This window comes from Zootoca vivipara, chromosome 3, assembly GCF_965207765.1.
Source record: "Zootoca vivipara chromosome 3, rZooViv2.hap1.1, whole genome shotgun sequence".
Taxonomy (NCBI): Eukaryota; Metazoa; Chordata; class Lepidosauria; order Squamata; family Lacertidae; genus Zootoca; species Zootoca vivipara.
The window spans coordinates 79,947,522-80,063,980 of record NC_142586.1 but is presented as its reverse complement, the minus strand read 5'-3'; the positions used below and the strand labels follow the sequence as shown (position 1 = coordinate 80,063,980).

The 116,459-nt window shown below is 43.3% G+C and overlaps 3 protein-coding genes and 3 long non-coding RNA genes across 8 annotated transcripts; 2 read left to right on the top strand and 4 right to left on the bottom strand.

Annotated features, from left to right (window-relative positions):
- Positions 1-5,112: 5,112 nt before the first annotated feature.
- LOC148686319 (uncharacterized) lies at positions 5,113-9,999 on the bottom strand. Its single transcript, XM_088666542.1, has 2 exons — positions 7,963-9,999; positions 5,113-7,061 (listed from the first exon to the last, which is right to left on the bottom strand). The coding sequence occupies exons 1-2, from the start codon at positions 8,824-8,826 to the stop codon at positions 7,023-7,025; spliced, it is 903 nt and encodes a 300-aa protein (XP_088522668.1). The 5' UTR covers positions 8,827-9,999; the 3' UTR covers positions 5,113-7,022.
- Positions 10,000-17,827: 7,828 nt separating this feature from the next.
- LOC148686318 (uncharacterized) lies at positions 17,828-33,510 on the bottom strand. The gene is made up of 3 exons (XR_015949094.1): positions 33,337-33,510; positions 19,536-19,574; positions 17,828-17,962 (listed from the first exon to the last, which is right to left on the bottom strand). It is a non-coding gene; the product is annotated as an uncharacterized LOC148686318 (long non-coding RNA).
- An 18,333-nt stretch (positions 33,511-51,843) lies between these two features.
- Positions 51,844-54,601, top strand: LOC148686317 (uncharacterized). The gene is made up of 2 exons (XR_015949093.1): positions 51,844-51,940; positions 54,305-54,601. It is a non-coding gene; the product is annotated as an uncharacterized LOC148686317 (long non-coding RNA).
- Positions 54,602-55,379: 778 nt separating this feature from the next.
- Positions 55,380-62,776, bottom strand: LOC148686316 (uncharacterized). 2 transcript variants are annotated; one of them, XR_015949092.1, is made up of 3 exons: positions 62,641-62,776; positions 61,269-61,351; positions 55,380-55,491 (listed from the first exon to the last, which is right to left on the bottom strand). It is a non-coding gene; the product is annotated as an uncharacterized LOC148686316 (long non-coding RNA). The 2 variants fall into 2 exon arrangements; XR_015949091.1 differs by having other exon boundaries at positions 55,380-55,486.
- Positions 62,777-63,085: 309 nt separating this feature from the next.
- On the top strand, positions 63,086-92,143 carry RMDN2 (regulator of microtubule dynamics 2). Its single transcript, XM_035108273.3, has 11 exons — positions 63,086-63,235; positions 64,962-65,428; positions 71,363-71,558; positions 73,149-73,251; positions 73,911-73,971; positions 79,921-79,996; positions 80,671-80,748; positions 85,374-85,472; positions 86,338-86,391; positions 86,491-86,571; positions 90,107-92,143. The coding sequence occupies exons 2-11, from the start codon at positions 64,974-64,976 to the stop codon at positions 90,158-90,160; spliced, it is 1,257 nt and encodes a 418-aa protein (XP_034964164.3). The 5' UTR covers positions 63,086-63,235; positions 64,962-64,973; the 3' UTR covers positions 90,161-92,143.
- Positions 92,144-103,486: 11,343 nt separating this feature from the next.
- CYP1B1 (cytochrome P450 family 1 subfamily B member 1) lies at positions 103,487-112,006 on the bottom strand. 2 transcript variants are annotated; one of them, XM_088666535.1, is made up of 3 exons: positions 111,832-112,006; positions 108,618-109,613; positions 103,487-105,179 (listed from the first exon to the last, which is right to left on the bottom strand). In XM_088666535.1, exons 1-3 carry the CDS (start codon positions 111,867-111,869, stop codon positions 104,573-104,575), a joined length of 1,641 nt encoding a protein of 546 aa, XP_088522661.1. In that variant the 5' UTR covers positions 111,870-112,006; the 3' UTR covers positions 103,487-104,572. The 2 variants fall into 2 exon arrangements, with proteins under 2 accessions (XP_088522661.1, XP_034966411.3); XM_035110520.3 differs by lacking the exon at positions 111,832-112,006 and having other exon boundaries at positions 108,618-110,619.
- Between the last annotated feature and the right edge of the window lie 4,453 nt (positions 112,007-116,459).

Below are 116,459 nucleotides of genomic sequence, written 5' to 3'. Positions count from 1 at the left end.
CCAAAAAGGAATAAATAAATAATGGCATGACCCCAGCCATCATTATTTATTTATCGACTTTGCTTTTACTGGGTGCTATTACCAGATGTTGCCAAAAAAGAAAGGAAAAGGCTACTTCATGAATTACCATTTCCACCCACACAATCTCCAATATAAGGGGGCGGTGAGAAATGCTTATACACTGTGATATTTTAAGTGCAAATGAGGTTTTGTTTTTTGTCTCTTTGCTGCCTCTATATACAGATCAAGCACTTGAGAAAGCTCTGGCTGTCCACTCAGTGAACTCATGACAAATCCTCAAAAAGACTTGTGCTGCCCTTGAGTATTATTTGCTCACACAATAGTAACAACTTTTTCCTTCCTTCCTTCCTTCCTTCCTTCCTTCCTTCCTTCCTTCCTTCCTTCCTTCCCTCCTTCTTTAGGTTTCAAACCCAGAGCCAGTGGCGTAGCATGGGCAGGGCCACGGGGCGGTTGCCCTGGGCGCAAAATTCTTAGGGGAACATATTTTCAAAGAAAGAAAGAAGCAATAATAAATAAAAATAGTGTTCCCTCCTCCCCGCAGGACTGAGGAGCGGATTTGATGGCCAGTTGCTAGGACGCCCTCTGTAGGGCTTTAGAAAGATACCCGTTCCTGACCAATTCTTTGTCCTGCTCTCTGCCGTGCTCTCCACTTACGGGGCACCATGGCTGGCAGTTGAGTAGGTCGCCAAGCTGTTGCCCCTTCATTCCAACTATTGGTGGGCAGTGCCAAGGATACTTTCCTTGTCTCAGGCGCTGGCTACCCACGCAATGCCACTGCCCAGAGCCAAGGTCAGCATCCAGCCTTCTTGGGCAGCTGGCAGGGCCTATTATTGTCCTGAGTCGTCTTAAAAATGTTTTCTGTGCCTGGAACTCTCAGTGGAGCTGGACAGCTGAGTCAAACCACCATTTTAATTTCCCACAGTACCCCAGAAGGACACTACTGGGGTGTGTGTGGACATTATAGGAAATCAAAATAGTGTTTAGACCCAGGAACTTGGTATTGTTTTGCAGTGCTGCCCACCTGCTGTCACCAGGTAAGGTTTTCAGGGCCCACCAAGAACTTTCTCAAACCTGCAGCTGGGCCTGATTGTGCCCTTACACAATTTTCATGCAATGGGCTCAGGAATCTTGCTCAGGAACAGCAGTTTAGAAATGACAATGGTTCTCTCAAGTAGGTCTCTTTAACAAAGGTCTAACTGCTGCTTTCTAATGTGTTTTTGGCTTGTACTATGGGCAAACGTAGCTCAACAAAAGATATGGCAGGGGAACAGTACTGATGGGGAATTTTAAAACACCTTCTCTGTGTTTATTGGAGGCACGCTTTATGAAAAGGCATTCGCAAGAGTAATGTAGTTAATGCTGAATCAAGGCTTTGACACATGCGATTCTATAAACATTCTTGTCTCTATGGATATATTTCAGATTTTTTCCAAGTCCCCCCCCCCGCCGCCCCCTTCAAATGACAAACAAAGGAAATGGCCTGTCAATTTAAGAGGAGTAACAATGGTTTTAACTGAATGTTAAAGAACAACGAGAACAGTTGTTGGCAATCTAGCTAGTCAGTGGATAGGAAATCCATAAATAATGTTAGAAACTTTTACAAGTACCATGAATACTTCTAAACCCAGCATTGTTTCTTTCCTTCCAATGACATCCTTTCAGAAGTTTCTGTTGGCAGTCACTTGGACTTAACACTACACTTTTGACAGTTTTATTAAAGGCTCGTTTTTCAAAATATGTTACATTTGGCACTGATGATAGCCTAGTATCAAATGTAAATGGATTGCAAATATGAAATATGTTACAGACCTTACTTAGACCAAGGCATTTTTGATGAATATTTTCACATAATGTATGTATGCCAAGTGCAAACCTTAAGCACAAGCACACATGCACAAATACACCTTACAGACATAAAAACAGATTTCAAATAGGAAGCTGCCTTATTCCAAATTGGTTGATATAGCTTAGCATTGTCTACACCGACTGGCAGTGGCTCTTCAGGGTTTCCGGGGAAATAGGATAGCCATCTCCAAATATCTCAAGGGCTGTCGCATTGAAGATGGAGCAAGTTGTTTTCTCTTGCCCTGGAAGGTAGGCTCGAACCAATGGCTTCAAGTTACAATAAAGGAGATTCCAACTAAACATATGGAAAAACTTTCTTACAGTAAGACCTGTTTGTCAGTGGAATGGTCTCCCTTGGGAAGTTGTGGACTCCCCTTCCTTGGAGGTTTTTAAGCAGAGGTTGGATGGCCATCTGTCATGGATGCTTTAGCTGAGATTCCTGCATTGCAGGGGGTTGGACTAGATGACCCTTGGGGCCTCTTCCAACTCTACAATTCTATGAAAGACTCTTTCCCAACACTACTTGGAGATGTTGGGTATTGAACCTGGGGCCTTATGCATTCAAAGCAGATGTTATATCACAGGTGTTATATCACCTTCCCTAAACATACACATGTACATAAAACTTTACTTCCCCTTAATTTTTATTTATATATATGTATCGATAGTTCAATCCAACCCAGAAACACAGATTATAAAAAAACAACAATATAACATGTCCCGTTAATATAAAATACACTGCAAAATAAATTATGGTCTTCTAAATTCAGTTCAAACATGTAATACATATTAGGTGCCAAAACACCCAGCCATCTAACGGCTTAACCACAGCCTGTAAAAATCTTTCCTTCCAAAAAGGAAAGATTAACAATGCCCCCAAAAGACATATTGGGCTTTGATCTTCCTGGAGCAGCCACCAAGAATTCCTCTCTACATGATCTACCCGTAGTTGTTTTCAGCTGCTGCACAGCTTATAAAACCTTAAGAAAATAGGTTCCTGAATTCATACTGATATGGTGTAAGTTAGTGAATGTTGAGTTTCAGTCAGTAATGATGTTATAGGTTAAAGGAGAAGAACCTTAAATTGTGCCCGGAGGGTAAAAGTACGGTATTGCAGATAAAGAGGCATGAATGTAATCTTTTTTCCAGGTACTTTCCCTTGTCTAAAGACGGTATTCTGTACTTGGTGTCACCTTGAGCTTGCAAATAATCAAAGAACAATTCATCTCTATAATACAAATTCCTTCGTTTCCAGCTAGGGAAATCAGAGAACTTAAGTTGTATGACGGGTTCTCTTGCAAATAATTTTATTGACACACTTTGCTTTACTAGAAATACCGAAAGGTGCAAATATTTAAATGTATAAACAACCTTCGCATATACAAGGAGATTCAAAAATGTGTGCAAAGTCTCATATTCGAAGTCTTAAAAGTCCAGTATAAAGTGCAATAAAGTCCGACAATAAAGTGCTATGATGTATCATGCATTCTTATCTCTTCCCATACGTTCTTATCTCATCCGACGGGTGGCCAGCTTCTTTGAGAATTGTGAGCTTCGTTAGTCTTGTTAAGCCTTCACACATGAACCTTTGAGTCCGCACCCTGAGGAAACCATTCCTGTGAAACGGGCAAGAAGCTGGCCACCCTTCGGATGAGATAAGAACGTATGTTAAGGTTGTTTATACATTTAAATATTTGCACCTCACGGTGGTTTACCTTTTCATTGTTTCGCCAACATCACCGTGGTTGTCTCTTTGTTGCTGTTACTAGAAATATCAGCAAGCAGATGCATGAGTGCCTCACACTTCCAGTTTATGTACTTTAACAGGGGAAATATGCAAGCTTCAGAGCATATGCTTGCCAACTTTGCTGTGCGACTTCCAGAGCAGACATTACTATGGAGATATAATACATGGAAACTTGAGACACCCACTTTGAAATGTTTGTGGTTCCAATAAAACCTACTACCTTTTTTTAAAAAAAAGCAATTTCTGTATATTATAGTACTTGAAAAATGCTCCTCATTCCATTAAGAATAATGATGGCCTTCTGCTCATCAGTGCTTCTAATTACCACTTTTGCAGCACCGTAAGAGAATTGGCATTCTTAAAGTTCTGTGAAAATTAAATAGGTTTTGTAGCCAGTTTAAATTTGCATTGTAGAAGGCATGCCCTGTAAAGCGTATTGCAGTTGCCCAGCCTTATAAGGTAACAAAGCAATGATTACTGGGGCCACATCTGATAAAAGGGGTTGTAGGCATGATTCTCTTAAGATGGAGTTGATTGTTTGGTCTTGGCAGATCCTCAAAAGCTCTCTGCTCTAAATTTCTGCCAAAAGGTTGGGTGATCTAGACAGATCCCACAAAAAAGAGAGATGAATCTGAAAACAAGCTGTGAAACAGCCCATGCAGGAAATAGGAAATGACTACTGCTTCTAATAAAGTTACACATTGTGTTCATAATTTGTCATCAGGCCTAGCAAAGTTCTTCTCTAGTAAAAGGTTTCATAGCACATTTGAGGCTCACATGTCTTTTGGTATCTGGTTCTGCCTTCTTTGGGTCATCTGCCCATCATTCAGTCTACTCTACACAGCCCATAATCAAGGACAAAAGTGGTAAGGACCTAACAGAAGCAGAAGACATCAAGAAGAGGTGGCAAGAATACACAGAGGAATTATACCAGAAAGATATGGAGGTCTCGTACACCCCAGGTAGAGTGGTTGCTGACCTTGAGCCAGACATCTTGGAGAGTGAAGTCAAATGGGCCTTAGAAAGCACTGCTAATAACAAGGCCAGTGGAAGTGATGATATTCCAGCTGAACTATTTAAAATTTTAAAAGATGATGCTGTTAAGGTGCTACACCCAATATGCCAGCAAGTTTGGAAAACTCAGCAATGGCCAGAGGATTGGAGAAGATCAGTCTACATCCCAATTCCAAAGAAGGGCAGTGCCAAAGAATGCTCCAACTACCGCACAATTGCACTCATTTCACACGCTAGCAAGGTTATGCTTAAAATTCTACAAGGCAGGCTTAGGCAGTATGTGGACCGAGAACTCCCAGAAGTGCAAGCTGGATTTCGAAAGGGCAGAGGAACCAGAGACCAAATAGCAAACATGCGCTGGATTATGGAGAAAGCTAGAGAGTTCCAGAAAAACGTCTACTTCTGCTTCATTGACTATGCAAAAGCCTTTGACTGTGTCGACCACAGGTTCCTCCTGGGAATCGTCGCCGTATCTGGTCGCAGTGGCGGCGCCAACATTGCCCCCCTTCCGTTAGTACCTCGTACGACACGGGACCGGTCACCTTGGTGACTGTGGCGGGTACCCATGCTGGGCCTGCCCCAAAATTCTTTGCATACACTGGGTCCTGGGCCACAAATGTCCGGGGGTTCCTGCCTTTCCCCACCACTACCTCATCCTGAGCTCTGTCGGGGTGAAGTCGGTCCAGTCTAGTTGCAAGGCGCCGGCCCATTAGTAATTCAGCTGGGCTCCGGCCCGTCGTTGTGCTTGGGGTGCTGTGCTGTGCTAGAAGAAATGCGGCAAGGCGGTATTCCCAGTCCCCTTGTGTCATGCGGCGGAGGCTGTCCTTGGTGGTCCGCACCATGCGCTCCGCTTGGCCATTGGTGGCAGGGTGGAATGGTGCTGAGCGGATGTGGCGGATGGCGTTCTGCGCTGTGAAGGTCTGGAACTCCTCTGACGTGAATGCGGTTCCATTGTCCGAGACGAGGGTGTCAGGGAGCCCGTGGGTCGCAAACAGCTTACGTAGTACCCGGATGGCTGCCGCCGTAGAAGTGGACGGTACCAGTGCGACCTCCAGCCATTTGGTGTAGGAATCCACCACTATGAAGAATGTTTTTCCCTGGAAGGGGCCAGCGAAGTCCACGTGCAAGCGTGACCATGGATGTCGGGCGGACTCCCAGGGCTGGACTGGGGCCCTTGGGGGATCCGGGCGGGATTCTTGGCAGGTCTGGCAGTGTTGGACCCAGGCCTCTATCTCTCTGTCAATCCCCGGCCACCACACATAACTCCTGGCAAGGGCCTTCATCCTCACTACCCCTGGGTGTGTCTCGTGTAGGGCTGTGAGGACCCTTTTGCGGAGGGGCTGGGGAACAACAACCCTGCTTCCCCATAACAGGCACCCCTTGTGGGCCGACAGTTCATGTTTGCGGTTTGTGTAGCCAGCGAATTCTGGCCCGGGGCTGCTGCTGGGCCATCCTCGCCACACCCAGTCCAGGACCCGGGAGATGACCCTATCTTTTGTGGAATGGTGCGCAACTTCTTGTGCCTGAATGGGTCGGTCGGGAAGCAGCTCCAGGGTCATAACCTCTTGCGCAGGCGCTGGGTCGGGGCCTGTTTCTGGTAGTGGTAGCCTGCTGAGGGCGTCTGCGTGGCCCATCGCCTTCCCAGGGCGGTGGATTAGTGCATACTGGTAGCCGGCAAGGAAAATTGACCACCTGAGGACACGTGGAGACAACACTTGGGGGGTCTGCTTCTCAGGGGCAAACAGGCCAAGCAACGGCTTGTGGTCAGTCACTATGGTAAAGGGCCGCCCGTACAAGAAATCATGGAATTTTTTTACGCCCTTCACGATTGCCAGACCCTCCTTGTCAATCTGTGAGTAGTTTCGTTCGGCTGCAGCAAGCGTCTGGGAGAAGTATGCCACCGGCACCTCTCTTCCATCCGGGAGTTGGTGTCCCAGGACAGCGCCGATGCCATAGGGAGAGGCGTCGCATGCCAGCACCACTGGCAACCTCTCGTCGAAGTGTGCCAAGACCGAGTTCGAGACGAGCAAGTCCTTGACTGCCTGGAATGCGGCCCTTTGTCGCTGGCCCCACACCCAAGGGGCCCTTTTATCTAGGAGTCTGTGTAGGGGCTCCGCTACCGCTGCCTTATGGGGAAGGAAGGCATGGTAAAAGTTCAATAGTCCCAAGAATGACTGAAGTTCGGGCTTGCTCTTGGGCGCTGGGGCCTCACAAATGGCCCGTACCTTGTCACCGGTTGGATGGACCCCTTCTGCGTCCACCTTAAATCCCAGAAAGTCCACCTGCGGCACTCCCAGTAAACACTTTTCCCGCTTCACCTTGAGGCCCGCCGTCTGGAAACGGTGCAGGACGGAGCGGAGGCGGTCCTCAAATTCCTCTGGTGTGGGCCCGGCGATCAGTACATCATCGAAGAAGGGGGTGACACCAGGAATCCCTTTAAGGAGAGAGTCCATTAGATTCTGGAATATGCCTGGTGCCACGCTAACGCCAAATTGCAGCCGCTTTACTCTGAATGCCCCTCTGTGCGTCACAATCGTCTGAGCCTCTGCTGTGGCTTCGTCCACAGGCAACTGTTGATACGCTTGGGCCAAGTCCAGTTTGCCAAAGATTTTTGACCCAGCCCGGGTGGCGAGGACATGGCTGACCACTGGCACTGGGTATGCATGGGCCGTGAGAGCCTTGTTTATGGTGCATTTGTAGTCTGCACAGATGCGGACCGAACCGTTAGGCTTGACGGGTGTGACAATTGGAGTTTCCCAGGGGGCGTTGGGCACCGGCTCCAGCACTCCTTGCTCCACGAGCCGGTCCAATTCCTCGTCTATGCGGGGTTTCAGGGCAAACGGGACCCGGCGGGCCTTGTGCCTGATGGGTCGTACAGCGGGGTCTAGCTGTAGGGCAATGGGGGGTCCTGTATATCGTCCCAATGCCCCATCGAAAACCCCTGGAAACTCTTTGCATATGGCGTCCACGTCCACTTGTAAGCTAGTGCGGTTCACCCCGGTAACGGCTAGCCCCAGAGGTCCAAACCATGCCAGTCCCAGTAAGCTAACGTAGGGGCCCTTAACTACCAGCAAGTCCAATTGTTGCTTTCGCCCTCGATATTGCACCCTGAAGGTCCCCACCCCCATAGTAGGGACCTTACGTTTCTGGAAGTCCCGGAGGGTGAATGGGGCCGGCCTTAGTTTGGGACCCCCATTAGGGCACAATTCCCTTAATGTTCGGGCCGAGATTATGGATAGAGTTGAACCCGTGTCCAGCTCCATGCGGCATGGGGCTCCCTCTATCTGTACCTCTATATAAATTTTCTCTGTGCTGGGATGGGGCAACTGGAATACCTGGTAGTCCGTGATCTCCGTCGAGTTGCCTTGGTGCATGGTGCCGTGTGACCTGGGGCTCCTGGGTTGGTCATCTGATGCTTGTCGACGGGTGAGTCGAGCCCGACACACCCGGGCGATGTGTCCCAATTTTCTGCACTGCCTGCACTCTGCGTTGCGGAAACGACAGGTCCTCCTCTCGTGGTTCTCCCCGCAGCTTGCACAGTTCCCTCCTTCTCGTCGAGGCTGCTGTGGTGTGTATGCTGCTTGAGTGCGCCGCTGTACTCGGTGTACTTCCTCCCTGTCAGATTCGGATTCGTCGGTGAGGTCTTCGTGGTAGACCCTCGGTTGGGATGGCGGAGCCGGTCGTGCCTCTTGCGTTGACCTCTCGGCGGCTTCGGTTGCCAGGGCTTCCTCCAGAGCAATCTGGAACGTGAGGTCTTTTTTGGCGTAGAGGCGTCGTTGCAACATCTCGTCCCTCAGGCCACCGACGAGGCGGTCACGAAGCATGTTCTCCAATTCTGAGAAGTTGCATAACCGGGCGGCTTGGCGGAGGGAGGTCACAAACCCAGTTATGGTTTCCCCCGGGGCTTGCCGTTTTGCGTAGAAGGCATTTCGGCAAGCTACCACCGAGGGCTGTGGTGAGAAGTGCTCCTTCAGCCGTTCCATTATTGTTTTGTAAGAGACGGTAGCGACATCTCTAGGTGCAAGGAGAGCCCGGGCGATTTCAAACGTCTCCTCTCCACAGACGCTGAAGAATGTCGCCCTCTTCATGGCATCGTTGGTGACTTCTTTCGCTTGCAGGAGGAAGTTGAAACGGGCGGCGTACCCTTCCCAGTCTCCTGATGCTGGTTTGAATGGCGAGAAGCTGCTGTCGGTTGCCATTCTGGGTTCCTTGGGTCCTGGAGCTGAAGCCTGGATGCACGGTGCGATGCAGCGGTGCAGCAGGTGGCGGTGCTGCGGTGCAGTGCGTGGTGGCGGTCAGCTCAGCAGGATCCCACCTTCGTCGCCAGTGAAATATACTCGGAGTCAAGAGTGAATTTCATGCTCTTTATTCAGCTCATAGTCATCAAGGAGGAGAAGAGAAGACGAATGGCTCTTTTCCCAAAACCATCTGCTTATATACATTATTTACACAATGGGCCTTGCGTGATTGGCTACTTCAGGGCTACACCTGTGGGCCAATTATATTGTGGATTGACTTTTGCCTGCAGCCTGATTGGCTGCTCCTACAGGCCAATCAGGTAGCAGATTCACTTCTGCCAGCCGCCTGATTGGCTGCTCCAGCAGGCCAATCAGGTTGCGGATTCACTTCCACCTGGAGTTGGATTGGGTAGCTCCCGCTGATTCTGAATCCTATTGTTCTAGGATTCAGCTCAGTACATAACATATGGCAAGTTCATAAAGAAATGGGAGTGCCTGATCACCTCATCTGTCTCCTGAGAAATCTCTATGTGGGACAAGAAGCTACAGTTAGAACTGGATATGGAACAACTGATTGGTTCAAAATTGGGAAAGGAGTACGACAAGGTTGTATATTGTCTCCCTGCTTATTTAACTTATATGCAGAATTCATCATGCGAAAGGCTGGACTAGATGAATCCCAAGCCGGAATTAAGATTGCCGGAAGAAATATCAACAACCAGATCAAACAAGTGATAGAGTTGAAAAAGATTGGAGGAAATTTAAGATATATTTAGGGAATTATTTCTGAAATTAGAAAGTTTGAATATCTAGAGAAATACAGAAGTTAAGGCAATAGGGAGAAAAGAGGAATTTAAAATGTGGAAAAATTGGTATATAGTAGAAAGATGAGTATAAGAAGAATTAAAGGGAGTATATGATGAAAGTAAAAAAGATGAAACAGAAACTGCTACAGATGTGTTTAAAAAGAAAATCAGTTAGTGGGGAATTGGGGAAGCCAAAAAGACAATGATTTTAAAAAATGGATTGAAGATGATATGTTTTTGTTTTGTTTTGTCTGTATTGATGTATTTTTGTATTTTTTGTGTTTTTGATATTTTGTGTTCTTTATGTTATAAAACAATTAATAAAAATATTCTTAAAAGAAAGAAAAAAAGAAATATCAACAACCTCAGATATGCAGATGACACAACCTTGATGGCAGAAAGCGAGGAGGAATTAAAGAACCTTTTAATGAGGGTGAAAGAGGAGAGTGCAAAATATGGTCTGAAGCTCAACATCAAAAAAACCAAGATCATGGCCACTGGCCCCATCACCTCCTGGCAAATAGAAGGGGAAGAAATGGAGGCAGTGAGAGATTTTACTTTCTTGGGCTCCTTGATCACTGCAGATGGTGACAGCAGTCACGAAATTAAAAGACGCCTGCTTCTTGGGAGAAAAGCAATGGCAAACCTAGACAGCATCTTAAAAAGCAGAGACATCACCTTGCCGACAAAGGTCCGTATAGTTAAAGCTATGGTTTTCCCAGTAGTGATGTATGGAAGTGAGAGCTGGACCATAAAGAAAGCTGATCGCCGAAGAATTGATGCTTTTGAATTATGGTGCTGGAGGAGACTCTTGAGAGTCCCATGGACTGCAAGAAGATCAAACCTATCCATTCTTAAGGAAATCAGCCCTGAGTGCTCCCTGGAAGGACAGATCGTGAAGCTGAGGCTCCAATACTTTGGCCACCTCATGAGAAGAGAAGAATCCTTGGAAAAGACCCTGATGTTCGGAAAGATTGAGGGCACTAGGAGAAGGGGACGACAGAGGACAAGATGGTTGGACAGTGTTCTCGAAGCTACGAACATGAGTTTGACCAAACTGCGGGAGGCAGTGCAAGACAGGAGTGCCTGGCGTGCTATGGTCCATGGGGTCATGAAGAGTCGGACACGACTAAACGACTAAACAACAACAACAACAACAACACACAGCCCAGACCAAGCAAGCAAAGAGGAAGAGGAAAGCAGTTTAGTGATCAGACCAAGAGTGATGTTGACTCATAAAAATGTTATCTGGCACCTGGAAATCTAAGCTGTGCTTGTGAAACAAGTCAAACTGGGCACTGTGGGGGGAAGACAAAAATTCACCAGGGTTCCATCCAGATTTGATCTGGTGAAAAATTCTTTATCATCCTCAGTTATAACAAACCCTGAGCATGAGAACACCTGAGTCTCCTAAAGGAAATTGCATTGGGATATGGCTTAGAAGGTAACGGGGGCGGGGTGTGTGTGTGTGTGTTACTAATTGTTGACCAAGCAGTGTTGGACGACTGGCTTAAAGTACAGAGATTGTACGTAAAAGTTGTTATTGTTTATCTGAGTGGGAAGTATGTTCCACTGCTTTTCAAAATGAGAAAATTCTAATCTGGATTTCATCTACATTCTTTTAATTTTTGAAATTATTAAATGTGAGTCCAAATAAATGTGGTTAGTTCTGATTATGGGGGTGGGGAACTCTCACAGAGGGATATTAAACTGAATACCTAGAGCACAGCTTGAAAATTTTCTTGGCAGACTATAAACCCAGTTTTAGAATCTCATTATATTGCCATTGATCTCCTGAGACTTTGGTTTTCAGTGATATTATCTTCCTTTTTGTTTCCACAGAGATGGAAGGAGGAGGAAATTTGTAGCTTGCCCAAAAGGAAACTTGGTTTTTCTTTTCACATTCAGAGTGAACTTAAATGAAAAATACGTTACTGTACAAACATCCTGGCACATTAAATTCTTGGACTTTACCCAGGTGCAGTGTTATTGCCCCTTTGCAAATAATAGTGCAAGTTGACATGCTGCTTCCTGAACAGCTTTCCATTGCAGGGCAAATAGGTGCGAGATGGTTTGGAGGAGTAGCTTCAAGTAAATGTTGTTCAAAGTAAATGGTTCTGTTGCAGAAGTGATCCTTGGCTATATACGTGCAGTTCCCTTCTGGAATGCAATCATGATTTCCAGAGAATGTGAATGCCCTAAGAATCAACTGCATTCAGAGACCTAGGCTGTTCCTCCTCCTGTTTTTACAATCACTCTGCTTCCAGAATCTCTTGTATGCATAACAACTACCAAACTACAAATTGTTTTGGTCCAAAACAAGGAATTAATTTGCAGTGACATTTATCACTAAGCAATTCCAGCTCAAGATTTTATTTTATTTTCCCTGCTTGGAGACTATCTCCATGAAAGAAAGAAAAATGTGTACACTGTCTTCCTGTGAAAGCGGCGGTCAGTTGTGTTTTCCTGCAAATACATATACTGGGGAAGCCATAGCACATTGGGCTGTTTATGGGAGCTCATCCACACTTACCATTGCTCTGCATTTCTAGGCACAGGTCTGGGCTTTGCAGGCCATTTCCAACAGCTTTTGTCTTTGGCCTGGCATTTTCCTGGTGAAAACCCACTCTCTGCTGTTGAATCAGAATAATTGGCAATCCATGGAAAACCTGAATTGCCATTTGCTTTGATTCAGCAGTAGAGAGTGGATTTTCCTGGGGAAAGCGATGGGACCAAAAAAAAAAAGCACTTGGACACCGACTGAGAAAGTGTGGACCTGTGCCTAGAAAATGTGGGGCAAAAGTGTGGGATGAGCCCTAGGATGTGGGTCAAACCCAAATACATAGCTGCCAAGTTTTCTCTTTTCTCGCAAGGAAGCCTATTCAGCATAAGGGAATTTCCCTTAAAAAAAGGGATAACTTGGCAGCTATGCCCAAATAGTAGTTTTCTTGGGAAATTGAATAGATTTGTTTTAATTTTACATGCAGATCCAATTACCATATTTGGAATTGGGAATACTGTTTTGCCAGGGTAGATTGGGTGGTCCTCATTTTAGGGTGTGGGTTACCACTGCTTTCTCCTTAACTAATGGTATCTGCATGTGTATTTGCTACATTTTTGTCCTAGAGGCACCTTTAACATCTTGCTTCCTGCACTCATGGCACAGTGTAGATTCTGAATGGTGTGGATTAATCAGCAGTGTTATGGAGTAGATAGTCTCTCGTTACCCTTCTTGCCAGCAGTATTAAGAACATACCGGTAAGAAGAGCCTGCTAGATCCAGTCCATGACCCATCTAGTCCAGCATCATGGTCTCATAGTAGCCAGCCAGATGCCTGTGGGAAGCCTGCAAGCAGGACCCAAGCACATGAGCACTCCCCATTCCTGCAGTTTCTAGCAACTGGTATTCAGACGTATACTGCCTCCAACCAGGGAGACAGAGCATAGCCATCTGGCTAGTAGCCACTGGTAGACCTATCCTCCATGAATTTGTCTAATCTTTTAAAGTCAACCAAGTTAGTGGCTATTACTGTCTCCTGGGAGAGCAAGCTCCATTGTTTAACTATGCACTGTATCTGATTATAATTCAATGGAGCCATGGTGTGCTTTACCTATCATGCTACATTCCCAGCTCGATTCTGCCTAAAACTAGCATTCCAAGTTGATACTCACTTCCACAAAAATGACTGGCCACATAAGTCATAAGACTAGGGCTAGATTAACCGTTAAGCAAAACAAGCACGTGCTTCGGGCATCAAGGGAAGGGGGGCACCGCAGAAACTACAGAAGGTTAGTTTTGAGGATCTGATCAAGTACTTTGCAATTAGAAAAAGTAGGAGGAAATGTTTCAGATATTAATATAGTGGAAGTATGCAAAAACAAATAGCATTTTCCATTTTACTGTGCCTAGGTTTCATTTCATTTCAAAAAAATAGAATTTTATTAATGTTTTATTAATAATGTTAATGTTTTATTAGTGTTTAAATTTTGAATTAGATATGATATATGGGGTAACAAAATCTTTTAAGTGCTTAGGGCCTCTTAAGTCTTAATCCAGCCTGCATAAGATGTACTATTTTTGTACGTCTTCAAGGAATGTTTGACGCAAGGTTGTTGATTCCTTCCCCAACTCTGCATAAGGGAACAGATCCTTTTACTGAGACGCAAGCTAGGATTAGGAACGCCATTACAAGCCCCTCTTATATTGGATGGCTCACAGGAGAAATTTACAAACAGTAAACAGACCTTTGGTTAAGTTTTAAAAGCACAATGCACTCATCTTTAATATGCTGGGGCCCCAGTTCTACAAGGTGTTGAGAGGAACTTTCAGTATCAACTGATTTCATGGGTAAATTGAAAGCACTCGGTATCTGGAATGAATAATGGGGCTCTTTGCTGTCTTTAATTTGGAATAAAAATATTCTTGGGGTTTAGCCCACAATTATTTATATTAGCTCATTTTTGCTTTCATTGTAAAAAATGTAAGAGGGAGCCATTCATGACTTCCAACTCTCTTAATACAGCAGGCAATTCCAGATCTTCATTGCCTGAGTCGGTGAACTTTTTTAAGAGCTTCCCAAATTCTTGCGGCATCACAGCGAAGGGTGGTTTTAAAAACTATTATTGTTATTATTATTATCATCATCATCCTGCTTGTCAGACATCACAGAGCAAACATGGATTTGCACAGCCCAGAGAAGATGACATAGCTGCTTTATTGGTTCGCTTCTCTCCCATTGTTCTCCGTTGAAGCCAGCAGAGCAGCTTCTGCCCTACATTCCTGGGAAGTGAATAATATCAACGGAGATTATCATTACCCTCTAGTACCACATCTATTACTAACAGGCCATTATAAAGATTGAGTATAACCTAATTAGGAAATGCTGTAGTCAGCTGGGTGTGGATGTGGGCCGGTGAAGAATCGTTTTACATGTGCTTTGTTTGTTATATATATGGGTGTTCACAGAGGATACAGGAAAGGTACCTAATGCGGTTCTCAGTGCTGAGCTCAGATTTCACAATCAGGTCTCACATTCCTCATATGAGCGGAGGCTGAGCCAAGGCCAGGGCTGAAGTTTCTGCTGTCTGAAGCCTGACGCTGTAAACGCTGCACAAACACAGAGCCTGTGTGAACCAAATTTGGCTATCTGCTTATTTATTTTAAATTAAGGCATATTAATGGGTAGATTCCAAAGTTTACTGTATGAAGCAGGAGGTACCCTCCATAGGGACACGACCTCCATCATCTACAATTCCATCTGGACTGTCTCAGGGAATCTAGGCGAGAGCAAATGTTTGTTATCCTTACAGAAGGTGAAAAGTTGTCAATTTTCCCACCATTTCTGCTAGGAGGTGAGGACCGTGATTGGTTGCCTAACACTATGATAGCCAGTACCAATCATATTCTGATGAAATTAATAAGAACATGAAACTTACCTCATACTCAAGGGATGACTGAGAGATGGCCTTGAAAGATGCTTGAATTTCCCTAGCTTGTTGGTACCCATCGTGAACCATCAACCATGGCTGCCTTCACACCACTGCAAGTTTCTCATACAAATTGCTGCCTAAGTCCAACTGGCAAATCATTTCATGGCCTTCATAACCATGTAACCACAGCATAAATAGACTTTATAAAATAACTGAATAATCCCCAATGGAAGGTGGAAGCCCCTATGGATGGGCCTTAAGTGCTGGAACTTTGTCGGTGGTATTTATTCATTTAATTTACATATTAAATTTCTATACCACCCTTAATTCAAAGATCACAGGGGCAGTTAACAGCATAAAAATGTAGTAGCACCCTGTTGCCTGAGGATCAAGGACGAACTACACATTACATGCAAATCAATGCAACAAAGCCCCAACAGGTGTTTTTGTGTCTTTCTTTGAGTGGAGGAATGGCATTGGTGCATATCCCGAAAGTGTCCTGGAAAAACCAGGACATCCTTTTTTTTTCCCTGCAAGAGCATGGCAGCCATTTGGGATGCTGTGATTTTACGCTGAGATCTTGCCTTGAAGAAAGCACTTTTTGGAGAGCGATGAACTCATGCAGCACCCGAAAACACACATTTTGGGATGCTGCGAGAGCACAGCCGTGAAAAAAGCTCATACAGTGGTACCTCGGTTTGCATGCGTCTTGGTATGCATACATTTTGGATAACAAACACGTCAAACCCAGAGGTGTGTGTCCCAGTTTGCAACTTTTTTTTTTATTACAACCCATTTTTTTGGATTACGATTTTTTTTTTGGAGGCCCCATTGGCGAAAGTGTGCCTTGGGTTACAACCTATTTTGGTTTACAAATGGACCTCCAGAACGGATTATGGCTGTAAAGCAAGGTACCACTGTATTTAGGGCTAGATCACATCTAGATCAAGGGAAGTAATAGTACCACTGTATTCTGCTCTGGTCAGACCTCACCTGGAGTACTGTGTCCAGTTCTGGGCACCACAGTTCAAGAAGGATACTGATAAGCTGGAACGTGTCCAGAAGAGGGCAACCAAAATGGTCAAAGGCCTGGAAACGATGCCTTATGAGGAACGGCTTAGGGAGCTGGGTATGTTTAGCCTGGAGAAGAGAAGGTTAAGGGGTGATATGATAACCATGTTCAAATATATAAAAGGATGTCATATAGAGGAGGGAGAAAGGTTGTTTTCTGCTGCTCCAGAGAAGCGGACACGGAGCAATGGATTCAAACTACAAGAAAGAAGATTCCACCTAAACATTAGGAAGAACTTCCTGACAGTAAGAGCTGTTCGGCAGTGGAATTTGCTGCCAAGGAGTGTGGTGGAGTCTCCTTCTTTGGAGGTCTTTAAGCAGAGGCTTGACAGCCATCTGTCAGGAATGCTTTGATGGTGTTTCCTGCTTGGCAGGGGGTTGGACTGGATGGCCCTTGTGGTCTCTTCCAACTCTATGATTCTATGATTCTATCTCTAGCTGGTCACATGATTTACGCAGGAACATGGACAGGAAGACACACATCCCAATTTTGGGACTCAACATGTTGGAGGGCATGTTGGTGCCCCACTGGCTGATTTTCCATCCAAATTTGTCCTCAGTTTCTCCCCCTGCATCACCTTGACTGGATTAAATCTGTGAATGTACCCTTATAAATAAATATCTGGAGACCTATGGAGAAGAAAGCAGCTTGGAGGCAACTGGAAACAGGAAAATAACTCATGAAGGAGATTAAGCTTCCTTGCTGCTCCCTCAGTTTTTCAGCCTGCAAATACTCCTTTATATCAAGCCCAGGGATACGTTTTGGAGGCCTTGGTAAAGCAGTCCACTGGAACTGTGGGTGCACTCTACTGGCAGGCAGCCCAGCAGGGGCACTGAATGGAGCTCGGGGTCTACATTTTACCTCAATTTTTTACCTTATCAGGATCTGCCTCACAGCCCAAATTTGATGGGTGGGTGGGGCTGCCCAGTGGTCAGTCACCTGACATTACAAATGATATCAGGTGCTTTAAGTTCTGCAAACCCTTTTGCAGTGAAGGGGGAGGGGCAGAAAACGCAGTGAACTTTTTAACCAGTTGGCTGCTACTGTAAAAGGCCAATTCAGAATGCAAGAAAATACCAGGATATCTGCAAATCTAGATGCTACCATGGCTAGTTAAAAAGTTGGCAGCTCTGTTCTTTTCCTCATCACACATGTCTTTTTGCTTGCACATCTCTGTTACCCCCCCCCCCAACTTTGTCTTTGTTATCTTTGCCTAGGATGCAGTGCTCTGATTTCTGACAGACCACAGTGTCACAAACCATGACATATGGCACAATAAAGGTATTGGTGCTTTGTTTAAGAGACTGGGCTGGCAGGAAGCCTCCAGGTGACTTGGAAGGTGATTTGCAAATTAGAAGGGTGTGCCATTTACAGAAAGGTGTGTGTATGTTTATTTATAGAGGAGGCTCCTGCCAAACTAGGTAGTACTGCATGTGGCAGAGACACTGAGCAAAGAGCACAAATCATCTGAACCTTTTCAGTTCTGATCGTGTATGCTCTGATTATTGACGGCCTTCATCTGGAAAGTCAGCCTAAAACAGATGTGCCTGTCTGTAGTCAGCAAACCCTCCTTGTCTATCACTCCCCAGTGCTCAGCCCCATATAGGTTCGCCAATACGGTATATCAACACAGCAAACCACACTTTGATCACTGTGTGGAAAACTCCCTGTCCAGGTGTTTGATGGATGGAGCGCAAGCAGGTCATTTCAGTCACTTTGTATCGCCAACAACAAATCTGGTTCTGGAGAGGCAGCTCCAAAGCTCAGCTGAACTTGATTAGTTTTGTGTGCTATTAAAAAACAAACAAACCTCAGCATGGATATTTTTGAAACAACACACACTGCAGTTCCCAGTCAGAGAGTTCCGTATTCCATAGCCATATGGTGGATGGGGAGACATCGTTTGTGAGTTCATACAGGCACTGTCCAGTTGGTACCCTAACATGCACACTCAGTTTCTGAGTATGTCTAGATGGGTGTTCTGGTGGGATCAGTGTTGCTCATGCATGTAAGTTTTTTGCACCATCTGCATGACGTTGTCAGCATGAAAATGCCAGCCGGCATTATTTCCCTGATTTAATCCTGCTTTACCCTTTCCAGTGAAAATCCCACAAGAAACCTGTTGCCAATGACCCATTTAACAATATCTCAGTTACCCATTTGCACATTTTTGTTTGTTTGTTTGTTATATTTAAATTTGTATACCACCCTTCATCCATATATCTCAGGGCAGTTCACAACATAAAAATACAATATAAAATACACAAATTAAATCCCCACATCTATCTGTCTGTCTTGGTTCCTGTGGCATCAACTGGGACAGAGGAGGGGGGATAGTAGGGTTTGTCAGAGGAGGAAGAAGAGGAGAAGGCAGAGGTTGGAAGCAGGAAAGTTCGAGTGGTGACTTGGGAGAGGGTTCCACCTCACTGTTGCTGGGCAGCACAGAAGAGGGAGGAGGAGCCACCTGAGTCAGTCTCTACTCAAACCTCTGAGAGCAAAGTTTCCATGGTAGCCAGGGAGGAAGCTGGTTAGCTGGCAAGGCCAGCCAAATTAGAGACAGAAGGAGAGGCCGAGGGTTGGACTCAGGTCCTCTTGCCAAGGAGGTGCCACTGCCTGCACCAATGCAGACAGAATCAGCCATGCATATTCCCATAGTACACACTTGGGAGCACAGTGTACTCAGTGGGGATAAGAACCATGCAGATGAATGGCCCCACCCTGTTCTTTAAAGGTGGAGTGAGAGAGGTGTGTCAGGTGCTGGGACAACATCTCAGCTACTTCTTAGGCAGGTCTGTCATAGATTAATCCTGTACTCTGAGGTAATGCTGAGACTGTGTGCTGATTTCTTGAATAAGACTTTCATGTTTCCTCAAAAATTTTTTAAAAAATCCTTCCAGTAGCACCTTAGAGACCAACTAAGTTTGTCACTGTTATGAGCTTTCTTATCTGAAGAAGTGTGCATGCACACGAAAGCTCATACCAATGACAAACTTAGTTGGTCTCTAAGGTGCTACTGGAAGGTTTTTTTTTTATTTTGTTTGGACTACGGCAGACCAACACGGCTCCCTACCTGTAACTAGGTTTCCTCAAGCAGAGTGTCTGAGTACTGTGTCCAAGAGTTGACATGGACACACACACACACACACTCTTTCTCTGTCTATCCTAAAGCAGAACCCCAGGTGCAGACGCACTGACAGCCTAAATAGTGATGCCAGGTTAAGAAAAGCTCTTTACCAATGTTAAAACTAGAGGCTCAAAACGAACCCTTCTAAACACCAAATCCAGTTCTGGCTTTGAAGAACGCTGTGCATGTGACCACAGTGCTCCTGGGAGAGAGAAAAAATTATTTTAGAAAATGCCTACCTTGCATTTTGATTCTCAAAAAAGCTCCCAAGGTGGCGTCTAAAACACAAACACACAATAAAAACAATGAGATAAAAACTGGAATAATTAAATAATTAAAACAGCAGATAGAATGAGGCACAAGGCTGGGTCAGTTTAAAGATACTTTGTTAAAACAAGAGATTAAAACATATTAAAGGTGCAGCAGATTTCTTTTTTTTAAGCCTTTGCAACCCTCCTAAGAACATCAGAAAAGTCTGCTGCATCAGGCTCAACATGCCTGCTGTCCAGCAGTCTCTTCTCACTGTGGCCAAACAGATGCCTGTGGAAAACCTGCAAGTGGAACCTGAGCACAACAGTGCTCTCCCCAGCTGTGATTCCCAACAACTGGCGTCAAACTCAAGAGGGAGGGGGGGGCAACCAAATATCTTTCAGGAGGAAGTTCCGCAATCTGTTGCATTATCAAGAAGGTTCTCTTTGGTGTCCTCACCAAATGCACCTTCAAAGATGGAGCCACAGGTGTTGAATTAAATGCACCGTTGGGTTCCTGTGGGAGTAGGGGGCCCTTCAGATAACCTGGTCTCAAGCCATTTAGGGGTTTAGCAGTAATAGCCAGCAGCACTTGGGATTTTGCCCTTAAATGAATCAGAAGCCAATACAAACGAAGTCGGTGTGGTATGTTCTGGGAAGCAAACACTAAAAGCCATTCTGGATGCTGCATTTGGACCAGATGCAATATGAAGATAAAAAATATGGATTTATTTTACTGGCCCGTTTAAAAGATTGTTAAGGTAGGATGTGAAACATTTTCAATACTCAACAGTACTATACTAATGCTCAGTATCATTATGTCTTAATCCCATGCAATAAATGAGTAGTGTCTGTGCATTTATTGTACTCTAAGCTGATTGCCTGGAAAGGGTTTTCCTCTTGTGTTCTTAAGAAGCTTATCTCCGCTGTAACCATCTGATGTCTCTAAAAGGCCAACCCTTACCTGGAAGTAACTCATACTGAATTCAATTGGACTTGCTCCTCAGTAAGTATGCAGAGGGTTGTTTGCAGCCTAGACTGCCTATCTTTGCTGATGCCCATCTTAGTGGTATGGTAGGGCAGGAATACATATTTTAGCAGGAAGCGCGTGAGTGAAAGGGATTTGCACTAATCCTCAAGTATTAGTCATGCCTCTATATGATATAATATGCATTGCTTAATTGACCACAAAACATCTCGTTTGGGGCCTGGAACTGTTAATGCCAGGCATTCCCTTAAATGTGGTTTGCTGTTAAGCTATTAACAGTGACGTCTCTGAAGCAAAATAGCCCAGACGAGAGAAAGAGAATGTTAACCAAAGCTGTTTGTTTAGACTCAGCAATGCTGAGCATCTTGAGTTCTGAAGTTCTTGAAAATGTTGTTTGCTGTAACTGCATCAGGATAAATGTAACAGCCAAGGATTATTGGTGAGTTCAATGGAACTCTTGAGTTTATGATGTCCCTGGAATGTTTCAGGATTTGTGTTTCTTTTAAATATATGTGGGTACAATGAGCCTTACTCAATTGTTTTTCCAGACTACATGTGATGCACCTTATGTCTGTACAAAAGTGATGGACAGCTGCCGAATATGCATGACCTCAAATACCACTTGGGTCTGGTCCCATGTTTCCCACCCTATTTCAGCCTTCTCCAACCTGGTGCTATCCATATATTTTGAAATACAACTCCCATCAGCCCCAGTCAGCATGTGCTGCTCAGGCCTGGTGGGAGTTGTAGTCCAAAACACCTAGAGAGCACCAGGCTGGTGAAGGATGCCCTGTTTGCACTTCATATAGAGCAATCCTATGCATGTTTAGGAAGTGAGTCCTACTGAGCTCACTGGGACTAGCTCCAAGATAAAAGTGTGCATAGTAACCCTAGTCCCATTTCAATGACAGATTCCTGGCTTATGACAGATTCCTGGCTTCCTCAGCCACCACATCCCTGCCATTTATAATGGAAGTGAAAAATATTTTTCTTTCTTGGGTAAAATCTGTTTGCTTAGGTGCAGAAATACTTGAAGACTGACTCACTTCCATCTTGTTGCAGTCGGTATGTTAATCTGCTGGACCTGACATTCTAATACTTAATTCTAAGACAGGCAACCTTAAGGATTCAAGAAAGCTTTGCTTCTCTATATAAAAAGTGGGCTGGCTGCATTCTGAAGTGCTGAGACTATCACACCCAGTACAGCTGTCTGTTCCTTTCTGTAATCTTCATTCATTATTTCCCTGCCCCAGTCCATTTGATGTTCAGCGGCACTTAGTGCCATTACTCTTTGTTCATTTTTTTTTGTTAATGCCTCTTCTTTTTGGCATCAGTGATTCTACCCAAACTTCTTACCATTGTATTATGTCAATGAAGTACTTCTTTGTGATCTTGTCTAGACTGGGTAAACAAATCTGCTTGGGTTCACATAATATCTCATGTCCAATGACAGCATCCTAATTTTTGTGTTGTTTTGTGAGTCTGGTGGCTAATTAGATTGCATTTAGTTTATTTAATTTAATCCACCTGTTCTTGCATCAGCTTTTTAAAAAGATGAACCCTTCAGAGTAGTTATACACATTATAATATCTATATGATAATGGCTATTTCTTTATAATGTGAATGTGTGAAAGTTCTTGCATCAAGCGCTATGTGATAATTGGCTTTCATCACCTACAAACTGCTAATCTGCTGAGTGGAGCTGGTAAAATTCCCTCCTCCATCCATGTTGAGTCCTAGTGATGGATGCTAGTGCTCTCTGGCTATGTTCATGCATCTAAGATAAGACACAACTAAACAATCCACAAGCAAATGTACAAAGCATGATAGGTACTCATCACAACCAAATTATACGGCTTTCTGCATATGATGAATCTCATCTGTTGAAAGAGTTCAGTGATGGTGATAATAAATGCAAGCAGAATTCAAATGTCCAAAGTTCTTTATATGCATTTGCCTTGGTAATTCTTACAACATCCTCATAAGGGAAGCCAGGTAAGACTCTGGCCTGAAAGTAAAGATGAACAAAACAGTGACAGGATAGGAGACGGCCTGGTAACCCCATGCATGCCACCTTAAGTTTGACTGAAGGAACATGAGATGCAAATGTAATAAATAAACAAACACAATAATAACTGATTGCCAGACTGCGGGTCTGGCAGGAGTGGAGGCAGTAATATATTCATTTATTTAAGGAATTTTTATCCTAGGTGAAAAGGCTTTCAGGGTGATTTACATAAGCTCAATAAAAATAAGACAGTCCCTGCTTTCAGCTGGGTGGAATGGCTGTTGGTGACAGCAGTGGAAGGGAGAATCCTACTGGATTTGCCTAAAGCCACCTAACAAGTTCATGGCTAAGAGGATCTCACTGTGTACACACTTAGCCATGATCCCACACTTCCTCTCACTTATTAAAAGTGGTTGCTAAGAATATTTAATCCAATAATCCTAAACCGGAATTAAACAAAACAAAACTACTTTGGGTTGTTGGAATATTTAAACTGTGTCTCCACCTATGCTCAACCTGTATATCAGTAAATACTTGCAGATATTACAAAACACCTATTAGCCTCCTGTCACCCGAGGAAAGCACTGCACCCTTGTAACCTTGCACTATTCCAAGAGAAGTACTCACTGCTCGCAGAGCACAACAATATTGTTATATGCCACCCACCTTTGAGCGATGTGAGATTCTAGGCGTTCCAAGTGCTTACTGAGGGTTCGGGTTTCCTTCAAAAATTGGGCACAGCAGAAACTGTGGTGTCTTTATGATATATGGTTTTATTTACACATATATACACAACCTGCACCTAGATGGAGGAACTGCAGAGCCATCACATCCTATGATGTCTGGCTTCCCCCTTAAGGACAACATTGGACTCAAAAGACCCTGTGTGCCTCTTTGTTCCAGCCTGTCATCCCCAGCTCTCATGGAGTTCTGCCTCTCCTCCTTCTTGCTGCTAACCAATTCCAAGGACTTTCTTCCTGCCTATGGCGCTCAGAGTTGGAATCCTAATCTTAGCCTTTGTCTCTGCCCACTAGCACCCAGCAAAGGAGGAGTTCCACTCCACTCCCCTTTGCCTGGCAGTCTTGCCCTCTGATGGCTTCCTTGGTGGGCCATAAAGTGTAAGTGGGTTCCCACGAGGCAAGACACAGTGATAACAGCAAAAACCTTTATTGAACTACTTAGCTGGGAAAAAGAGGCAAAGCAACTGCTTATATACATTTCTGAAAGCCCGGGCCACTCCCACTCCCAACGTGATTGGCTGTCTAAACTTCCAAACTGCGAATCATGACTCAGAGTTCAAGGGCCAATGGCAGAGACCCAAATCCGGAATTGTTCTGTGATTGGACAACATGTATCAAATCAGAACACAGGAGCTCAGAATCCTTAGTCCAGACTCAAGCTCAGGCAAACACAGGCCACTGAATACATAACAGGCCAGCCATTTGATCCCCATATGGGACAGCTGCATATTTCTGCATTGCAGGGGATTGGACCAGAAGATCCTCAGGGTCCCTTCCAACTCTACAATTCTATTATTCTAATGGCCCATCCAGCTAGCTCTGCCAAGCTGGCTTAGCTTGTTAGCATAATTAAATCCAGAGAGTTTCTGTGCTTGGCAATGTTTAATCGAACCTATATTAATTCTAACTTTTACTAAATACAGGAATTATGGGGAGGATCTGGCGCTCAGAAATTTAGGGAAACGTGCCCCCCCAAACCCATAACAATATTGTGCCATGACACTGCAAGACAACAAAAAAGACTTTTCAGAAACTAGCCTCTACATGTTTAGTGACTGCACAGAAGGGGAGTATGTCCATTGGCCCCACACCTTCCCCAAACATGCTGATGCCCACTGGCTCTGTTTCCCTTGGCCTTCAGCAAGGAAGAAGGATTCAATATGTTTAGGATCCCCTTCAAACCTTCACTTGATGTGCAGAAGTCAGGTAGGACAGAGCCACTTGATTTCCCCTCTGCACCTTCACCAAACTCAGCTGAATACTTGAAGGGTAATTTCTCACAGGAGCACGTGCATGAGGGAGGGGGGTGGTGAAATAAAGAATTCATTATTGTCCCTAAAAACAGAAAATAGTCCTCCCTGAACTCAATTTGGGGTACCTGTGACCTATAGTTTCATATTCCTTTATGACTTATACTGGCGAGGGAATTAAAAATGAGTCAAGAAATGTATCATATTCCATGAGAAGGTCCAGTAAACAGTGATTCATGGCATCCAGTAATATATCTACGTTGGTCAGGAATATTCACTTTACGTGAATTTGGATTGCTGAGCTGTAAAATACCACCAAATACATGGTTAAAGAAGTACTTTCCGCTATCCCCTGATACTGGGATTCTGGTTTTTTTTTAACATTTTTTTTTCTTATCTAGCACCTCTTGTACCTTTTATTTCAGAAAGCATTGGAACTTTTATTCCTCTCTGTGCACAATCTAAAGAGCGATGTGAAGGTTAGATAAGTTTCATGATTACAAGTCACATAGTCATTCACATTGTCTTATCTATTAAATTTGCAATTACACTTGTCTGAGCTACTGTATTAGGAACATGTGTTGCTATTGGTCATAATGGTTGCATGTTAACATTGCCAAAGGAACATTCCAGAAATGTGGTGTGTGTTCATAAAAGGGTCACAAAGCAGAGGTGTTCTGGAATCTAGGACATCCATGATTTATTTATTCATTTCATTTGTATCTGTGTCTCCATGAGAGAATGGAAAGTGGCCTACATAAGGTTCCCACATGGCCTCTGTTCAAACACTAACCAGATATAGCAAGGTTGCTAAATCCTGTGCCTTCAGGCCATTCTCTGGAACCATTGTGCTTTGCAGCGCTACCTTTCTGTTGTTGAATTGTTTTGGATAATACACTTGCAATTCCATTTGCAGAGACATACTTGTAGGAATGGCAACAGAATGCATCCTTTTAGCTTCAAATTGACTGGGTTCATCAAATCGTAGAGCTGAAAGAGATCTTGGAGGTCAATGTGGGACAATGGTTGTCCCAATTCTTTTTAAATATCTCCAGCAAAGCAGGGCCTAACACTTCCTGAAGCAGCTCGCTCTACCACTGAACAACTCATGCCATTAGGAAGTTTCTCCTAATGTTTAGCCAAAGTATGCTTCCCTGCAACATTCACTCATAAGGTTTTTGTGCAAGTTCTACTCAAAGTAGGCTCTAAATTAGTTATGTCCATTATTTTCAGTGGGTCTACTTTGAGTATGACTAACAGTGGATATAGCCTATTAGTTTTAGTTCTGTCCTCTGAAGGAACAGAGAACAAGTCTGCTCCATCTTCTGTGTGACAGCCATTTAGATATTTCACGCCAACTATCGTGTCTCTGCTTAATCTCCCTAGGCTAAACATATCTTTCAACCACTCTTCATACGATTTGGTTTCCATGCCCTTCACCATCCTGGTTACCGTCCTCTGGACATTCTCCAGCTTGCCAATGTCCTCCTTAAAATGCAGCACCTACCGGTAGTACTGGACACATTGCTCCAAATGCAGCCTGACCAGCTCAGAATACAGTGGAACTATGACTTCTTGTGATCTGGACACTACGCTTTTGTTGATGCAGCCTAAGGCCACAGTCATACCATACATTTAAAGTTGGAAATAGGTCCTGTGCACAGACAAGCGCTATTCAAGTGCTTTGCTTTGAGTGCAAACTTTGCACACTGAATTGTCTACTGAGAATCCCTACATGTCTAGTTTTTTTGTGGGGGGTTGTGTGTTCTCAGTTGTATTTTCTGTTTATAAAGGACACCAGTCTGCTGTGTGGCCTCTAGCTATAGTAAAATGAGCATGTGTACTCTTGAACACATTTAGACTTCCCTGCAACTGTGGATAGGATGGTGGGCAAGTTGTCTTTCAGGGAAACTTCTCCACCATTGTTGATTAGCTTCTGAGGAATGCCAAGGTAGACCTTTCTGCATCTCCCCAGTCTGGTTTCTCCTTCTCAATCAGACTGGGGCTCCTTTATCTGTTGCCACCAACAGTTATGATTTAACTTTTCTTTGATGTTCCATAATGGCTAGTAAATTACTGAGTCAGCTTCTAAAAGTGCATTGCTTGGCCTTTTTATTTTTATATCTGTTACACTGTTGCAAGAGGCTGTATTTTTCCCCAGAGTGTGTGGAAGTAGAATTTACCTGTAGCACTTATGTTGACCAAAGCCATTTTACCTTAAGTACAATGTTTTTATATCCGGGAGAGCAAAACTCATGAGAGGAACAGGAAATTCCATGAGTTCCATGTGATGGAGTTTCCAATAAATTTTGCTGACAGGTTCGTGCTCCAGACTCCAGTAGAACAGACAATCTGAAATGCCTTATGATGCTATTTTCAGTGCCAGGAGGAGGAAAGACACATACACAATAGTAGGGCTTTAGCTTCCTACATTGTATTACCTGGGCAGGTTATGTGTAACATGAACAATGCAGTAGTTTAAAATGGCACATGCTTACTACCAGGTCACCAAGAGATCATAATTTCAAGGTAGCATGTTTGAGAGCTCATTCCATGGTTATCTACCAATAGCTTTTCAGAGTCCTAAAAGTTCTCTTGCATTGTACATGTATGTCATGTGTGTCATCATATTCATTTTTATTGTAGTCACTGAAACATAGGGCTGTTTTTCCCACCCCATCATATAAATTATAAAATTATTTTATAACTGTTTAAAAATATCATTTTATTTGGACACTATGCACCTTGCTTCTCTAACAGTTAAGAGCCCCAGTGTGTGTGTGTGTGTGTGTGTATTTAAGACAACATATTTTTCCCCAGCAGTTATCCCTTAGATATGATATTGGGAAGACCATAAAGCTGTTTATTATTCATTCTAGTAAATGTCATGATTCAGTCAACCTTTGAGAAGCAGCTATAATTCGGAAAATACCATTAATAGGCTTCTCTTGCAACTGCTTCAGCCAATCTTAGGAACATTGGAAGTTTCCTCAGACCATTGGTCCATCTCTCCAGCATCACCTACTGGACAGCAGCTCCAAACTGAAGACATACCCAGCCCTACCTAGAGATGAGGAAATTAAACCTGGGATTTTCTGCATGCAAAGCAGATGCTCTACCACTGAGCTATGACCCTTCACCAATAGCCCTTCCTCATCTATTACCAGCTACCAATGTTGGTTCAAGTCTGGTGTCTACATAGTACAAAGGGAGAAGGAACTCCCATTGTTCCACAGGAGCATAACAGCTGTGCTTTAACATCCCCTTATTCTCAATGCTGGAGGCACTAAATGGGCATAAACCCGACATTAATTTTCAGATGAATACTGAAAGAAACACAGATTTCATACTGTGTTTTTAACTCATAATAATGACTCCATAATGATCAGCATTGCTGTATAGTGAGTGGTTAGCAGCTGGAGGCCCGTGGGCAAAATGCAGTCCCCACCCTTTGTTGCCAACCAAAAGATAAAAAAATGGGTGGAGAGGTGAACATTGGAGTGCTAGAACTTGGCAGGAGGATATTTGGGAGAAAGGGAGTTGAAGATCTAGCCTGCCACTATCCCGGCCAAAGTGGCCTTCCAGCAAAAGCAGCTGCTGACCAGGGAATGAAATGGACAAAAATAGTCTATTCATACATTTGTCTTCTTCTAATGAGGTCTTAGAAGAGTTTTTTTTTGTTTCGCAGCAGTAACCACGTGACCCCAGATTATGTAAACTTGGAAAGACATGGATGTTTTCATTAATAAGGGAGAAAATCAGAGGTAGAATTGATGATTCATTGCTAATGTGTTGATTCAGCTGCTCTCAGAGGACTGGAATTGCTTACTGGGATTTCATGTTCAGTTTCGAGCTATGCAGTTCTCAGCCTTGATGTGCTAGATTAACACTGGGGTTTGAAACATTTGAAGAATTCTTATTAAACTCATAATGACTTCTCTCTGCAGCAACAGCTCTTCAGCCAAGTCCAGGCTGTGCCACAGTTTGCCAATAAAAGGGGAAGGGAGGAACCCTGAGATTATGGTTTCTAGAGTGTATTCATCTTTCATCTTTTCCTTCTTCATTTTCCCTCCACTCCATCTGAATAGGCCACAGTAATTCCAAGCTACCATTGGTGTTTCACTCTTACTCAGGGCCTATGCATCCCGTTTGCCACTTGAGGCAAAACGCACCCTCCTGCTTCCTAACCCCATGGCTTATTCAGTGAGACATTTCCAGTTTGGGTCTGCCCTTGCCCTGGGCTGCTAGGCAAAACTGCTTCCTCCTTGGGTAGATCTTGAACCCTTCTCCCAGGAGGGCTGTGTGTGCTTTGTGCTGGTCTCCTGCTCAGGGAGCTCTGCAGGTGTGGCATTGTATGAGCTCTCTTCTCCTCTTTGTGCCTTGAGCTCTGAAAAAGTGCTTGAAAAGCTAGGAATTCTAACACCTACCTATAAGGCATATGTAAGGACTAGCCATAGCAGGGTCATTGCTGGTTGTGCTACTGGGACTGACGGAGCCGGGTGGCATTTCTGCATGTGTTGTGTCTGTGGTAATGTAGGGATATGTGCTGGGTGTGTATGTCCCTGTCATTGGCTCCCTCCATGTGTGAAGTATGTGTCCCTGCTGGGTGGGAACTGGCAGTTTCCAGGGCATGGTTGACCCTAGATATTTTGCTGCATGAGGCAAAGGACAACATGGTACCAACCCCCTTTTTAGATACAGAAGTCAACTGGTCTGGTATCTTCCACCACCCGAGGGCAGTCAGTTAGGTGATGCAGTAGCTGTAGCACACACAGCTCTGTCCAGCCATACATGGAAACAGCCAGGAGAACTCAGAAGGAGCAGATGGTTAGGCTGCCATCACTGTCCTCTCACCACTTCATCACTTGCCACCTGAGGCAGCCCCCTACCAAATGGTAGGGCTGGCCCTCTTTTCAGTTTGCTGGGTCATCCCCCCCCCCAGTTGTGTATTTTTCTCCTTCCCTCCTGGGCTGAGTAAGCATCAGATATGGAAGCTGTTTTGCCAGTCGGTGTAGCAGTGGCATATTACTGATCCCAACATAGTATGAATATCAGATTGCTGTCCCCATGTAGAAGTGGGAGGTAGCTCTCTCTGTCCAACTTTTATAACCAGACGTGTGCTTTTCTCATAGCTCAAGATGTCTGTCTGGTATTCAGTGCTCTTTAATTAAAAACAAAAAACCAACCCCAAAAAACCCCAAACTCTTGAAGGAATGAAACAGGCTGCTTCCAAGCTTATCATATTTTACATAATTTATTCTGCTCTGGTTTTTAAAGAATGTGGAACTTTTTGCCATGGGGGAGTAGAATGAGGCACTTGAAGAAGGAGGGAGGTATGGGCAGAGGACTGCAGACAAATTGGTAGCAGCATTAAGCAAGGGGCATCAGTCCCCAAGCAGTCTTTCCTGACATTTCTGGTAGTAAATTGAACTGGTTGCCACTCTTATATCCAGTGCTAGGTATAGAGGGATCCCAACCATTGGGCCAGATGTGAAAGCGACACTACTCTGCATCCCAAGAAAATCATGTTTGAGTTCTACACTTAAAACCAGAACTTCAGACTGTGTGTGACTCTATTCTTTTCTCATGGGGACAGGGAATTTGCTTTTCCTTTAAAACAAACAAAAAACTCAATTCAGGTAGACTTCTAAATTCTGTACTAGCATTCATCCTCATCCAGAATATGAAAGGAAGAATATATCCTACAGTATGCAAGTGCCGGTAAGTTCAAAGCTGACTGTGTCAGTGACATGGCCATGGAGCACTGTGTGCACACATATGGGTTCTGGGTATATGAATTCTTCACTTTCTTCAGAAGGGTGGTCTGTGTATGGGAGCCTGAAGGGAACAGGAACTAACTATTCAAAGGGCAAATACATCAGTAACACTGTGACCACACCAAACAGGAAGCAATTAGAGGTAAAATGGCAAGGACACAAGTTCTATTTAAAGTTAGAGAGGGCTTTGTGGACTGCATAACCATTATAACGCGTAAACATTGTAAAAATAATCTCGGCCATGGGGTTGAACATTGTTGGATAACAGAACACTATATTAACTGCTGTGTTGATTCTGCTTCCAGTTAAGTCCGGAAAAGCAATGTTTCAGCAGTGTCGAAGATTCTAAATATGGAAGCATCCTAGCAGAAGTTTTTAATAGCTATGAACTAAAATATGAACAGCTTAGTCATACAATGATTACGGATGAAGTGCTATAGCAGCCATAGCTATAAACACTCTGGTGTTTATAGGGCAAATGGTACTCTCAGTGCCTTGGTTCTCTTTCTGTTAGAGAGAATATTAATAAGCTGCTTTAAAGGATTGTTTAACCAGGCTCGACCCTACTTAGCTTCAGCAGGCAGTGGCTACCTAAGCCATTACACTATCCACCTGCTGGTACTTTAAAGGATTGTTATGAAGATGCATTAGAGATACTGTAAACAATCTATTAAGGGCTAGATCAATTATAATAACAAGCAATGCCTACATTGTAACAAAACTTTTTAAAGGTTGGAAGCAAATAGTGCAATCTGCAGGCATTAACAGATTCCAACGCCTGGACATTACTTAAGAGAATGTAATTCTGCAGTTCCTGCGTAGGCATGGAATGTGCAGCATGGTGGCGTTCTTTATGATCACTCAGTACCCTTCAAACTGCTGTTTCCAAGAGCAAATTCAGTGTGGAATAAGTAGAGCCTAGTCTGCTATCGGAGACCTCACATTTCAGACATTTTTTGGGGTCTGATGGTGAACTGGGAATGGAAACATGAAGTAAATAAATATCTGCACAATCCGTTCTAATCAGAGATCAGAAAAGCAGGAAGATTTTTTCAGCCTCTGAAAAATCTGTTTCACCAACCACTGAAATGAACGGAGATAGTCATATAATCCTACAGACTTCAAAAGCCTTGGAACAAGGGTTTACTGACTCCATCTTCTCACCCACAAGTTCTCAGACCTCTTTCCATGATGAAAATGTAGATTACAGTATAATGAAAGACTAGAAACCAAGAAATAATATCTAACCCCATATCCAATAACAAGAGGATGCTAGCATGCAGAGTACAGATTTCTGCTTTTGTCCCTAACCCTAACCCTTAGCAGGCAAGACAGAATTCACACACAAGTACATTCAAAACATGTGACGCATCTTTGCCTCTTTCCTCTGTCAGCTTCCTGATTCTCTCTCTCCCCCCACCCCCGGCATTACATGTGCTCCATAGTCTCCCAGATTAAGATAACACAGAAAATATAAGGTGCTCATTTACCTCAAAAATGGCATCTTAATGTGTGACAAGGCACAATACTACTGAAATTAAGCACCTCTCATCCCACTGATTTCCTTGAAAGCAACATGCAACACCAGTGTATGAATGTTTACTCTGAAATTAGTCACATTAAATTCATCAGAACTTGCTCCTAAGTAAGTGTGCATAGGATTATACTGTAGCTTTAATCACATGGTTAAATATACAATTGAAACCAATGAACAGAACTGTTTTCTACCCTTGGCATCAATAGAACTTAAGTAAGTCAATGGACTATGTTCTAACAAATTTGTCATGGCTTGGGCTTTTGTAGGCACCAGTACAATTCATCAGACTGAACTGTTCTACAATTATTTACCTTGGGCATAGACATACCCTGTGAGTATGCCGTTCTGGGCTGCTATCTTATTTAGACTGAGCAGGGAGCATGCTCCTTTTGTGTATTTTGTACTGTTCCAACCACATTGTCTAGGAAAAAACAAATTTCAGTCTAGTCTTGGCCTTCTTGGTAATGCCATCCCTTAATGAGTTCAGAGGATCTACAACCTACCAGACTGTTTTCATGGCAATGGTACCTGGTTGTAGAATAGCTTTCTCCCTCTTGGCCAATGCTAAATATCTTTTGGCATGAGCTGATGACCTATTCGGCCAGGCATTTAAAGTGGGCTCAGAATTCATAAATAAGTCTTTTACACCATAATCCAATCGGTAGGTCTCAGAGTTATAGTAAAGAGCGCGTGCGCGCGCGCGCACACACACACACACACACACACACACAGCAGTAGATCCTACAGAACTGAAGTTGGCCCTGTTCTAAAAGGTAAGATTCTGAGTTGTTCAGGACTGAATTAATAATAAACACTATAGGCAAAGGAGGCAGGGTTAGTATTCTTGGTGTTATGCCATGCATTTTGTGCTTTTATACTGTACACCACCCTGTGATCTTTGAATGAAGAGTGGTGTATAAATTTAATAAACAAGCAAACAATTGGAGGCTGTAGGGCTACATTGATCCCCCTGAAGTGTGTCAGCTGGTCCCCCAGTTGATAAACCAGAGACAAGAAACTCTAGTGGGAATGGCAGCCCACTTTGGGAGATGGCAGACCACCTGCTATCCCTTCTTCAAAAGTCTACAGCTATATGAGCAAGAAAAGATGCACTGTAAAAGTGGCAGCAAGTCACATGCCAGGGCAACGTAAGGAAGGGAGATAAACAACATAGGATTGTATCCAATGTTAGTCTAACTCAAAGAAGACCCACTGAAATTAACGGCCATGACTAAATTAGGCCCATAATTACAATGGTTTTAATCCGAGTAAAATGCAGTAGGACTCAACCCACATCTGTTTGTCAACACAGGACCTAAAATCTCTACATATCTGTTGTATAAAGGAGACTACCATTATTATTCAAATAAGTTACTGCACAGCTTGGTTTAAAACACTGTAATTCATGGGTGTCACCCTAGACAGAGGGCCCCTGTAATTCTTTATGGCTATAATAAAAGTAAGCAATTGATAATGAGTTATGAAGACTTACCCCTGGCATCATTTTTCATATTGACTGGAGCGGAGCAGGATGAGGGTACATCTGATGATGAAGGGTATTCCAGTCCACTTAGGCCACAATAATAAATGTGTGAGTCTTTACAGTGTCTCAGGCTTCTCTGTCACTCACGCTGCTGCAGATTAACACAGCTACCTCTCTTGAAGTTGCCATCTGCAATACAGGGATAAGAATCCTGACCTACCTTACAAAGTTGTGATAAGAATGTATACAAAACACTTAGAACATTCCAAAGTGTTGTATAAATGCTAAATAGGAGTATTATTATTATTATTATTATTATTATTATTATTATTATTATTATTATTATTATTCTCCAAGTGTTGTACCAAAGCCAATGGATAAAGTGAGGGCCAGTTCATTCAAGCCCAGCCACTTATTTTGGGGACTATTGCTGTTTTCACACTGGAATCTGGTTTTCGAGTGGTAAACCAGTTTTCTGACTAAGCCGCTATGGGCTCACTCTGGTGTTCCATTCAAGATTCACTCAGATGGTGGAGGCTGGTGCCCATTCAGACTGGTAGAACAAAAGGCAGGAAGGTCAAACAGTAGGTGGAGACAGAGCAAATGAAAAATGGGAGCCAACTAATTCTGACTTTGTCCACTTCTTTCTCCCTGCTGAGTTCTACAAAGGCAACACTGAGACTAAAAGAGGAGGAAGCTGACCGCTAGTTCCATGCCCTGGACTGGTTGTAAGTAAGGAGGCAGGCAGGTGGGGGCTGGCTGAGGGCAGATTGAGCTTGGTAGGGAAGTGCCCCACTTGTGCTAATGGATGAGACTTCGTTCACAAGAAACAAACCTGACACAGGTTGCACCGTGGTTCACTGGGCCTGCATAACTTGCAGCATATGTGCTCCATGAGCATTGGGACTGATGCCAACATCAGCTTGGATAGAAAATTTTAATATAAATTAAGCAGCAAAAGCACCACCATCTTTACTTCTCTTTGATTTTTTTAAAGACAATGACTCGAATACCAAATCGCTTTAATAACTGCTCTTTCCCCTCACAAATATTATTTGTTAAATTTATATCCCAATATCCCACCCTACCTCCCAAAGGAGCCCAATACTAACATCAGCTTATTTTATTGCAAGGATCTTAATTTGTTTCCGTGTACATTATGACATGCACATTTTACAAACATAGAAGGTTTAAAGTCTTCCCCTCCTGAATGAAATACAGTGGTTGGCATTTCCATTTGAAAACCCAGTAAATGTTTCCAGATTGCATTCCAGCTTGTCTGGTAAAGTTTGCCAGACTGAATATAGTGTATCTTTGTGTGGTGTTAATGTGTTGAGCTTCTGGATTAGAAAAATGCATTCTGACAAATGAGTGCTTTTAGCAGAATGTTTGTGCTATGAAATGGACAAGAGACAAAACAAATCTAGAATTGGTTTTCGCAATCTGATTATTGCTAAGATTATTTCTGTTCTGACTGATGAAGAATTCTGTGTAACTCACAAACCTGCACACAGGGTTTGTGCCATCAACCTCGCTTACTCAATATTTATGAAGAGAAAGATGAAACTGCTGTATACTGAGTCGCATAATAATAATAATAATAATAATAATAATAATAATAAATATTCAGGGCTTTTTTCAGAATTCACTGGAACTCAGTTCTGGCACCTCTCAGGTGGGTACCATTGCCATTATTCTGACACCTCCTTTCCTAGAAAAATAGCACTGTTGTTACTGTTGTTGCTGTTGTTGATTTATACCCCACCTTTTCCCTGATACAAGGCAGTTTACAGACAAAAACAAGACCCACTAAAAAAAATAAATCATTAAAATACACTTAAACATTGATGCAATTAAAACTATTTGCATACATAAAATCTATTTTTAAAATACTAATAATTACATCAAAAACAGCATGGTACGAGCCCTTCAATTAAAAGCAGTCAATTCCCAAGTCTGTCAGAACAAGAAAGTCTTCATCGGCTGGTGGAAGGACAGCAAGGGGGGAGCCAGTCTAGCTTCTCTTGAGAGGGAGTGTCAAAGTCTGGGAGCAGCCCGAGAAGGCCCTCTCCCGCGTCCAAACCAAGCATGCCTGTGAAAGTGGAGGGGCTGAGAGAGGGGCCTCCTCTGAAGATCTCAAAACCCAGGCAGGTTCGTTTGAGAGAATATGGTCCTTCAGATAGCATGGACCTAAGCCATGTTGGGCTTTATAGATGATATCCAGCACTTTGAATTGTAGCCAGAAACAGATCAGTAGGCAGTATGCTCCCTATAACCAGCTCTGGTCAACAATCTGTCTGCAACTCTTTGAACCAGTTAAAGTTTCTGAGCACTTTTCAATGGCAGCCCCCACAAACAGGATGTTACTAGGGCATGTGTCGCAGTGGTCAAATCAGACATCTCAAGCAACAAGTGCAGCTGGTGCACCAGCTTTTTTCAAACAATTTTAAATTGGTTTTTTAAACAAATACAAATGCAATAACCATTAAATACTTATCCAGCAGTACAGCTAATGTTTGTTTTATCTGTTGTCTCTAGACATACACTTACACTTGTGGTCACTGCAGAGATCTGAGCATCCATGTCCAGGGCTGAGCTTAGGACTGTGAACCTGTGTCTTTAGGGGAAGAGTTACACAGTGGCGTGCAGCCAGTGGACTAGGGAAGCTAGGCTAGTCCCCTAAATGTTCCCCTGGCACCTGTTTCCCAAAGCCTGGGAATCTTTGCTTGGCTTAGGGAGGGAAGCATGATGATCCGTTGGGTCCAAGAGTCCTTCCACCTCCTTCCAAAAGCATGCTCAGCTTGGGGAAAGAGCCAGGAGGACTCCAGGATTCTGCCAAAAGCCTGGTGTCTCCTTCCCAAAGCTCTTGAAGTTTCTGTCTGGCTTAGAGAGGGAGACACAATGCTCACACTCGTGGTATTAGCCCCCCACCAATTGCCCTCACAAGCTGATGCCTCTGGCCGTAACTGTTCCCCTACGAAAAATTTCACCACCCACCACTGGAATTATACCACCCACCACAGGCTGAATCCCTGTTCCCTGTTCTGCCTTCTAACTGACCAAGAACACCTGTCTTGTCAAAACACTGGTCCATGTTGCGAAGGATTGTTGCCTCTGACAGGCAGTAGTTGTCAGGAGGTCAGGAGGATGGGGTGGAACTGGAAATAGTTTGCTCTGCCTGCCATCGGCTATGTTTGCATGTACTGTTGGCTCTTAACAGTCCGAGTGGGCACCAGTCACTAGCTGACTGATCACAGAGTAGGGAACTCTTTTTACTACATTTGGAGCTGAAACTTATTTGTCAATGGATACCATGCTTTTTTGTCTTGCATGTGGAGAGCTGTTTGTAGATATTTCGCTACCTGTATCTCTTTAAGAGCAATCTTTCAGTGTCAGGAGAGACCAAAAGTATAAACTTCAACAACTTTTTTTTTTGCTTGCTTTTGACTTTTCTCACATGAGGGAAACAGCTGTCAAAGGCTAGGAATGGCCTGAGATTGACTGTAGGCATTACTTTCTTCTCTTCCTTGAGGCAGCTCCTATTTCATATTTTATTAGATGAAATTCTCCTGTGTATCAAATAATGATCTAGACCCATAGGAAGTAGGAAATGCCACAATAGACGTTTTATAGGTAAGAACAATAAAGTGGAAGGAGGCCAGGAACAATAAATTCTCTTTTTTTTCTCCCACACTCAAGTTAACAGTGACACTCACCACCACACACTGCTACTGTACAACCTCCTTTCTTTTCAAGTTATGCAGAACTTGACAAAGAATGCATGGTGTATATATCAACTACTATATGTTTTGGTGAATTCCCGCCTCCATCCACTGAGGGCCTTCTGGCAGTTCCCTCACTGTGAGATGTGAAGCTACAGGGAACCAGGCAGAGGGCCTTCTCGGTAGTGGCGCCCGCCCTGTGGAACGCCCTCCCATCAGATGTCAAAGAGATAAACAACTACCTGAAGACGCCTGAAGGCAGCCCTGTTCAGGGAAGTGTTTAATGTTTTATCACATTTTTTATTGTTAACATTCTGTTGGGAGCCTCCCAGAGTGGCTGGAGAAACCCAGCCAGATGGGCGGGATGTAAATAAATAAACAAACAAGTAATCCATGCAAAAAATGAGAAGAAAAGGTACAATTAAAAGTCCTGGATATAATAGTGTAAAGAAAGCATCAGGAAAGTAGATTCCACAAAAGATGAAAGGGCAATATGTTCAACCTGTAAACAAATCTGTGTATCTTGAATTCCACAGCAAACCCTCTAAAACAACCTTTGAACTGAGGGAGATAAGTGCTAAACTATCTTCTAAGAGGAGGCAGTTAAAAAGGAAAAAGCCAAACATTATCATTGAGCATACATTGCCAAAATATAAAACTGAGTTTGTTTAGACTGTTGAGTTTGATTTAGTTTCAGCTCTTTGGATCGTCTCTAAATCTATATTTGGATTATCAGCCTTTTCACTCTGTGGTGGGTAGAGGCCTGCAGATGTTGAAGAAACAATTTCAAAAATGAGTTTTTCTCTGAAGCAAGCCTTTGACTGACTAATGGCAGTCAATTACACTATTTGATTACCAGTTGAGGGGACAAATCCTGCCACATTAAAACCCTGAGAGATCTGAACTCTCTTCAACAAATATGTTTGCTTCCAGATTTAGACTTCAATGGGAATGTTTGAACCGGACTGGTTTTTACACTTAAAATGCTGTTCTGTTCCTGCTGAGGAAATACTTTCCCATTTTACCACAAACCATCACATGTTCAGGAAACAATTGATACTTGAAACTGTATTGCACAGAATTAAGTTCTTTTCCTACCTGGCTACAGGTAAAACAAAAAAGCAAACTTGGACAAAACACCTGATCCTAAGAATTTTTACACAAAAGTAGATTCCCCGGAGGGAAAGAGTCGAGAGAAAACTGGCCCGTGTACAATGTGAACATTGGAGCCAAGAAATTTATCCAGTGTCAGCAAGCCTCTACTCCCTTGTAAATAATCTTTATAAAAACAAGAACAGTTCCCAAATAATCTTTCCATCTGAATGTATTTTATTTATAAAAAAGATGAATTTAAAGAATTTGTGTTACCAGTTGCATGCTCTGGTAGACAAGGGGAGGGGGAGCACAGCATATGGCCACCATGTTGGACTCAACATTTCTGGCACTTTATCTTCAGGGCAGTGTTTTCTTACCTACCCACACAGGGCGGAACAGCCTTTGAATGGGTCTACTGTGTTGGCTTTCTCCTCTGCCAGTATCTTCCCTATTTCTCCTTTGCTGATTTAAAGGGCTGGAAATCAAGAGATCTGGTGTGTATTCTTCATAACAGGCAATGGTCCTTTTTATCACCTGAGGGCCATATAAAAACTCAGCCGTGTTTCCAGCGCTTTCCGTGTCATGCTGAGCCTCACACTGGAGCACAAGAAAGAGACAGTCGGCATCTGGTTACAAAACTCACAGCCACCACTGAGAAATGCAGGCTGTGTTTTAGTCTTTAGTGGCCTGTGCTCCCTTGGCACAAGCAGATGAGTCTATGTTTAGGGGCTTTCATTTAGGTACTACTCAAAAGAAACGTCGGTTTAGAGGTTTGGCTCAGCTTGTGTCCATATCTAAAATCTTATCCACTCAACTCCCCCCACCCCCTCCACAAACCTCTCTCTGAAATGCAGCTGTCTAACCAGCTGCTCCCAGTCCCCTTGCCTAGCTTATATTTGTCCTATTCCCCCCTCAATGCAACCTTTTCATCATGTGCGAGCGATGTTTGTCAGCAGGGAGGGGGCCCAGTTGTACTACGTACTTGTATACAAATGTCCTCAGGGTTTCCCCAGACGAACAATCCATGTGCACCCCCACCCCACCCCCCGCAACTGCATTTCATTTGTGGTGCAATACTCCTCCATTTCCTCATTAATGCATTACTGAAGTAGGTCAGGCGTGCAGAACTGGTAAGCTACCAACCCAAATGCAACCTGCCAATTGTGGATGGTGCTCCTGACCCACTAGCATCTCAGCAAACCTCTTCTTTTCTGAGAAAAAACAGAAGCATCAAGCACTTTGCAGGCTACAATTCATTGCTTGGTGAATATTAAGTCATGCAGGCCTGTTTCATGGCTGTGTCCTGTAGTACACACAGCCATGGGGAGAATCTGAGGTAGAAGCTGAAGCAGCTGCCTCAGAGTTGCCATTCTCGGAGAAAGGAAACCCGTGGCCCTCCAGATGTTGTTGAACATCTTCCATCAGACCCAGCCAGATGTAGTAAGAAGAACGTAAGAAGTGCCCAGATAGATTTACTATTGATTTAAGGTGTTTATATAGCATTTAATCATTAGGATTTCTAAGTGATGTGCATAAAAATACAGTGGTACCTTTGGTTAAGAACTTAATTTGTTCCGAAGATCCGTTCTTAACCTGAAACTGTTCTTAACCTGAAGCACCACTTTAGCTAATGGGGCCTCTGGCTGCCGCCGCGCCGCCGAAGCACAATTTCTGTTCTCATCCTGAAGCAAAGTTCTTAACCTGAGGTACTATTTCTGGGTTAGCGGAGTTTGTAACCTGAAGCGTTTGTAACCCGAGGTACCACTGTAAACCACACCAAGGATTAAACAGTAAAAACTCACCATTAAACCAAACACTACCTTAAAATACCTGATGGAATAATAAAGTCTTTGTCGTGCACCTGATGTTCAGCAAGAAGGGTGCCTGTCTAATCTCAGTCATGAGGGAGTTCTACAGCTTTGGACCCAGTCTATGAAATGCCTTTAGGTAAGGGCTGCTGTCTGACACCACTATCCCCTCCCAGCAGAAGAAATTAAACTTAATCCTACATTCATCATTGAAAAGGGCTCCAGTCAACGAGACTACATCAGGTTCAAAAGGGCCATATGAATCACTCTGCCTTCAGGAGGCAACTTGCTCTTTTTACTATTAAGGAATGTTCCAAAATATCCTTATCTCATCCTGCCTATAACCCTGTGATGTCAGCCAGGCTACGCAAGCAACTGTGGTTTGCATAAGCAGAGATTTCCATCTGGTTTCCAAACCTAACTCTAGAGACTGCATGACGTTGGCCAAGGAAAAGCATCAAGCTGAGTTGTAATGTTCCCCACCACCACCACTCTGGGTGAATTAACCAGGAATGAATCACTTTCCATTTTTGTTTCTATAATAATTAATGTAGATTATAGCAACCACTCCAAGTTTTAAGATCACTTTCAAGACATTGTTTTTAAAATGCATGTTCAAGGAGGCAATTGAATATAAAAGCATGTGTGCACAGGTTTTGCTTATATCTCCTCACTATTTATTTTTTAACAAATATCTTGTCAGTGAGAACAGGATTTTTTAAAAACTCAGAGAGTATTCTCAAAAGGACTTATCACAGATTAGTTAGTCTTTAACATGCTTTACTGCCATCTGTTCCCACAAAGTGTGCCAAAAGAGTTCCTCTCCTCACCTCTTAGAACAGGCATCCCCAAATTGTGGCCCTCCAGATGTTTTGGCCTACAACTCCCATGATCCCTAGCTAACAGGACCAGTGGTCGGGGAAGATGGGAGTTGTAGTCCAAAACATCTGGAGGGCCAAAGTTTGGGGATGCCTGTCTTAGAAAGTGTGCTTAAAGCAAGGCGTGAGCTTTCTAAGCCATGTACTTTTTCTCACAAAGAGATAAAAAGTCAGAATTTTGAGGCATGCTGTACTGTATATTAAATACTATGTATTTTGTAGTATCTGAATAGGGGTGTTTCCAGTTGTGGGTGTATGGATTAGGAAAAAAATTGGAGGCTGTTTTTTTCCTGACTTTGAAAATACAAAGGGATGGTGACTCACTGCTACCGGTAGTTACTGAGATGAGGTATGTGAACCTCTGAAGATTTTAGAGCAGGGGTAGCCAACTTAGTGCCCTCCAGATATTTTGGACTTGAACTCCCATAATGCCTGACCATTGGCCATGCTCGCTGGGGCTGATGGGAGTTGGAGTCCCCTGTTCTAAAGCCCAGCTGGGGAACCTGTGGGCTTCCAGATGTTGATGGACTCTGCCAGCCTGCCCAATGGTCAATACCTATGATGTAGCAACATCCAGAGGGTCACAGGTTTCCCACTGCTGCTCTAAAGCCTCATATACATTCTAAGAGCTGCTTTTAATTAATCTAAAAGAAAGCTACAGAATCCAACCTATCACAGAGGTCAGGGGAACTCATGCCTGATATGTTTCAGAAGTATGACAAAAGTTTCTTGCTGCTTTGCTTTAAAAGATTCAAAAGGAATTCATCCAATACTCAAGCAGTCTTCTTCAATTGCATGGGTTACACATGCTGCTCAGAGAGGTCATTATTTTTTTGCCAGCACCACACATGCATGCATGCAGCAGAAAGGAGTAGCCAAACCATTTTTCTTGGCACATGTTGTTGGCCACATGGATATTTTCCAAACTTTATTAATACAAGTAAGATGTTTTCCTAAAATAAATTTGTAAAGAAAACAATGAATGCAGCCAGAAGAAAAATGCAAAGCCTGAAGCTTGCACACACACCACCAGATTGTGATGAAGAGGTATAGGACCACTTAACTAAATAATAAGTGTCTGCATTAGCACAATGAGTTCCTTGGAAGAAAGATGGGATATAAATGCAATCAAAAATAAATCACACGTGAGATGAAAGCTCTGTACATTCCATCATTTTCCCACTCCTATAATAAACAAGCCATTCATGCCTGCCATCAAAATACATCTGCTTTCAAGAAATAAAATTCGTGCCGCTTTCAAAATGCGACATTGATTCCCAAAACATGCAACAATAATGAGTTCACTCAACAACTTCCCATTAAGGAAGACACACGTAAAATCAAAGATTGCATGAATCAACGATCACAGCTCTCTGACTTAGGAGAGAAAAGAGACAATCTTGAAAGGTGCTTCAGAAAACGGGAATGGAAGAGTAAGTTTAAATAAAGTACAAGGTTGGGCAGACCCACAAGAAATGTTTAACATTCCAGACTCTCCACAAAGGGCAGGTCAAGGAAAAGGGAATGAGTGGTTAGGATAGAGCGCATGCCACAGATATTTTATAAGTGCTGTTGAGCACAAACCATCTGATCACACTGTAAACAGCCACAAGAAATAGAAGGAGATTGGTTTAGAATGTGGTGAACACTTTGGGTAAGTGCATATTGGCAAGACTGGATCAAACAATGGAAGGCAAGGAAGTTGAAATAACAGATGTTTGTTGAATACACAGTCTCAGATAGCAGGGAAAGCTGTGTGTGTCCTCCTGGTCTCCAGATGTTTCAAAAATGACTAGCTTTCATTCCAGGTGAAATTAAGTCAAAACAAGAAACATGGGTTTGTCATCATGTGCTGTTGTATGCATAGATTCTGAAATTAATTGTTTTTAAAAACTGAATAAAACAGCAATATATTATGTACACGATTTATTATGGATTACATTTTGCTTAGTAACCAACCCAGCTAAAGCTGGACACCCTGAATGTACAGGTGGTGCCTCACTTCAAATCAAGTTCTCCCAAAATTTCATGGGAGCCAAATGCTCACAGGCTAGGAAGAATTCACCATTCAAGACTGGTCTGCACTCTTGCCAAGTTTCATAGCTCTATCACCATCACACATACTGTATATAATAGCCAATTTCTAGGTTCTGTCTCTTTGTCACATGCTGGCATGACAGGAGGATTGTGTGGTGCTCACCTACAAATCTAAAGTCACAACAAGCCAATAGCTGTGCTGATATATACATATACAAATGCACATGCATTTAAAGAGAGAGCAATAGAGGTAACCGCTCTCAAAGAGTGATAAATCATTAATACATGTTAGGACATTAGACAGGAAAAAGCAAATTACCAGGAATGACAGCTGGTTACAGATGAGGCTCCTTTGATCTTTGCAGAAATGGTTATTAACTCACAGGGTCAGCTGCCAGACATCTTTTGGCGACTGTGCCCACTCAGCCACCCACATAATAAATGGCCATTAAGCCACTTTGCTTACTAACCCTATTGGAAGAAACGTTCAAAAGAAATTTAAGTTCAAAGCAGCCTTCTGTTCCATTGAAGTCACTGACAAGCTTCTTCAAGTTAATGGAGGCAGAAATGCTGGTTTTGAACCAGTTCAACACGCCTCACTTCTGTCCACACTGCAGAACAAAGTGATCTGTCAAATGTCTTGGAAAGCATCTTTATCCCAACTGCGTTGCTTACACCAACACAATGGTTATTGCAGGCTGGCAAACAAAAACGGAAGGAAAGGTTTGAGCCCAACACTGCTATAAAGGTAAAGGGACCCCTAACCATTAGGTCCAGCCGTGGAGGACTCTGGGGTTGCGGCGCTCATCTCGCTTTACTGGCCGAGGGCATACAGCTTCCGGGTCATGTGGCCAGCATGACTAAGCCGCTTCTGGCGAAACCAGAGCAGCACAAGGAAACGCCGTTTACCTTCCCACTGGTATCTATTTATCTACTTGCACTTTGACATGCTTTCGAACTGCTAGGTTGGCAGGAGCTGGGACTGAGCAACAGGAGCTCACCCCGTCGTGGGGATTGGAACTGCTGACCTTCCAATCGGCAAGCCCTAGGCTCAGTGGTTTAACTCACAGTGCCACCCGCGTCCCATCAGCGCTGCTATGTCCAATAGCAAAATCAATGCAAAGTAAATATGAAAATGTAAAATTCACTTTCCCTCAGCTGGAAAAAACCACACTACTGTCAAAGGAACTATAAGAGAAGGGGTTCCCAAATTCTGGTCCATGGGTCGATTCATTCAGGTGGTCCATAGTGTGTCTGTAAAAATACAACTGAAAATCATGCATCATCTATCACAGCACATTACAATTGCTACAACAGGCAAAAGAATTACGGTATTAAGTTGTCCATCATGCCCCTCAGCAATTTTGAAGTGGTCTGGCAGGGGAGCATTGGAAACCACTACTATACAGCAGAGTTTCAGTAAAAAATTAAGGATGAGGATTTTTTTTATTAGATTTATATCACAGCTTTCCTCCAGGGGGCTCAAGGTGGCATGCATCATTCCCTTTCTCTCCATTTTATCTTCACAACCACCCTGTGAGGTAGGCTAAGCTAAGAGACAGTGATCAACTCAAGCTGAGCCCTAGTCTTCCAGGCCCTGTTCCAGCCCTCTAACCACCACATCACACTGGTTTCTGGTTTAACAACTCTCTGTACCCTTGGAAAACCATTTATGCAACAAGAATACAGTGTTCCTTCTAAGCTTAGTGATGCAGTGTAAGGACTCATCTACACTTTGCTTGCCCCACCACTTACCACCAGGAAAACCTGCCTTGTTACTGCTGAATCAGAGCAAACGTCAAACGTGGCTTTCTCCAGATTGACATTTGCTCAGATTTAGCACTAAAAAGCGAGTTATCCGGGGGAAAGTTGCAAGGCAAAACCGTTTGGACCCATGCCTCAGACCCGTGCTTTCTAGGCATGGGGCAAGCAGAAGTACGGACGAGCCCCATGACTAAACCCTTCTTGAACCAGAAGCTTCCCAACTAATGGGAAATTTATAAACGTAAGAACCACCAAGTAAATTATATTACTGCAGATGTCATTCGTGGAATTAAGAAGACAGGTATCTGCATGATCACGGCATCCACTATTGCTTGATAAGTGGTTTCTTGAACCCCAACCTTTCTCTGCATCTATTTCAAGCAGGCATCAAAAAGAGTACAGCGAAGGTGCCTGTCTGGTGCCACCAAAGTGTAGGTGCTGCCACACTAAGAGGTCAATTTCCATAATTGTGTAGAGCGAGTATTATGTGGTACCAGTAACAGTGTCAGTTCCACAGCATCAGCCTATAGTTTCAGAGTGCTCAGACATGAAGTTCATGTGACCCTGGACCAGTTGCTATCTCTAAGACTTACCTACCTCACCTGGTTGTTGTGTGGATAAAATACATGGGATGAGAACTACATATGCTGCTTTGAGCTCCTTAGAGTTTATTTGTACATCGCTCTTTCACATATTTATAAATGTAATAAATAAGTGAAATAAATGCTGCTGCTACTTGGCAAGGGACGAGAGCATTAGGCAGCAGGTGGCAATGCTAGCAGTTCATTGAACCCATGAACTCCTAAACCCAAAATATACCTCTAATCCAAACCTGAACACTTTGACCTCTTCAGTTTGGATAGGTTGTGGCTTCAAAATTCTAGAGTAGAATCATATTTGCAGTCATTTGGGTGTAACAGCTAAGGCCATGCATGCCTAACCCTACACAGTCATAATTTGATGGTAAAGGTTCTTTTGTAGCCGAACAGTCATGAATTTCAATTATACACACACCTGTTAAATTGCTATATACAATCTGATCCAAAAAAAGCTAGGCTGAAACTCTGTACTGTATTCCGAATGGGATATTTAAGCAATCTGGGCAAACAATGTTGCTTACTTTAACATCGACACTTTCCAAAACTTTATCCGGCAATGGAACAGCCAGCTTCTCCTACCTACAGAAATATTTATGGCAGAGAATATATGAGAGGAAGGAAGCAGAATTGCAGAAGGCATAGCCCAATACCATGCAACTCTTCTTAGAAGTCAGTCATGCAGATATTTAGTGGCGCTCACTCCCAAGTATTTGAACATATACAAAAGGCTTGCTTTTTTTATTATTATTCAAAATAAGTGTTTGCAGTTGGTCATAAAATGGCTGTCTCGCTATTGTGATAAGGATCAAGACAGTGTGTACAGTATCTGGAAAAATATATATTTAAAAACCACAGACCTCTGCAGCCTACAATTATTTTGCAGTCTCTATGAAGAATTAGGTTACTCGTTATCTCCATTTTCAAGTCCTGGTCTGCCATTGTCAAATAACTTGCTAGTGATGAAACCGTTTACAGAAAATAGACTGATAAATATTCTGTCCTTCTGAAAAGGGTGATGGTTTTAGCAAGACGTCAGTCCTCCAAGTCACAGAAGATTCCATCTTCGGTGAGAATGATTTTTTTAAAAAGCACTGCTTTATATCTTGATCCAGTAAGATAAGCAAACATGCATCTAGTCTGTTCAATAGGTGAATAATCCTATAATTTAGCTGGGGTGACTCATTGGTTTCAAGATGGGTAACAACTGGGACCTTAAGGCAATGTCTCTTCAACGGAACATGCTTTCAAATGAAGCCTGGTATATGTTCCATTCCTTAGCCTGCCATCTCTCTCTTTCTTACTCCCACCCACTCACATTCCTTCTACATGTCACTCTGTACTTCTTATTTTTGAACTCTCACAAAGAGTAGGCAAAAATCAATCTAAGACATAGAGCTGTCATTCAGTATTTGCAATAGCAGTTCTACATTGTTGTTAGACGATGGTGTTGCTGGAACTCTGGCAGTATAAAAACATTTGAGACTGAGTACATGTCTATACCACAGGTATTTAAATGGGTTTAACGAATGTTCCCTCTCCCCAAGAAATTGTCATTTTATGAGGGTCTCAAGGGAATCCTTGACATCCTAATCAGATTACAGTTCCCAGAATTCCTTGGGTTAGCCACAATATGGCTGTCCCTTCCCATGATAGGCCCTTGTCTCATGCCTACTGCAAAGCTGATCTGAAGATGGAAGACCATCTAGAACTGTGTGCTAAGCAGGGCAGACAGCTCAAGCTGCATTTGGAAGTGGAAATCACAGACAACCGCCTTGTGAAAGTATAAGACACTTCTGCTTGAGCTACAGTCTCTCTGCATCCAAACCAGCTTGTTTGTGCGACATACTTTACAATCCTCTTGCATCATCATTCCAACACCTTAATGATCCTTTCCATTTTAAAGATGTTTAGATTAAGTCTGAGGAATAAAAGGGCTTCCTAGAGCCAAAGGAGAGCCTTGATGGATCAGACTGAAGGCCCATGTAGTCCAGCATCCTGTTCTCACAGTGACCAACCAGCTGCTTATGGGAGGCTCGCAAGCAGGACCTAAGTGAAACAGCGCACTCCCCACTTGTGGTGCCCAGCATAATGCCTCCAACAATGGAGGCAGAACATAGCTATCATGGCTAGTGACCACTGATAGTCTTATCTTATATGACTGCACTAGCTGGCCCTGCCACGAGTTGCTGTGGGTCATCCATGTGATTCCCCTACCCTGTGTCGATCCATGACGTATCCCTCCCCCTCCTCCCCCTACCCCCCAGCTTATCCCTGTGACTGGTCCCACCGTATCCTGACCTATATCGTCCCCTCCTTCCCCCAACCTCCACCCAGGTGAGTCAGCCTAGTCAGTAAAGGCTTCGGCCTAGTATGTAAATGGGAGCTGAGGTGCTGTTGAGAGGAAAGGTTTTATAGGTGCAGTACCAGTGTAGCCGCCGCTAGAGGGTGCTGGTTTGCAACCTGGTTCTTTTCCCAGCATGCATTTCATCTGAGTGGTGTGTTTTGAAACACAGGGTTTTGGGTTTTTTACCTGGCACAGGTGTGGCATCTGTCTTTTAAAATGGTACAGGGTCACTCTCATATTCTCATGCAGTATTGTGTCAAAATTTGAACGCAATCGGTCAAGCAGTTTTGGTGAAACATGGATACTAACGGACATGGCCAGTTTACATATATATATATATATATATATATATATATATATATATATATTCTGATCTCTTGCTTCTTAGAAATTTAAGATTTTAATTCAACGCCCAGCATGGTGTCTGCCAATGGTAACATATCTATGATGTGCACATCTGTATGTGCTTCTGTTGTCTTTTCAGTGCATCTGAGGCAGAAACGGCTAAAGGACGTCTCTCATGATCAACTTGCTATAGTGAGAGAACCAAGCCTTCTGTCAACATCCATTTGACAGAGTTCTAGTTTTAGTTGGCAGCATATGATGGTCATTCTGTGGCTAGGCTATACCACTTCTGACTACAATGGAGGTTTACACCTCACACCCCAATACCCCAATTAATATTTCACTTAATAGAAAATTGGCATGACAGGGGAAAGGCCAGGCTAGAATAATTCTTCCCAACATCTACCTTTCTCTGTGAAGGGATTTATTATTATTTTTCAGAAGAGCATTCCATCATTTGAACTGCAACTGCAGTATGATGTGGTAGAGTCCCAACATAGGCTTATCACTTCATTTGCTGCTTGCAAGAACTAAATTAAAAGTGGAGTAAGACTACAATCGTACAGTCAGGGGCCATGTCTGCCTAGATCAGAACCCATTCCAAGGTTGAAAGATAAACCTAAATCAGATAAAATTCACATTGGGCAAAAAGCCAGGACACCACACCAGGCCTCAATGGATTATGCCAAAGGCAGACAAATTAAGTGCATGTACCAGAAAAAAAATGGAACAGATAAGACCAGGGGTGCTGAAGATTAGACTAGAAACAGGAAGACAAATATTCCAGTGTCTTGGGCAGCTAGCCAATAGTCCTGCTGGTTGTTTGGACATATTAAGCATACATAGTGCCAAGCCTTACCTGCTGGCCAAAGAAAAGAAAGGCATGCACTGGACAGTGTGATAGCCATATTGCTGTGCTGCATCTTTAGAGTTAAAAGCAAATAGAGGCTTTAAGCCATTTTCACTAGCGACACTTAAACCAGGGGGGTGGGGGGTGGGTTTTGTGTATGCACGTCTGCTGTCCATAACTCAAATGTAAAAACTACATTGCCTGAAATATATATTTTAAAAATGTGTCGTTCTGATTTCTGTCTTGCACTAAGGACATCACAGGCAAATGCATTTCAGGTTCAAAACAGCCTCCGTAGCATTGTTTGTGAAAAGACCCACAAACAGGACACATGCAGCTGTTTGAGTATAGACAGTGAGAGACCCAATTGCTTTATTTTTAATTAAAATTAATGGGGAGGAGGAAAGGGAAACGTCACAACAGAAGTCAAAACAATAGCAAAGCAACACCAGAAAGCTACTTAACAAGCTGAGTGGGAGAAGATAAACCTTTCACATGAACCAATAGCTAGCCAGGGTGGGCAGGTTCACCCTAGAACCTGGGTAGAGTCTTCACTGGCTAGAGACATAATCAAATCTGTTGCTCACCATGAAGGGCAGCTGTGAGTTCCTTATTCTAGGTGTGGTTTTTGATGGTGACATGAAAGTCTGAAACTAGTGACCCAATTTGCATCTTTTTAATTATTAGACTAAGACCAATTGGGTTCCTCAATGACAACAAATTGCACAGAAACACGAGCATACATGTTGTCATATATAAAATGGACAGCTTGAAATACAACCCCCCCAAAAAATGTCATCATGTGAGCAAGACTCTTCTACATCTACCATAAAACTCACCCTACAAAAGTCTCATTGCAACTTCTTGCTACTTCAGCTGCTACTTGCCACTTCAGCTAGTAGAGGGATGAGACAACTACAGCCCTCCAGATGTTGAACTACAGCTGTGATCATCCCTATGCATTGGCTATGCAGGTGGCTGGGAATTGTGGTTCAACATCATCTGGAGGGCCACCGGTACCCCATTCCTTATCTAGCACCATAATTATCAAGAATATTACAAGCAGAATTCAGAAACAAATCCTCAAGGACATTTCATGGCATCCTTTGTTTCATGATGTCTAAACAGGGAATAATTACACACTTTCAAATTGAACAAACAAACAAACACAAAAACTCAGGGTAGTTCGGGTTATTTTTCTTCTTCTCTGTAGAATTCTAAGTATCACTATATATCCACATACGAAATCTGTGATGAAGTGTGGCTTCTTGGGTTTTGATATGTGTGCACACTGAACATTTACAAGCACCACCCAGAACTATTTTAGTTTCTGAAAAGCTAACCCTGTGATTATCTACTGCCTGTGCAAGTCATAACAGCAGGGCAAACTCAACACATGTGCAAATAAAGGGATGCAATAACGAAACTACTCTCTCTCTCTTTCTACCCTTGACAGGTTTATCAATTGTTTGGAAAGTCAGCAAATTAAGTTCCAGTGCAAAAAAACATATGAAAAAATGAAGCCCAGCAAACATACAAAAAGAAACAAAAACATTTTAAACTAAAGCTGATTGATTTACTATTCCACTCATCATTCTCATACAATGAGATCATGTTTAAATGGTGACAAACTCTTCGTGTTTAGAGCATGTTCTTCAAGCTTGCTTAGCAGCAACTGGGAATAAGAAACCTGGGGCTCTCCAGATGTTGCTGAAGTCCAGTTCCCATCAGCCCCAGGCAGTGTAGCCAGTGGCCAGGGATGATGCTTGTGAATTTTTCTGGGTTTTATTGTCTTATCTTTTTGTAAACCGCTTTGAGACTTTTTTTTTTTTACAATTATGCGGGGTGTATATCTTATGAAATAAACAATGAAAATAATAAAACTGCACCAGTTACCAATTTGCTACTGAGCCAAATTTAAGATTCTTTTCTAGATGTACAGAATCCTAAACAACCTAGGACTGGATACTTGAAGGAATGCCTTCTTACGTATAAGCCAATCTGTATGCAAAGATCCTGTATGCTTGTGCCACAGCCTGCTTCAACCTGGCTTGTGACAATCCAGAGGAAGGCCCATTCCATTACAGAACGAATAAATAACATTTGGGGGCACAGAGGACCCAAACCAAATATCACATATCTTTAAACAGGAGCACCTATTCTCAATATTTCTACATGAGCAAAGGAAGATCGTTTCTCATCTTCTTTGCTCAACTGATGGAAAACACACTGCACATTTCAGCCACAAGCCTCTCTTGAGGGGGACAGAATTTACTCCAAACTAAAGAGCTGTTGCTTTTAAATCCTTGGAATCTTCCTGGAAGATTGTCTCCATAAGGGCTATTATAGACACAAGATCTATTTTCCTGGAAAATCTTAGTCGTAAAGTTTATTAAGTTGAAGACCCTTTTAACAATTTAGTTTACATAGATTTCATTTATGAGGCAAGTGGCTCGTATTGAAGAATGATCTAAACTGACTTTAAAATTACCTACTCTCTTAAAAATACCTCGCTTGTAATTAAATTGCCCAAACAAGTTTAGGCTGACTGGACTGTGGTTGCCTATAAAGCTGTACTTTTAAAACCTCGTGCCTTGGCTGATTTACAGCTTTCAACACAACATTACAGTTTTATTTAATTGTATCTCCTCCAAAAATTATTCTCTGTGTACACTTTTTCTACTACTCAGGAATGGCAGAGGTCAAAAAAATGGAGTGCTGGACAGAGAAGACCCTACACATTTTAATGCCTCAAGCAGAAGGTTCAAGGGACCTTTCTCAGTGGTGGTAAAACATATAATAAACTCAATAATTGATAATTTGCTGTCCTTTGATGGTAGCCTGAGATCTGCCACCTGAGGTGGGAACCTCAGTCTGCTTAATAGTAGGAGCTGCCCTGAGGCCTGGCGTTAGAAGAAACAAAGAAGCAATGCTTCCCAATGGGAAGAAACAGATAATGAATCATATGTGATGGTGAGTGAGGTGTTGAAGGAGGGACAGTAGCTCCTCATTTGGGCTTGGGTGCCAGCATTCACTGAGGGCTCACCACACTAACCTTTGCTCTTTGCTTTCTAGGTACAGGTCCAAGCTTTCCAGGCACGTGACAGAGCCATGGTCCCCCCGCAACACTTTCCCCAGGGAACACGTTTTATCTTTGAATAGGAGCAAACGGTAATCCATGGAAAATCTGATTGCTGATTGAACTACCATTGGCTATCCTCACCTGGTTTGGCTGGCCAGTCAAAGCCATTCCTGGGGCGTGGCCGCTGTGTCATGTTGACAGCTTCTAGGAGCCACAGATGAGAGCTGTGTGCGGACCAAAGGTGGACATACTACCCCAGAAGGAGTATGACATGTTCCCCACTCCTCCCCTAACACCCCATAAGGTCCAGCAACACCTGGAGGGCAACACAATGACCTTCTGCTCTGTTCTTTGTAGATATGGTTAACAAATGATTCCTCAAACACCTTCAATCCAATTTCCTCCAAATGTTTTGAACTATACAGCCAATGGGCAGGGATGATGGAGGTTGTAGTCCTACAACATATGGAGGGTAATCGGTTAGGGAAGGCTGTGATGACTGAATTTTAGATAACGTTTTGCTTGCCAATGAAATATTAATGCAAGTCCAACATTGCCAAAAGTGGGGGGGAACCCCCCCATCCTTCAACTGATAAAATTCAGATTACATCTATTCCCCTTGCCATTCATAAACAACTATTCTACATAGCATACTGGAGCAATACCCATGTCTTTCCCTGCAGAAAATCTTATTGTTTCCGGTAAGTTATTCTCTGCTTTCCCCCACTTACCCAGAGGTACACCACACCACTCGTTCTGCATTGAAGAGACATTAAGGAAAGAAAGAAATCCACAACACAGGTGTCATTTCAGGCACATTTGCAATGTTTTGAACATTTGAGACATTCATCTTAAAACCCATGCACTGAAGTTCTAGACAGAAGTAAAGGGAGTCAAAGTCTGCAGAAAAGTTAGTTTTGGCAAAATTAGAAATGAAAACAAAATGTTAACAAAATGCAGATGGGTTCATCTGTCAATATAAAAGAAATTGCAGGAGGTTCCCCCCCCCTACTTCTAATATGTTGTGGGGGTGAGCGACCTACTTCTCCATGGCATGAACACTTCATCAAAACTCAATGACCAGGAATTCTGTGTTTAATGTATAGCTGTGATGTAAATCTAGATGTGGCGTATAATGAAAATAGTTGTGATCTCAATGCAGCCACACATATTGAATGTAATACTTGTTAGCAAATTGGTATGAACATTTCAAAAACTCTAGGATCAGATTGCAAACATGTACACATAATTATTATCTGAAGCATTATAGCAAAATTAAAATGTGGTTGGCATAATGCATTACAGATACAAATCACACCCTGTATGTAAACAAGTCAGAGACTTGTTTATTGTGTGTGGGTAGAAGAATGTAGTTTTATCCCCCCCCCCATACTGTTGTGTGTTGCCTTAAGCACAGTATGGAAATGTGATGAAGAAGACTGCAATCCTGTATCTTGGCGCAAATCCCATTGAGATTCTGAGTAGACATTTATAGGATTAAAATTTCATGCATTTTCTTATTCAACGTATTTTCAAATCACCTTTCAGAAAAATTAACTTTCCAGTGTGGTTTACAAAAATAAAGTATGCAAAAAACAAAAACAACCACGCAATAAAATAGTAAGATTTTTAACACAGTAAAATAACAAAAACAAAATATCAAAATATCAAAATAATAGGAGCAAATAAAACTATCAGCAACAGATAAAACAGCTAGATTAAAATAGCATCAGCAGATGGGGAAAAATGAACACAGCACCCTAAATCAAATCATCCACATGCCAGCTGCAATAAAAAGGTCTCTAGAACCTCCTGAAGGCCAAAAAAGAGGGAGCCCTGGGAAGAGTATTTAGCAGACGCTGGGTAGCTAAGATCTGACTTATCTAGACAAGGCTGCAGTTGTGAAGCCACCATAGTTGGTAAACTGCCCTCCTTGCCACTGAACACTAGTCCAGGAGTTCTCCCCAACTGCATTCTTGCCCCTTTAGGGCAAGGGTGGAGAACTGGATTTGGATGGTGGGCTGGATCCAGAACTTCTCCACCGTTGTGGAACACTTCTGACAGGTGGACAGAGTTGCCCACCTGTTGATCACCCGAGTTGCATGACCTCAGGTGATTCGACTTCAAAGGAAGGAATTGAGAGCACAAACAAGGGTTTCTCCTTACACCTGGAGGAGGCTGCAGAATTGCAGGAAGTGAGAAATTCCTGCTAACACGCAGAACCAGAGATGCTGTCACAATACCATTTTAGTGGCTTGAAATGCAAAGAGGTTGTTTCCCCGCTGCTTCAAGTCTTTTTCTGACATCCCTATACACACCAGAAAGAGGATGGGGATGTCTTCAGCTGATTTGTTTCTCAAACAACAATTCACTGAGGCTGTCATCTGCACATGCTCAATGGCTGTCTTTAATGTGTATACCTCAGCTTAACCATGGCTTCTGTTTTCCAACAGGATGGAAGCTGGTTTCAGATGCGACATGGGAGAGAGACTCAGGAAACTAATTGCAGGGGAAGGGTATTAAAGTAAGAAGGTGAAAACTGGAGAAGCCTGGGAGGAAACAGCAGAGTGGCAGGGAAACTTCCCATATACTTTTCAAAATCCTGCAGATGTGTCTGGTTGCTATACAGCTGTGAAGTGCACATATTCCTATTGCAAATATGAATATTGCACAGCTTAAAGTGACTGGATGCATAAAAACTGACTCATTTTGGAAATAAAGCATTGTCAAGGCCTATATGTTTAATTAAAGCTTGACTTGCAGACCTTTCTTCAAAACCAAACAAAAAACATCAAAGATACACCCAAATAATTCCATACAATATCTTGTGTTGTCCAGCACAGGCTCAGCATCTTAGAAATAAAATATAATTCAAAACAGACCTAAAAGTGAAGCTCTCACCTTACATCCTCCTGGAGCTGTTTTCCTGGAGAGCTTCATTTACATCCTTACTCTCACAGAACCTGGGAACCTTTCAAAATGGAGATTTGCAACCAAATAGCCTCCCGTGTGAACTAAGGTTAATCATTCATATGCTAGCTACTAGAGAACAACAATGGTTTATTAACAACCCATTGCTCCTGTTAGCTAGGGATCATGGGAGTTGTAGGCCAAAACATCTGGGGGGCCGCAGTTTGGGGGTGCCTGGGGTAAAGGGACCCCTGACCATTAGGTCCAGTCGTGACAGACTCTGGGGTTGTAGCGCTCATCTCGCGTTATTGGCCGAGGGAGCTGGTGGCTAGCATGATAAAGCCACTTCTGGCCCCGTCGCGGGGATTTGAACCGCCGACCTTCTGATCGGCAAGCCCTAGGCTCTGTGGTTAAACCCACAGCGCCACCCACATCCCTTAAGAAAAGTAGCCTTGCATATACTTCAACAACTTGGCCTTTGCAAAATTCCATTTGGTTCCTGCTTATTTTGTTATTGTCTGATGTGTATATTTTGGATTTTCCCTTTTATTCAGCACAAAAATCTTCTGCTTTCCATGTTTATATGTGGGCAAGGCAGGGGGAATACTACAGCAGGCCTACCTTCTAGCCTTCTTTATCTCTTAGCATCTGGAAAGCAGGAAGGACTTGGTCAAATGTCAGTGAAAGGAAGCTTCTTGAGCGGACACTGTCGGATCAAGTATATCCTGGTCTCCATTTTTAGAAAGAAAGAAAGAAAGAAAGAAAGAAAGAAAGAAAGAAAGAAAGAAAGAAAGAAAGAAAGAAAGAAAGAAAGAAAGCATAAAGATGTGCAGAAAACATTTCATATGGGAAGCAGTGAGTCTAACACACATTTCCTTTTCACTGATTTTTAAACAAAATAAAAGCAAGAGTTGAGGGATTCCCAGAAGACTCATCTGCAACCGTCTCAGAGCCCAGAATCCGAGCTTCCTGCAGGGCTCTAAGAAAACCAAGATTTGTATCTAGAGTTCCAGATTTGAGTCCATATTTGGCAGGAGAGGAATAACATGCTGGCTGCACACTGCAAAAACAAGTGAGAGTAAGAAAAGCAAGTATTTGCTTGTAAGAAACATGTTGCAAGGCATGTGAAACAAGGGCAGATTGTATAGCCTTCAGTAGCATCTGTAAATTACAAAAACAAACATTTTTCACATTAGAGGGCTGACAATTAGAGCAGGCAAAAGATACATATACAAATTTAGGCTATTCATTTATAATTGTATTGACATTTTTGTGGATTTATTATCTCTTGATGCATGCTATATTTTTAGAGTTGATTTGTTATAAAACCTGAGACCTTTAAGAATGTTGGAGGCAAAAAAATAAATCCACATACATAAATAAATGTTTAAATGGGTATGAATAACCTGTCAGATATCCAACTTTTTCCTTAAAATGCATTCAATTTAGGGTGATTCCGGGCAGCTATTTATTGAGCCAACGGTGCGCAGTTTTTGCAGTGTCCAATAACGATCATTAAAATGCAAACCCATATTTTTGCCTCTATTTAATCCAGATTTAACCTTTCCAGCAAAGATCTGAGAAGTGTTTTTTAAAAATAAATAAATAAATAAATCTGGAAGACCCTATGATAATCAAGGGTTTGAATTATCAAGATTTGCGTAAGAATGTATTTAACATTTTAAACTAAATTAATCTACAACAGTAAGTTTAGTTAAGTTCCGGCTGGTTTACATTCTGGTCAATATAAATGCCATTCTAATAAAGTGCTACTCTCATATAGCACTAATTATCCCACATAGATGATTCTAAGGAGACGTAAAGTAGCATTTTCTGGGTGTATAAGTCTTTATGGCTAGGAAATATACTGGAAGGCAAGGAGTCTCCTTCTGACTGCCTACACACCATGTTTTCATGGGATATGAAGTTGCTGGTCAAGGAACCAGCTCCAGTGAACCAGTGAAACTGCAGAGATGGATTTGGCACTCATGCCAAAGATGGCTGTGAAACCAGCTTCAAATCATCATTTATAAGTCTGTTTTCTAGTTCTACCTGTGCCAGTAATGCTCTCTAGAGGTGTCAGTCTCTTTGGCTGATAGAATTGGTAAAGGTAAAGGGACCCTTGACCGACTCTGAGGTTGCGGCGCTCATCTCGTGTTATTATTGGCCGAGGGAGCCGGCGTACAGCTTCCAGGTCATGTGGCCAGCATGACTAAGCCACTTCTGGCGAACCAGAGCAGCACACGGAAACACCGTTTACCTTCCCGCTTGGAGCGGTATCTATTTATCTACTTGCACTTTGCCATGCTTTCGAAGCGCTAGGTTGGCAGGAGCTGGAACCGAGCAACAGGAGCTCACCCCGTCGCAGGGATTCGAACTGCCGACCTTCTGATCAGCAAGCCCTAGGCTTTGTGGTTTAACCCACATCACCACCTGCTGGTAGTTAGACCTTATCCAATACAGTAGTACCTCGGGTTACGAACACGATCCGTTCCGGGTCGCAGTTCGTAACCCGAAAAGTTCGTAATCCGAACCGCCATTTTGCGCATGCGCAAAGCGCTATTTTTGCGCTTTGCACATGCGCAAACCACGCACGCGCAGAACGTCCGTGCGGCCGAAAATACTTCCGGGTTTGTGCAGTTCGTAACCCGAGTTGTTTGTAACCCGAGGTGTTCGTAACCTGAGGTACGACTGTACTTTTTAACTTGTCCTAGTTTAATTTACATGAACTTGTATATTTGGCGGTACAAAATATTGGCTTCCTCAAGAGGAAATTGTTTGTGATGGGGTGCTACTGCAGGGTAGGTGAGAGGAAGGGAAATGTTAGCTGCACATACAGAGGTCTGCTGCTCAAATGGAAAAGTAGAGCTGGATACAACCCAGTATCTCTTTCTCACAGGTTGTTACACATGAGATGTGCTCCACGGCAGATGCTGTGTTTGAACTCCCCATTCCCCTGTAACTTACTTATGAGGACTTCCTCAGCCAGAGGATGGCAAGTCACATTAGACTGAGCAGCCATTTCAGGGAATCTTGGGTTCCACTTCCAAATGGCACCAAGATCTCAATAGGAAAGTGCTTCTCAAGATCTCTAGATGGCTACCACCAGCATTACATGGAATCGAAAGTAGATGCTTATCACCACTGCCTGCTGTGTAATGGGTGGCTAGCAAACAAACAAACTGTTTTTGGGATGGCGGCACCCTGATTGTGGAACCCTCTTGCCAGAGAGGCCTGCCTAGTGCCTACTTTGTCATGTCAGAAATGGGCAAAGAATGCTAAAACGAAACAAAAAAAATCTCAGGTCTTTCCCAGAAATTTACTACTGTATTCATTCTTGCTGATGAACCTTACCTTCCTCTCTTAAGAATTTTGTTGCTTTACAAAAAATATTTGTGCCTTAAGGCACCCTGAAATATTTTAAGCCTGGGGTAGATAGAAATACAGTACCTGTAATAAACACTGCCAGTCAGTGTAGATACGGTAGTACTCAGCTGGATGGACCAATAGTCTGAGTCATTATAAGGCATCATCTTATGTTCCACAAATTACTCTAAAAGCCATTGAAGCAAGCAGTGTAAATATGTTGTTAGTGCTCCTTTGTCTCTACTGATGTGTCAAAAAGTTACTGTAGTTTGGTGGGTTGAATGTTGTTTTTTAAAGAGTCAAGTGGGATACAGTCATATAGCCTATGCATACCACAAGATGCTACAATCTGAACCAAACCACCACATAAATGGTAACTACAAATTATGTTTCATATTACGTAAATAAGCATAAAAGTCCTCCTCCTGAAAGCCAATAGGACAAAGGCAAACTTTTATTTCATTTTCCCTAGCCAAATGCCACAGGATGTCTGTGCTTTGTAATTTTAGTTTATTGCTCATTCCTGCCCTTTCCTCATCTTTCCTTAATTAGACAGCATCTTTCCTTAATTAGAAAGCTCTGAATATTGGCATTAGCAAACTATTGCCAATAGGATATAGTGTGACTTAATTATTCTAAAGCCAAGTGGTGACATTTCCTTGGCAATGGTCCTCTACCATAAGGTACACACAAAGGGTGCCACCATGATGGTTTTAGTTGGAAAGGGGTGCAGCTCTTCTTAATGGAAAGCTAAAAGCAGGGGTCAGCAACCTTTTTCAGCCATGGGTCGGTCCACTGTCCCTCAGAACTTGTGGGGGGGGGCCGGACTATATTGGGGGGGGGGGGAATTGAACGAATTCCAATGCCCCACAAATAACCCAGAGATGCGTTTTAAATAAATGCACACATTCTACTCACGTAAAAATGGCAGGCAGGTCCCACAAATAACCCAGCGATGCATTTTAAAGAAAAGGACACATTCTACTCATGCAAAAACATGCTGATTTCCGGACCACCCGTGGGCCAGATCGAGAAGGTGATTGTGCCGCATCCTGCCCACGGGCCTTAGGTTGCCTACCCCTGGCTAAAAGTATTTGAGCAGGAAACAAAAGGCAGGAAAATCAGGCCTTCTCCTGATGGTCACACAGAGGTAAAATACACACTGCACATTTCAAGCACATGGCTTCCCCCAGAGAATCCTGGGAACTGTAGTTCGTTAAGGATACTGGGGATTATAGTTTTGAGAGTTCCCAGGATTCCTTAGGGAAGTCATTAGAAATTGGCACCACTGGAATTTTTACTCCTAATGCTGCCATATGTGGGCAGATCTTTTTTAAAACCAAAATTGTAGAACAAAACAAAAAACAATATAGGCACATGGTATGCAAAAAGCAAAAGATCTAGCCTCACATGGTATTGAAATTCCATATGACAAATACTCCAAACCTTTCTATGAATCCCTTGGGGGGGTTTCCCCCTCATCTCCTCCCCCAAAGTTCTCTCCAATTCTACTTAAGTACACAAGATATAAGAAATGAACATTAAACTATAGCAGAACAATTAAAACCCTGTTAAAGCAAGTGTCAACTTGAAACCCCTTTAAGTGGCATTGGCAGGTCTGGAACCTAAACATTAGCTACATAAAGCAATTTAAATTTTTATAATGCCACCAGTGATTTGTGCAAAGGCACAAGTCTTATTTAGAGTGTGAGAGTAATGGGCATATTTGAAAAGAGTGTTCTCAGTACTATCCATTAGGAATATCTGAATGAAGAGCGGAGTAAAAGAGGACACCATGAAGCACACTATATTGGGAATGAAAACATAACATTATTAAAAGCTGCAGCAAGGCTGCCCCTGTGTGGACATAACAAAATACTCTGATCTGTAAAAATGGGACCTTTAGTGAAGGTCTATTTAAAACGTCTTTAAAGAAATTTTTCTGCCGCAGTTAACAGACTACAAATAAGTAAAAGTGACAATGATATATTTCAAGAAAGAAACCCAACTTCATGGTTTATTATACTTCTTCCCAAAACATTTTTAATTGATACCTGTCTGGTAATAAATCACACTAGCATGCCCTACAAGTTTTTCTAAGTGTGAATATTGCATAACTAATTAAGCAAGATCTGAATGTGTGTGGATAGATAGATAGATAGATAGATAGATAGATAGATAGATAGATAGATAGATGATAGATAGATAGATGATAGATAGATATCAGAGAGAATATTACTATTATTGTGACAACAACAACACCCACTATATTTGCATCAAAAATATCCTAATCGCCTTAGAGCATCTATCACTATTTAGGATGTAACAAAAGCATAACAATTCCAAACTGCAAATCACTGGCAGCTCCCAGTTTTACCTTTGACCAAACTATAGTGGTACCTCGGGTTAAGAACTTAATTTGTTCTGGAGGTCCGTTCTTAACCTGAAACTGTTCTTAACCTGAGGTACCACTTTAGCTAATGGGGCCTCCTGCTGCCACCGTGCCACGACGGCGTGATTTCTGTTCTCATCCTGAAGCAAAGTTCTTAACCCAAGGTACTATTTCTGGGTTAGCGGAGTCTGTAAGCTGAAGCGTCTGTAACCCGAGGTACGACTCTACAACTTACATTAGACATACAGTTAGGTATTGTAGAATTATTTCTATAAAAAAATCAGAGCAGCTATAAGGGGCCTCAGGAATCAGACTCCATCCGACAGAGTGGGGGCTAACTCTTCTTCCCATACCATAGTCCTGATGAAACCACATACCCATAGCTTCTATTTGGCATGGGAGTGAAGCAGCCATTCAGGAGATAGCATTCTGGGACTGATAAATCAAAAAACTTTGTTGAGGAATAGCCAGAAAATCAAATGTCCTATAAGACTGGGAGTGAAAAAGGCAAGTGTGCTCCAAGTTCCAACCATTTTTGCAGGGTGGAAAAGTCACCACATTTTGGGGACTTTTCCACATGCTGAAATTACATATCCAATGAACCTTCAGGATTGGCGCTGGTATTGTCATTGTGTTTTCTTAAATCCAGTGCCAGGAGAAGTAGATCTCCTTGCAATACAAGAGAAGAACAGTAGGCTGCAGAAGATAGCCACTGGTGAGATGTTTCAAGAGTACCTGGCAGTGTTTACCTGAGTTCAGTCTCCTTTGGAATGAGGTCGCTGAATGTGGACTGCATGCTTCTCCCCGTCCCCATTTCATCATCGCAGCAACCCTGTGAGGTGGGATAGACTGAATGAGATTGATGGGCCTAAGTCCATCTTCATGGCTGAGTAAAGGTTTGAACCAGGCATAGGCAAACTCCAGCCCTCCAGATGTTTGGGACTACAATTCCCATCATACCCTAGCTAACAGGACCAGTGGTCAGGGATGATGGGAATTGTAGTCCCAAACATCTGGAGGGCCAGAGTTTGCCTATGCCTGAACTTGAACCCTGATCTCCTAGATCTCTCCAAGGCTAAACTCCCCCACCAGTCCTGCTCTCCACTCTCTTTTAGGGCTTTTGCCTGGCTGGAATGTGTCTTCAACAGTAATAATGCCTCTTTCTTGCCTGGCTGAAGGATGGTAGGGCTGTGTAAGAAAATATTTAGTTCACTTGAGAATAACTTTGGGATATCTTCAAGCACGAGACAAAAGGTCATTTTCCAAGGAGCGAGTGCATGATAACTACGGTATAAACCAAGTTGCTTCAGAAATGATAAGAAATAAAATGCAGCCAGTGCCTCGGAGACATACTGCACAATCCTCCTCGGCTGCGTTTTCTTAACTTATCACATGGATTTGAGAATCCATGTGCTAAATTAACAGCACCTTATGTATATGTGGTGCCCAAGTGCATAAAGTAGATCTTTATCACTATTTACTAGACTGCTCATTGTATTCTGAACTAAGGCCAAAGTTTATTGTGAAATTGTTAATGATGATGATCCAGCAAAAATTACATATTTGTTGCCCAAGTGTGACAAATTTGTGACAAGGTTACAAGATTTGCAGTGGCAGCCCAAAAGCTGAAGAGAAATTTTATCTAGGCTAATACGGTAAATGCAATTATTTAATTGGATGATTTAATTTAGAAATTTACCTGGACGCTTTAAAATGTATTAAGCTTGCTTAACCTTTTTTGATATTTTGATATTTTCTTTTTAACCTTTTGCATACATATTATGTTATTATTGGTATTCTGACATATTTTAATATAAAGGCATACTTTGGTGCACATCAAGATTTTATCAGTTTATATTATTTCCCTTTTCTTTGGTTGATATGACCAAGGTGGTCTAAATAACGATAAACAAGTTAAACCACACGATCCCGTGTAGGTCTACTCGGAAGGAAGTATCTCGAAGTTCAATGGGGCTTACTCTCAGGTAAGTGGGCACAGGATACCTGGGAGTTAGCCTCATTGAACCGTGTGGGAAATTGTTCTGAATAGCCCCGCACGGGATCAGACCTCCTGAACAAGACGCAGAAGGGCGCAAAAGAATGATCTCACTGGCAGCTCACCCTGAACACAGTTTTCTCAAGGCATCTCCCGGCAGCAAAAAGAGGGGAAATGCTTAACCGAGGACACTGACAAAAACAACACAAAACAGCGGCTGCATCTGCGGGGACTGGATCCAATACACTGTCTGGAGCGGACAAGTCTCTCCCGCCTCCAAAGAAATATTTGGACTCAAACTCCCATCAGCCGCAGCCAGCACGGTCAATGGTCATGGATGATAGGAGTTGTAGTCTAGCGAACATCTGGCGGGCTGCTGCTGCTTTCCTGGGACTAACCCTAAGGGAAAACCTTCACGGGCTACTTGGTGACCACCATGCCCGCCATTTCTCCCGCCCTCCAGCTGGGCGGCAGGCAGAAGCTCGCGCACAGCGCTGCGCCGCCCCCGACTCGGGGAAGCAGGCGAGCAGGTAGGGCGCCCGCCTACCAATATCCGGGTCTCGGCAGCTGGGGCCGCCCCTTGAGCTGCGGACACCACCTCTTTTCTGTGGCAGCCGGCGGAGCGAAGGAGGTTGAGGCAGCGACTTGGAACCAGCTGAAGCAGCTTCGCGGGGGCTTCCTTGGCGCGGGAAAAGAGCTGACGCTGCAAACCCTCCGCAGGTGCTCGCGGCGCTCCAAGGGACGTGTGGGGAAGGAGGAACTGGGTGTGGGAGGCACCTGGGGGTCATTCTCCCCAGCTTCCTCGGGGGCTCGGTTCAGGTCTTGCCTGTTTGCCGGCTGCTTGCTCAGGGGAGGCTGAGGGACTGCCCAGGTCAGTTCCTACTTCCTAGCGAGGGCTGCCTGTATTGCAATAGAGAACATAGCTGCCAATTATCCCTTTTTAAAGGGATTTTCCCTTATGCTGAATAGGCTTCCTCGCGAGAAAAGGGAAAACTTGGCAGCTATGATAGAGAAGGATGCATGCGCTCCCCCCCCCCGGATTTGAAGCACATCTCCCTCCCGCAGCCCCCCCCCCCAGTGCTAGATTTACGTATAAACTAAACAAGCTATAGCTTAAGGGGCCCACTCTCTTGGAGCCCCACCAAAAAATTTCCACGATTCATATACTACTTCTTAATTGTATTTCAGTTCAACAATTACTTTGATAAAATACGTATTTTGTTATGTGCAAATGGCTTTAGATACCTATTAGGTCCATAAATTACCATATACTGTAGCATATATTTAACACAAAAAAACAGCGACAATTTGTTGTTGACAAAGGACACATGGACATATAAAGGGCCCCATTTCCTTCAGTAGGTTAGGGCCTCATCAAATCTAAATCCGGCCCTGACGCCGACCCCCCCCCCCGCCCCGCCAAAAAATAAAAATCCTGGGAACTTTAGTTTTCCTAGCCCAGAGCTACAGTCCCCAGCATCCTTAAGAACCTATAGTTCTCAGGATTTCTGTGTGGTTTAAATGGGTGCTGTGCATGCAAGTAACCCCATTAGCTGTTATCATTTCACTCCTCATCAACAATCATTTACTTCCAGAGTTTGCTGAAACTGCGCAACTGCTATCTAGTTACAGAGGTCAGCCTTCATATTTGCCCTGTTTCTCTAACACCAGCCGCCTCTTTGAATCTCCCGAATAAGAACCAGAGTTGGAAGTAGATCTCATCGGTTTCCAACAAAATTGGCACATAGAAGACGGGACCGTTCAGTTGTTGTGTTTTTCTCAGGCATGCTGAGTCTTGGGTTCCTTCTGACTTTTCAATTATAAATTAGTTTTGTAGCAGACTGCATCCCAAAGGCTCAGGCAGAGAATGCAGGTATTAAAAGTCAATTGAAACGTGAGCCACACTTCTGTGCAAAATTAAGTGCACTTAATCATGTTGCGTGGTGGTCACCAATTATACTATTGATTTTCTAGTCCATTTGCTAACTGAACTCTGAAAGCCCACCAGAATGGCACATGTCTTTAATACAGAACTAGAATAATTGCTAGTTTGGGAGTGGATCGGGAGTGATGATGATACTGAATCTGAGGATGATTCAAAAGAAATATTAAAGATATGCTAAGTGTTTGCTTGGTAGTACCATGCAATGATAAGGGCAAAGTTCAAATGGCTTAGTCTTCAAAACCAGAATTAGTTTCGAACAATACAAAAAAAAAAATTGCTTAGAATGCAAAACAGCCCCATTATGCAATTGTCATATGAAGCTGTCCCGCATTTATTTCTTTGCAAGCGTGGTTGTGACCTAAATGCCTCTTAACCAAGAATCCCTGTATAACTGGTTTGTAAATGAAGCTGTCATATCTCTATAGCCTACACTGCAGTAGCCAGGAGTTTCACATGCAACATTGTAAACCCAGTTTTCTTATGGCTTTTATATCATTTCAGAAGAGAAAAGTCATGGCTTATTCCGAAAGCAAAAAAATATTATTTGGCCTAATGGCAGGGGCTGCTGGAATAACCTTGGGCCTCATTTGGTATCGAAAGACACAGAAATGCAGTAAAGCCACGTACTTGCCTACCTTTTTGAATTCAGAGGGCAGTTTTGACTTGGTGAATTTTCCACATGAAACTCATAATGAACAAGGAACCATGATGCTATTGCAAGGAAGGCAGCTTCAGGTACTGGAAAAAATGAATGGTTTAATGGCAACTGTGGAAGAACTTAAAAGAGAAGTAAAATTTCTGAAAGAAGCAATTCCAAAGTTGGAAGAACTCGTTCGGGATGAACTCCAGGGGAGAACAGATTCTCGCAGGAGCAGCCCTTTGCACAGAGGAACAAAGAAGAGGAAGACTGAGACTGGCCAAGTTGTGTCAGATACCAACAGTTCTGAAGAAGCAGAAAGTGAAGGCGGGTAGGTATTTATGAATTATTTCAGGTCTATCCCAACCTCTAGTAAAATATTATATATATATATATATATATATATATATATATATATATATATATCACTATTTTGGGTGTGTTGTTGTTGTTTGTTGTTGTTTAGTCGTTTAGTCGTGTCCGACTCTTCGTGACCCCATGGACCATAGCACGCCAGGCACTCCTGTCTTGCACTGCCTCCCGCAGTTTGGTCAAACTCATGTTCGTAGCTTCGAGAACACTGTCCAACCATCTCGTCCTCTGTCGTCCCCTTCTCCTAGTGCCCTCAATCTTTCCCAACATCAGGGTCTTTTCCAAGGATTCTTCTCTTCTCATGAGGTGGCCAAAGTATTGGAGCCTCAGCTTCACGATCTGTCCTTCCAGGGAGCACTCAGGGCTGATTTCCTTAAGAATGGATAGGTTTGATCTTCTTGCAGTCCACGGGACTCTCAAGAGTCTCCTCCAGCACCATAATTCAAAAGCATCAATTCTTCAGCGATCAGCCTTCTTTATGGTCCAGCTCTCACTTCCATACATCACTACTGGGAAAACCATAGCTTTAACTATACGGACCTTTGTCGGCAAGGTGATGTCTCTGCTTTTTAAGATGCTGTCTAGGTTTGTCATTGCTTTTCTCCCAAGAAGCAGGCGTCTTTTAATTTCGTGCCTGCTGTCACCATCTGCAGTGATCAAGGAGCCCAAGAAGGTGAAATCTCTCACTGCCTCCATTTCTTCCCCTTCTATTTGCCAGGAGGTGATGGGACCAGTGGCCATGATCTTGGTTTTTTTGATGTTGAGCTTCAGACCATATTTTGCGCTCTCCTCTTTCACCCTCATTAAAAGGTTCTTTAATTCCTCCTCACTTTCTGCCATCAAGGTTGTGTCATCTGCATATCTGAGGTTGTTGATATTTCTTCCAGCAATCTTAATTCCGGCTTGGGATTCATTTTGGGTGTACTGGTAAGTAATTTGCAAATCCACTCTCTAGATCATGGGTTGTTAGCTTTACTTGTAGTTATCCAAACAGCAGTTCCTGGTTCAGTTATAATGGCAATTTGCCACTGGAAACAGAAGCAAATGTTTCTGATCTCTGTGGCATTGCAGGGGGTTGGACTGGATGGCCCTTGTGGTCTCTTCCAACTCTATGATTCTATGAAAATAGGAGTGGGGTACATGAATCTGAGGCTCAGTCGCTTCAGGTGAAGCTGTGGTGGGAAGTGTTTACTTTTAAACCTGAGCTAGCTGCCCACCCCAAAGCAGGGGGGGGGGAGCAATATTGGAAATCAGTGGCAGGTAACCTGCAATCTCAACATTTTATTATTATTATTATTATTATTTATTACATTTGTTAGTTGCTTTATCTTGCCCAAGGCAACTCAGAGCAACCCAAAAATCCAGCCAGTTTGCATTGCATGAAGTAGCCCCAAATCTTTCAAATATCAGTATATTTTAGGAAAGCCTATGGCAGGCATCCCCAAACTTCGGCCCTCCAGATGTTTTGGACTAAAATTCCCATCATCCCTGACGACCACTGGTCCTCTTAGCTAGGGATCATGGGAGTTGTAGGCCAAAATATCTGGAGGGCCGCAGTTTGGGAGTGCCTGGCCTATGGCAAAGGGATGTACTGCCTTCGCTCTTGCAAACTCACCCTCAGTTTGGCTTTTGTATGACTATTTTCAAGTATTAGGCACTAGTTTTGCTCCTTGGTTTGCTTCAACTCCAGAAACCTTTAGCATTGCAACTTGCATTGCTTGGTCTCCTCCCATCTTAAGAGCTGTTAACAATGGAAAATACAATTCCTTTGGTGAAACATTATCCCTTCTGCTTTAGTGTCGGCACTTTTGCTGATAATATCTAATACTGGATTGCTCCTGTCTCACTTTCCAGTGCTGACGTCGCCTGGAAATGGTTTAGTTAATTCCAACTCACTATAAAATTTAAACCTACATCAGTGTGCTTGTGCCAGAAATTCCACTCAGAAAAATATCCACCAGACTGTCATATCTGGTGTTGTAGGTGGATGTTGATGTACTATGTATTATTTATTTAATAGAAGGCATAAGCTGTCCCTTCCCACCTTGTAAAACCAAGGCAGTTTCCATTGATCAGTACAACTTTAGTAAGAAGGGAAAAGGTAATGAAACATAGCAAAACAAAACCCCAGAAATCATAACAAAGCAGACCCACTTAATAATAACCCCAGGGGGAAGAGATTGTGAAGTAGCTCTTAATTTCAATGGAACAAAAAAAAAAAAGGCAGCCTCAACTTAGATAACAAAGTTTCTGTGCATGCTTGGTTCTGTATCATAACCAAGCTAATAATGTAGTATTTGCATAGATACATTATATTGATGTTTCTGTGCAATTATTTATCAAAAGAGTGCTAATATTTATTTGAGTACCGAGAGTGGATCACTGAGGTTGTGACAGCTCTAGAAACACATTTGCCAAGACTCCTTATTCTGTCTTCTCTTTGCTGGATTTGCTTCAGAGTAAGTGGATTCAATTTACTGTTTGTTTGTTCATTTATTCACCTGAGGGTCACAGGGTGGTTTTCAGTATAAAAATACATAACTTAATAACCAACCAAACAAAATCCCTCACACACAATTTAAAATTAAATCAGAAAATAGATTAAATTAGATCACAATTTTAATCAGCCAAAGGCCTGATTATAGAGAAAGGTTTTTGTTTGTTGGTCCAGTATACCTGAAGGAGCGTCTCCACCTCCATCGCTCTGCCCGGACACTGAGGTCCAGTGCCGAGGGCCTTCTGGAGGTTCCCTCGTTGCGAGAAGCCCAGTTGCAGGGAACTAGGCAGAGGGCCTTCTCAGTAGTGGCACCCACCCTGTGGAACGCCCTCCCACCAGACGTCAAAAAGAAAAACAACCACCAGACTTTTAGTGGACACCTGAAGGCAGCCCTGTTTAGGGAAGCTTTTAATCTTTAAGAAATTAGTGCATTCTAATATTTCTGTTGGAAGCCGCCCAGAGTGGCTAGGGAAACCCAGCCAGATGGGCGGGATATAAATAATAAATTATTATTATTATTATTATTATTATTTGGCACCTAAAGATATGTAATGAAGGTGGCAGGTGAGCCTCCCTGGGGAGAGCATTCCACAAATAGGGTGCCACTGCAGAAAAGGCCCATCCTAGTATTGCTGCCCTCTGGACCTTTTTGAGGGCCCTCAGATGATCGTTGCAAGGTCTGGGTTGGTTCATATTGGGAGAGGTAGTCCTTGAGGTATTGCAGTCCTGGGCAATTTAAGGCCTTGTAGGCCTAAGTTAGGACTTTGAATTGGGCCTGGAAACTAACTGGCAGCCAGTACAGTCGGGCCAGAAATTGAGTTATATGCTCAAACTGCCTTGCCCCAGTAAGCAACCTGGCCATTGAATTCTGCACCAGCGGAAGTTGCCAAACCATCTTCAGAGGCAGATCCACATATCATGTGCTGCAGTAATCTAACCTAGAGGTTAACGGAGCGTAGCCAACAGAAGTTAAGCTATCTTAGTTCTCATAGGGGTGCAGATTTCATTCAGATTCTGGCTACACCACCACAGTTCTTTGTAACATAGCTTTTATTTTGCTTTTGATATCGTTGCTAGTTGCATCAAAGTTGCAATTGGTTTCTAGTTTCACATTTGCAGCACATGTAAGTCCTGAACTAGTGAAATTCAGTGATTGCATCAAAGTTCTTTGGAGTGGAGGCACAGGCTTGAACAGGGACATGTGTATTGGTTTTATGGGTAATATTTAGGGGATGTGTGGCTAGCCTATGGCTCTCCATATGTTGCTGGACCCCAGTTCCCAACAGCCTCAACCAGCATGCCCAGGGACCCAAGATTATGGGAGTCATAGTTCAGTAACAACTTGAAAACTGGTTAGCCACCGTGATTTATTTATTTATAGGGATGCCTGTAAACCACCAACTAATAAGAAAACCATCATAGCAGCCTACACCAAAGAATACAACGAAGATTTACAACTTACTTTTACCTTATATGCCATATGTGGGCTATTTTCACCCTACCTGAAGGGCAAAAGCATGTCTAGACTCTATACACAAGAAGTTGGGGTGTGCTGGAAAGCTATGACTGGCTGTAGATGCCCAGTGCCTTGTTGGCATCTGTCTGTCTTGGCAGACAATGGAGGAGTGTGCCTTTGGAGGTGAAGTCAAACTGTTGGAAGGTTGCAGCACCTGCTACGTATGACTGTAGAGAGACCGATGCAGGAGAGACGTTGTCTTGGCGTTCTCTTCCAATGCATAGGACCATTTCAATAGGACCATTCTGAGAATTGTCCACTAGAGGGCAATCAGATGAAGGTCACCGCTTTTATATTTTTAGGGAGCGTTTTTTGTACAGTGCACAATACATGGATGAGTGACTGGTGGTGTTAGTTTTTAACATGCATTTCACCAAACAAATATTGGAATGATCCATACAGCTGACAACCTTTAATGATTTGTGTATAAATTACAGAAAAGTAAAGCAGGCAACTGAAATGCTGATTGTAAAATGTTTTCCTTGCTCAAGTTGCTTGGTTAATTTTAAAATATATATTTCAGTCTGTTGGTGTTCTGTGCGCTAATTCTTCAGAGCATTGAATAGAATTTACAGGCAGAGGGAGGAGGAAATGGAGAACTCCCAGCTAACTTCATTCAGTGGCTACATTCCCCAACTGCCCCCACCCCCCAAAACCCTTTCCCTTCCTTGTGGCTTTCTTGGGATCCCCAAAAGTGTGGAGAGCATTGAGACCCAGCCATACCTGTATAGATTGAAAGCCAGGCCAAATTCAGGGTGCAGAGCTTTTGGTTTGCCTAGAAGTATTCTCTTGGCATATACGACTTCCCTTTGTTTGTAATCTAAGCTGGGAAGATAAACTATAAATTACACTGTCTCCTCACTTTCCCAATCCCTGTCTTGACTTGATTTTGTCTAGCATTTGCAGAAGCTAAAAAGTGGTACTTACAGCATGCAAGGCCGGGGGGGGGGGGACCACTCAAAATTGTTGCAAACTTCTAATAAGAACTCCAAGAATAAGTACTCAGTGCATCATATGAAAACTTCTTGATGCGTTAATTTTTACTTGTACAGCAAAACTTGTAATATCCATTACAAACTTTTTGACCTTGTGAGAACAAGGCCTTGAGAGAGTGTTTTGTTTTTTAAGCCTGGAACTGCTTTTGTTGGCAGGAAAGAGATACTGTAACTTTCCTCGTCTCAAGGTCTTGGTGAGCAACATTGATCCGTATGCCTATAACTCTTGAAGGGTATTTGAAGTGGTGCCGAAATGCTGCTAGCTGCAAAGTAGATGGTATCATGCAGGAATTTGTAATCCCACATAGTAAATTTTTATCTTTGCTCAGGGTCTTAGAGCACTTTCTGTTGGTAGCTTTGAACAAGTTAAATCTCTTTTGCTCTCTAATTTAAAGCATAAATATTGCACCAGAAACAAAAGGATGGTGTGCTTTGAAAAATGCTTATCATTAACATTTCACTGCATTCAGACTTAAGTTTCACTGAATTTGGTCAGGGTCCAAAGTAGTTTGCTGTTTTGGCATGGGGAAAATGCTGCTTTAAAAACCCAGTGGGTGCATAGAAGGTAACAATCAAAAATGGGTTTTTAGTAGTGGTATACAGTAGAAGCAGACACTTTAGCTGTTAGAAGAATACATTTTAGCCGATTTCACTTAAACTTGCACTGCCTCGGAACCAAAACCCTGTGCAAATGGGGAGTTGCCTGTATTCTGCAAAAAGCTTGCAGGGAAAATAATCTTGCGCCTAATTAGCAAAATTGATATTACATAGTATGGTTTAAGATGGCATAACTGGTAAAATTGTTAAAGTTGCTAAGAGTGCTGGCTTTTGTCACCTTTAGGAGAAGTTAAGCTATTCCCACCCACGAAACCCTTTGTGTTTTAGCTACATTACAGCTCATACTGACACTGAAGGAGAATCTGAGGAAGAAAAAGGATGGATCAGTTCTTCCACATCTCCTCTGGAACCTGAAGAGAAGATAGAATTATTTAATCTCCTACAGAATGCGGACAGGTTGCATTGTGGTTCAGACAATGAGAAAATGGAGAGCTTCAAACTGCTGCTTGAAAATGAGGAAAAGGTATAAAGGGTCCACGCCATGCAAACATTTCATACAAAAAGCTATAATTCAGTGCGCTATATGTCATTCTCTTAAATGTTTATGTAACGATTACAACTCAGTCCTTGCTCTGATAGAAGAATTAGATTTTCTCAGCCACAAAATGTTGTGGCTGGAACACTAAACAAATGTGACATTCCTACAACATACCATAATCTCTACCTCAGCAGAAGGTGCCTGGATTCTGCACAACAAACTAGCAACAACTCTCCATTTTGTTGGGAAAAAATTATTGATTTGCAGTGGCTGTTTATTTCTGACTATCAAACCTTTATTAGGCATTTTACAAATAGAACCGCAAGAGAAAGAGTCACACACAAAAGTATTTAAAATGCATACAAAAAGGCAACAGTAAACTGCATACACTAATTGTATGTGTATATATAATCTGAGATTTATTCCTATTAAACTACTCCTTGAGACACTGCTGCCAAGAACTCCGCTACTCCCGCAGTCATCTTATGGTCACTGTCAGACAGGCAGAATCCAACATTTCCACCATGCTGCAGTGTCAGAGCACCCAGAAGGGGGGGACAACACATGCTCACGCAGCATGCTGTGGAGTGGACAATGAAAGAGAATATGCTCTACAGTAGCCGGTACATTCAGAGAACATCTACAGTATCTCTTGTCTCTGGGAGTGTTCTGATATCTACCCCTGACAAATGCCAAGGGAAAGACATTCAGTCGGGCCAGCATAAATGCCCTACGTTGGGCTGGGATTATTAGCTTTGTAACATAGTTGGCCCTATTATCTAAGATATTTAAATCATAGAACATGGGGGAGCAAACTCTATTTGCAGCTGCCACAATGTTTTGTCTTTCAACATCCTTTAATATGATTTGGACATTGTGGAAGATAAATTGCTCACTTGAATTATACAAGGGCTCCAGCTCAATGCCTATGGATCTAATTTTGTTTTTTAGGAGTTGGTACCATTTAGAATTAGAAGAGTCCTTGAGCAGGTCAGAGAGCAGACTTGATGGTGGGCAACGGAAATGGCATCGTAACCAGTATTTTATGGCAATAGTCCAAGCCCGGTATTCCATTGTGTGTATGCCTAATTCTGCACACATTGTTTCATATTTAATGGAAGTTGGGAGCCCAAGGATACGTCTCAGGAAACTTGAGTGAATCTTTTCTAAATCTCTATTAAACGCTTGTACCCATACTGGGGCCCCATAGAGCAGTGTTTCCCAACCTTGTGCCTCCAGCTGTTTTGGGACTACAACTCCCATCATCCCTAGCTAGCAAGACCAGTGGTCAGGAATGATGGGAATTGTAGTCCGAAAACAGCTGGAGGCACAAGGTTGGGAAACACTGCCATAGAGTATCTGGGCTGTTTATTTCAAAGACCTATTTGTTGCTCCTCAGAAGTATCTGGAAAGGCCAATGATAGAAATCAGTGGCTGAATAGAATGAATTAGAATACGATATGCTTTAATACGTGCAGAATAACAAGTGAGGACTAGCATAATAGGCATTTTAATTGTGGCAAAAGAAATATATGGTGAGGGCAATCTAATGTATCAAATTCTGTTTATTTGCAGTATAGAAATCATACTGGCTTTCTTTGGAGGCTTGCCCGAGCTTATGGAGACATGTTTGCAATAACCACAGAGGCTGAAGAAAAAAAGAACTATGCTTCCAAAGGTCAGCTGAGTTATGTACTGAGCTTATAATACCAGAGGACAAGGTTCCCCTGCTCCAGCCCTCCAGCTCCAGTTTTCTCCTATCATGCATGGACTGTTTTTCAGTTACTAGATGTGCAGTTTTAGGCATGGTTACCCATGTCCCACTATAATAACTGAGACTTGTTTCAGGGCAAACATGGTTTGGATTAGTGATAATCATTTTAAGCCAGTTAACCTTTGAACTGGCTTTGTAAATTTCAACATTGTCCATTAATTATTATTATTTCATATTTTATTGAATTTATATTCAGCATCCGAAGATCACAGGGTGGCTCACAAACTATAACTAACTACAGTGGAACCATGGAAGCCGAACGCCTGTAAACTCAAACGTTTCGACTCACAAATGATCGAAAACCAGAAGTGGTTGTTCCGGTTTTCGAATGATTTTCGGAAGCCGAATGTCTGGCACGGCTTCCGCAGCTTCCGATTCTGCAGCCAATTGGAAGCCGAGCCTTGGAAGGCGAACGTTTTGGAAGACGAATAGACTTCCGGAACGGAAGTATTTTATTTGTATTGTTACCTTTATATTGCATAGCATGTTCTTCAGCTAATATGGTCAGGTTTATTGTTAAATCACGAATATTACTTTTATGTTCTGTAATGCATCTTTTTCAGGTAAGCTTGTGAGTGAAAATGCTGTAAACCTGGATCCATCAAGTGCTGAGAGTCACCAGTGGTAAGTCTGAAGGACTTGAATCCATCGAATCAAATCTGCTTCGTTACAGCCAATGACCAGTATTAAGAAAGCAAGAAATAAATAAACACGAACAACATAGAACACAGAACAACATAGAACACTTTATTCAAATGTGTATAATAAACTAAACTAAAATAGGCCACACTGAAAGCAACAGATGCATTTTGATCTGAAAGGAGTTAAAAGGACATAGAATGCAACTGTTCATTCTGGGAGAATTAATAAAAAAGGGTTCAATAGATTTGACCTTACCAGAGTTATAGGGGCACTTGCATTCAGACTCTCTTCCCATTTAAGCATCTCCCCCGCCCCTGCCCCTCGCCCTGAATTGCCGAGAGAAGCACGTTTAAGCATGCCAGTGTGAAGGCTCTGCAATGCTTTTGGACCAAGAGACTTGAATTCATATTGATTGGAACAAATTTCACTCTATCCTAAAGCGAAAGTTTGGGGAAGGACCTTAGTCCTGTGGAGAACACATGTGGGACATAAGAGAAGGCCCCAGGTTCAATCTCTGGCATCTCCAGGTAAAACTGGAGAAGATTCCTGTCTGAAACAATGGAGGCCCACTGGATGGACCAATGCTCTGACTCTCTGTAAGGCAAAACAAAATAAAAAAATTCCTTCCAGTAGTACCTTAGAGACCAAATAAGTTTGTCATTGGTATGAGCTTTCGTGTGCATGCACACTTCTTCAGATGCAGTTTCCTATATTCCATCTCACTGGATTTTGTACATGCAGAGAGTGCATACACACACACACGTATGGTAGGAAGTCTCAACCGCTCACATCTTCCCAATATATACAGGAAAATCTGTGCAGTTATAACACATGGGATCCACGTGTGTTGTGAGTTTTCTTACCTACGTGGAACTGAAATGCTGCCTGTATTATACAGCCTATATAGTGAATTCCTTATGTTCTCATTTAAATGCCGAGAAAAGGAGGGGGAAGAACAAACAAAGTTTCGAACCTCTGTAAGTTCAGGGTCAGCCCAAAATGTTTTGGCACCTGAGATGGGAAGTCTAAATGACATCTTGTAGCTAAAACGCAGCCCATAATTAATGGTATCCCGAATCTAATGCTTCACTTTGCCTCCTGCTAGAATCAGCCCTGTGGCTTCTGAGTTACTTGCAGATCCCTAGCTCGACCATTAGGTGGCGCTCATGGCCCTTCTTTCTCCCTGGCTTCCTCCTATTTCAGAACAAAGTTGTTTTTATTGTGATTTCACAGTCCACCAAGGTTGCTGTGCTGCTGACAGCTCCGTGACTTAAGCACAGCTGTCAAGTTTTCCCTTTTCTCGTGAGGAAGCCTATTCAGCATAAGGGAATTTCCCTCAAAAAAAGGGAGAACTTGACAGCTATGGACTTAAGTGGGCAAGAAGTCTCACTGTTCATGAGGTTGCAGCCCAAATCCCTCTTGATGACATCCATACATCTCCACCCTTCCCTTTAATTTTGTGTCTGGCGCTGGCATCTTTTGTATCTTCCCATGCTTGTAGAAGTCTAGGAATATACTTGAGACATACAACTTACATGCACAACTAAGTTTTCTTCAGAATTATTGTCACGTTTGACATTTTCCCATTCACTTTTTACTAACTTTATTATCCTCTACCAGCATAATTCTAGGCATGTCTATTCAGAAGCATGTCCTATTGAGTTCAGTGGGATTTACTCCCCACAAATGTGTGTGTTTCTTTTCTAACTGCTCTGAATTATTACTTTCAACCAGTTTCTAGCCTCCCTCCTTTGTAGCTTTATTGCATAGCCTTCTTTGAACTCCAGTTAATTTCCTCTATTTATGCATGCTTTTTTCAGACTTTATTTTTGAACCCTGCTGTGTATCATGGACCTAAAAACCACTAGCAACCTTCACAGTGATTTATTTCTGATCCTCATGAGATGTCCTCCCTGTGTCGTTATGTTGATTCCATTCGCTTCAGTAGTCATTGGTCCCTGGTCAGATCCCCCATGCAGCTCATGCATAGAATGAATCGTACCACATCAGCAAGTAACACATGCCTCTTTCATTCATGGACTGTTGTAGTTAGCACATCCATTTGTGATGGGAACAGGTTGTTGATCCCTATCCTGATGGTGTTTATCCCTAGTGATTTTATGGTGTAGCTTTTATCCCCCTTTCATATTATAACAGGTATTTACAGGTATACAGGAAAAAGCATAGTTTGCAGCTATAGAGAGCTTTATCAGGTTTCACAACCTGGTTAGAAAAGTTGCCAGCTTGATTTCTCCCTGCTTATTAGTTGCACCATTCTGTTGTTGTTTAGTCGTTTAGTCGTGTCCGACTCTTCGTGACCCCATGGACCATAGCACGCCAGGCACTCCTGTCTTGCACTGCCTCCCGTAGTTTGGTCAAACTCATGTTCGTAGCTTCGAGAACACTGTCCAACCATCTTGTCCTCTGTCGTCCCCTTCTCCTAGTGCCCTCAATCTTTCCCAACATCAGGGTCTTTTCCAAGGATTCTTCTCTTCTCATGAGGTGGCCAAAGTATTGGAGCCTCAGCTTCATGATCTGTCCTTCCAGGGAGCACTCAGGGCTGATTTCCTTAAGAATTGATAGGTTTGATCTTCTAGCAGTCCATGGGACTCTCAAGAGTCTCCTCCAGCACCATAATTCAAAAGCATCAATTCCACATACTGCCTAAGCCTGCCTTGTAGAATTTTAAGCGTAACCTTGCTAGCGTGTGAAATGAGCGCAATTGTGCGGTAGTTGGAGCATTCTTTGGCACTGCCCTTCTTTGGAATTGGGATGTAGACTGATCTTTTCCAATCCTCTGGCCATTGCTGAGTTTTCCAAACTTGCTGGCATATTGGGTGTAGCACCTTAACAGCATCATCTTTTAAAATTTTAAATAGTTCAGCTGGAATATCATCACTTCCACTGGCTTTGTTATTAGCAGTGCTTTCTAAGGCCCATTTGACTTCACTCTCCAAGATGTCTGGCTCAAGGTCAGCAACCACACTACCTGGGGTGTACGAGACCTCCATATCTTTCTGGTATAATTCCTCTGTGTATTCTTGCCACCTCTTCTTGATGTCTTCTGCTTCTGTTAGGTCCTTACCACTTTTGTCCTTGATTATGGTAATCTTTGTACGAAATGTTCCTTTCATATCTCCAATTTTCTTGAACAGATCTCTGGTTTTCCCCATTCTATTGTTTTCCTCTATTTCTTTGCATTGCTCATTTAAGAAGACCCTCTTATCTCTCCTTGCTGTTTTTTGGAAATCTGCATTCAGTTTCCTGTATCTTTCCCTATCTCCCTTGCATTTTGCTTGCCTCCTCTCCTCCGCTATTCGTAAGGCCATTCTACCATAGCTCAATTGCATTTTTTAAAAAAATTATTACTTATTGCTTGCAGCAAGGTTAGAGGATTACAGTCAGAACCTACGCATCCTGTGCTTGGAAGTAAGTCATGCTGTTCTTAATGTAATCTATGAGTCTAATTACTAACTGAAGCAATTCATTAAGGCTATGAACCACTAGATCAGGGGTCAGAACTTGATAGTGCAGACCTTTTGCCCTCTAACTGGCCACATCAAATGGTTGTGAAGTGTTGTGAAATACTGGAGTGGGTGAAAAGTGAGGTTGGATAATCTCACCCCTGGTATACGTCAATTGATCACTATGCTCTGCAGGTGAGAGTTTCCTGTAGTAGTAGTAATAATAATAATAATAATAATAATCGATTATTTATATCCCACCCATCAGGCTGGGTTTTCCCAACCGCTCTGGGTGACTCCCTGCAGAATATTAAAAACACGATAAAACATCAAACATTAAGAACTTCTCTAAACAGGGCTGCCTTCAGGTGTCTTTTAAAAGTCAGATAGTTGTTTATTTCCTTGACATCTGATGGGAGGGCGTTCCACAGGGCAGGCCACTGCCTGGTTGCCTGTAACCTCACTTCTCGCAGCGAGGGAACCACCAGAAGGCCCTCACAAGCTGGACCTCAGTGTCCGGGATGATCTATGGGGGTGGAGACGCTCCTTCAGGTATACTGGACCGAGGCCGTTTAGGGCTTTAAAGGTCAGCACCAACACTTTGAATTGTGCTCGGAAACGCCCTGGGCTCCTTTGGAAAGAAGGGTGGTTAAAAAAAATAAATAAATAAAAACCAGGTCTCATCTAGAGACATTTATGTGACATCACTTCTAGCATTAATGCTCAGAAGGGCCCTTTGCTACAGCCATGTCATTTTCTCTCTGTGTGTGTTTTTAGGGTAAAATTTCTTTTTTACGTAATTAAAGTTTGTGCCCCTGAAGAACGGCAAAAATCATGTAGCTCTTTAAATGAAAAATTAAGTGAGAAATGCCAGTAATGCTACCATCTTCTCTTCCGGTAATGTTCCCTTTTTAAACACAGTTCCTTTCTTCTGTTTCTTTGCTCTTCTGTTCCCAAACTCTCTTGGCTCCCTTCCCTGAGCTTCCACCTCTCCTACCTGCTCCCCTGGCTAATTTCTTTCCCTGAAATGGAAATGTAGTTTGCTTCTTCTTCCATGCTGCTACATATATCTTTGAACTTGCTTTTTATTTAAAAGGGGGCATGTGAATGTGCAGCAAATGTATACCTCCCCTTCAAAGGCTCCCTCCCTCTTTTCTTATTGGGTGCAGATACGATTGCAACTAGCGTGACTTTTGCACTAAGAAAAAAAAGCAGCTTGTTATTTGTCTAGAGAGGCCTTTACATGTAAAAATATCACCCTTAACTAGTTTAACCCGGCACCTTTCTTCCCTTGTCACGCACAGACTTGGAGATACTGTGAAAACCTGGGATTAGCTTGTTTGCATTTCATTGTTTTCTTTTCTGGCTGCAATCCGTTTAGCTATGGTATGCTGAGTTTATCTGATTAGCACCTAATGAGCCAAGGGGTTTTGGAGAGAAAATGTTGCCTGCATTTCTGCAAATTATGGGAATTGAAGTTTGTAGTACCCTTTTCTTACCGTAGTTGAAATTCCTTTATCTTTCCTGCTTAGGGCTGCCAACACTCTTGATTATTATTATTTGAAAGGCCAGTTTTGAAAGATCTTCCATAGCATCGTAAATCATCTCTTTTAGGATACCCTGAATTTATTCTATAGGAAAAATACAGAGTAGTTGAAATCTGTGTTGCTCTGTCCATGCACTTCTCTATCTACGGTATACTGATGAGAAAGATGTTGTCCTTCCTCTTGTTGCAGCTGTCATAAGCCACTTGTGGTATAAACCTTGAATAGTGTATAAAAGCAGCTGGAGTCAAAACTGATTCAAAGCCATCAGGGTCAGGACTGACAATATAAGGATGAACAATTTATACACCACACTTCTAGTGATTTTGTCTTGGCATACGGGATCTACACATTGACTCACAAGTTATTGATTAATCGATTAAGGCTATGGTCCAAAGGACACTCAAGCAGTAAGTCCTGTTGAACTTAATGGGACTGACTTCTGACTAGTCCACATGCTTAAGATTGCATTGCACAGGAACAAAGCAATTCTTTTGAACAATAAAGAAACCCTTCTTTGTTTTTAGATTATGCCCTTACAAGTCACGGCAGTCATTATTTTAGAAGAGACATTCTGCCCTGTGTAAGAGAGGAGAAAGAAGGCCTCTTCTAAAATTAAACACCACTCCTGTATTTTTTGTACTGAAAATTATTGAACAATTACTTTAAAATTCTTTAGTACTTTTTGCCCATCAAAACGCTTAAATGAAATAATAGACTAAACATTACAGCTTTGCTTAAAAAAAATGGATGGGTTTTAGTCAGTTTTGATTACAAGCTGCATTTGTGTAGCTGTAGCACATTAAACTGGTTTTGCCTCTGTGTTTTCCTCACAGGATCTCAGCCAGGCTGGCATTATTGTGATTAAAATGATCATCAGTGTTTTGATATTTCTCTCTCCCTCCTTTCTGCTTCCTGTTCAGGTTTGCAATGATGTGTGGCTACATGTCTCAGTTTGAAAGTGTGCAGAACAAAATCAGGAATGGCTATCTCTTTAAGGTATGTTTTTGGTAGCTTTGTTAAGCTGCTGCTGCTATTATTAAATTACTTCCTCCTGACAGCTTTGAAGACAGTGTTTAGAGTAAAAGTAACTGCCTGGGGGACATGCTTCAGTGCCAGGATTATGCTGAGGAGATGAGATTATTTTTGTATGCTCCTACCAGACATAATGAAGTAGCTTTCAAACTGAAAAAGATTTAAGTATGACTTTGTGAACCAGCCGTTCAATTTTTGTACTGCTCCCAAGTCTGAATTTCCAAAGAACAGCATGAGATGGGGAAAGAAGTGCATAATTATATGTTTGTATATATAAAAAAGCCTCATTTACTTTTGGTTTACATTAACACTCTGAGGTCTGCTTGTGTCTGTTGTTGCACTGCTGATGGAGTTTAAATGCAGGGCTGCTACTGATTTTAATTAAAGCAGTATTTCACCCTTACTTGGTTATTGATAAGACATTAGTTGTTCTATTCTAAACTTTAGACTTAATAGGCCATGTGTGTTGGATAATGCTTGTTTGAGGCTTCTTCTTGATACAAAGATGACTTTGGACAACTATAATAATCATAGAGTGCTAGGACAAAAGGGAAATGGTCTGCTTTGTGAACCTGAGCCTATAGCCAGGCAGCTAAAAATGGGCAAAGGTAAGTTAATTTTGGTCTTCTTTCTTACAGGAGCATCTAGACAAAGCTATTGAGCTTAAGCCACAAGACCCCCTTTTATATTATCTAACTGGAAGATGGTGCTATGAAGTAAGTGATCCTCAAGTCCTTTTAATGAGCAGAAGCCCTCTGAAGCTTACTTAAAATTGCACCATTGAGCAATTTTACTTTTGTTTTCCAAGAGGAGTTGAGTGTGTGAAGCTTCCTGTTAGAGAGCCATGCCTAGTATGCTCTCCACTGAGCGGCAGCAGAATCCAGACTCTTCTGCATGCAAAGTTCTGCCACTGAGCTCTGAGTCGATCCTAATGAAGTTTGTAAAGTGTGCCTGTGGCAGGTGATCTGTTTTATTTTATTTGGAGGATTGATCATTTGCTTTTCAATTCAAAATTCTCAAAGGGACAAAATTGAATAAGATATAAAAACAGCAGAATCCAAGCAACCAAGAAAATGCAAGGGGGCAAGTTGCAACTGCTAGAACAAAACAAAACACAAAGCAGTAGGTGCTAAACATGCACTTAAAGAGGCAATATCTTGGATCTGGAAGAAGAAGAAGCTGGGGTTCCAAAGCTTAAGGGCAGGATGCATGATGAGGATGACAAATAAGGGACCAAGACCCCACCATCCTCCTTGCCCTGGGAAGATGTCTGTCTTCCTCTGACGAACGTGGATGAGCCCTAGCTCACCTCTCCACTTGAAGTTTCAGAGTACGTACTGTGTTTCTAAGCTGCTTTGAGTGCTTTCAAAGCCCAGAGCAGCTACTGGGAAGATCATTGCACCTTCCCCAGCTCCAAACTAGACTGCAGGGCTGAGGTTTAGACTTCTAAAAAGTAGCGCCCCCCCCCAAAAAAGGAGCAGAAGTATTCTCTTCTTCAAACCTATATTTAGTGTTTGCATATCTTTTCCAAAAGGTTGTAAGTTTTAAATCCACCAAGCATACTTCTGCTTGGACCTGAAATCCATTAGTAATAAAGACATAAATATGCCAGACTTCCCTGTTCTTTTCACAAAAGAGAACATGCAATTTATGAGTAGCATCTCTGCTTCGTGTTATTTAACTTTACCTTGGACATCACCCTACTTTGAGACTGAAATGGTAACCAAGATAAGAGAACTTCATATCCAAGTTGGAAAGAAGCCAAAACACTGAAGATAATAATCTTACTCTTATCAAGTAATCTAGACAGAATATCTCAAGAGAGAAAATTATATGTGAAGCAAGGAATTAGATGAAATCTGGGATCAATTAAAACTCAGGGAAGCAGAATTCCATACACTATGTTAGTTGCATAGGCAGAAAATTGATTCAGTGCAGCTATGAATAAACGGATTCAGAGACACCAGTGTGGGCTGCAATACATTTGCTTTCATTAGGACACCATGATCACGGTGTTTGGTTTGGATGGGGGCAAATACCCGCTTTACATATATAGAGTTTATGGGATGGCATTGGGCAAATTGTCCCTTAGCTTAACCTACCTCTCTGAAGTATGGTTAGGTTGTACTGAGCCTAATAGGGGGGAAAGAATGTAATAATAAGGCATTTTCCAGAAAGGACCAAAGTTTGAAAATTGTCTTGGCTACTTTAAGGCCAAGTACAAAATTGTACTACTTGGGAATTTGCATTTTTTTGGGGGGGGGGTTTCTGTAAACCCCATTGTCGCATCCAGGTCTTTGTAGTAGTGGACTAATTTAATGTGTGCTTGCACATCACTTGTTCCATCACAGTTTTCACTGGCATCCCCTCAAAGCTCACTGGATGACCTTGAGTCACATTATTTCTTAGCCAAGCTTCCTCCACAGAAGTCTTGTGAGGATAAAATGGTATAATCCTGCCCTGAGCTCCTTGGAGGATACAAATGTGACAAATAAATAACATGTACAACTCTGATATAAAAAAGATGCTTTTTTTGTACAATGGATTTCTTTCTAAAGAGCAAAAAAGGATATTCCTAGACTTTCTCTAGCTGGCAATATTGTATTAATAATGAAAACCCCAAAAGGCCTGATTTGAGAAATCTAATTTATAAAGGTATTAGAAATTCTTCTGGACACATTTCCCTTTAACAGGGGCTAGAACAGAGAGTCAAAGCCCTGTATGCAATTGACATAATACATTTTTGGTGTTCCTTTAATTTTGTTGGAGATTTTATATAGAAAGGTACTAGAGGCAAGCTAAGCAGTTCCTTTTTTGGGGTATGAAGGCTTATTGAGCAGTGAAAACCAAACCCTAAGCCAGCCAGAAATGAAACTGAAACCCTCAACATCGGTTCTTATTAAATTTTGTAAGGAAACCTGTATAGTGCCAGACACATCTCATTCTTCTAAGCACATGCCACAGGTTTTAAGGAGCTAATTATAAATTCCACAACGGAAAAATTAGAAGCCCTATGACATCACAGCTGAACCTTGTGTGGGATCCATCAGCGTACAGTACTATGAGTGTATATATATTGGAATTTGGGTGGTCCACGTGAATATTATATTGTGGAGAGAGATTTGCCAATTGTGTTATTGAGCTAGATCTGATCCTATAGTTTGCATTGCCTGCATTGTATAATTGTGAGTGTATGGCTTAGCCCCCCCCCCCCCATATCCCTGGGATGACTTGCTTAAAATGCTTTTTTTCTTTGCCTCTCTGTGTGCTAAAGTGCAATGTAACAGCAAGACAGCTTGCTATCAAGGCTAAGAGCTGACCTTGTCTGGAGGACAGAACGAGAGGAAGAGGGGCTTATTATCAGCGATGATGCGCTTCCAGCCTGACGCGGGAAGTTGCTAGCTTGATGCGTAAACTAACCTTACTGAAGGCTGAAGGCTTTGTTGAGTCAGCACGAGAAGGACCAGACAGAGTGCGTGCACACTCTTACAGAGGAGGGGGAAGGAGACCAAAAGAAGTGTATAAGAATCTTTGCAAACTTGTGTTTCTTTACTCTTGTCGTGAAACATGGATCACCGAGAGTCCCTTAAATTTAAGGATTAAATTCTTTCTCTGAATTCAACCCCGGTGTCATTATTGACTATCTGTGTCCTGCCTGGGCGCAACTTAAAGGACCCTTAGTAGCTGATAAGGCTACAATATAAGCAGTATTTCCCCTCATTTTATTCTTCTGTCAAGCCATATGTGCTTCATCTGGATTAGCTGAAACTGATGCTAATGCACAAATGTTCCTCCACTTCCAAGAGAGCAAATGCTTGTCCACAACTGGCCTTACCAAAACAAAAAGCAAACAAAAAAACCCCACCCCAAACTGCTGGAAAGGTTTAAAGTTTGAAGTGTCTGTTTATTTGGTGGGTGGGTGTTGTTTTTTAATAAAAAGGACAGTAACATTTCCCTTAAGAAAGAAAGTAGGTAGAGGCTTTGAGAGTGGGCTATGTGCTTGCTACTTCCTATATGATGATCGTTTTCATCCTAGAAGTATATTTGCAAGTCATTCCACTAACAAAATTTGTTTGGGGGCAGGAGGAAAGCACTAACACATGAAAAAATTGAATGACACACCTATGATGAAATTTGAATATGTGTGTTTGTATACATACAATATATCATGCTGACCAATGTGAATTAATAATTTATTTATTTATTTATTTATTTATTTATTTATTTATTTATACCCCGCCCTCCCCAGTCAAAACCGGGCTCAGGGCGGCTAACACCAACAAAATCACAATAAAACATAAAAAGCAATTAATTAAAATACAGATTAAAATACAATTAAAATTTAAAATGCAGCCTCATTTCAAATACCCCATAAATCCAAGCCATGAGGGAGGAAAACACAGGGGTCAGACTAAGTCCAGCCCAAAGGCCAGGCGGAACAGCTCCGTCTTGCAGGCCCTGCGGAAAGATGACAGATCCCGCAGGGCCCTGGTCTCCTGTGAAAGAGCGTTCCACCAAGTTGGGGCCAATACTGAAAAGGCCCTGGCCCTAGTAGAGGCCAATCTAGCCACTTTATGGCTCGGGATCTCCTGGATATTGTTGTTTGTGGACCTTAAGGTCCTCCGCGGGGCATACCAGGAGAGGCGATTCCGTAGGTGCAAGGGTCCCAAGCCGCATATTCTACTGTCTTCACTGGGACTTCTCCTTAAATGTGGGTTTTTGGTGTGCCATGGTGTTGTTTTAAATTCCTGCCTCCCCCCCCCCTTTAGACCAAAAATAAAAGCGTTTTTTTCTCAGGAGTGTTTTTTTTCCTGAGATACAATGGTGGCCATCAGTGATGGCCACTTGCTTATTTGTGAAAATATTTTATTTATTTATATGCCACTGAATGCCAAGATAGCTTCTCAGTGGTTTGCAAAATGTAGACACTATCCATCTGAACAGGTTTGCTAGTGCAAGAACTTTTAACTGTGCAAGAGAACCACCTTTTTCCCTTCCCACATGTCTGCTGTGTGCCCCATAAACATGCACCAGGGGCTGTTGGGGAACCCCTGGAACAGATTTAGTGGGTGTTTGGAGAGAGAAGAGGGTGCAGACGTTCCATTGCACAACTAAAGCTTCTTGTGCTAGCAATGCTGTTTAGTTGGATATCACCCATAAAAACCAGTTGTACAACTGAGTAGATCCAGTATGGAGCTTTTTCCCCCAGAGTTGGTTAATTTGTTTTTCTTGAAGATAGCTTATTATGATAATTGACTTGCAAAACAACACTTTGTTACATTTCCTAAAAGCATCTCTGAAACAACACTCTCTCCACCCCTTCTTCCTGCTATTTCCAAAGGTGGCTCAGTTGTCTTGGATTGAGAAAAAAGTAGCTGCTGCTCTTTTTGGGACTCCGCCAACTTCAACAATTCATGAAGCTTTGCAGAATTTTCTTAAGGTAGATACTATTTCCCACTCCCTCGTTTCTCTGCAAAAGCCCACCTACCAAGTGGCTGGTGTTCAAGAAATTTGCTCAACAAGTTGTTCTCGGCAGCTATAAATTCAAAGCTCTTCTAAAGGCCAAAGATTTCTGAAATGATATCTGTAGAGGAATAACTGCACGCATCTGCCTGAACTAAATTTAATTCATCTGCTGTGTCAGCGTTTGTTGGGATTTGGGCTGCTTAAAGTGTAAAACACCTTAAGTTTCATATGGAGAGCTGATTATGTGAAAATTGCACTTGTTAGAGCTTTTGGCTTGTGAATAGGATCCTGACTGAAAGAAACCTGGCATGATGTATTGTGCAAGTTGCAAGCTGTAATTTGCAGGTTCTGCCCGGAATAGCTGAGCAGGACCATCCATCCAGTGCCACGCTGGTCCTGCTTTTTGAGCTGCAAACTGCCTTGTGGCCCTCTACCTCATTGAAACTGGGGCCATTTTAATTTAACTTATTTGCCTCAAGTGCCCCCTCACTGGGTCTGTGACCCCATGGGTCCCACAATGCCAAATGTGGTACCTCAGTGGCTGAGTTCCCTGCCATTCTTTGTTCCACACACTTTGAGTTAGTGACGGCAAGCAGTTGCAGCCTCAGCTGCTGGGTTCACCATTTCCTACTGTGCTGCATCTTCCTGTCCCCGGCCTGCTATTGCTGCATGCCTGACAGATATTCCACTACCATCACCAAGTGGTGTAGCCCCTAGGCCTAAGTCCATGGCTAACAGTGCCACCATTTCTAGGAGGAACTTGGTGCTTTATTATAAATATTCTGTTGACTTTGGTGTTCTTGCTGTCCTGTTCTTCATCTTTTTCTCCTCTTGGTCAGGCTGAAGAAATACAACCTGGATATTCGAAACACAATTATGTCTATTTGGCAAAGGTAAGTGAAACTAGTCTGCTCTCTTCCTTTAATATAATGCAGTGATTTCTATTAACTTAGGTACCTGGTGTGATGTTTTCCCTCCTCTCTCCTGTCCAGTGCTACAAAGATCTTGGCCAGAGGACCAATGCGCTGAAGTTCTGTGAAACTGCATCATCAATCCTGTCAGTCACCAAAGAGGTGCGTCTGAAGGCCCATTTAAATGTTATTTATTTATTTATTGGACTTGTATATCACCCTTCATCATAAGATCTCAGGGCAGTTCACAAGATAAAAATACAAGGTTTTTTTTATAAAAAAAAATAGCTAAAAGAAAAAACAACAAAGCAGTAACCTCCCCCTTCCCACAGGCAAATTTAAAAGGCTGTAGAATATTATTCAGCCCAAGGCCTTGTTGAAGAGAACGTTTTCACCTGGCACCTAAAGATATATAATGAAGGTGCCAGGTGAACCTCCCTGGGGAGAGCATTCCACAAAAGGGGGGGTGCCTTGTTTGGCAGCAGTTTCTGCTGCCTCATCAGTCACCTAGGGATGTTATGATACTGTCATGTATCACAGCCTGAATCATTAAGGTCTTTCCCATGCTATTGTTGGCCGTGATGATGAAGTGCAGGATCTGTAGGGTGGTACTTGTCTTCTGCAGCTTTCATGTACCTTAAAGAGTGCCTGCAGAGGAGAGCTTCCTGGTACGTTGTACTTTTATTTCTGTAGAGCAGGAATGGGAAGGTTGTGGCCATCTAAATATTTAACTCCCAAACTCTGTCAGCCCCAGCCAGCATGGCCAGTGGTCAAGTGCTGCTACAGTTGTAGTTCCACTATATCTGGAGGACCACAAGTCCCCAACCTCCTCTTCCTCTAGTGCTCTAGAGCAGTGTTTCCCAACCTTGTGCCTCCAGATGTTTTGGGACTACAACTCCCATCATTCCTGACCACTGGTCTTGCTAGCTAGGGATGATGGGAGTTGTAGTCCCAAAACATCTGGAGGCACAAGGTTGGGAAACACTGCTCTAGAGCAGGCATGTCAAACATGTGGCCCTCCAGATGTTTTGGCCTACAACTCCCATGATCCCTAGCTAGCAGGACCAGTGGTTGGGGAAGATGGGAATTGTAGTCCAAAACATCTGGAGGGCCGCATGTTTGACATGTCTGCTCTAGAGGAACAGTTAGAAACAAAAAAGAGAGAAGTCCTGGGCCCAAATCATTATGAAATATGGCAGTTGCATCCAAAGTAGAAGGTGGCTTGTGACATCCCCAGTGTGACTGATTGCAGTAACACATGGAAACTGGGTAAATCGAGTAAAATCTAATATGATGAAATTATGTTTAAACAGAGGACTATCATAATAGTGGCACTTATTTTAATGAGGAACTGGGCGGCATGCAGTGCAGTTAGTCACACTGATCAGATGAGTTGTGACTGTCTGATTTTGAAGTTCTGCATTAGAATTGTCATAGGCAATTCAGTAAGCAGTCTGGAGCGTTCCTTAAGGCTACGAAGCCCAACATCGGAGGCCCACCATGCAAAGCTTGCTACAAATGCACTTAAATATAAGATGGGTGGTATTTTTTTTGCAGGGAGGGGGAAGACTTGATTCAGATAAATTATATCTCATTTACTTACGCAATAAGTTTGAAATGTGGAATTCTGTAGTGCAAGCTTTGGGACCACTGCTGCAAGCAGGTTCAGGTGGGGAAATTGTCTGGCATCTCTTCCTGTTACTTGACAGTATTTTGGCAAAGATTTGCAATGAGTACAATAAATATCTTTCAAGGCACTGATACATAATTTCTTGGTCTGGTTATGTTGTCTTAATGTTGTTGAAAGCTTGCTGTGGACACATTAATTATGGAGTTGGATAGATTTCTGAAGTCTTCTCAGATCTCCAGTCCAGTTCATGCTCCAAGACAAACTAAAAGGTCCTTGACAACTGTCTGCCTAGCTTGAGATTAAATATCCTTCCCAAGTGGCTTATTCTGCTATTGAATTCTTATGAGGTTTCCTAACACTTGCCCTAAACTGTTATACTGCACTTTAATCCTACAGGGCACATTTCAAAACTCTCCAAGACTTTATTATGTCCACAGAGTTGTTAATTCCTAGGGGTTGCCTGGTTTTTCTGTGTATTGCAGGGTGCTCTGCATTTTATCTCTCCAGCTTACCAGGGCTTGTAATGTGGTCTTCTCAGTGGTGAACCTTCAGTTGCAGAATGTTCTTCTTGTAAGGCAGGCCAGTATTAATCTCCCCATATTGCAGTGGGGATGGGAGGACCAAGGATGAGTGAAAGTAGCTTACCTAAGGCCATCTCATGATATCATAGTGGAGGTGAGGCTTCAGATAGCGGTTTCCTGGCTAATAGTTGGCATTCTTAGCCATTATGGGTCACTGACTCTCAGATGTAATGGGATTACTCTAACAAACCATGACTTGTGTGAACATAAGCAATAGGCATGAACACTCCCTCTTCTTCTCTGCTCAGCTGCAGAGGAGATTTTTTGTTTTATACCTCAGTGTTCAATGACATCTGATCCAGTTGTTTTGAACATCCTGTTGACGTCTGAACCAGGCCTATTTCTTCTGTTCCCCTTCTTGTTTTACATTGAGTTAAAAGTAATCAATATTTCTTTCCATTGTTTCTTCTTCTTCTTATGACGAAACTACCAAATTGCTGGAGACTTGCATCAAACAGCACGTTGCCTCTTCTGTGTATCTTTTTTGCTGTGAGCTAGAAATGAACTCTCTGTGGGAGATCAGTTCCTACCATCTTATCTGCTGTTGGCCAGGAAGCTTTTGTCAATGGATCCCAAAATATCAGTGCCTGCTGAGTGCTAACAACATTGCAGGGCTAAACCCTTTCCCAATTTTCTTCGTGTTTGCCTTGTCCCATCAGTCTGGTGGTTGGGACTGGTGATTCCCAGAGTATAGTGACTGGGAATCAAGCCCAATACACCTTGCATAAAACTGAAGACTAATTCATGCATATACCTGGCTGTGTAGGATACTGCTTAAAATAGAACCAATTTATGGCAGCTCCAAAAGACCAAGAGGCAACTGCTCCATGCAAGTGTCTGTGCAATACTGGTGCCCTCAGCCACAGCATCGCTAAATTTGCAGTGGTCAGAAGTGCCTCATGCTGCTGTGGAGCCACATCACACAGATAACTTGCTGCTTGGAGATGTAGCACCCACAGGGTTCCATTTGAAATGGTCATGTGCATATGAACTGAGCTTTGCAACTGTAGAACAGTGACTGTGGGTGACACCAAATAAATCAAAATGCAAACCGATCCAAAATAATAATAACTATTGTAATAGACTATATTTGACTTTTAAATATCTGTGTTTGAAGAGCCTAGAAATGATGGTAATGTAAGTCACAAACTTCAAGCCACAGGAATGCCTGGGTTCACTTAAAGTCTTCCAAAAGGTGATGACTAGAGGATGAAAACCTTTATTAGTATCTGTTAGAATGTAATGTAATGAATACTTCAATGCAGGAGGAAGTTGGAAAGGAAAATCATTGTATTAGGTTAGCCCCCCACCCTTTGTTCAGCTTTCTACTTAGCTATTGCATAATGATTAAAAGGAAGAATGAACTAGTTGTGTTTTCCTAGTCCATGAACACTGAAAATGATACCTTGTTTTGATGCAGAAATTGGCAATGGGTATAGAAGCTCTGGGTGGTTCCTCATATGCAATGTCCTTTTTTTTCTTTTAGGATAAAGAGGCTGATGAAGATTTAGAAACATTGCTTCCGTCCCTGAGACTGTGAACCAAACAACAACAAGCACTTTTAGTTATGTTTTTGAATGATACTGTGAAAGGCATCTGGGAACCCAGATCCAAGTTCTGAAAGCACACATATGTGGGTCTTGTGGAGTTCAGTGGGGTTTATAGCCATGGAAGGCTTAGAATTTGGGAAAACAGGGCTGAGATGATACTAAAGGGTTGTATCTAAGGCTGGCTTTGATCTGGTGGAAAGCACTTCCACTCGCACAAGATGATGCACCCAGATTCACCAGTTACCTACTGTTGTGTCCTCTGCCTATCCCATAATGTTTCAGAGGGTTTCCCAACCCACGGGAGAAGCTTTTGAGGAGGCAGGTGGGGGGGGAGGGGGTATGGAACACTGCAGTGGATACGGGTGGGATAGGCAAAAATAATGTGCCTCTCATGTGCAAGCAGAAGCGTTTTCCATTATTACTACAAAGCCACTGCTCGGTGCAAACCGGTGATGGAAATCCCAATAATAAAGTCAAGGGGCGGATGGATCTGTCAATTTCAGTTTTCTAAGTTTCTCATTTTTCCAGTCTTAAATTCAGTTCTCCACATTGTGGCAGCACCCTGCAGGATCCCCTCCAGTTTTAAATACTCATGAGAGTTTGCCAGCATTTTGGTGTGAATTTCTCCTCATAAACACAATTTTGTATGCATAATTTTGACTAGCATGGGTACTTTGGGAAGCAATTTTCCCCAATACATTTATGTATGTTATGTTAACTAATACTCATTTCTATGCACACTTTCTCCTAACGTATGCATTTTTTTGTAATATATTGTGCAGTTGGAAAACTGCACTGCAAAATTAATAGAATTGCTAATTTTGAAGGATGGCTGTGTTTCGATTCTCCTGTTGTTCCACAAAATGCAATTTAGGTATGTTCCCCTTTAAATGTGAACTGAATCTAATTTCTTCCCCAACCCTAATGAAGTCTGAAACCCCAGGGGAAAAAAATCATTGGACTGGATTACTTCAAGCCCATTAAGAATGTAGCAGTTGCTCATGTGCAGCAGGAATCTTATGCCTGCATTAACACACTTCTTTACACTAGACACCCATTCGGGCACATATTGTTGGTTATGCTGTAAAAGAATTATCAGTCCACTAGTGGAGTCCAATCATGTGAATGTTTACTGAGAAGTAAAACATTGCCATATGCCTCAGGCATTGCCCTGTTTTGACTGGGCTGAAGTGCTGCTAACTCTGGAGTTGGTTTTAGTTTAAATACTGGTGTTTTCCCCCTCCTTGGCAACATATATTCTTGGGCTCTCTGTAGCAGAACACATCCGTGATCACCTCATTCCTTTTACAGACTTAATTTGCAATGAATAAGTTGTGAATCGGGGCCCTTAGGTGAATGTCGCCAAGGAAATTGGAACATGGAAATCATGCATTTGTCTCTCTAAACAAATTATAGTAATTGTCTCTACTAGTTTTTTTTAAGACTTTGCTGGGAATCTCCAAACATAAAATCCACTGCTGGCAATGGATTTCTTGATGGTCATTAATCGTCCTGAGAGTGACTAGGAAGCTAGTCTTCGTTGCCTACACAGGCATGGAAGGTAAAATTATGTAGCCAGTGTGGTGTAGTGGTTAAGAGCGGTAGACTCATAATCTGGGGAACCGGGTTCACGTCTCCGCTCCTCCACATGCAGCTGCTGGGTGACCTTGGGCTAGTCACACTTCTCTTAAGTCTCTCAGCCCCACCCACCTCACAGGGTGCCTGTTGTGGGGGAGGAGGGGAAAGGAGATTGTTAGCCGCTTTGAGACTCCTTCGGGTAGTGATAAAGCGGGATATCCAATCCAAACTCTTCTTCTCTTGGAAAGTATGTAAGTTGTGGGAGAATTGCTCTTTGGGGCTGTTATTTTAATCTCTGGATTTTAAATAGAAATATATTTTATAAATCATGTATTTACACATTATGCTGTTCTTGAAACATCTGAAATTGAAATATTAAATGAGTTTTGATGGAATTGCCTGCTGTGGTAGTATATTTCTATATGCATAGTGGCAAAGTGAGTTGCTTCAAGGCACTGCTTCTGGTGTGAAGTCTATGCGTATTGGAGAAGGAACCTGAAACGTGGGCAGCATAAAGAGTCTGGAGAGTTTCAAGTCATAGCAGTGAAGCTTCAGTTGTCCTCACCCCTTCCCAGTTTCCACCTGCCCAAATCCACTTATATAAACAGTTTAATACAGGCAATTTGTTGCAATCTGGGCATCTGACCAATTCTTGTTTGGATCTATGATTAGATATTCCTTTCAGACTTCCCAGCATCAAACTTTGTCTTCCATAGGCAACAACTATCTTACTAAATAAATGCATTTGTATATTTGATATCTTTCAAGAGAAATAGATGGTCCTGATGTAAATTTTTACTATCCCATCTGTGGTGGTGTTCCTATAGCGGAGGTGGTGTTGCAACAAAATTGTGCACACTCCAGAATGTCCAAACCTTTAAAATATAGCTTTAAAGGCCCATTTCCCCCTTCAGCACTCTACTCTGCTTCTTATCCACATTGCTATTGATTGCTTCTGCTTTGGTTTATCAACCAAGCTTGTGTCATGTCTACTGTTTCTGCTTCCTCCCAGTCACCTTCTGGAGGGATGACTGCTTAGAAAGGGAGAATATGGAATATTTTCTTGAACATGCACTTCCTGTCTCATCTCTTTCTCTAGCTGAATAAACTGTGTACGCACATCCCTATCCCTACCCCCCCCCAAACAATCCTGGGAACTATAGTTTGAGGGTGCTGTGAATGATAGCTGTGATGATTCAGCCGCTGGAAAACATGCTTTTATCCATAGATCTCAGGGCGGTTCACAACATCAAATTACAACGCTAAGTAGAGAAAGTCCACCTTTCCCAATGCTGACTCGCCTGTCATAGCTGGGGCCGATTTGCATATGTAGCTTGCTAAAGTAGAACAGATTGCTTTTTTACAAATACTGCTCAAAGCCGCAAACAATTCTGGCACTGATAGGTTTCATGTTTACATAATGCTGAAAATAGTTCCCTGTTATATTCTATGCCTAACACAATAATGTTACGTGTTTTCACAGCTAATTGAGACTTGCTACAATAAGCTAGCAAGCATTATTTTCCATACATTCCAGAAGCTTCTGGCATCCATTTTGTGCCATCTTTCTGTGTGATTTTGCCTCCTAGGGATGATGGCTTAGCCACAAAACTAATCTAAAAAGGGGGAGGGAAGGAACGAGCCAGCACCATTTCACTTATGCATGTTTAATATGCAGGCTGTACCGCTCTCCTTCTCTTAGAAGCAAAATAATCTGAACCACTTATTTGCTGAGCCACCCAGAAAACAGTTGTGCTGCCTCCCTGCTCTTTCTTGCCAAACCTAATGTAATCTTAAACTTGTGAGCTACCCAGCCAAGTTTTGAGCGACTTAGTACGTGGTTTTTATGCCAAGCAGACAGGCAAACCACTCAGCAGTGACCACAAGCTTATCAATAAGCTATACCTGACACAAAAGAGTCCCAGGGGCAGGAAGAAGAGCCATAATTCCCAAAGGTTGCTTGACTTTCACATCCTTATGTGCTCTGATTACACATACGTTTATGTGCGTTTGTGCACATGTGTGTGTGTATATATATAGATATAGGTAGATAGAGGATATTAAAAAGTAAAGGGTCTGCATTACTTTTTCCCTTTCGTGTTTACTTTATATGGTCAGTTTATTTTGTAATTAGACCATTTCCCTATACCACATGGGTCATGCAAGGGAGCTGATGCTATACAGTACATGTGGGGATTTTGTAGAGTGTTAACAATGCTTACTATACTTTATTGATCATAGGATAAATGGCTAGTTCTTGCTGCATGGTATTTGCATAGGCTGTTTTAGCACAGCTCCTCTTGTGACACGTTCTGAAGTTGTCTTAGGAACTTGCATAGGCTAAAAGATAGTAAAACAATGGCTATAAATGGCTCTGTTTAAAACTCCCATTATCAGGAAGAGGAGAAACATAATATCACTCTCTAAGGAAACTGGTCTTGTCATTTGAAATATTTACACTCGATGATGGAAAGCAGACTCCAATAAATTGCAGAAGAAACCCCATTTTGTGCTTTTTAATACTCCCCTGGCAGAAAAAGTTCCTACCATATGATATGGAAGCAATCTACCATGTCAGTCATACAAAGGAATGTGTTAACAGCTCACACACAGCATTTATGGGTTTGGCAAAATGCATTTCTTACACATATGTCATTTGCCAGTGTTCTATTAATGGAAATAAATATTATAGCTTAGGGATATTTAGCCATCTTTTTATTTTATGCCTAAACATTACTGCTTTGTCCAAATCACCACTCAAAGTAACTCATACCGCAGGGTCCAGCAAGGGGAGATCTGTGGGTACTATTGATATTATTACGCATTGCAATGGTCACATAGTTCCTATTGATCTTGATAAGCGTACACCTCCATGCATTTAAAATACGTTCTTTCCCCTGAAAATTCCTGGGATTTGTAGTTTATTCCTCACACCCTCTAAACAAACTACAGCTTCCCGCTTTCTCCATGGGGAAGCAACATGCTTTAAATGTATGGCTAATGCACAGGCATAATGCAGATAAAAGTACACATTCCCAGGTGCCAACAAATCCAATTGCCAGGCGAACACTGGTGGACTGGCCCTCCCTGTTCTGGTGGGTAATAATGAGGCTTTTAAGTTTTATTGTTGCTTGTCTGTGATGATTAGACTAAATTGAAAGGGTGAAAATCACTCTGTAGGAAAGGGGCAGGGAACCTGTGGCCGTCTGGATGTTGACGGGAGTTGGAATCCAATAAAATCCAGAGGAAGGGATATTTTCCCTCTTTGCTGCGAGATAATACTTATTGAGACTGGGAAAATAAAGAGGGCTGGTGCTTTCAGTTTTTTTGTAGTGGCGATTGCAAGGGACTAAATGCCAAATCTGAAGAAATTTGAAATAGGAGAGGTTGGGTACTTTTTTTTGAAGGGATTCCTACTTCGGATTAGTAATTTAAACTTTGCAGGTTTGTTTGCATTTTGAACACTAGCACCAATATGGTAATGCAGCCCCACTATGGAAAGGGCACTAAACACCTTGTCCACTATGATACTGCTCCCAGTATTTCCATTTTTGTACTAGCACTGCCAGCTGCTGTGTGCACATACTCTAGGAGTGCTATACGAAGAGAGAGTTGTAGTTGTAGAAACATATTCACGCTGAAAAACCTTCAGTCATACTGACTCTGGTCAATGCAGGCCGAGATTGTCCCAGGGGTCAAGCCTGCTTTTGAGTTCCTGTGCGTAGCTGTGCATTTTTCGTCCTGATTGCACTGGTAATTGCTATTGAAGGAAACGCTGGGCCAGCAGTACAGAAGGTTCCCATTAGTGCTGAAAGCAGAAACATGTGGGAATGTCATGAACAACTTGCTGGCTCATTTCAGCCTCAGGGATTCCTGATTGATCACTTGAGGCTGGCCAGTCCCCTTCATTACGCACGGCAGAAGGGGGCAAATATGCATGAAATAGCCTGAAAGTTGCTCTAAAATAATAGAAGATACAAAAGGGGGAGGTCACATTGCTCTCTGTTGCATCTGTTGTTGTCATTTGTCTTGGGAGACAACGGAGGAGTGTGCCTTTTGGGGTGAACTCAAACTGTTGGAGAGTTACACTGCCTGTTATTGCATCAATAATAATAATAATGCATATTTCAGAGGATCAGAGTTCCTAATAGACAATGGCCTGGGTTGCACATTTAGAAGTGAATGTGCCCTATTCTTGCCTGGTGGATCTCCATGCAGCCTATTTCTTATGGTGTTGTACAAAGGTTTTTGGCTTATTTCTGGTTTACCACTCATAGTTTGACTGAATATCTTTCTTTTTGGAAATAAACCACAGTCCATGTTTGGAATGCACCACAAGCTATAGTAGTGAGCTGCACAGGAAGGTGGTGGGGAGAGGGAGAAGCCATGCAGGAGTTCGTGTGAGCAGATAGACGTATGTTCACCATTAAACCATCATTTAGGTAATACAGTGGTACCTCGGTTTAAGTACACAATTGGTTCCGGAAGTCTGTACTTAACCTGAAGCGAACTTTCCCATAGAAAGTAATGGAAAGTGGATTAATCCGTTCCAGGTGGGTCTGCGGAGTACTTAAACTGAAAGTACTCAAACCGAAGCGTACTTAAATCGAGGTATGACTGTACTGTCACTTACATACAATTGCCAGGGTATTTGTACATACTATATCAACAATACCTTCAACAACCCTGTAAGGTATACCAGCCTCACAGCAGGAAGCTGGTTGCAGGCTTGTTTTAAGCCTCTTACTATTTGGTTCCTGGCAAGTCCTCTTTATATCCCTCTTAAAAGAATAAACACAACACAATCTTGTGTAAAGTATATAAAATATTACTCACATCATCAGTTCACATTTGGATCCCTGAAGGCAGACTTAGTTACAAAGTATATGCATTTGGCTCTACGCCATGGGGGGGGGATAATCCCAGTGACTGCAGACTAGCAGTCACTGCAGCTCACGCGACGAAAGGAAGATGGAGAAGAGTTGAAAAGAAGGGAAGTGTGCTGCATGCCTTGCCCTTTTGTTACCTGAACAGGTAAGGTCACACCCACCTCTAGTCACATGCAAGAGGAAGGATGCTCCAGGCCAGGAGGAAACAGGAAGTTTTCGACTGGCTGGACCAAACATTCCCCCGCATGTCTTCTCTAGGAAAACAAGGAATGTTGTACTTGACAGCTACTTATGTATCACATCCCACATTATTCCCATAGGGCAATAGTGGTTTGCTGAAGGCCAGCTAGTAATTCATAGTGGAGAGATTTGAACTAGGGACTTCCTAACGATTGGGGTAACATCAAGAAAAGCCTTCAGAAGCAACAGCTTCTTACCTTAACTTACATAAATGTAACTATTCAGGGGGGGTGCACTGTCATCTGTTTTTCATACTGGTTTCCCCACCCTCCTTTGAATGGCTTTTTCAGACTGAGTTCCTCCTCCATAGCAGGGGTGAAAAAACCTTCCCTTGGGCATAATCTGTCGGGGGCACTGGGAGGTGATAGGCAGGGGCTCCCCATTATTTCTTTCTGAGACCTACACCCTCTGATTAAATGTGGTCAAGATAGTAGCTCTAGTGTAGGGATGGATGAACCGGTCTATTTCTGGTATTTAAAGTAATTGAATATACAGTGGTACCTCACTTACAAGCACCTCTGGTTACTAATCCTTCGGGATATGCAAGTGGCAAACCCAGAAGTATTTTTCCGGGTTTCGCCATGCATGCATGAGCAGAAGCGCTCTACAGAACAGGCACCTCCGGTTGCAAAAACCTTAGGATCTGACCGGAGCTCTGGAACGGATCCCGTCTGCAACCGGAGGTAACACTGTACTTTTGAGCCCAGAACCATATTGGGACATTCAAAAAGTGCCAAAGGAAACAGCTAACTGCCGACTCACACATTAAAACAGAAAGTGTAGTAGATCTAGTTCCTTTGCATCAGATATTTGCAAATCCCCAAACAATTCTACTTTGAAGTGTTTGCCATTGCCAGATCAGCCTTGCACCACTTGGTAGCCTCAGATATTTTGGACCACAACTGCCACCAGCCCTAGTCAGCATGGCCGTGCTAGCTGGGACTGATGGGAATTGTAGTCCAATACATCTGGAGTTGTGGAAGACGGCACTAGGTTGCCTTTCAAGAGTTGTTTTTCTAATGTCTATTTTGTTCTCCCTGCCCCACTCCATCCTCAGACACAGAGACTTTGTTTACATTTAGCTCTTCCCATTTCCCCCTCTACCTGATCCCGCTTAACAATACTGAGACTTAGCTTCTGTTGTAGGTTTCCTTTCCCCCTCCAGAGTGGATTAACTGCTCTGCAAGGGGCTCAGTGTTGCCAGCTTCCTAGTCACGCACTTTAGAAGGTACTGTTTGGCATCAACATGCAGGATGTTAGTAGGAGACACAAGAGAGACAGAGAATGCATTAAAAACAGAAACAGCTTCAGGGAGGGAAGCTACTTCCCTTTTGTTCTTGCATCACTTGCACCGTTTACCCCACAAGGCACATTGTTCTGGACTGCAGATACCAGAAGACAAGAGGCCAATGCAGTTGTATCTCGCAGCAAGCTGCAACATGAGCCAGGGCTTCAGACTGAAGCTGTTCAACTGAACTGAACCTCAGCAACAGGAAGGAAGCACCGTCTCGCTAGACGCAGGAGAAATCCCCCAAACAAAGCTTCTTTTCCAGTCCAGAGGGTTTCTAGGGAAATATTTTAATCTTCAGGTCTATTGTTTTGCTTGATCAATCATCTCCAAACAGAGACATTCAATCCAAAAGCCACAACTGAGGGGGAAACCTGTATTAAAAATTAAAGCTGTGTTTATACAAACCCAGAGGCAAGAAACCATGCAAGTTTGATTATTATTATTTATTTATTATTTAAATGGATACTTGCAGGATGCAGGCTCCATGTCGGCACCTGGAATCCTCAGGTACCTGCCAGAGCTTCAGTGCCCCAGCAGAGCCCCCCAGCATGGACTCCAGGACCTCCACTTCAGGAAGCAGAAGCCCTGGAGTGACACTATATTAGGTGGCCCAGGGTATTGTGGGAAATTAAAATGGACGCTCCCAACAATCTTTGAAGCGTCTTGAGTAGGGTGATGACTTTTTCATTTCCCCCCCCCCAAAAAAATTATTTCCTGTAGCACAAATGGATGAACTTTTGCCTATTAATGACTAAAATGAGGTATATTCCATTGAAATATTTAAAAAGGTTATGCACAAACCGTTTTTAATTTTTTTGTATGCCGTTTTACCATTTCATAAAATTTTATTAACAATTCTATATATATTTCATATCAAATTTGGACACAACACCACATTCCACAATGGGGAGTGTTCTTAGCAACATAGGGTATACAAATGTCACACCTGCGCAAGGTAAAAGCCCCTTTTTGGGACCTCAAAACTCAGCCAGCAGACCCTGCCGGGCATGCTGGGAAAAGAACCTACAGGAGAGGTAGCAAAACATCATCTATACTGTTACTGCAGCTTAAAAAAGCTTCCTTGTGTGTTTTATGATCCTATATAATGTTGTACTGGTATATATGTGACTCTAAAGCAGGCATCCCCAAACTTCGGCCCTCCAAATGTTTTGGACTACGATTCCCATCTGCCCTGACCACTGGTCCTGTTAGCTAGGGATCATGGGAGTTGTAGGCCAAAACATCTGGAGGGCCGCAGTTTGGGGATGCCTGCTCTAAAGCTTGGGTTCAATTTTATATCTGCTTACAGTGACTTCAAAAATGACTCAAAAAACTGATAAAAATTTAAAAATCATTTTGTGCGTGAGGTTTTTTTTAAATCAAATCTCTTTGAAAGTAAGATTTTATCTAATCTTTAATGAAAGCTCATCAAATTATGATACAGGGAAATGAGGTTGTAAAAAAGTCATCACCCTAGTCTTGAGGTTTCCACAACCCCATAGGTTGTACAGTTACCAGCTTAGAAGTAGCTTTTAAACAGCAACTTGATCTGCAAAGGGGCATATGGAGTGTTAGGGGAGGCATAGTACCTCTGGTGGGGGGGGGTATTCTCCTTCGGGATAGTTTGTCCACATTTGGTCCTCACCCTGCACCCTGTGGCTCCTGGAAGCTGTCAGCAGGTGACAGGGGCCACATCCAGGCTTCAACTGGCTGGCTAGGTGAGGGTAGCCGATGGGTCTCAAAACCTGTTAGGGACTTCCCTGCATGCGAAAACAGGCTCTGGTGGATTGAGCGTACAAGACCAATAGTGGGTCCAACGATCAAGAAGAGTGTTTCTGCACATACTGTAGAGGGAAGTGAGGGGCTGATGAGGGTCGTCAACCTGGGAAGGTAGCCCATCTAGAAGGAAAACTCTGATCTTATTACTTCCGCTGCCTTGTGGGACATCTTCTGGAGAAGAAAAGGCTAAGGGACAAACCCTACACAAATCCAGAGTGAAGTAGGTAAAAGGTGTGAAGACTCAAGTGGGGTACAGAAGACAAGCTTCGTTTTCTATCCTTGGAAGCTAGATTGTCAGTACTGTATAGGAAGCCCCATTAGAACAGAGATAGCCAAAGGGTCTATTTCCAGGATGTTTGGACTACAAATCCCATCAGCCTCAGTCAGCATGACCAATCATAATGGAAGATGGGAATTGTAGTCCACAACACATCTGAAGGGAACCACATTGGCTACCCATCCTAAACCCTGGGCCAACATAGTAAGCAAAACACCAGACACATGTAAGGAAGTAAATCTCTGCAAGTACAAAGTAGCTGCAGTATATAACTGGGTGTTTTGTCTTAATAATAATAATAATTTATTATTTATACCCCACTCATCCGGCTGGGTTTCTACTTCTCTGGAACTTTCTACTTCTCTGTTGAAGGACGATGTTGGGATTAATACGTTTCTGTGAGGCAGTGGCAAACTGTCCCTGTTGAAATAACAAGAGAAGTGCAACAAGAGGATGTCATCCTATCTCCTCGTGGTTTACGTAAATTGCATGTCATATGAACAGTGAGCAGGAGTTTGCTCCGAAGAGAAGGTGTGATAGAATTTGTGTGTGGTTGTGTGAAAAGAAAGTTTTCTTTAATATTTCATTAAAATAATAATCTATCGTAAAACAACAACAACCCAGGTCAAACCAACTGAGTGTAAAAATACAGTCAATCTGGTAAACCGGGATTTAAAAATCATTACGTAATCAAAATGTAATTATGACCAGCCTGATATATTTGAAAGCTTTTATGAAAAATAAAATACAAAATTACAATCAGCATGTATTAAAATAAACTCAAATGATTATTGAGTTATTGGGAACTATTATGTTAGGAGCATTTACATTGCCTATAATATACAGATGAATCGTATTTACAGACGTAGCATTGGAGGGAAATAGTACTACCCTAAATGACAGATCTAATGTAGACCTGAGCATGAAAATGTTTCATGTAGTACAGAGCTTTTCACAGATGCAGGCTAAGTTCTGCAATACCAAATTTTATTTTCTATAATCTACAAAGTATCTAAGCATACTACCCTTCCATCGATCTTCTTAACTGTTTTTAAATTTCTGCTTTATGTTCTCTAAAACGGTGACCAGATGGAAGAGCACTAGATAATACACGAGTTTATTGCTATCTTGTAGACAGATCTTGTTGAGTTTAATGACAATATATTGGTAAGCACTATCGCATCATTCGGCTAAAGAGTTCAGTAACGCATTGCGGATCAAGTAAAACACATTTTCACTTGCAAATCCATTGCTTCAGAGGTAATGCCACCTTTAGAAGGTGAATGTTTCAGCAGGGCTTGGATCAGAAGTTTTGGAAGCACTGCCAGAAAAGGAACTCGATTGCAGACAGATTTTCCTTCTGTTTTCAGATTAAAGCCACCCATTTAGTCCTTGGTCTAGCTCCTGACAGCTTGATGGTGAGACACCCAAGTAATTAACATGATTGACATAAGCTTACAGGACCTTAGCTCTGGAGGGGAAAACATAGTATTATTTCATGAGCCACCACATCCCTATGCAGATATGGTTTTAATAGTGGGGGATTGGGATCATGATGACCCACGCCCTCATTTGAATGTCACTGGTATGCTGAGCATCTCATTTCAAAAAGGAGCCTACACAAATTGAGACCAGAGCACTCGGGTCTGGTTTGCAGCACCTTTAACTCCCAATTTTGAAGGGTAATGACCAAACAAGTTTTCCTATTAAAAGCAATTCAAGTTCAAAGCCTAAGTGGGGATAAAAGAGGTGGGCCGGGGGGGGGGGGACGGACGGACAATTGCCACAACCCTAGATTAGAAATTAACTCTATGGGGCTATTATTTATATTGAAGGCAACTGCAATTCTATTTATTTTAAATGAAAGATGGATGAGGTCCTCGGTCCTTTTGTCACTCTTCGGTGCAGAGCTTGGGTGGGGAACCTGTGGTCTCCCAGATGTTTTGGACTCCCCATCAGACACAGCCCATCATGGATGGTGGAAGTTGGGAACCCAACAGCAACTGGGGGACCTCATGTCCCCCACCCCTCATAGCAGATTCAATTAGAGTGAAAACTCCGGAACTGAAGGAAGGAAACACACTAATTAAGAAGCCCTTTGGCTTCCTGGCTTCCGGTTTTTTATTCAAATTGTTTTAAAATGCAGAACCAACCTTAATTAGCACTTTCCATATTATTTATATACTAGTGTATTTCAGCCTGTTCAATAACGGGCACTAGAACATCCCGGGGTTCGGAGAAGCGCTTGCGCAGCGCTTCTCCGAACCCTGGGACCTGTCCTTGCTATCGGCGGCAGGGGGACAGGAACAAAGGAGGAGAAAGCAGCCCTTTCTCCTCCTTCCTTTCTCTCTCCCCCCCCCCCCGTCGCTGACAGCCCTTTCTGTCGGCGGTGAGGGGAAAGGAACGAACGGAGAGAAAGCAGCCCTTTCTCTCCGTTCGTTCCTCTCCCCCCCACCGCCGACAGAAAGCACAGATCCCGGGGTTGCCGGCTCTGTCGGGCAAGCCGATCCTCTGCTTCTCCCTCCCCCCGCCTGACAGAGCCAAATGCCGGCTCTGTTGGGCGGGGGGAGGGAGAAGCCAAAGACCGATCAGATCTTCTGCTTCTCCCTCCCCTCCCCCACCCGACAGAGCTGGCAACCCCACAGCGGGGGCTTTTTGCCGTTTGCCTTCCCCCCAGGGGGAGGCAAATGGCAAAAAACCCCGCCGCGCCATACTTCGGCTCAGGGACTGGCTTGGCAGTGGCGGGAAGAAGGGGAGGAATTCCTTCCCTTTTTCCTGCCGCTGCCAAGCCAGTCCCCCAGCCGAATTGCCTGCTGCTGCTTTGACTTCCTCGGCTACGGCAAGCAGGCAGACAGCTCGCCTGCTTGCCTTCGCCGAGGAAGCGCTGTCCCATGCCGGCGGTGCATGGCAAGGCGGCGGGGGGGAGGAGCGCTTCTCTCTCCCGCCGCCTCGCAGCGCACCTCCAGCATGAGACGGGGCTTCGGAGCGGCAGTTGGCGGTTGGCGGAGCGGCGGTTGTCTCTGCCTCCAATCCCTGTGTCCCTGGGGCACATGCGCAGTAACCCAGGGACACATGGAATCTGGACGCAGAGACACAGGGACTTTATTATATAGGATATGCATTTATGCAAATTAATAACATCCCTATTTATGAATGTGTATCAATGAGTGACACTAACAGAGCACTCAACCAATAAAACCTAGGTTGTCAAATACAATTATTTTCCAAACATTACTTTAAAACATTGCCTTACATCCCTATGTGCGATAGTCTGAGGTAAGCAGACAATTTATTCAACATCTTTTAACATCACTGCCTCAATCAAGATTTGTTATAACAGGTGCAAGGCACAATGAGGGCCTGCTTACTTTAGAAAATGTCAATTATATTTGAGAAGGAAATTGTGCTTATATTTAAAATCTCTTCAAACAAAAACATCTGGCATGTCAACGGAGAGATATTTTATAACCAAGATACTGAATGCAATTGTCACTCATAGCTACAATCCCAACTTGTACCTTTGGCAGTATAGGGAGTTGCTGTATCAGATGGTAAAGCACCATTTAATTATTATTTTTTAAGGATTAAAAAAAATTGTTGCCCAGATAGCTGGGGGATAGAAAGGGACTTCACCCCATCATATTTTAAATTTTAGCATTATACTGCTAGCACACTTTCACTTAAGTGGTATTTCACCAATGTAACAAAAACAGTAGCAATAACAATAATAATAGACATAAACCCTTGTAAAGCATTTAAAATGTGCTAATTAAAAAGACTGTGTAACCGGGATGATAAAATGGCGCCAATTCAACAGTAGTGAATTGTGCTGTGTTGATTCAACAGCATCATACATCAAACTGGTCGTGTCAAAATCCTGCCCTTTCTAAAGTGATGGAAGAGCAGCACAATCTCCACTGGTATAGACGTCTTCTTCTGCAAAGTCAGACTTCCTGGGGTCTGAGAAAAGACTGAAGAACTGCAGGAAAATATAGCACAGGATAACAATGATTGGATGGCACCATCATGTGGATGCTCCAGAAAAAAAAATTAGTAAACAAAGCATGGCAATTCCAAACTAAACACTTATGTGGAAGGAACTTCAGATTTTTAAAACAACTTTGGAGAATGCCCTTTTTGCTTCTGCCTGGCAAGAAATGCAGAGGTAACGAAATACCAATGGTTAAAACCAAATCCATATTTGAAAAATAATGCATTGTTTTACTTCATTTTCATGCTACTACCTCTCCAGAATACATTATATTTCAATGTGTTTCATTTAAATATAAAAAGGCAAAGGCAAATGATCCTTATAAGAAGAGTACAGACAGTGTTCAAACTTCAACGTTCACATATCTGGGAGGCCATTTTCAGAATCCTTTTCTGCCTGAAGTCTCTGTACAGTGCTATCCAGCAAATCCATGTTATCTCGAAGTGTGACGTTGAGTTCAAATGGCTTGGGTTTAATAGTCAAGCCATAGGTGAAATCCATTTTCGTGTCTTCCTTTGGATTAGCACTGAAATTGCACTGGTGTACGAATATGGCAATGAAGAGGAAGAGCTGCACTTTAGATAACTCTTCCCCAATGCACCGACGTTTGCCCAACGAAAAAATCATCACACTGCTGGTGAGATCTTTGTTAAGGAATCCATTCTCATCCAGGAATCTCAATGGGTTAAACTCCTCTGGGGAAGGCCATTTCACTGGGTCGTGATTTACTGACCACTGGTTGACAAAGACCACGGTGTCTTTGGGGATTCGGTAGCCCATTAAGGTGGTGTCAGCCATGGTGGAGTGGGGAATAGTAACTGGCACAAAGCTGCTGAAACGCATGGATTCGTAAAGGAAGGCCATGACGTAAGGCAAGTGGGGCTGGTCCTCAGCAGAAGGCAAGCGGTCGCGGCCGACAACTTTATCGATCTCTTCTTGCAGCTTAGCCTGTACCTCTGGATACCTAGTTTTAAAAAACAACAACACACATTTGGGAAATTTTCTCTCAACTCTTCTGAAAGAAAAGGTTACCTGAGCAAATGCATGCCCCAAACCAATGTATGTCCACTGGTAATATGTGAATGTGTGGTTGGTGGGGAGGCTGAATTGGCAGGTGGGGTGGAAGCGTGACTCCCCACCCCCCTTGTGCCTCCAGGTCCCTCCTGCAATGTGGCCTTTGCTGTAGAGAAGGGGGCTGCATTCCCATTTTGGGAAAACTGGCCCCGCTCAAAATACAGCATGGGGGCATCTGCTGGGAAAAATCAGCAGGAGGGAAATTGTTTAACATCCTCCCCATCCCACTCACCAATTCCCCCATGAAATACCCCCCCCCTGCCCTGTCCCCACAATTGCTTTATACTCAACATCATACCTGGCTTGGGAATGGGAACCGAAGCAACTACTGTGTGGAAGAAAATGTAAATTTCTCTAGACAGTAATTTATATATTTTTATCAAGCAGCTATATTCTTAGAGCTGTTGCTTGTACTAGCACATTTGTCTGAGCCTACATATAATAAGGCTCAATCCAGTTTACAAAGGGCACAGCACCCCCTGTGTGGAAAAATCCCCTTAGGGTTTAATACACTCCATTATCCTCACTCCTTCCTTGATGCTCAGTACCTGCACTGCTCACATATCCTTGTCCAACCTTCCCTCCCACTCAATCAAGGAATGTGAGCTCCTGAGTGGGGGTGGACATAGGAGGTGTGCACACAATGCCCCTATTCTCTAACAGCCTGGTGTACTGCCTACATAAACAGGTGAGGTGGGGAGGTAAAAATAATCCACCTATTTGAGTGCCGCATCTGGACTGAACAGAATGGATTGGAACTTATTATTGGAACCAATTATTATTGGAACCAATATTATCTATAAATCTGAGCTTGTTAATATTTGAATTTGTTAACCCATTCACTATGTTTTTCGTTCAGATTATTTGCTCATTGATCTGCTATTTGAGATAAGAATTTATTTTAAAATTAACTTTAGTGTGCAGTTGTATTCTTCTCCCAATAAAAGTCTAAGTTACGGCTGAGAAGAGCAAACATATTATATAAACATGTTAAAATTAATAGTTGTATTGCCATTCCACTCGATCAAATGATTTAGAAGTGTCTAGAAACAAGCACAGGGCAGAATTTGTTGTGACAGGTATACTCAAAATGCTATTTCAGATCCAACATTGTACCAGGGGAAATGATGGGGCTTCCACTTCCTCTTGGACCCTCAGCAGCCTCTCATGCCCTCAGTCCACTCCAGTGGGTCCAGGGCCGTCTTAAGCATATCCGCCGCCATGGTGCAAAGATCCCTCCGGTGCCCCCCTTTCCCAGAGTTTTAGACCCTTTATAGGGCTGGAGGAGGCGGGCAGCGGCTGGAGGGCGGCTCCTCCGGCGGGGAAGAGGTGGAGGCTGGCCGCAGCGTCTCCAGGCTCAGCTGGCCGCTTTGTGCCACGGTGGCCACAGCAGGCAGCACACCGAGCAAGCGGGCCTGCACTGAGTGAGCGAGGGCGCATGCGCTGCTCCCACCAAGCATCGGTTCTGTTTTTTCCCTTTTACCTTCTGGCGCCCGGCAGAATTCGGCGCCTGCAGGCTAAAGGGGGAAAAACCGACCCGACGCTCAGTGGGAGCGGCGCATGCACCCTCACTCACTCAGCATGCTCATTCAATTTCTCCGAACTCTCGCCTGGCGCCCTCCAGAACTTGGCGCAGTGCTGCCCCGCACCACTTGCCTCAATTAGTAAGATGGGCCTCAGTAGGTCCCCAACCTCCCAAGCAGGCTTCAGGGGTGGTCAGGGAGAGGAAGGGAAGTTCCATTAACACAAGCAGGACAAGCAACTGGATAGCACCCATATTGGCTCTATGAATGTGAAGAGACCAATTTCTTCCCCTTACAAATTCCTGTTTGGTCTGTTTTTAAATAACTTCTCACAATAGTGCAAAACTCTGTCTGCCTAAATTGAAGAAAAAAATTATGTCGTTTCTTTACTTGCTCTTAATAGAACAAATCTTTGCCTTGTTGGCGAAGGGATCATGTCAGTGTTAATTACTGAACTGGTTTTTGTGTTAATATGCTTGCAAACTCTTTGCAAAATTCCGCTGATAACCTTACCAGAGCCTTGAGATGTTTAATCTCATATTTGAGCTTTTACTTCTTGGATTGTTAAACAATGAATCCAAAAATAACATATATTCTGAAACTTGGAGGACTTGCATGCTATCTAAAAACGTTCAACTATCAACATTTCTCTTTTTTCCACCAATGAATATACTAGTAGTGTCCAAAACAGCTAATAACTGACTCAATACAGTTTTAATGGCTTCATATCAATAGCTAATACGTACCCAATATTGGGCTAATTTGTACATGGAAATCTAGTGCATTACACATTTTGGCCTCAGGGCAGGATTCAAATTGGTTTTGTTATCATGCAGACACACAAATTGTTTTGGGCAGCTTGACAACAGCATTGGGTCCTTGACAACAGCATTGGGTTGAATTAAGAGGGCTGAGCAATGGTTTGGGAAAGGGACTGATGAACCACTATTTTTTGCCACATGACCTGTTCTTGTATGTCACATTATGAAAGGAAACATTCAATTGGGGGAGGGAGATATATTTTGGAACAACTTTCAGTTTACTGAAATTCTATACAGCAAGGTGGTGCTTCATCATTCTATCTTAAAGAGCACAATTGCATCTTAATGCAGGGTACCATACTGAAATTCAAGCACAACCCTGGAAAGTAAGAGTATTGTACCATATTCTAACAGGATCTGGTGGCCATTCATTTTTCCAGGAGAGAATGGGGGAACCAAAAGACCCAGATAATCACATAGGGCCAAATTCAATGAGAAATTGGATTTCTCAAAGAATGGGCAAAGTCGATGGCATGTGCACCTCAGCTATCACCTTCAACTTTATGGGAAAATACATTCAGCTTTCTCTACGTGGTTGGAGAACCTCAGCTCAAGAGGCAAATATACCGTAGGCCTCCAGGCTTCTTTGTCCTTCAGCTTTGCACCCTCCTTGAGAGTTTGTGTGTGGCTGGAATGGGTTCTGGCACTCCGATCCATAAAGCCTTTTGCTCACCTGGATGGGGGTGGGGATGTGCAAGTGTATGTAGAAACTGGCCTACCAATGTATGAAGTTAGAATTCCCATTCCTTGCTCTGCCCCCATTTTAGCCTCATCCCTCCCTACCCACTCATGCGGCCCTCCGAAGATTGCCGAGTGGGGAATGTGGCCCTCGGGTTGAAAACAATGCTTCCTCACTGCCTCTAGGCGGAGATCTGCTTCTCTTCGGGTCCGGATCCTTCCCCAGTTGCGCTACCTGAGCTTCTCCGAGGGGCAAGTGGCGCTTTTGTCTCGGTCTCCTCCGCGCGCCCCACCCCAGCAGCTCACCTGATGAGGAAGATCAAGAGCCACTGCAGGGCGGTGGAGAGCGTGTCCTGGCTGGCGCCGAAGATGTCCGTGACGGTGGCGGGCACGTGCTCCAAGGGCAGCGCAGGCTGTGCCTGCTGGAGGCGGAGGAAGGCGTCCATGAGGTCGCGGAGGGCGGCGCCCGGGCGGAGGCTGCTCTGGTGCTGCACGAACTTTTGGCGCACGAAGCTGTAGAACTCGTGGTTGAGGGAGCGGAAGGCGCGGAAGGCGGAGCGCACCGGGTTGGGGAAGCGCTGCAGCCAGGGCAAGACGTCCACCAGGCTGCCCGCGCCCACCGTGCGCCCGAACTGCTCGTTGCGGCCCACCAGGCGCCGGAACTCGGCGTCGGCGTGGCTGTAGCGGCGCCCGAAGCACAGCGCGCTCATGACGTTAGCGACGGCCACCACCAGGCTCCTCGACGGGTCGACGAATGCGCCGCCGGCGCACGCGCGCACCAGAAGCCGCACCACGGCGCGCGCCTCAGCCACCAGGGGCCGCTCCAGCAGGCGGCGCGCCGAGAAAGCGCGCACCGTCGAGTGCGCCAGGCGCCGCTGCAGCTTCCACAGCTCCGAGTAGCAGCCGAAGGCCAAGCTGCGCCCCCCGGACACCAGCTGGAAGGAGGGGAAAGGCGGGCGGCCCGCGAAGGCGGCCCCCTGGCGGATGAGCGCCTCTCGGATGGCGCGCTCGCCGCTCAGCACTACCACGGGCCAGCCGCCCAGGCGCAGCTGGAAGACGTGGCCGTAGGTGGCCGCCAGGCGCCCGAAGGCCAGGTGAGGGGCGCTGCCCAGCTGAGCCGCGTTGCCCAGCAGCGGCCACGGGAACGGGCCCGGCGGCTCCAATCGCCGCCGCCGCCGCCGCTCTTGCAGCAGAAGCCTGGCCGCGTGGAAGGCGGCCAGGAGCGAGAGCAGCAGCAGCAGCAAGCCCTGCACCGGGGGCACGCCGGCCGGGAGCACGTCTTCCAAGGCGCGGGGGCGCACGCTGCGGAGAAAAAGGCGGAGGGTTACAAGCAGAGACAGAGACAGGCAGCAGAGCCGACGGGGAGGAAGCGCCCCCGCCATCAGCATGTCAGGCCGCAGGTGCATTTTTAAATGCGGCGCCATTTAAAAAGAGGGGAAAACTTATGTACCAAAACTTCCTGCACGTGCAGTTTCCTTTGTGTGGAAAGGGATCCCCGCTCCCCCAAATTGAGGGCTCTCAAACTTGCAAGCCTGCCATAAACACTCCGCATCTAGCATTCGCAGCCTGCCCTAAATACTCCGTAATAATACTTGGAGCCCGGGCAGGTGTCTGAAGGTTAAATACACTGACTTAAACCATCTCTGCGTTTTCTTAACGGAAGTGTATGTTAATTGGTTGCTGTAACAAGTGTATTGGTTTGTAACCAATAAAGCCTTTTTGCTATCAAGGATCTTAACTCTAATGTTGATCGTGCCCTCACACGCACTTGCTAAGGAGTAAACCCCAGTAAGCACAAGGAGATTTAAGTCCAAATAAACAGGTACAGGGTTGCACTGTGAACCAAATATTGAAAACAAGGGCTACACTCCAGTATAGAGTGTGTACACTTTTCTAAGTGTAAAAAGGAAAAATGCTATTTTTGGAGTGAATTTTGAGTAAATATGCATAAGCTTTAGCTGTAAGCATCTAGTACTTTACAAAAGCAAGTGTGGTAATTTCTGGGGGAACTTGTTGGGAAGTTTATTGCAGAATCAGAAACATTCATAATCAAGTATAATAACACATTCATGGTGTCCATGGTTTTTTCCTCCATGTTGGAAAAGCAGGCTTTAATCCAGTGTATGTGAGAGGATCATTGAATGCATGCTTGCATTACATACAGGCTCTAGTTTAAACCAAGTTTTTTTAAAAAATAAAATAAAAATTATGATATGTAATATAGCTAAAGAGTAAACAAATAAAAGAATCAGTTTCCTTAAAATTACAAATTTTAAAAACATATTTTAAAAATAAAGACCATCAATTTTCATCCACCCTGCTCTAAACTTCATTTTTGGTTTGTGCTCTTGGAAAGCTTCCCATAGTCCTGCCAGAAAAAAAAGCATGAACCACTCCATGAAAATTTGCACTTGTTGTGTGGGAATTCATCATATTTGTGCATATCTGTGCACTGTTTCAGAGGGACGTAGGTGGCGCTGTGGGTTAAACCACAGAGCCTAGGGCTTGCCGATCAGAAGGTCAGAGGTTCAAATCCCTGCGACAGGGTGAGCTCCTGTTGCTCAGTCCCTGCTCCTGCCAACCTAGCAGCTTGAAAGCACATCAAAGTGCAAGTAGATAAACAGGTACCGCTACAGCGGGAAGGTAAATGGCGTTTCCGTGCACTGCTCTGGTCCGCCAGATGCGGCTTAGTCATGCTGGCCACATGACCCGGAAGCTGTACGCCGGCTCCCTCGGCAAGTAAAGTGAGATGAGCGCCGCAACCCCAGAGTCATCTGGTCAGGCAGGAACCTAGCAGTGAAGTAAGAAAACTTGCAATACTTAAACAGCAAGTCTATGTGTAAGCATCCATCACATCATTTCTAAAAAGTAAGGTGTTCTGCACAATAAGTTAGATTGAATTAGAGCAGAGTCATGAATTGCTTTCATACTGGTACATTAAAACAACCCTCTTCTCCTGACCATTAATTGCTTGCCCAAATAAAAAAGGAATTGCAGCTTTTCAAAATGATACTTAGTTTTTGGTCTCACTAGTATCACTAGGATGTACTATACTCCCAAGTAAGTGCAGATCATCACATCCTTACTTGAGTCAAAGCCCATTGATTTCACTGGAACTTGTGTGGAAACTAAGTTTACAAGCTAACATTCACGTTGCAGTTGTATATCCTGATGCTAAACACATAGCAGTTACCCAGTTCAGTGTTTGTTTTGTTGTAAGTAACTCCGTTCAGTAAGGTTTACTTCCAGGTAAATGTGTAAAGGTTTCAGCCTCAAGACCCACCAAAGGCAATGGGACACAAGTGATTTATGATTGATTGTTTGTAGGACTGGGACAAATATGCAGCAATCAAGTCAATGCAATTTACCATTCATAGGTCACAGGGGTAGACAAATAGTTTGGGGGTAGCCCCAGGATTGCCTCAAAAAGGCACGACTGACCGTTTCCTCGCACAAGCCACCGCATATTAAAAAGGACGGGACGGGGGGAAATTGCTTGTTCACAGGATCGGGGACTCACCTGTTCACCAAAGCTTCTGCCACATCTCTCTGGCTCATCCTGCCTCCGGCCAAGACTCGAGCTCCGCACGCACACAGCAGCCCCTGCTTGGAGGAGGACGAGCGAGCGGTTTCGAAAAGATCCCGGTCGCTCCTCGGCTCTGGGCAGCAGGTCCTTCACGCCGGCCAATCAGCGCCAGCCTCGGCCCCCGATCGCGGCAGCGCTGCGCTTGCCGCTGCCGCCCACCAGCTCCGCCTCGCGGGGTCTCCCTCGGGCTGCTTCGGGAGGAGCAGCGCCTTGCGACGAGGGGAAACCCAGGCAGCTCTCTTGCTTCCTCGACAAGGGACCTGGCGAGCCGTCTCCTCTTCTTCCTCCCTCCGGGCCCCGCGAGGAAAGTGGAGCTCCCAAGTGCCGTGCAAAAAAGCAGCCCCCCCCCCAAAGCTTATCGCGGAGCTGGAGGTAGGGGAAAGCCCTCCTCTGCCCCCGGAGGCTGGAGAAGTTTCCTACCCTCGGCGTGTGTCACCTCCCCGTTGCGTGCGGAGTCCGCCTGGCGTGATCTGCGGCTGATGGAAAGCCTCTGGCCATCTCCTCCCCTCCCCGGGCGCGCACGCGAGATCCGCAGGGAAAACGGAGACGGAGGAGAGCGCCGGGCCAAAGGGTCCTCCGCACTGCTTTCCCAGGACGGATCTCAGCCCGGTACCTCCCTCGCTCCCTCCCTCGAGTTTTTAGAGAGGCTTCTGTTTCCCAGGCTGGCTTTGCAAGGTGTGTGAGGACTTGCGAGCTTCAGCCAGCCACCATCCCACCCCCCCACCCCCCGCCGCCGCCGGGGTATCAGAGGGTGAAATTAGAGGATAGCGCGGGGAGCGTGTTTTGATGCCAAATCTCTTTCTGAAGCTACACTCAGATCTTTGACCACTTGGGCATGCAATGGCCAGAATGCTATCTCTGAAATGGTAGCTGAATCCTAGGAGCTGAGGTCCCTTCAGCCCACCCATCAGTAAAATAGTTGAGCAGGATAGCCCCACCCCAAAGTTGAGGGGAAATCCGTGTGCCACGTCATATGATTGATTATGTGGAGCGGGGCTTACCTGCCCCCCCCCAATATTTTATTCAAGCCCACATGTTTTGTTGCCTCATGCATCTCTCTATCTGGGGTCCATGAATCCCTTCACATGTTGATATTTATTTATTATTTGCTGCATTTATACCCCACTGTTTTTACCAGGGAACTCAAGACTCCCTTCTCCCCATCTTCATTTTATCTGAAAATATGAGACCTGAAAGACAAAGTGCTTTGAAGATAATACTGTGTGGGGGATAAATGATGTGCTGGAGAGATTTAGAGCCGAAAAGATCAGTTGCTAGGTAGGGTCCGCTACAGACTGCAGATTTTAAAACACATTGAAACACTGAAACATAGGAAGTTGGTTTATGCAGAGTCAGACCATTGGTGCCTCAAGGCTAGTGTTGTCTGTACTGACTGACAGCAGCTTTTCAAGCTTATAGGCAAGAGTCTCTTAGCCCTACCTGGAGATGCCCAGGATTGAACTTGGGACCTTCTGCTTGCAAGGCAGATGCTCTGCCACGGAGCTATGGCCCTTTCCCACTTGATCCAGGCCACTATGTACAAGTCAAACAAATGAAGTCCACATCAGCATGTCTGCAAACCACTAAAGCTATAGGGGAAGACAAAACAGAATCCAAGGGTTCCATAATGAATCTCACCTGTGCAAAAGAATTACCCCCAGCCCCAAATATGATAAGTTAGATACTGAATGGAGAAAACCAACAACGCATTCAGCTAATCACTCCAAAAAAGTATTCTATTGGTTATAATTTTGTCATTTATTTGTTTTTCAGAAATGTATTAGTCTCTAATAGTAGGGTAGGAGAGCTGGGGGGGGGAGGACCTTACATCTGGCAACCAATGTGCCCCTTGGGTTTCAGATACTACATGGGTGGACGAGTCTAAAAAGCCTGGGACACAAATTTTCATGGCCCTCTAGTGGCTATGGTGGCTCATGTGCCATATGTAATGTATTTAGTGTTAGTTCAATTAGCGTACAGTATACTCAATTCTGACCAAACTAAGATTCCTGATTAATATTGTGCTCTGGGGGACTTATTATTTCATTGACTGATTCTGCTTTAAAAATATTTGATTCTTTGAACACTGTGTGCTCCCAGTCCACGTTACTGAAACCCACATACTTTGATTTTTTTTTTAAAAAAATAACAGCAAACAGTTGTTCATCCTGCTGTGACAACTGTCATTCTTTTGTGTGTGTGATGGCAGAAGTTATTGTATGGGGAAAGCCCTAAGGATGTGGATGGTCCGTTTTCAGTAGTGGCTGGTGCCTGTTGAGACTGGTAGGAAAGAAAGAAGAGAGGCCATCAGTACATAGAGGCAGAGCCAAAGACAGGCAGAGCCAACTCATTCTAGCTTTGTCCCCATCCCCATCCTCCCTGCTGAGTTCTACAGGGGCAACACTGACCCTACGGTGGAGAAAGCTGACGGTCAGAGACATCCCCGTAACTGGATGTAAGTAAGAAGAGAGGCTATTTGAGGCTGATTGCCTAACATTTGCCTAACAGACAGGCTTCCGCTGTCCATTTCTGCTTGGAACCCTGTGGAAGAGACAGAACATAACTGGTCTCTTTTCATAAAAATGGACCTCATACAACATTTCATTTGGTTTATGAAACGTTCATGAGATTTATGGGGTTTAGAAAGGGGAAGTGTATCCAATTCAAGTGTATCCAATTCACAAAGCTCTATCAATATGCATTTGGTTTAACAGTTTAGCTGTAAAATATACTTTGTGCCCGTCGTTATTATATTTGGGCTTTTTTGTTGTTGTTATAAGCCCCATCTTCCCTCAGGGTACATTTTGACATTTCCCAAATTTCCTCACTTCTGCATTCAGTGCAGACTGGGGGGAAGGTGGCTTCTGCAGGAGAGCAAGATCATGGCCACTGGTCCCATCACCTCCTGGCAAATAGAAGGGGACAAAATGGAGGCAGTGAGAGATTTTACTTTCTTGGGCTCCTTGATCACTGCAGATGGTGACAGCAGTCACGAAATTAAAAGACGCCTGCTTCTTGGGAGAAAAGCAATGACAAACCTAGACAGCATCTTTAAAAGCAGAGACATCGCCTTGCCGACAAAGGTCCGTATAGTTAAAGCTATGGTTTTCCCAGTAGTGATGTATGGAATGAGAGCTGGACCATAAAGAAGGCTGATTGCTGAATAATTGATGCTTTTGAATTATGGTGCTGGAGGAGACTCTTGAGAGTCCCATGGACTGCAAGAAGATCAAACCTATCCATTCTGAAGGAGATCAGCCCTGAGTGCTCACTGGAAGGACAGATCGTGAAGCTGAGGCTCCAATACTTTGGCCACCTCATGAGAAGAGAAGACTCCCTGGAAAAGACCCTGATGTTGGGAAAGATTGAGGGCACTAGGAGAAGGGGACGACAGAGGACAAGATGGTTGGACAGTGTTCTCGAAGCTACGAACATGAGTTTGACCGAATTGCGGGAGGCAGTGGAAGACAGGAGTGCCTGGCGTGCTATGGTCCATGGGGTCACGAAGAGTCGGACATGACTAAACAACAACAACAGGGCCAGCCTACCCATGAGGCAAGGTGAGAGACTGCCTCAGGCAACAGGGGCAGCAGATCAGGTCTCCAAGGAATGCATTGCCCATGGCAGCAACATCTGTGCCACGCTTCTCTTGGTGAATAGTCAGTTCAGAGCAGGTGGTTGTGCTCACACAGTTCAAGTCCTTGATGACAATTACATCCCACCTCTCTAAATATGTGGACACAGGCATCCATGTTGAGACAATTCTCAACCATCTCAAGGCTAGCTGGTTTGCTTCATCTGGCTGCCTGAAATCGCACTGGGAGAGTTGAAATGGGAATCACTGGCACCTTGAATTGTGCCAAGACTTGACACTCAGTCAACGTAATCAATATAGTTGTAGAGTATTGTCTTAGAGCCCCACACTCAACAGCTGATAGGCTAAGATACAACTTGCAAATAGGCATCAAGGTTAGTTCCATGTACAGTGCCAGGCAGTGGTAAGTCCAAACATCCATAATAATTCTAGTGATGATCCTGCTGGTTCTTATGCCAGTCATAAAATTAAAAGGTGGCTATAGATTGAGAGCTGTTTCCTGTTGGTGAAGCTTTCCTTTGCCAGTCTTTCCTTTGGTCCGCCTTTGAGACTGACAATCAACAATGTCCACAAAGAAAAGATCCCAATGCTGTACTAACTTTGCTGAACCTCTCCTTCACTAATGAATTAACTAACAGGAAAATTATTAGAACTAACTGCTACCCTTTATTATCCCTTCCTTATCCACTATCTATTTCTGACCGAGTCTCACAGAAGAACTAATGAATAAACCAGGGGTCAGCAACAGGGCCGTCTTAAGCATATCTGGCGCCCTGGCACTGTGGTGTGACGGATCCCTCCAGCGCCCCCCGCCCCGTTTCCCAGTGCAGCGGGCGCAGCATGCAGCGTGGCTGCTGCGGGTGCTGCTCCGCGGCGCCCTGGCACCCTGCGCCACCCAGCCTGGCCATAGGGCCGGCCCTGGTCAGCAAACTTTTTCAGTAGAGGGCCGGTCTACTGTCCCTCAGAC

Excerpts from the sequence above, each read along its gene's own strand:
- LOC148686319 (XM_088666542.1), bottom strand. The coding sequence starts at position 8,826 with ATGGCAACCGACAGCAGCTTCTCGCCATTCAAACCAGCATCAGGAGAC. Across the intron at positions 7,062-7,962 it reads CGGAGATCACGGACTACCAG|GGATTCCTGGTGTCACCCCC; the intron begins GTATTCCAGTTG and ends CTCTCCTTAAAG.
- RMDN2 (XM_035108273.3), top strand. The coding sequence starts at position 64,974 with ATGGCTTATTCCGAAAGCAAAAAAATATTATTTGGCCTAATGGCAGGG. Across the intron at positions 73,972-79,920 it reads AGTGCTGAGAGTCACCAGTG|GTTTGCAATGATGTGTGGCT; the intron begins GTAAGTCTGAAG and ends CTTCCTGTTCAG. Across the intron at positions 79,997-80,670 it reads GGAATGGCTATCTCTTTAAG|GAGCATCTAGACAAAGCTAT; the intron begins GTATGTTTTTGG and ends TCTTTCTTACAG.
- CYP1B1 (XM_035110520.3), bottom strand. The coding sequence starts at position 109,735 with ATGGCGCCGCATTTAAAAATGCACCTGCGGCCTGACATGCTGATGGCG. Across the intron at positions 105,180-108,617 it reads CTCTTGATCTTCCTCATCAG|GTATCCAGAGGTACAGGCTA; the intron begins GTGAGCTGCTGG and ends TTTTAAAACTAG.